The following is a 144,179-nucleotide window of genomic DNA, read 5'->3' as shown; positions in this document are numbered from 1 at the left end:
CACAAGGAGGCATCTGTGGTTGGGACAAAGCAGACATACAGTACCAGTCAAAAGTTTGGACACACCTTCTCATTCAAGGGTTTTTCTTTATTTTTTCTATTTTCTACATTGTAGAATAATAGTGAAGACATCAAACTTATGAAATAACACAAACGGAATCATGTAGTAACCAAAAAAGAGTTATACAAATCTAAATATATATTCTTCAAAGTAGCCACCCTTTGCCTTGATGACAGCTTTGCACACTCTTGACATTCTCTCAACCAGCTTCACCTGGGGTGCTTTTCCAACAGTCTTGAAGGAGTTCCCACATATGCTGAGCACTTGTTGGCTGCGTTTCCTTCACTCTGCAGTCCAACTCATACCAAACCATCTCTATTGGGTTGAGGTCAGGTGATTGTGGCGGCCAGGTCATCAGATGCAGCACTCCATCACTCTCCTTCTTGGTCAAATAGCCCTTACACAGCCTGGAGGTGAGTTTTGGGTCATTGTCCTGTTGAAAAACAAAAATGATAGTCCAACTAAGCACAAACCAGATAGGCATATCGCTGCAGAATGCTGTGGTAGCCATGCTGGTTAAGTGTGCCTTGAATTCTAAATAAATCACATATAGTGTCACCAGCAAAGCACCATCACACCTCCTCCTCCATGCTTCACGGTGGGAACCACACATGCAGAGTTCATCCGTTCATCTTCTCTGCATCTCACAAAGACACGGCGGTTAGAATCCAAAAATCTAACATTTGGACTCATCAGACCTAAGGACAGATTTCCACTGGTCTAATGTCCATTGCTTGTGTTTCTTGGCCAAAGCAAATCTCTTCTTATTATTGGTGTCCTTTAGTAGTGGTTTCTTTGCATTTGACCAGGTAGGCCTGATTCACACAGTCTCCTCTGAACAGTTGATGTTGAGATGTGTCTGTTACTTGAACGCTGCGAGGCATTTATTTGGGCTGCAATCTGAGGTGCAGTTAACTCTAATGAACTTATCCTCTGCAGCAGAGGTAACTCTGGGTCTTCCTGTGTCGGTCCTCATGAGAGTTTCATCATAGCGCTTAATGGTTTTTGCGACTGCACATGAAGCAACTTTCAAAGTTCTTGAAATGGTCCAGATTGACTGAACTTCATGTCTTAAAGTAGTGATGGACTGTCATTTCTCTTTGCTTATTTGAGCTGTTCTTGCCATAATATGGACTTGGTCTTTTACAAAATAGGGCTATCTTCTGTATACCACACCTACCTTGACACAACTTAACTGATTGGCTCAAACGCATTAAGAAGGAAAGAAATTCCACAAATTAACTTTTAACAAGGAACACCTGTTAATTGAAATGCATTCCAGGTGACTACCTCGTGTAGCTGGTTGATAGAATGCCAAAAACGTGCAAAGCTGTCATCAAGGCGCAGGGTGGCTACTTTGAAGAATCTCAAATATATCATATATTTAGATTTGTTAACACTTTTTTGATTAATACATGATTTCATATGTGTTATTTCATAGTTTTGATGTCTTCACTATTATTCTACAATAGTTAAAATAACAAAAAACCTTGAATAAGTAGGTCCAAACCTTTGACCTGTACTCTACGTATCAAAATCAAATCAAATCAAATTGTATTTGTCACATGCGCCGAATATAACAGGTGACAGTGAAATGCTTACTTACAAGCCCTTAATCAACAATGCAGTTTAAAGAAAAATACAGATTTTTTTTTTTTTAAAGGTAGGAGATAAGAATAACAAATAATTAAAGAGCAGCAGTAAATAACAATAGCGGGGCTATATACAGGGGGCACCGGTACAGAGTCCATGTGTGGGGGCACTGGTGTCGAGGTAATAGAGGTCATATGTACATGTAGGTAGAGTTATTAAGTTGTTAAGGAGTCTTATCACTTGGGGGTGGAAGCTGTTTAGAAGCCTCTTGGATCTAGACTTGGCGCTCCAGTACCGCTTGCCGTGCGGTACCAGAGAGAACAGTCTATGACTTGGGTGGCTGGAGTCTTTGACAATTTTTAGGGCCTTCATCTGACACCGCCTGGTACAGAGGTCCTGGATGGCGGGAAGCTTGGCCCCGGTGATGTACTGGGCCATATGCACTACCCTCTGTAGTGCCTTGCGTTCGGAGGCCAAGCAGTTGCCATATCAGGCAGTGATGCAACCTGTCAGGATGCTCTTGATGGTGCAGCTGTAAAACCTTTTGAGGATCTGAGGACCCATGCCAAATCTTTTCATTCTCCTGAGGGGGAATAGGTTTTTTCGTGCCCTCTTCACGACTGTCTTGGTGTGTTTGGACCGTGTTAGTTTATTGGTGATGTGGACGTCAAGGAACTTGAAGCTCTCAACCTGCTCCACTACATCCCTGTCAATGAGAATGGGGGTGAGCTCGGTCCTCCTTTTCCCCAGCCCTGTAGTTAAGGGAGAGGTTGTTGTCCTTGCACCAGACGGTCAGGTTTCTGACCTACTCCCTATAGGCTGTCTCATCGTTGTCAGTGATCAGGCCTACCACTGTTGTGTCATTGGCAAACTTAATGTTGGTGTTGGAGTCGTGCCAGGGCACGCAGTCATGAGTGAACAGGGAGTACAGGAGGGGACTAAGCACGCACCCCTGAGGGGCCGCCATGTTGGGATCAGCGTTGCGCATGTGTTGTCACCTACTCTTACCACCTGGGGGCGGCCCATCAGGAATTCCAGGATCCAGTTGCAGAGGGAGGTGTTTAGTCCCAGGATCCTTAGCTTAGTGATGAGCTTTGAGGGCACTATGGTGTTGAATGCTGAGCTGTAGTCAATGAATAGCATTCTCACATAGGTGTTCCTTTTGTCCAAGTGTGAAAGGGCATTGTGGCGTGCAATAGAGATTGCATCATATGTGGATCTGTTGGTGCGGTAGGAAAATTGGAGTGGGTCTAGGGTTTCTGGGACTATGGTGTTGATGTGAGCCATGATCAGCCTTTCAAAGCATTTCATGGCTACAGATGTGAGTGCCTCGGTAGTCAGTAGTCATTTAGGCAGGTTACCTTACGGTTCTTGGGCACAGGGACTATGGTGGTCTGCTTGAAACATGTTGGTATTACAGACCGGGAGAGGTTGAAAATGTCAGTGAAGACACTTGCCAGTTGGTCAGCGCATGCTCGGAGTACATGTCCTGGTAATCTCCGTCTGGCCCTGCGGTCTTGTGAATGTTGACCTGTTTAAAGCTCTTACTCACATCAGCTGCGGAGATCGTGATCACACAGTCGTCCGGAATAGCTGACGCTCTCATGCATGTTTCAGTGTTACTTGCCTCGAAGCGACCATAGAAGTTATTTAACTTGTCTGGTAGGCTCGTGTCACTGGGCAGCTCTCGGCTGTGCTTCCCTTTGTAGTCTGTAATAGTTTGCAAGCCCTGCCACATCCGACAAGCGTTGGAGCCGGTGTAGTACGATTCGATCTTAGTCCAGTATTGATGCTTTGCCTGTTTGATGGTTCGTCGGAGGGCATAACAAGATTTCTTATAAGCTTCCGGGTTAGAGTCCCGCTCCTTGAAAGCGGCAGCTCTACCCTTTAGCCTAGTGCGAATGTTGCCTGTAATCCATGGCTTCTGGTTGGGGTATGCCCGTACAGTCACTGTGGGGATGACATCATCGATGCACTTATTGATGAAGGCAGTGTCTGATGTGGTGTACTCCTCAATGCCATCAGAAGAATCCCAGAACATATTCCAGTCTGTGCTAGCAAAACAGTCCTGTAGTTTAGCATCTGCTTCATCTGACCACTTTTTTATAGACCGAGTCACTGGGGCTTCCTGCTATCATTTTTGCTTGTAAGCAGGAATGAGGAGGATAGAATTATGGTCAGATTTGCCAAATGGAGGGCGAGGGAGAGCTTTGTACGCGTCTCTGTGTGTGGAGTAAAGGTGGTCTAGAGTTGTTTTCCCTCTGGTTGCACATTTAGCATGCTTATAGAAATTAGGTAAAACTGATTTAAGTTTCCCTGCATTAAAGTCCCCGGCCACTAGGAGCACCGCCTCTGGATGAGCATTTTCCTGTTTGCTTATGGCGGTATACAGCTCATTGAGTGTGGTTTTAGTGCCAGCATTGGTCTGTAGTGGTATGTGGACAGCTACAAAAAATACAGATGAAAACTCTGAAGGTTGATAGTGTGGTCTGCAGCTTATCATGAGAAACCTTGAGACTTTCTTAGATATCGTGCACCAGCTGTTGTTTACATATATGCATAGGCCCCCGCTCCGTGTCTTACCAGAGTCTGCTGTTCTATCCTGCCGATAGAGTGTATAACCCGCCAACTGTATGTTATTAATGTTGTCGTTCAGCCACGACTCGGTGAAACATAAGATATTACAGTATTTATTGTCCCGTTGGTAGGATATACATCCATTTCCATTTATTTTCCAGTGATTGAACGTTAGCTAGCAGGACGGATGGCAAAGGCAGATTAGCCACTCGTCGCCTGATCCTCACAAGGCTCTTTCCGCGAAATCTCTGTTTCATAGTATATCCTTCCCGTCCGACTCATTAAAGAAAAACTCTTCGTACAATTCGAGGTGAGAAATTTCTGTTCTGATGTCCAGAAGCTCTTTTCGGTCACAAGAGAAGGTAGCAGAAACATTATGTACAAAATAAGTTATGAACAACGCGAAAAAACAAACAAAATAGTACGGTTGGTTATTAAGAAATAGTAACGCAGCAGCCCTCCCCTCCGGCGCCATCAGGGTATTAGGGAACATTTGACTGATGGTTGTGATGGATGATCTCTTGGAATAAATTATAAAATGCACCTTTTATGAGGCAAACATCAGATCAAAAATATGTGTGAGGATACAATTTGGCTATAGTGCCATATGTCCTACAATATGCATTTGTGTGCGTCACTAAGAGCATCTCCTATGGTTCACTCCACAGTACAGGCATTTTGTTCCTGCTATTGATTGAATCTTCAGTTGAAAGAGACGGTGGAGGAAGAAAAGGAGAGAAAGATGTCAAACACTTAGTGTCAACATCAGAAGTCAACCTCCTATGAGTCAGCCAGGGTCACTTCCCACCTTCCACCTCACTTAGCAGATTCACGTCGATGCCTGCCTATTAGGACAGACTTATGTGAAACTAGATTGGCAACCTGTTTGGAGACTGACCAATCTGGATGAGATTGGATGTCAGATATAATCAGGCTTCAAGTCCATATCATTTGTCCCCATAAAGGAAATTAAATGACTCAAAAACACGGAGCTGCAAATTGGGGGTGCATTAGTGTTAATGTTAGAATTGTATTAAACTGTAGCAGTAGGCAGTATTTCTGCAAAACGGAGCTATTTAATTCCAGTTCCAAATAGCCCTAACTACCACACACTAAGCGCTGAGACTGAGCTGATGGCTGCGGAGTATGCATATATATATTCCTTTTCTTTTTCCTTGTCATAAGCGAGAGAGTTATTAAACCCCTCCAGATTTCAGTCTTTGAAAAAAAAAAGCCTGGGCAGAATCTAGTCTCTCTTCCTCCGTAAGCTCCTTAAAGCCCCTCTAACAGCTCAGCTTTTCCTTATTAGCATTAGCTGCTCTGTAGATTCAGCAGACCCCCCTCCATCCTCCTCCTCTCCTCCACCATCCTCATCCCTCTCTCTTCTCCTCTGCTATTTCCCTCCGTTGATGTGCAAATGCTGATCTCTTTGCCAACTAGATCCCCACCACCCATACTCTCCCCACTCCTCCCTCGCCTCTATTTCCGCGGGTGGCATGTTAAAACCAGTACACGCTGGTCATGAAACAGTTGATGTTATTGTTTATTTGCCCAGCAGGTGCCCTCTTCATACACAGTTTGCTACACACACCCTTCACATACACTCCCCTCATCGGCTACTGAAGCTGAAAGTGTTTAAAGGCCTGTTAAGTTAAGCACCTAACACACATTAAATGCATTGCCTGTGGGTACAATATATTTTACGGTACCACTCAAGCAGGAATTCCTATCTGCATCTCTCATTGTTAGTGTTTTTACTAGTTTTCCATAGTTTTCTCCATGGGTGCTCTGGCGACGGATGGTGAATGGGCATTACTTAGTCTAGAATCAGTCAAGACTATTTTCTTTGTGGATGAGAGCGGAAACCTTGGTGTCATTCTTGTCCAATGGAGCAATCGCCTCTGAAATCTATATATCTGCTGATTTCTCCACCAGTGGAGAGACAATATGCATAATTTTATTCATGAGACTGCATGTTCTCCCATATTGTAATACACTGCGAGGTGTGCAGCAGGCAGGCAGGCAGGCAGGCACCACTCTCTCTGGGGATGAATGCAAATGTGTTTGATTGATTCCTCTGTCTTTGTTTGCAGTCTGGAGTGTGCTGTCTGCTTTGAGTCTATGTTCTGCATGAACAGTTCTACATTTTACTCTGTCTCTCTGTTACCTCCAACACCAACAACGACAACAACAGCACAAGATGGACAAGTGTCTAGAACCTGCTAGATATAATGAAGGCACTTGTCAGTTTCTGTCTCGTGGCCCGTGGGTAATAGAGTGTCAGGGATTTTAGATAGTGCCTACACAATGTTTGTTGGATTATTTTATGGAAATGCTGTTTTGTTTTGAGACAGCAGCATTGGTTTTATTTATTCATTTATTAGATAGTGTGGACATTGTAATAGTGGTGATCGAAGAGACATACATTATCATAAATGTCATGCAGACCTAACTCATCCATATCCACATTTCCATTGGCCAGCATTACATGGGTTATCACAACAATGTCCTTTTGGAGAGATAAACATTCTCAGTATATGTGCATATGGCATGCTGGATTACTTTCTCCCTGTGGTGTGAGTACCAATGTTAATCTGTAGGGGGCAGCAGTGCAGTACAGTACAATGAAGACAGCAACTGCTGTTGCTGAGGTTCAGTCTGCAGGAAGTTGAGACAAGCAGAGCGGAGAGCTTTAGTTTGTGAGAGAGATATCTTAAACTCCTCCTCAGGATAAACCAACCATCCAAACTGATGACTACAAATTATGATGTCCTTGAGTTGTGATGCCCTTGTACAGTATTACTGCTACCAGGTTCTGGTATTCAAACACCAGGGACATCACCATCACTATCCTCTAAGGCTGGCAATGAATGTCCATTGACCAACGGTGCCAGCACATTCACCAAGTGTTTCAGGACAGGAGCACAATACAGTGGTCTTCAGTTGGATGGTCTTCATTCATGTGATTGCCCTTATAGTGACCTCAAGCAACCTTCTAATAGCTTTTCTGATCCTCTGTAATGAGCATTTGTTTTGCATCCTAGTGAGAAGATCTACTCTGATAAGGTCTAAGGAAGGAAATTGCTATGGGAAAGAGGAGATGAAGACAACATTTATTGAAGCTCTCAAAACATAAAGGGAATAACAGCAATGCATTTAGAAAGTGGCCGGGGGTGATGGTGAAGATAACCCAGAATGCAAATGAGCAGTGAGAGGTGTTTGTTTAGTGTTGGGAGCCAGGGGTAAGCAGAGGGAGGCGGAAGGCTGGAGATCGTTGTCTTTCTGCCCGCCAGCATGAGTCTCTGCAGCCGGTTTGCTGTGTGTGTGTTTGTTATAATTTGCTTCTTCCAGCCGAGACATTGAAACCGGAGCATTGGCACAGTTCTAGAAACGGCTCACAGGATTAAGAGGCAAGTGGCACATCCCTCCCTCACCCCTGACTACCCGCCAGAGACGGGGGAAAGAGGCCATTTCGATGGAAATGCAATGTTTACACGCATGGGAGAAGTCTATTATCTGCCGTTTTGGGCACGTAAAGAGGACAGCAGACTGTGGGTTTTCTCTCATCTGATTCCTCTCAGCCTCTCTCACTTTTTTTTGCTCCCGTCCTTTTTTTCCCTTCCGTGCGCTCATCCACAGGAAAAACAAATTGTGTAAATGTCCTTGCGCTTGATACCCTAGCAACCCCTCCTCTACTCTGCTCCAGCACTCTGTGTATCCTGAGAGTCATATTGCCACTGCTATCTCCCAAAGAAACTCTTTCAGTGGGCGAACAGGGCCCTTTTCACCTTTAATGAATTTAAATGGCTGTGCTGTTGGGATTGAGTTCCTCTCTCTGCACTCCAGTGGTGAACGTAGAGGTCCCTCTCTCTGCACTCCAGTGTTGAACGTAGAGGTCCCTCTCTCTGCACTCCAGTGGTGAACGTAGGGGTCCCTCTCTCTGCACTCCAGTGGTGAACGTAGAGGTCCCTCTCTGCACTCCAGTGGTGAACGTAGAGGTCCCTCTCTCTGCACTCCAGTGGTGAACGTAGAGGTCCCTCTCTCTGCACTCCAGTGGTGAACGTAGAGGTCCCTCTCTCTGCACTCCAGTGGTGAACGTAGAGGTCCCTCTCTCTGCACTCCAGTGGTGAACGTAGAGGTCCCTCTCTGCACTCCAGTGGTGAACGTAGAGGTCCCTCTCTCTGCACTCCAGTGGTGAACGTAGAGGTCCCTCTCTCTGCACTCCAGTGGTGAACGTAGGGGTCCCTCTCTCTGCACTCCAGTGGTGAACGTAGAGGTCCCTCTCTCTGCACTCCAGTGGTGAACGTAGAGGATGGAGCCTCCTCACAGGGGTTGGAGGGGCTGTCTGTGACTGCTGGTACGATGTATAAAATGACTGGGAGTAATAGATGGACCTGACCCAACACTCAGGGAGAAAATGAGCCCTACACTCTAGAGAAGAAGTCTTGAGAGCCCTCAATGTGCTACATAAAATGTGTCCTAAGAGGAATGGTACATTTCGGGTGAAATCTCCTTTCCCAGAGTAAGGATGCATTTATAAAGGGAACATAGTAGTAATAGTTATACTAGTACCATTCACATTGAGATAACATATTACTATAGACCACCAGAAATAACGACCATAAGCATGTAGTCTAGGCTATAGTTTATACCAACATCTGCTGAGAGTCAACCTGTGCTGACGGAGGCTAGGCTCTAATATGTTGTGTGACTGTTGAGAGACGTTGTCAGGCAGACCCTGCAGGGCTGGAGAGTGGCGCTGCACTCCATTTACCCATTGATCTAGAAATTCATGATGCTGTAGTCCAGGGAAATGGATCAATCTGAGACAGCGAGAGAGTCACATGACCTCCCCACAGGCACAGGGAGAGGGTCGAAGGTTATAGCTCATCTCCTTGACAACATAAATTCTGTTTTTCTCTCCAGGCTCAGTCTATTGGACATTTTGCCAGCATCGACCGTTTGCCAGCATCACACCATTTTATGAAACCTCACGTTAATAACCGTAACAGCCAGAGTCATCTGACTAAAGCAAATGTTAGCTCGATGAGGTGTACTGACAGATACGAGTAACAGGGTTAGGTTTATTGGACTGCATGACAGATAATAACGGGAGGATCTCAAATGAAACAAATTGTGGTCCTCATTTAAGGATATTGTAATGATTGTCGTCGGGAGAAGGAGAAGAGGACCAAGGTGCAGCGAGGTAAGTGTCCATAATACTTTTAATAAATACGAACACAAGAACAAAAACAACAAAGCGACAAACGAACAGTTCTGCAAGGTGCAATACACTAAACAGAAAACAATTACCCACAAACACAGGTGGGAACAGGCTACCTAAGTATGGTTCTCAATCACAGACAACGATTGACAGCTGCCTCTGATTGGGAACCATACCAGGCCAAACACATAGAAATACAAAACATAGAACAAAACATAGAATGCCCACCCCAACTCACGCCCTGACCAAACCAAAATAGAGACATAAACAAGGAACTAAGGTCAGGGCGTGACAGATATGACACCCACTGTCTCAAAAACAAGCAAAACCAATAGAGCCATTCCATTGGATCCTACAGTAATTATTATGAAACTAAGGTATGTTTTTCATGTCTAATGCACACAGGTCATGTAGCATTTGTTTTACACTGTGCGGCTTGCAGAAATTAACATCTTGACTTCCGACCTGGTGGCTGTCTGAATGGGACCGATTGTGCTTCATGCAGTGAGTCAGGGACCACAGGCAACTGGAGGCCCATATCGCCCTACTTTTCTAAGAAGATCTGAAAGACATTGTTCATCTACTTGAGTTGCAGCTGAGGTTCCGAGCAAAGATAGGGTGTTTCCACTGTGTGAAAACACCCTATGGTAAAAACAACAGGGAAACTAAAGCAGATAGAACATGATAAAGAAAATGAGATAACTCTACAGACTGAATCTCTACATGAGGTCTGAGTTAGCTCTGGGTCCATGCCCGGTGTTTATAACAGGTTTCTAAACTGTAAGACAGAGGTTTGTCACTGGGCACTGAGACCATTGCTTCTCATCCCCATGGCTGGCATGCATGGTCATGACAGGTGTCCACTCTCACTAGGCTGGCTGTGTGTGTGGACTGTTCCTGGCCCTCACCACTCTGTCACTAACACCATCTGTTCCCCCTGACGCGGCGGGGCTGGACAAACATAGGGACGAGAGGGTAATGGTGCGGACAAAGAGGCCCACGACCTTGACACTGTCCAATGTGTGTGTGTGTGTGTGTGTGTGTGTGTGTGTGTGTGTGTGTGTGTGTGTGTGTGTGTGTGTGTGTGTGTGTGTGTGTGTGTGTGTGTGTGTGTGTGTGTGTGTGTGTGTGTGTGTGTGTGTGACTGAGTTTGGGTTGGGTTGGTGAGGGGGGGCACTCCCACGTTGCCTGGCAACACGTCTGTCTCTGTGATGGAAGCAGGATGAGAGGTGGAGTCTGCTGTGGCTGGAGTAGGAAGATATCTGGGTTTGGAGGAACTTTGACAAAAACAGTTTTGGCCCCTCAAGAGCACATATGTCTCTCTCTCTGTCCTGGCCATGCATCTGCATGGCCATTCTCTCAGCCTCAGTCTGAACATAAAGCATGTGTGGCCCTATCTGCACTGGCCCCACGCAAGGTATCACCAAGTTAATTATGGCCCATAGAGATAGATAGAGGACTCATCTTTGTCATTATAGCGTCTGTGAAAGAATAGGCAGCTCCATTCACACAATCTCCATTTTAAAGTAGTCAATTCTCTTCTTCACAATTGGCTGATCCCTCCTGATGACCCGGTTGGACATGACTCCAACCGGGTCACCAGGAGGGATCAGTCAATGAAGTTGGAAGTACCACCCAGTTGATTACATTAAAATGGTGGAAGCCCTCAATAGCGCTGCCCATGACAATATGGCCTTTTTGCCACTAGAGGCCTCTGTTATGGCCTTATTACCTCAGCTCCACGCTCTGGGGAAGAAATCAAGTAGAATAAATAGGAGGGAATTTCAAAGGCCCATTCAAATTCCCCGCTTTTACTTTGAAGTGTACAAAAGGAGCTGTTCCTTATAGTAATATATGGTCCAGAAAATAATATAGCATCTGTGTCTCTCAATTAGATGTGAAAAGGCTGTTGGTACTAATGACATTTTACAGAGAGATCATGGGTAACCATAGGTCATTGAGTGCCAAATAAAGGCTTCAAAACAAAGCCTGAATCACTTCAAAATGAGGCAGAGCTTGTCTGCAGGGGCAGTGTTCTCATATCGAGTCTATCCAGTCTATGCCATGAGCGCTGCTCTTTTTGTGTAACAGGGTTCTGTAGACTGTGATCCCTGCAGTGTCAGCCTGCAGCCTATTAGTCTATCCATCCATTCACACTGTGAATTCATCTACACATACAGTGCTGCCTTTCATGGTCTAACGTCTGATCTAGAAATAAGTAGACTTATAGACTCAAATAAAATATAGATCGGGCTTGATCTTATTACAAGTACTCGCGATAGCAGTCTGGACCTCTTTTGGAAATGGGCTTGGACCAGGATGATGGTTGATGTTGCTGCTCCTGGATTAGCTGTTTCTGGATTCAAAAGAGAGAAAAATCATAATTTTGTTGCAGATGGGCAAATAAGGGAGTAAAATGCTCTATTGAATGGGTGTGTTGCGCAACGTGCCAATGAATAGCCAGTGGCCTTGTGCTGTAGTGGGAATTCAGATGCCGTTTCCATGGCCACAATATGGAAGGACAGCAATACAACTCAAAACCTCTGTTAATAAACATAACATTTACATCTATAGTGACATTTAATATCGGTTAGCACAGCCTGCTCCATCATCATCTGCAATTTAATGTTGTCATTATCAACAATTCTAATTTGATTTGGCCTGAGTAAAAAGGGATTTAATTTCCCTCTCTGGACCAATAGCTCCTAATGCAGCCTGTCTCACTTTCATCTCATGACAATGAACTGCATTTATAATTGTATTGACCAGTATTGACCAGTATTGACCAGGCTGAGGAGGGTTGGAAGCACATGCGGTGAACTAGAATGGGCCATTTCATTAGAGCTGTTACAGACCTCATGAAAATGGAAGAGGGGATAACCAAAAAGGAGAGGCTTTCTCTTTACCATCTATTGCAATGCATCTTTGCCTCATGTTTGAAATTGACATAGATTTAGTATTTTGCAGAAATTCACATCTTCTTGATCTCTTTAGTAGATCCCAGTATTTGAACAGTCTCTGAGCCCAGATACAGACATTACCACATGACTGTAGCGCAACATTTCCCCTACAAGCAAACTCTCTCATGTTATAAAAACAGTCGGACATAAAATGTGTAGCCTACTTTACAGCCCACACTGAAAAAGTGTTTTGGAGTGTTTTGCTGCCGCTATTGTCTAGTTCTCTAGTTGATTATATTGATTTTGCAAACTGCAATTTGCGAATGCTCCAGGTCTAATTAGGCCGTGATTTGGCAACAAATGACATCTATACATTAACGTTGTTTTTGATACCTGTAGCACTGCCTTGCTCTCCAAGGGGTTTGTGCGCAAATACCCAGGGGAGGGCTGGTAATCTTCTTCTTTTTCTTCTTTGGTATTATGGCAGTCTGCAAACAAATATTATAGGTGTATTCCATCACCTACTGTATTGGCTGTGTATCAGCCTACTATTTTCTGTAGTATGAATTCACTTTGTGAAAAATTGCCCTACCAACTAACCTTGCACCCATTAAAACCTCACCACTACTCCACTACTTTGGCTATCTGATCCTACACCAGGCCAGCAGTCTGGGAGGATTGGACACTATCATTCAAAACATCTTGTTACTCTTCTGCAGTAAAATCTCGTACACCCAAGCACTTCTCTGCAGCTGCCACCACAACATCTATCGTCTGTGATTTACGTTCCATTCCTGCGCTACAATTGACAACCATGACCATGAACGCCTAAAAAACAGCCGTACTGAGGCACTACATGTTATCCCTATCACTCTCTATTGGCCTCGTCCTACTCACAGGGGTCCTCTTAGGATAACCTCACCCTGGACACATCTTCCTCTACTACTCTTTTCACTGCCTCAGCATATGACACCTCTGCACTACTCTGATCGTGGCAACCTCAACCTGCCTTTCTCTCACCAGACACCTCTGATCTTCAGCACCATGGGTACCCCTTCAGTTTACACCCAACTTTTTCCACCGATACAACATGTTCCTTTGCCCCTTTTCCCCCTGCACACCTCTCACATCTAGGAATCTCCATCCTACACACTGCTACCACATGACCATAAGCTTGACATCTAAAACACCGTAATGGATTCGGGACAAAAGCGTTCACGGGATAACTGACACATCCTATCTTGACTTTATCTGGTAAAGACTCATTAGTACAGACAGTTTCTTCTCTGTTTCACCACGCTCTCCCGGGTCTGCTTCGCACCAACCGGCGGGTGTCACGGACACTGGGAATCTTCAACTCCAGTTGATCCTCCTCAACACTTAACGCCCCTCCAGTTATCACTCCTTTCAACGGCGCACTACTCCAGAGTGGAAAACATGTCACAGATCTTGTCCCCAGTCATGTGGTGCGGAGCACACGCTCCCTCTGGGCAACAGAAAAACAAAAAAATTGACACGACTGCACTCCGAGTCAGAAGGCAAGGATCCATTTTCTCCAAAAATCTCACTCCCACTGTGCAGGAATCATCTTTGTCATCATCAGGACATGGCTCAAACTTGGCAGTCTTTACCTCACCTGCCACCACAGATAATTCATCCTCACTCTAGTCAAGTTCAACTTTCTTCTGTAGCTCTTTTCCTTCATCAGATCTTCCAGAATGCTTGTGCATACACAAATTCCATATTTACTTATATGTTCCACTTTTCTCCTTTTTTTCCTGTCCTCTATCGTATCCCCACCTCATGGCCACTCCGGTAGCCATAGTCCTAGTCCGGAAAAACACGATTGTAATCGTTTGGGAACCTATCCATTGTCATTGCAGTGATGGGGAAGTTTCATTTTTAGAACAGTTTATCATTCTTATAATCATGTTTGTCATGTTTTTCTTTCCTGATACTTAGGCTACCTATTGTTATTTGTCACCCACACATGAATGTATTGAGTCGTTTTGTGATAATGTACATGAAAAGTGGGGATAATATGCTTAACTGATGCCACATGTTTATAAATAGGGATACTATTGACATGTTCAAAACAACTGGGAACTGGGATTTTGGAAATCTTCGACTTCCGACTTCAGTGGATTCAAGACAACTGGGAACTCTGGAAAAAAACAATCTCCAACTGTGATTTTTTCCAACTTGGATTTCCAAGTCGGAAACTCTGGCATCTTTCTAGAGGTCCGACTTTCCGACCTGAAGATCACTGACGCCATTATTTGACCTTTTTTTGAGTACTCAGTTGTCTTAAAAACACCATATAAATTGCCATCGGAAACTATTCAGACCCTGTGACTTAATCCACAATTTGTTACGTTACAGCCTTATTCTAAAATGTATGAAATTGTTTCCCCCCTTCATCAATCTACACACAATAACCTAAAATGACAATTATTTGTATTTTAATTTTGCACATTTAAAAAAAAAAATGTAACTGAAATTTACCCTGACCAAGGCCCTTCTCCCCCGATTGCTCAGTTTGGCCTGGCGGCCAGCTCTAGGAAGAGTCTTGGTGGTTCCAAACTTCTTCCATTTAAGAATGATGGAGGCCTCTGTGTTCTTGGGGACCGTCAATGCTGCATAGTTTTTTGGTACCCTTCCCCAGATCTGTGACTCGACACAATCCTGTCTCGGCGCTGTACAGGCAATTCCTTCGACCTCATGGCTTAGTTTTTGCTCTGACATGCACTGTCAACTGTGGGACCTTATATAGACAGGTGTGTGCATTTCCAAATCATGTCCAATCAATTGAATTTACCACAGCTGGACTCCAATCAAGTTGTAAAAACATCTCAAGGATGATCAATGGAAACTGTGTTTGAGAGGATCAAAACCACAATGTATCATGGGTAAATTGTGACTGACTGACTGATCTACAAATAATAATGAGTTGTTTTTTATGATGCAAGGTGAATTGTAGATCAGTCAGTCAGCAGTCACCTGCAGTCGTTTAGATGCTCTCAAACACAGCCATTAAAACCAGTAGATAGTGATAGTGCTGACATCATCCACGTGTACTTATGGAAAATTCCCGATGGCGCATGAAGCCAGAAGTATTTGAATTTGAAGCACACCATATTGGGCACGTTTGAGTGCTAATCCAAAAGTAGCCGACAGTTGAGTAAAGTCAGGGGAGCACTGACAGCAAGTAGGACAACTTCTGCTGTTTCTAGGAAATGCAACGCTAGCTATGTTTCCATTAAGTTGTCCAGTGATTTTTTTTGTCGACATTTACAAATTTGCATCGAAAATAGATGCGACAATTGCCTGCTAGGGTGCGTTGGCATTGAACTATCTGTGTCAATAAAATCGTAATGACGTCACATCAAAAATATTTATAGGAATGTGCAAAATCCTAGAGTGTGAATAAGAATGTAGTGGTTCAAGTGTTTCCATTACCCATTTAGGCAAATTGTGCATTAATAAATTGTTGACAGCCTGTTCCCCCCTCCCCCCCATCTGTTTCATCTCTCAGGTAGCCCGAGAAAGCCAGCATGCATAGAATGCAATAATTGACTAATATTTGCCATATTCTAATAATTCTCATGTGCCAACGTATCGCCATGGTGAGACTTGCACTCCTGTAGATCTTAAATAATTGGATGGTGAAACTTGCCAGCCAACCAGAAAAGCAAGGTGAAGGAATTCAGGCATTCTTAAAAGTCAGGACAATCCTTGTCCTGCAAATACATTTTCATATAGTTTAAATTTGTTATTTTGCAATCATTAGGCATTTACAATTAAATGTGGGGTGGAGTTTATAGTTACGTGATGACATCACGTGCCCCGTGTAGCTTCAAAAGTATTCGTCAATCATCATTTATTCAAAAAACACTGTTTCCATCATCATTTGTCGCAATAAAGTTAGTCCCACAAAAATCCACCCGTAAAATGGATTAAATGTTGGTGATCCTCAGAAAATGTCTCCTATATCTGCCGTTTCTATTACACGTGTCGCAATATTTTTTTGTTGCAACATTGCTATGGTCCAATAAACCTGGGTCAATGGAAACCTGCCTAATGGCAGACATGGCATTCGCCTTTGTTATTGCCAATGAAGTTGGTGCTATCGAAATTCCACTTCTCCTACATGAAGCCGAAGATGATCAACATGGTCCAAGGAATGAATATTGTGAAGATAAGGACATTAGATACCAGCCCTAGCTCTTTCTAACATTGTATTTTTGTGATGGTTTTACCAAAATATAACCAGGTAGTGAGTGCATAGGCTACTAGAATGAAAGCATATGTGTTTTTGCAGCATATGGGATATGCTATGTTGTTGGCCATTACTTCACGCCCTTGTACCTTCCTTATTATTATTTGTGATTGTGCAACATGGAATTGTAACGGATGTGATTAATTGGAGTCCATGTCAGCATCACTACTGCCTAGAGTGTATTTCTTTCATTCTCAACCTTTATGTTGCTTTTGTCAGTAAGCATCTAAAGAATCACATTTGATTCAATCACATGAAGGACAAAACACTCACTTTACAGAAAAGTGTTAGACTATATATGCAGTTCACATAAGTTATTGAGTAAACAATATGCCAAGCAGTATAACGCACATGGTATTGAACCCACAACTGGTGTATGGGGTACTTGCTCATTAAGGGACGGTTTCCCCAACACAGATTAAGCCTCTAAAAAGACAGACAAAGGTTGTCTGGCACAATGCTTTGGTTCCTACTTCAAGTTGCAGTTGGGGAGGAGCAACTGCAGACATTTACAGTCGACTGCAATCGAAAGTTCATGACCTTTGATCATATGGTTGTTGTAAGGGTCATGCAGTCGATATGTAGTTACAAGTGGGAAAATGTTTATAACCATAATGCAACACACTTTGAAAGGCGGTGACCAACGTTCGTCAACGTCTTGACAAAAGTGATCTGCTCGAATTCACCCATTGCTGAATAGGGCTGAACGGCACCAGAAATCGCTAAGGATCATGGTTAAAGTGGCTGTAACTAGCAAAGGATCATGGTCAATGCAGTCTTTTTCATCCTGCCTGTGAGAGTCAACCCGATGCTGCTGGGTGCACGTGCAAAGAGCATGCATGAGGGAGCAAGCCTCCTCCCTGACACAGGGGTTACGTTCCGCTGTTCAGGCAGTGAAATGCATCACCCAATGGGTTAATTCCTACCGGTTTATGTTGGGTTCATAGCCAAAAAAGTTGGTGTGTTGTAGACGAAAGTTGATGAGGAAAGTCAGCGGAGGTGAATCTGCGACAGCTGAAAGTCGGACACTGTAGGCCTAGAGGTTTTATAACAACAAGGCTCACATCAACATGGCAGTGTCAACATTTTTCTTTATAAATGTTGACAAACTTTTCTATATCCCCATATCACACACTCACAAACTGAAAACATAACATGTGTACAGTTAATTGGTTAGAGAGAGGTCTCAAATAGCACTTTATATTCCCTGTAGATTTGACAAATTGTGACAAAGCTGAATCCTGTTTCAGCCACATCTTTAGCCACGTATGCGTGGGTCAACCAAAAACATCCCAATGATTGGTTGAAAAATAGTGCCTCCCACTAGCCAGCCGATGGCTGCATGTTGCAGTTTGTGAGAAGCAACTGCATTGACTTGAAGGCGACTTCATCAAAAACTGTCATTGCCTTTGATCTCATGGTTTTTGTAAAGTTCATGCTGTCTACATGTAAGCGCAAGTCGGACAATTTATCCCCGTAATGCAACACATTTTGAAAGGCAAAATTGATCTACTCGACATGTCAACTGCAGTGTCCCAATTTGCTGCCGATGAAACTGGAGTCACCGCCTGCGTCGGCGAAATAGCCACGAATTGCGCAGCCACAGTTTTCAAACCCAGAGGCCCAACAGTCTAATACTTCCGGGAATGCCTCCTGAAGCAGACTCGACAGAACAGACCCGGGGTTTGGCAAGTCAAAGGGTGAAGTGAAAAAGGTTGTCCTTAGATGTTAATTTTCTCGAAATCTAAAGGTAAAACCTAAATTCGAGCCAATGTCTTAAGTACCTGATACTGTCATTACTACATCCTTGTGAAAGAGAAAAACTTACATGTTGACATTTTCATCAAAAACTACTTTATATCGAAGGAGTGCCTTTGATTTGACGGTCCGCACATGGGCAGTACGGTACAACACAACCATTAGACCTAATGATGTGTTTCTACGCCTGAGCTTAGCTAGCTAACGTCCCCATTAAATCCCCTACAAGCCTGATCCGGGATTTCTATTGGAGAAGCAGTTTCTAGGCCTCCTTATTTAAATTCTCTTTGGCGCAGCACTGTAGTTGCTCTCCACCGCCTAGCTCACGCAGCAACACTGCTCAATGAATAAACTCATTTTGGCGGGAGGAAGGGGCTGAACACCGAGTGTTATGCTAATTATCGCCATAGCCATTGATTTGGCAACAAATCAAAAGAAACAAAATAAAATGAAAATAAAACAATTGAAAGAAAAAAATATATACATACAAAAAAAAATCATGATCATGAGTAGACCAGAGTAGGGGAGTAAATTTGCTGGAAAGATTGCGGTTAACAGATTTGGGCTGATATTCTCCCTTAACTCTAATTGCTCTTGTAGGTCGCTCTGTATAAGAGTGTCTGCTAAATGACTCAAATGTAAATGTAGATTATACGAGAGTCCAACCATAGTGGGTCCTGGCCCCTCTGTGACATATTACAACTTTGTATGGATTCTCGACATGTAGGCTATACAAGCACTGTTGTTTTCATCCACTTACGAGACAAGAAAATATTGGCCAACCTTTCTGTAATGCCATCTATTGAAATCCTCTGTTGGCTTGATTGCACAATTGATAATTCACCACACTGAAGCCATGTGCCAGTACGTGACTTTGAAAGCCTGTCTCTATACAATGCCCTATGATCATTTATAATCAATATGAATAGACATAAAAAATCAGGAGTAGACAAGGCTATTTGATGCAAACATATACTGTAAATATAACTTTTCTATTGTCTGAAATTGCATTATCAGTCCTGCTCAATTACTGGAAGAAGTTTGGCTTACTAGTTTGAGGAAGGCAGCTTGTAAAACAATACAACTGTTATTGGGATCAGGTCGGCTGTATTGTCCAATGAGGTTGCAGGGCGGGCCCAAGTCTGCTCAGTGCACACAACAAAGCATGTGCAACAAAGTGATACACTAATGTGACGTGTACACAATTGTGCCACATTTTCGGGGGACCCTTTTTGGCTCTTGAGTGCTACTTTCAAAACTACTGGCTCAAAAGTATACAAAACGTTGTAGCATCACTTTAAACAATTGCAGTCATGGTTGCCCCGGTTGTCAACAACCTTGTGGTTATTGTAGTCTTTTGACTGTAGAGAAACAGGAATATCTAAGGTTGTCCCAGGTGAGGCAGGCATGCAAGGGAGGGGAAACTGCTCCTGTCCAATCCGTTGACTGAGCAAGGGAACTTGCCCAAGGAGATTCTCAATTGGGGAAAAGCCTGTCCTCTCCTCAACTCCTCCAGGGCCCGGAAATTGATAAGTGGTCAAGTGGTCTAGAAGAGTTTCAATTTGTTAGTAGGCAAACAGACTAGTTTGCTCACTTCCTTGATTACCTACTTCGGCAGAGGATGTGCAAGAGTATCCTCCGGGCAGCTAGAGCAGAAGTGTTTTTGAATTAGCTGTTGTTTTCTCAAGGGGGGGGGTCAAGCACATGTAAAAAAAAAAAAAGAAAAAAAAAAGGAATCCGCTACTTTAAATGTATTGCACAACTAGTTACATTTGTTTTTATCACTTTACACATTTATTTTGGGATTCCACCCCTGTAAACAGTAACGGACTGGGACAAAAAATCGGCCCTGGCATTTCTAACACCATTTTCTCCCTTGTGTTTTAGATTAATGTTGCTTATTATGCTATAAATCGATGTGTGCCCAATGCTGCCACTCATCTCTGATTCTCTGCTGGGAGCACAATATCAAGTGGGCCTATAGGCTATTTAGTGTGGTCTCAGTCAGATGATCCATAGCCTATAGGCTATGGGCTACGATGTGCATGATCGGAGAAGCACAGAGAAAAGTAATATATTTCTAAGATAGCTGCTGGAATGGTGTAAATAAAACCAGGCTGATTACACACTGCAACGGATATTCCAACCCTGAGCCCTGCTCTGCTCTTGCTGATGAAAACTTTTTTTGTGTGCTGCCTAACCAATGCTGTGCTGTGTAGGCCTACAGTGGCAGTTCAGGAGGAGAGTCAAAGGCTTTTTCCGATTTTTATTTGTTTGTTAGGCGTAGTGCAAAAAATTCAATTTCTTGCAGGCGGACAAGCCTATAGCCTATGTTCTGTTAAGTTTAAGAAGGAGAGCGCAAAGATGAGAAGGAGGACGGGGGTCAACTTTGAAACTATATGTTCACAGTATTATGAATGAATTGTGGTTAATTAAAAATATATATATATTTCACCTTTATTTAACCAGGTAGGCTAGTTGAGAACAAGTTCTCATTTACAACTGCGACCTGGCTACGATAAAGCAAAGCAGTGCGACAAAAACAACAACACAGAGTTACATATGGAATAAACAAACGTACAGTCAGTAACACAATATTAAAATCTGTATACAGTGTGTGCAAATGAAGTAAGGAGGTAAGGCAATAAATAGGCCGATAGTGGTGAAGTAATTACAATTTAGCAATTTACACTGGAGTGATATATTTGCAGATGAGGATGTGCAAGTAGAAATACTGGTGTGCAAAAGAGCAGAAAAACAAATATGGGGATGAGGTAGGTAGTTGGTTGGATGGGCTATTTACAGATGGGCTGTGTACAGCTGCAGCGATCGGTAAGCTGCTCTGACAGCTGACGCTTAAAGTTAGTGAGGGAGATATAAGTCTCCAGCTTCAGTGATTTTTGCGATATTTGATAGCATTTGTGATATTTGGTAGCATTTCGTAGTGTGACTGATCTTACTAATTGCATTAGTACTGTACAAAGTTAGAGGTGCGCTATTTGATAGATTTCCCCGCTCCCCTACCTCGAGTCTCCCCTTCCAGTGGGGAGACTTGAGGTCATCCTACCCCCTCCTCCCTCCCCATCTTATACTTTTGAGTGGGAGACCTTCCCAGGCAGTAGCCTTCCTAGCTCACAAACTAGAATCAAGGTGCCCACTCCGACAAGGTTAAGTGACCCACAGTCCCACGCGGTGACATGATATAATTGACGTGACATGCAAATGAGCGATAGAAAATCAATCGTGCAAATGTCACCATTACAATTTTTTTTGTGCCGCGCCCCGTGCCGCCCCTGGCAAAAGGCCGCCCTGGGCGGCTGCCCATGTCGCCTATACCTAAATCCGCCACTGGTGGTGCTAAAACTTGAAGCAGCAGCCGAGGCACAATCAATCGGAAATTGACAGCTCATGGTGTTGAAAGTAAGCAAATTCGGGTAGGCATAATTCATTTTAAACATCCTCATTTTAATTCACCTGTTTGACAGACGAAATTAGGCTATAGGCTTCTATATCCATAGATTTGTCGGCTAATTCCTCCACCCACCATGCACTCTTTAAATAGCCTACCTCCGTGTCAGTAAAGGGCTGTTAAGTTAAAACCAGGACTCGAATTGAGGGGGTATGAGTGGGTATGCCATAGCCCTACCTTTTATTAAAGAAAATGGCAAAAAGCACAGGCCTACCCCTTGTTAGCTTAAGATTTCGAAGAAAATAAAGCAGATCTGATTTATAAAAAGTGATCTATAGCAGCACTTTGTTTCGCAATGCTTTATGCTACAAACAAGCTGTAAAATACCCCGGAAAGACGTGACACCGATGCATATGGGGATGTCATTGTTTTGTTTTTTTTACATTCAGAGGCTGAGCTACAACCTTCTATAGCCAAGGAGACAGAACATTTACCTTGCTTAAGAAGTAATGTCATTCTGTCACTATAAATGTATTAAACTATTCACTTTCTGGACAATAGAAGATGTTTAAACCCAGACAGCTTTTAGGAAAACACTTGGGACCAACTCTCATTGGGTTAAGCCACAGAAGAAGAAGAATAGCCAGCAGATAAAGCTGACATTTTCCAGCGTTTGTAGGCCTACTCTGTCTGGAGTAGGATGGCAGTCCTAACTTTTGAAAGTACCATGCTCAGATTCCTAATGACGTCTCAGATTGAATCATTTGTCCATTCTCTGTCCATTCTTAGCCTGTAATTTCGGTAATTTGTGTGGTATTAAAAAATATTCTGCTAATATGTAAATTGACAGAATTGCATAACATTTTTGTAAAAGGCATTTTTTTCTCAGACCTGCAAATACAATGATAGATTCTGATCTAGATAATAGATATTGATAATTTTGCTCAACAACAAAAAAAATGTGACCAGCTCATCTGATATTTGCCTGAAATACCAGATGGCCAGTCCGCCCTTGCTTGTAAACACCATGTCTAATGGCACATGAGTGGAGAAGGAGAGTCTCATTTGTTTCCATGTTTCTTCTCCACGCCTCCACTCCTCAGTTAACTTTTTCAAAACCAGACGAGGAGAGGACAGAGGAGAGGATGCGAGGATTCAAGCAAAACCATTTGAGATTCTCCCAATAAGGGTATTTAGTTGATTCCAACCTTTCAGTTTTGACAGAGAAGGAGGGGAACAGACATGTGTATGGTATGTCAGGTCAAGTTTGGACTGACTTTTAGACAATTTATCTTGCTACAAGTTAAGTGCAAAGTGACACTGAGCCAAATAGTTTTTTCTCGTAAAAGATGGGCCATTGTTTTCTCCTCACATAAATTAAGTTGTCAATGATCACTCTGCACCTTTATTCACCTGCACCTATAATAAATCATATTTTCCTCCTGGGTCTAGGCTACCTATCACCTCCACTGGCCGTGAGACACGGTAACCTATAGGCTATACCCTTTGACAAAATCATGATCAACACTTTTTTCGTATATGTGAGTGCCTGCGCCCGATTTCATTGAGATGTTCATGAACCATTGTTATGTATTATTGAGTGAGAGAACATTCCATTTCCGAGGGCTGTATGAACTCTTATTTGGCGAACAACAACTATCTTCATTGTTACTCAATGGAACTAGTGTTGTAGCCTTTGTGGGTGTGAGTATGCGCCTCAAAAAATTTCATTTATGAAACTTGTATCATTGTTTTGTTTCTGTCAAAGTGTCTTTCAGATAGAGTGCCAATAATGGCAGTGGAGATGTGGAGGCATCTTCTAAAAGACAAGTCCACAGATGTGCGTGTCAGAGGTAGAGAAAGGGAAGTGTGAGGGGAAGAGGGTCACTCTCTCCCATCAGAAGCAATCACGGTATGGTTTCTTTCCACTTCATGACAGCACTTACCTGTGAGCAGGCTGGTGTCATAGACTGGATGTAACATAGTAAATAAAAATTCTGAACACTAAAATGAGTGTGATATATTACGTTTGGTATGGTTACATAAGACAGAAGGTTACTTAAGGCAAAAACAAAAGGAGGTTGGTTGGTCAGGGTGGATGGCTGGGTGTATAAAATATTTTTTTTGTGAATTAGCAACTTTGCAACTACTTACCATTTGTTAGCTACTTTGTAATTACTGTAGTTAGCATGTTAGCTAACCCCTTTCCTAACCTTAACACATTGACTTAACCCTAACCTTAACCCTAACCCTGCCGCCTAACCCCTAGCCTAGCTAACGTTAGCAACCTGGCTGATATTAGCATTAGCCACCTACCACCTAACTAACGTTATAGCCATACCAAAAAATTGGAATATGTAACACATCATACATATTGCAAATTTGTGACATATTGTACGAATTGAATTCATAACATATCATACAAAACGGATGATGGACATCCACAAACGAATACATACCATACCAAACGAAACATACTGTATCATACTAATCTGAGTGTCCCGGATTTTCGTTTACTATGTTACCTCTACCCCTGAGTCCAGGTTGCTGTGAGTGCTCTGCACTCAGCCATCTACCTGGAACCGCCTCACTTTACCTACAGTACAGTACCATAACAGATTGACCTTATTCTCAATAGCGACAAAGGCACACACATGTATTCACCACCTGGATAACTCCTGACACTAAATGATGACTCCCTTTATACTAAAGGGATTAACCAAAAAGTCACAGGAAATTTCAATTCAGTCCACCGGGCAAACGGAATTATCAGTAGATAAGCATTATTGAATGTGCTTGTTGGGAAGAGTATTTGCTCCAATAACTCATTGAATGCGCAGTTCAATAAAAATAAAGCACAGGATTTGTATTCCAGTTATGCATGTGGCAGGAATCGACCGCTGACAGGAGACAGTATGCGCCATGGGTTATTAGCAGTCAAATTGTCATTGGTATTGACTGAGAGAATTGCCATATACAAAACACTTTGCAGTCCCATTCTGTCTATGCCAGACGAGATCTACGAGATAGTCATGTCGTCGATAGGGGACGCTACTTTATTGTCCATGGATGTTTAGCCTATATAGGCCTACTCCAGATGTTATAACGGGCACAGAGCAGTGCCATTAATTGCCTTAATTAATGTGCCTATCAAACGCATACCAATTGCATAGGTAGCCATTTAATTAAACACCAAACACAAATAACATTCCTGCACTCACATCTTGCAAATAAATATTGTGATAACCTAATGTGTTTATGTAATTTGTATGCGGTTTCCACAGCACTCTGTATGTAGCTGCCCCGTCGGCTGTGTACAGTTCAGATCTAGGATCAGTTTATCGTCTAATTCAGATCCTAATGTAGACCCAAACTGACCTCAGATCATCGCATAGGGGCAACATCTTGCACTGGTTTGATGGAAGTCTGCGCATCTGCGTTCCTATAGCCCACTGCTGTACCAGTGTTTTACAGTTCTACGAGGAGGGAGCTGTAACTGCAGCTATTCATTCACCTCGGGTCTGGAACCACCACCGTTGGCTCACAACAGTGTAAAGATATAACAGCGCGTATTCATTCGAAGTGATATTTAAAATCATGGTCATTCTGACAATTTCTAATCTATATTGAGTGTATGCTTCGCTTTGGACACTTTTAGCTGGACGGAACATTATAGGCTCTGGGAGGTCGGGGCGATGTTATGAGACGAGCACATCGTTGCTCTGCGCGGTTGGTGTCTGCGTGGTGAGACACCCAGCTACAAACATTATGTATGGAGAAGTAGGCTGCCCATCCGGTCTGCTCTTTGAGAGAAAACATGAAGTCGTCTCGTGAATGATTTCGTTGTACACTTCACGATAAACAACTGTATTAAAATTCCACATTTCATGTGCAAAGAACCAAAACTATTGAGAGTCGGACAATCTGCAAGATAAAGAAGTCTATCGGACAAATCTGTGTGCAGATAAACCGCGGACGGTTACTACAGTATGCCAGAATGGGTCTACTACGGTTTTTCTTTTTCTGTGGACTATTGCACACCCAAATCAACGGTAAGTCCTGAAATCTTAAACTTGATTTGGTCTACACAATTAACTTTCTAATACAAATATTGCTTTTTCCTGTTTTCCATCTCCCCGTTTGATTAGACCACCTGCAGTAACAACAGTATTTTGCATCAGTTGTTCCGTTTATTCCTAATTTCAAAACGTTGGAAAAGACAGGTGAACAGGGGTCGCACGTGTGGTCTCCCATTGCGCGCTCGATGAGTCCCAGCATGCCGGGATTGCTCCTTTCAACTTGGCTTTGCAGCACACCTGACTATTTTACGAGCAATATATTGTCATTGTGTTATTTGATCGATTTGTTGAAATTGATGAACAGTCATAATAATTAATCATGTATACATATGCTTGGTTTGGGGGTTCCTGATTAATTCCAAAGTTCATTAATTTAATCTTCCTAATTGATATCATGCACGTATATCATTAGGGAGGACATGAAAGGTTTAACTTTGCCCTTGGCTGATAATTTAATGCAGCAGTTATTCAGATTTAATTTAATGACATTCTGTGCATGGTTATGAATTGCCCATAGGTGACTCACATATTCAATAGGTGTCAGTTTTCGTTTTATTGTCATATTTTTTAAATATATAATAAGTTGTCATCCCAACATTTTCAAATTTCATAGACACCATTGATCTCCTTCTAAAGTTTCAGAGTCTTAAGAGGAAGCTGTTGTGTTGGTGGATCTATACAGGTGGACCCTGAACATCAGAAGGCTTGTGTTATGCCCAGATGATTTGGGTTCTGATATGCAGCTTGTGGAGTTTAGATAATTTGTCTGAAAAGTAGCAAAACTTGTCATGGAGACTATGATGCTGAATGATCTTATGGTCCTTTGATTTGTTTTGGTTTGTAATATGTGGACACTGTGTCCCCTGGTCACAGAACATACTGTAAGCACTGTCTGTCCCTTGAGGACCACTCATAACCGTGTTGTCCCCCACTGGACATGCAGCTGTTGTTGATTATCATGTCCACATTGAGAGCATTGATTTGGTGAAAGAGGAGGTTGGTGCCCCAAGGCGTGGGGGATGTCCCAATGGCTGTTGACTTCTATATACACTGGTGCCCACCCGGTTGCTTATTCTACATGGCTTTTTTAAAACTCCTATACCTTTACAATTGGGAAGAGTGTGTTATACTGTGCATTAAGGGTCTACGGTCCATTAGAAGTATCTCTCTCTCTCTCTCTCTCTCTCTCTCTCTCTCTCTCTCTCTCTCTCTCTCTCTCTCTCTCTCTCTTCATTGATTTGCCACTCTTCTCTTTCTAACTTTGTTAAGTTGGGTTTGAGGTTTTGTACTGCCTATGCATGTGTGTTAGTGTTGTGTGTGAAAGAGGGTGACATGGTGGGGTTAGTAGAGGATTTTAGGCACAAGGCCATGGGCAATTACCATTTGTTCGACTGTCTGTGAGTGCTTAAATGAGCAAGGTCTTGGCAGCGCTGTGTGAATGAAAGTAAGCCTGAGATTAAACAGGAAAATGATGAGACATCGCCAAGTCACAGAGAAAGACACTTTATCATCCTCTGCCTGGATTGGAGAGTTTGGCTTGAATAAACCTTGTAATACTGCAAAATTTTGCCATTGTCCAAGAGGGTCAATATTCATTAGTCTATATGTGACTTAACATCAGGATTCGAAATTGTGTTTTTTACATTGGAAAAAAGTAGAGAATAAAAGTTAGAAAATGGTATATCATACACTGCAGTTGAGGAACAATTGGAAAGTAATTCTGCTTTGAAAGATGATAAACTTGTAACCCCTCTTTTGAGAAAATGGCCCTTGAATGTTTTGGTACACCTAATGGAGAGCTCTTCTTTGTCTACACCCATTCAGAATCATTCACACAATCATTCACATCTTTAGCACCACCCATCTCTTTAAGGATTCACATGTGAGGCCATGTGCTAAACAATGTGAGTAGTGAAGTAAACAACCAAAGATTTCAAGACTAAAAGTGGTAAAAGTAGTAGCCTACAATGAGGAAAAAGTTCATGTAAAAATACACTTTATCTAGTCCTTGACCCTATATCCTAAACTGACTTTGGTGCAGGTCATGTTGTTCATCACATTACCGTCTCTAGTAAACACACACTACATCAAATAAAATCTAAGTTTATTTGTCACATGCACAGGATACAGAAGGTGTAAACAGTACAGTGAAATGCTTACTTGTATACTACTAACGTTACCAATACAAACTGATTGTCATAGCAGTATTATGAATCTGCAGGTAGCTAAAGCTAATCAACTAGGTTCAAGGTTAGCTAGCTAGCTAACGTTAGGCTATAACTAGCAATGCAAATGGATTTTCTAATTAGAATAATACTACTACACAGATCATACTCTTAACATTAGCTAGCGAGCCAGCAAGCTAACGTTCGCTGGCTAGCTAACAGTATTCTTTAACTTGCAATGAAAATGACTTCCTGACAAATTTAGAAACGTATAATGTCTGAAAATGTAGCTAGACTCTTACCCGTATACATGGATGAATGCTTCACGGCAGACTGGAACCATTTAACTCTGTTTTGTTTATAGCTACATCTTGTTTGGCCAGCATTGTGTCAAGTCACTCCGGTTCACACTGACCGTGGCATGTGCATAAAAATAGCCCATCACAACTTTTTCCAACTGATCTGTCAATAGCGCCTGCTAAATTCAGGGCATCAATGTTGTTGAGAAAAGTAACAAAACTTTTGTAGTTCTCGATGACTAACGTTATATCTTCCAAAATCCCGCACTAGAAAGGATTATCAGTACATACTGAGCAGCTCACGTTATTGACAGAGTCGTGCTACATGGCAGAGCAATCTAAACGCAATCTCCCGGCATGTCCAGCCCATACATTATCTCATCCAATCATGGCTAGCGGGAAGGTTCCTGTCTTTTTCCGTGGCTAAACCAACTTGGCTCGTAATTTACAGATGGAATACACGTTTGTTATTAAGGCACATGAAACATATTTCAGAAGGCATTTCTGCCAGAAAACACAAAACCACGTTAAAATGCCTCTTGTGAAGTAGTGAAATGCGACAAACGCCTAGCTTCCTGAAACGGGTCACATATTCAGTCAATTCCTGATAAGTGGACATTGGTAAGGGCAAACTCTGAAAGTGCACAGTGCAGTTCACCAGTCAGCAATTCAAATACATTTATACTTTATAATAGTATAATTGTAATTGCACTGTAGTTACAAAGGACATTGTGATTTGTGAAAATTAGTACAGTGTGTTGATAATATCAGTGGTTGTTGATGGTATTACTATAACCATTCCTGCTGACTGGGTTCTCTCAGTACACTCTGCTGTATGAATATTCCAGCCAGCAGCTATGTACAGTAGGAGAGGGATGTCAGCCCAAATGGATGTGACAGTTGATATGGTCAAAGTTAAAGTGCAGAAGGAGATAGTGCTGTTTTCATATGTTTTTATGTAGCCAGATTTCAGCTAAATCCCAGTCAAGCGTTTCTGTGGCATTACTGCTTTCAGACAGCCACTGTGCTGCTGTCGCCTGGGCGTACAGTTTTACCTCAGAGAGGGAGATAAGGTAACGAGTAATGAGTTTGTCAAGACCATGGCTGCTCTGTTGGGGAAAACGTTATCTCAGAAAGTTCAGGTTGTTGGAAGATCTTTATTCAGGGCTAAATCCACCGGTGGAAGCCATTGTTATAGTGAGCAAACCACTCCTCATACGTACAGTATGCAAGGCTGCAGTAGAGTAAGCCCTTGGTGGTTTTAATCAGCATTAGTCTGTTTCAGTTTCTGTACTGCTCTCAGGACTTGGGTGAAACTGAGTGCATGAATTGCGTAGGCAGTTCCATGAACAAGCTCATTGAACGACTAATGAAACGAGAAGCGTTTTTGAGAGCAGAGATCTTTGGTTATGTGTGATTTTATGATTGTGGTTATAGCTGAATGGATCCAGCCAGCCAGCCCCCATTAGGGCCATTAAACACTAGGTGGAGGTGGGTGTGGGGGAGGAAGGGGGAGCGAGCGGAAGAGAGAGTAAGTTAGACAGGCAGGGAGTCGGCACACTTGAGTAGGCTGGGTATTGGGAATCATCTGAGAGTGGTCTTATGGAGTGTGGTGTCCCAGGGAGAACAGTGGCTGGCAGCTTCACTCAGTTTGCGACGGAGGGAGCCTGCCAGTCACAAGGCTTTAGAAAATCCATCTATTGGAATGGGAAGAGTCAACTGGATTTAGGAAGGTGGAATTGGATTTATTTAGTGAATTTTTACCAGATGCCAATACAAATAGCACTAGCAAAGATGTGTGTGTACTTGAAAGAGTGGCAGATGCAGAAAACTAAACCTATTACTAAAACATATAATTCTGTCATGGCTCAGCTAGTCTCATCATCCAACAAAACGCTATAGCTCGCTCCCAGGTTACCCTCTTAAGTACGTACTCCCATCCTTACACAGAGAGACAGAGTACTGTTTGTAATATCTAATTTATCTCCTTAAGAGTAATGATAGAATCATGTCGTGTGGTGTTGCCTCACTGCGTCGCTGACACAGACAAGGGGATAAGAGGAGGGTTGTGGGTACTGGGTAGGGCTGGAGGCAGTGTGGGAGCAATCATTTTTCCTCCACTTCCAGCCGACACACCACACGAGGAATGCGTTCCTGTTGACTTGTTCACGGTGACATCCAACCCTGGGAGAGGGACAGAGAAACAGACTCTTCATTCACCCAGGAGACAAAGACACACATACACCGTACATTTAGATGTCCATGCTGTTATATATCCTAACAGGCACACATGTGCCTACTTGAAGACTCAATTAGAAATAGAGACCGACGTTCACAATTGTTTCCACAGTTACTCACAATTAGAGGTCGATCGACTATGATTTTTCAACACCAATACCGATACCGATTATTGGAGGACCAAAAATGCCGATACCGCTTAATCGGACGATTTTTATATATATTTGTAATAATGACAATTATAATTATATCCTGAATGAACAAAAAACACTTTATTTTAACTTAATATAATACATCAATAAAATCAATTTAGACTCAAATAAATAATGAAACATGTTCAATTTGGTATAAATAATGCAAAAACAAAGTGTTGGAGAAGAAAGTAAAAGTGCAATATTTGCCATGTAAAAAAGCTAACGTAAAGCTAACATATGAAAGCTGGTGGTTCCTTTTATCATGAGTCTTCAATATTCCCAGGTAAAAAGTTTTAGGTTGAAGTTATTATAGGAATTATAGGACTATTTCTCTCTATACCATTTGTATTTCATATACCTTTGACTATTGGATGTTCTTATAGGCACTATAGTATTACCAGCCTAATCTCGGGAGTTGATAGGCTTGAAGTCATTAACAGCGCAATGGTTGAAGCACAGCGAAGAGCTGCTGGCAAATGTGGGAAAGTGCTGTTTGAAAGAATGCTTAGGAGCCTGCTGCTGGCTACCACTGCTCAGTCAGACTGCTCTATCAAATATCAAATCATAGACTTAATTATAATATAATAACACACAGAAATACGAGCCTTAGGTCATTAATATGGTCAAATCCGGAAACGATCATTTCGAAAACAAAACATTTATTCTTTCAGTGAAATACGGAACCGTTCCGTATTTTATCTAATGGGTGGCATCCCTAAGTCTAAATATTGCTGTTACATTGCATAATCTTCAATGTTATGTCATAATTATGTACAATTCTGGCAAATTAATTACGGTCCTTGTTAGGAAGAAATGGTCTTCATACAGTTTGCAACAAGCCAGGCGGCCCAAACTGCTGCATACACCCTGACTCTGCTTGCACAGAACGCAAGAGAAGTGACACAATTTCCCTAGTTAAAGGAAATTAATGTTAGCAGGCAATATTAACTAAATATGCAGGTTTAAAAATATATACTTGTTTATTGATTTTAAGAAAGGCGTTGATGTTTATGGTTAGGTACACATTGCTTTTTTCACGAATGCGCTTGTTAAATCATCACCCGTTTGGCAAAGTAGGCTGTGATTCGATGATAAATTAACAGCCACCGCATCGATTATATGCAACGCAGGACAAGCTAGATAAACTAGTAATATCATCAACCATGTGTAGTTAACTAGTGATTATGTTAAGATTGATTGTGCTTTATGAGATAAGTTTAATGCTAGCTAGCAACTTACCTTGGCTCCTTGCTGCACTCGCCTAACAGGTAGTCAGTCTGTCACGCAGTCTCCTCGTGGAGTGCAATGTAAATCGGCCATAATCGGTGTCCAAAAATGCAGATTACCGATTGTTATGAAAACTTGAAATCGGCACTAATTAATCGGCCATTCCGATTAATCGGTCGACCTCTACTCACAATCAACACTCTAGAAGCGCTCGCATATTAGTTTCGGTTTGCTCCTAGCAGGACTCGGCTAGGCAAAGTGGACGTATGTGCCTCACATGCTCCCTTAAAAGACCGTCGCTTGAGAAATTATATAAAAGCGACAATATTATTGTTTGTCCCTCTTGAGATGCCGTAGCAACAACATAGCCAGTATGCACTTCCTCAAAATAGTCTGAAGGAATCTAAGATAAAGCAAGAAATCTGGAAGTCATTTTGACATTTTTGCAGAGGTCTTAGTCGTGTAATTTTACATCCTACTAAAATGTTTGGTGCAGTATTTGTCAAGTGAAAAAATGTTAATGAAAACTAGTTGAATAACAACAAAGACTTCATTGAAGTATCCCGTCCATAGATCCCTCTCCTACTAGGAGTAGTACTGTTGACCAATCACCGAACGAAAGGGTGTGGACTTCAGCTACCAATCTTCGACTTGCCTCAAGTAAAATATGTGTGTGCTCGAAATAGCCGAAAAACCCCTACCGAACACCAAAACAAACACAAACGTCGCAAAAAACCTACCCACTCACCACCCAGCAGCATCTAAGAGGAACAGAGCCTTTGACAGAGTGTGTAAATTAAAAAGCTAATTAGCGATAATCACTCCCTGGCTCCTTTCTGTCAGTGTGGATATTCAGGCTTGTGTTTTGTGGTGACATGGCGTGCGTGTTCCCTGTCAGGGCCTGGCTCTCATTTATAGGCTTTTTTCTCAGACAATCATCAATCCAGCCTTATCGATATTGTCAGGTGGTATTACTGAACATATTATCTTATGTGGTCGTATGTGTAGCTAATCATATTTTCTCCTCTACTCTCCTCTCAGGATCTCGTCTTCGTCAGGATGACTCCCCTCCCCGGATAGTGGAGCACCCCTCCGACCTCATTGTGTCCAAGGGGGAGCCGGCCACCCTCAACTGCAAGGCGGAGGGGCGTCCTGCCCCCACGGTGGAGTGGTACAAGGACGGGGAGCGTGTAGAGACAGACCGGGACAACCCCCGTTCCCACCGCATGCTGCTGCCCAGCGGCTCCCTCTTCTTCCTACGTATCGTCCACGGCCGACGCAGCAAGCCAGACGACGGCAGCTATGTGTGTTTGGCCCGTAACTACCTGGGGGAGGCAGTGAGCAGAAACGCATCATTAGAAGTAGCATGTAAGTCCGACCCACAACTATCTATTTTATGGATGAGTGCCATGAAGTTGGAGAGATAGGCCCCATTGGCATAGCTGTGTTGCCTTTGTGTATGTGTTAATGATGCTGTTATTGCAAACTCAAAGATATGACCATAATAATGATATTAGTAACACATTTACATGTTTTATGGGTGGCAATATTACGGTCATAACTTCAAGTTATGTAGAAGCATAATTATAGAGAATAATTGCAGAGAATAATGCTGTGTTGAATAATGAAATGCGTGTGTGGGTTCATACGTGCATGTGTTTCTAGACCTATAGGCTCTTTATATAGTGGTCCCTATAGGTCTTAAGAGTGTGACAGCAGCTTGATTTATTGATGGCCATTACTGGGGTCCTAAGAGACTGAATGAAAAAATCATGATAAATTGTTGAAGTCTCTAGATTGTTATTTTATTTGCATTTGACGTTGTGTACTTCCTCTGCCCCTCGCTGGGAAGTTAATGTGGTCTCTGAGGTGGGAGGGGTTGATGTTAAATGAGGTGTTGAATTTTTCAGTGCTTTGGAGGTGACTGTATGTATGTAGGGGATAGAGGTTAGGGTGTTATACGGAAAGAGCATACATCTCTGTTGAGGGATGGGGACTGAGCCCATATGTAAAATGTGTGGCTGTCATCATCTGTGTAACTTGACCTGACCTATTTGACTGATCCTTGTGAGCGCATGTTTGTGTGCCTTCCATCTTCTCTATTCCTCTTTGCGTGTGTTCTTTTGTGCACCGTGCATGTGTGTGCAATCCTCCATTCGTGTGTGTGTGTGTGTTTGTGTGTGTACATTGTTAAAAAGACCTGTTTGAGTGACCTTTGTGAGCGATGCGTGGGTAGAGCTGAACATCGCTCCAGGCAGTGAGAGCAGGATTTCACCCAAGTTATTCTCTCCTTCCTCCGTTCTTCATGCGCCCAGCCAACACTTTCCCTGTGTAGGAAACAAGAGCTCTGGGCTATTCACATCGCCATTATGTGTTAAACTGAACTGATTCCTCGACATTAACATACCACACAGCGCACACATTCTGATCACTCACAGCAAACACCTGAGAAACAATGGAAATATAGGAAAATATGAATGGTATGTAATTGTAGATTTGTGCTACACGCATATCTACATACATATTTACATTCACATACATTATAGACTGGGGGTTTGCAGTGTGTTTTTAAGTGGGGGTCTTAAGGGAAAGTATGACCCGGTGACTTCAGTGTGGTGTACACTTTCCTCCCTGGGGTGAGAGGAGAGGTGAGGAGAGGGGGGGTTTCCTCCATTTTGTCCTCCCTTAAATCTGTCATCAGGCATCGGTCTTACTGTCTGTGCCCTGGGCAGGGCCGTTTCTAGCTTTTTTGGGGCCCTAAGAGAGATTTGCCAAGGGATGGAGAAAACATTTAGCAGTTTTAAAACAAATTTCCTGCAATTCTACACATTTTGCCATGACTTATGCCATGTTCATATGATATCTGAGTGAGTGACGAACAAATACAATGGGGGCCCCCTGGAGGTCAGGGCCTCTAGGCCTTGGGTGCTCGGTCAGTAATTCAGCAATGATTACAACTACAAGGTTTAGATAGCTGGCTAGACTAACTTACCTAGTCATCTATAAAATGTTAGCTGATATGGGATAACTGAGTGACTGTCAGTGACTGACATAACAAAAGGAAAACTGCTGATGCACAACCAAATATCGAAATGATACATTGTGTATTCTACTATTCTAACTAACAGCAAGTTGAGACCCCGACTGACCCCCTAAAAAATATATGGGAGGTTGGGGGCCCCCTAGTGGCCGCGGGGCCCTAAGCAGCCACTTATGTTGCTTATGCCTAGAAACGGCACTGGCCCTGGGGTCAGTGGTGGAGCAGAGTTATAGTGGTATGGTCCAGTTTTGACGCTGGTGGATTTGTGTTTGGCATGAGCCCGGGAGACAACCCTCTCACTCAAACCCAACAGCTGCTGGATGAAGACGAAACCTGAGAACTATGTGTCTCCTTATGCACCTCATCTCCTCTCTCCCCCACCCTCTCCTCCTTCCCACCCTCTCCTTCCTAACTCCCTTCCCATATCACTCACTTTCCTCCTTCTATCCTTTATTCCCCTGTACTCTTCTCCTCCTCCTCCTGCTGTTTCCTCTGCCTGGTTTGTAATCAATACTGCCCTGCTGTCCTGGGAAAGGATTATGGGTGAAGAGCCGCAGGATATCTGAGACACACACATCAGTTCTCCAACTAGACAGCTGTGTGTGAGAGTGTGAAGTGTGTGGTGGGAGGGAAGAGTGTGTGGTGGAAGGGAAGTGTGTGTGAGTAGGAGGGGGATGTGCTGGCTTGGCATTTTTATTGTCGTTTAAAAAAAATAGATGATATATTGTGGATTAATTCATATATAGAACATATTTTAAATCATTTTGGATTAGAGTGCTGTAGGTGAATAGGATCCCCTGGAGTTCAGGACCTTCGGTTAGTTGAGGGGTTCTTGGAAGAACCTTTAATGGTTCAATGTAGCAATGGGTTCCTGGAGGAACACTGAAGTGGAGGCATGGCTTAGGAGGGGCGTGGCTTTAAGATATACATTTTTTGGCCACCCGTTAGAGTAAATGCCATTCCTGTTAATAGGTTCTGTTGTATTGTCGTCACATATAAGGTTGAACACTGACAGTTTCGTAGTTTCAGTGAGGCTAACAGAGGTGTATGAGTTCCTCAGAAGCCAATGCAAATCCCAAAGTTAGAATAGTTACCACTTTATTACTGTACGTAATCAGCAATGTTATTCATATTATATTAGAATATGTAATATGCATAGATATTCAAGGAACAAACTTAACATGAACAGAAATGACATTTATGCTAACAGGTGACGTGACTAAAAATAACTACAGTATCTGAAAGCCACACCTCTAATCTGTTAGGGCGCACCTCCAATTTGAACTATGCCCATCACAAAAAGGTTCCAATTTGAACCTTTACATAGGGGTTCCTCGAAGACCCTTTTCAGAGGGGTTACTCGAGGAACCTTTTTCAACTGGAAAGGTTCCGCCGGTGTGGCAGCACTAAAGGTTCTTCCAGGCACCTTTACTTCTAAGAGTGTATGGGATTTCATGCAATTGTGTTAGAGACAGCAAAAACGTAAGACTTTACCTTGGCCCGGCCTTTTTCCATGTCTGATATTGTTTTTGACACCCTTTTTCAAGTCCCTGAATCATAGCCCTGGCCTTAACTCTAAATTCCATTACATGAGTCCCATTAGACATCAATTGTACTTAAGTTAAATACACACTCTCACTTCTCTGAGTTGCACATAGTGAGGAAGCTCTAATTGAGATGCTAATCAGATAGTTATGTCTCTGGGTGTGAAACTGCTCTAAGCAATCCCTCCTGGGGCTCTCATGCATTATTGTTGGTTAATGGGAACATAGATGAAATAGTACTATTTAATTGAGACTTTTTGAGTTGTTGACTAAAGAGCAGTATTACCATGAGGTGTTAGTTCCTGTGCCACCTGAGACACAGCTTTAGTCTTGTTGTGCCTCGAGGACAGGTGGATCAGGTCTGAAGAGGACATAGTGTGTTTCTGTCACTGTTACACAGTGTCGGTACGGTGTCGGCAAGCTCCTGCTGTTTTGTCAGAACAGCCAGAGATTATTTGAATAACAATCATCACCTGCTTTCGATGTCAGCAACACCCAGACATGCAACCTCCCAGCCACCACACCGCCCGCTCCAACACTTCAGCTGAACTCTATTTCAGTTATAGCGTTATAACACCCACAAACACCCCTCTGACCCCCAACCCCCTGCAGACAGCTCTAATGGGAGTGACTGGCTGCTGATGGGATTAGGAGTAGCTATAATAAGTGACTGAATCACATTAATGATGATGTGTTGAGAGAGGAAGGGGGGGGTGTTGATTGGTATAAATAATTCACAAACAGACCCCCCCACCCACTCACCCCCTCCCCTCTGCCTGTCTGTACGCTCCTCTGGCTATTAGAAGAGTAGCCAGCCAGACAGACAAACATCAATCAATAAATCCTCATCGTCCCAGACAGATAGCCAGACAGACAGACGGTTAGGATAAACGCCTGGAGTGGTCAGATGTTTTGGCTTGCACACAATGTACAATATTGCATAGTGTGATGGTGTGTATGGATAGAGTGGACTAACATGCTGAACACACCGCTCGCGTCGCGTGCGCTCGCGTTGCAAAATACATTTAAACATACATGTTATTCAATTATTGCACCCACACTGCTCGTGCGCGCCAACGAGCATCTGTGTTGCCAAGCACTAAAATAGAAGTCAATTCTATTTGTGACGCTGATCGCGGCGCTGCTGCTTCTCTCTGTTTATTATCTATGCATAGTCACTTTACCTACATGTATATACTACCTTAATTACCTCGGTGAACCGGTGCCCCTGCTCATTGATTCTGTACCGGTACCCCCTGTATATAGCCTCCACATTGACTCTGTACCAGTACCCCCTGTATATAGCCTCCACATTGACTCTGTACCGGTACCCCCTGTATATAGCCTCCACATTGACTCTGTACCAGTACCCCCTGTATATAGCCTCCACATTGACTCTGTACCAGTACCCCCTGTATATAGCCTCCACATTGACTCTGTACCGGTACCCCCTGTATATAGCCTCCACATTGACTCTGTACCAGTACCCCCTGTATATAGCCTCCACATTGACTCTGTACCGGTACCCCCTGTATATAGCCTCCACATTGACTCTGTACCAGTACCCCCTGTATATAGCCTCCACATTGACTCTGTACCGGTACCCCCTGTATATAGCCTCCACATTGACTCTGTACCAGTACCCCCTGTATATAGCCTCCACATTGATTCTGTACCGGTACCCCCTGTATATAGCCTCCACATTGACTCTGTACCAGTACCCCCTGTATATAGCCTCCACATTGACTCTGTACCGGTACCCCCTGTATATAGCCTCCACATTGACTCTGTACCAGTACCCCCTGTATATAGCCTCCACATTGACTCTGTACCGGTACCCCCTGTATATAGCCTCCACATTGACTCTGTACCTGTACCCCCTGTATATAGCCTCCACATTGACTCTGTACCAGTACCCCCTGTATATAGCCTCCACATTGACTCTGTACCGGTACCCCCTGTATATAGCCTTCACATTGACTCTGTATGCCTCATTACTCTCTAATATTTGTTATTTTTCTATTTTCATCTTTATTTTTTGTTATTTATTTTTTGACTTCAGTTTATTTTAGTAAATACTTTCTTAACACTTATTTTTCTTAAAACTGCATTGTTGGTTAAGGGCTTGTAAGTAACATGTGACAAATAACATTTGATTTGATTTGATTGCGTTGGTAGATCATGCAGTACTATATGCTGAGTTAGTGGTTTGATCAATAATCATTCAGCACACTTGTGATAAGTGGCATGGTGAGATTATGGTTGTGGTTGGACCGTAGCAGTGCCGCTAGGAAGAATGTATGTATGGGTATTTGGCACCTAGCCAGCTCTCATTAATCTTAGGTCCCACTCTCTCACACTGACCTGCTGGCCGCCAGCCCCAGCACTAGCCCCAGCCCCATGCCATGCCTCCCTGTGTGTCCTGGGAAGGTGTGGGGACATGTCCTGTGAGAGGACAGGGTGGCCTGAGCGTGGAGAAAGGCCACAGCCAGTCAACAGACACCCCTCTCATATACTAGTCCCCTTCCGCCTCCCAACTGTCAAGCCTGTGTCAAGCTTGTGTTGAGAATCGAGGTCAAAGTTGAGAGTGAACTCGGCTTGGCCACCGTGCACTTCCTGACAGTTTCAAATGTCAGAGGACCTGGTCGTCCATAGCAATGCTGTCACTGTGTGGGCTTGCCACCCGCTTAAGAGCTGGGGTACAAAACCAGTGATAGAGGGGTCTTTGCACAGTATACCACACTAGGAAGAAGTGAGTTTAGGTAGTTTAACATTGGGGGTGTGTAGTGTACCTTATTTTCATCCATATGTACTGTACCTTTGATAAGAGAAGCAACCTCTCCAGTACAAGCACAGTGCAGAAGAAAATATAGTGATGCATAAGAATACATTTGCTTAAAATAAAGTTCCTGAGAGACTAAGAGGTGTGTGGGTAAGAAATGATGGAACGCTCCATCTCAACTCATCTTTTTATGATGATTAAGTGACAATGGGATTGAAGGGACTCACCTGTACAGTCAGCACTTTGGGTTTACAATAGCTATAAAGCAACAATCAGACTGTAACAATCTGGGAGTGATTGTAAGAGTGTGTGTGTGTGTGTGTGTGTGTGTGTGTGTGTGTGTGTGTGTGTGTGTGTGTGTGTGTGTGTGTGTGTGTGTGTGTGTGTGTGTGTGTGTGTGTGTGTGTGTGTGTGTGTGTGTGTGTGATTTGTTGTGCGTATGTACGTGAGTATGTGTGTGTACTTGAAATGTTAGGTGAAACGGAGGCAGAGGTGGTTTGGGCACAGGGCCGTGCACAGACCTTTTAGGGGGAAGGTGCTGAAACTGAGAAAATGGGGAAAAGACAAAGACTTTCATAATTCTCATCTCAAAATCCATATCATACCAACTGCCTCTGTAGTGAATATTTTAACATTGTTCAGCATTGGACTATTTATTTCTGCAGCAACACACTCACTCATCACAAACATGATTGACTTTAGGAAAAGAAGGTGGGCTATCAGCTGATCATTGATGTTGATGATTGATGTAAATCTGCTAGTTAGCTAGCGTGTGATTTATTGTCAATGCCCTTAAATAATAACTTCATAATATTCTAACTCATGATGTATGGCTGGCTGGCTAGTGGCTTGTGTGGATATTTTAGTATATGGTGGTTAGCTGGTCTAGACTGCCTGTGTTGCTGCTGCCGATCTCTCACTCAACGTCAACAAAACAAAGGAGATGATCGTGGACATCAGGAAACAGCAAAGGGTGCACCCCCCTATCTACATCGACTTAACCTCAGTTGAGAAGGTGGAAAGCTTCAAGTTCCTCGGTGTACACATCACTGACAATCTGAAATGGTCCACCCACACAGACAGTGTGGTGAAGAAGGCGCAACAGCGCCTCTTCAACCTCAGGAGGCTGAAGAAATTTGTCTTGTCACCCAAAACCCTGACAAACTTTTACAGATGCACAATCGAGAGCATCCTGTCGGGCTGTATCACCGCCTGGTATGGCAGCTGCACCGCACTCAACCGCAAGGCTCTCCAGAGGGTAGTGAGGTCTGCACAACACATCACCGGGGGCAAACTACCTGCCCTCCATGACACCTACAGCACCCGATGTCACAGGAAGGCCAAAAAGATCATAGAGGACATCAACCACCGAGCCACTGGCTGTTCACACCACTATCATCCAGAAGGTGAGGTCAGTACAGGTGCATCAAAGCTGGGACCGAGAGATTGAAAAACAGCTTCAATCTCAGGCCATCAGACCGTTAAACAGCAATCACTAACACAGAGAGGCTGCTGCCTACATTGAGACCCAATCACTGGACACTTTAATAAATGGATCACTAGTCACTTTAAACAATGCCACTTTAATAATGTTTACATATCTTACATTACTCATCTCACATGTATATACTGTATGTTATACCATTTACTGCACCTTGCCTATGACGCTCAGCCATCGCTCATCCATGTACTTATATGTACATATTCTCATTCACCCCTTTAGATTTGTGTGTATTAGGTAGTTGTTGGGGAATTGTTAGATTACCTGTTAGATATTACTGCACTGTCGGAACGAGAAGCACAAGCATTTCGCTACACTCGCATTCACATCTGCTAACCACGTTGTATGTGCCCAATACCATTTGATTAGATTGGATTTGCGGAAGGGATGGAGTTAGGATGGTCATTGATGCTGCCGCTCCTCTCTGTCTTTCTGCCTCTCTCTGCTGCACATATCAGCCAGACTGAATATTGATGAGAATGTAAACCAAGTGTTATCAAGTGTTAATGTTTTGCTGCTGTGGCAGTACTATTGATATTTAAACTACGTAGCTAGCTACACACACTCGAGTGCTAATCGCATCTCAAGCCATGCATGTTTTGATACCGGGCGTGTGCAATCTCAAAAAGGCGCAACCTGGCACCCGCAAGCTCTGTTCAGGGCAGACCAACAGGCGCAGCCAACCAACGAATGGGCTGGAGGGTGCCGAACTTGACGATGTCACGACGACTTGCAGGCAATGGGTTCAGAACAACAACGACAAAACTTAATAAAGCAAGAATAATTATAACACCACCCAAAAGGGCACTTGGAGAGTGGGAGGCACAGGTTGACTCATATCTGTGCACATGCCTGATTGGGCATGTCCCTGGAACACATTTGCAGCATGTTGATGAAGTATGTTTTATGCGACATCTTTTTGAGTGTGGACCATCACACTTTTTTTTTGCATATTTTCTTGGCCAGAGAGAATGAGCTAAGGGGCTAGCATCTGGTGCTAACTGGACCATGCTAACTCCTTGGAGAGATGTGCATGACTTTGTTCAAGTAAGTTGGCTAAAGGCTAGCATCTGGTGTTAATTGGACCATGCAAAACCCTTTATGAGCTCTGCTGCACCTTCTTACAGTTGGTTAGCATAGGCCTGGCTGCGTATGGTGTGAACTAGCATGCTAACTTGTCGTGTTGTGTATTGTGTTGGTCCACTCCTTTAACATCACTAGCTGGGATGAAACCTACACTAGAAATGACCGTAAGGTCATTGATAGTTTTTGATCTACGTAAAAAGGAAAACATGTTTTCCAAGATGATATTATTTCATTTTCTTAGTCCCTGTTTCCCTATCCTCTTCTGTCTTAAAGCATCTCTTCCCCGTGAGACTGAACCTCTCCCCGCCGCCCCACCCTCTCACTTCACATAAAGTGTTAGGTTATATCCGTGAGTGATATTAGCATGGCTGTAGCTAGCTGCAGCTGGGAGTTCATTGCGGCTGTGTTCTCTGAGAAGGCTTGTTTAACGACGCAGGGCTGACCGCACCACTGCCCCAGTGCCTCAGCCATCTATCAGTGGGCTAAAGTGTGTTTAGAGGAGCCTCCCTTCTCTCTCTCCCTCTCTCTTAGTCCTGCAGCAGTGCAGTACCTCAGTCATGTCAATCAGACGGCTAACCCAGGGCAGACGATGACTTTATCCCTTCTTCTATCTCTATTGGTTAATCTCATATGGTATTATTCAGTTATCTAGTAACATTCAATTTATCTTGGTGAAAACAGAATCATATTATAGAGGGAAGAGGATATCCTTAATTAATGAAGTAGCTATTGGTATCCGGAGGACAAAGGTACAGTTATACAGACCAGAATACTTTTGGTCTTGTGATTCTTTTTCCAGACTTGCTGACTTGCTGTGTTTGTAGAGGCAGGGAGTCAGACATGTGTTAGCCTGAAAAGTCAATCAGAGCTTCATTAAAGAGCTAAATTAGTTTGTATGGATTTAATAGGTGACCTGCCCACCTGGGCTGTATTGAGCCGATTCAACAGGGCCCTTGGCCCCCAACTCTGGTCCACAGGGAAATTAAATTCTTTGCAAAGAGGCCAAGGTAATAGCTGGGGTTAATAGTTTCTATTTGGTCTTAGTACGACGGCTAATTAGTTAATCAAAGGCATGGTCCTCTATTGTGGCACCATGCACAACAAGCATAAACACAAAGAAATACACGTAGAACCGTTTATGTACTCCTTTATGTACCGTCCAGCTGTTTTGTCCATGTGTGTATTAGTGTCTACATATGAATATGTTTGTCCCTGTGATTGTATATATGTGTACTTTTACATTTGCATCCGTGTGTGTGCTCGCGCGTATGCATTTGTGCTTGTCTATATGTGGGTTTGCGTTAATGCATGTTTACTGTATGTGGCCCCTGAGAGCAGTGTGTGAGTGGGCTGTGGTCTGTAGTGGTTGCTGCATTACAGTTGTGATTGAGGTGCAGACTAAAGGGCCCAGCAGGAGACGGCGTGATGTACTGAATGGCTTTATGATGGATGAGAGACTTTGGAGGTTCAGTTAAACAATAAGACGTCCATTCAGGAGGAGACAGGCTCATTAGAGACTTGGTATGCGGGAGGGAGTGGGCATGTACAGGCAATTTACTTCCCAAGAAGTGATAATGAAGGGCGAAAAAAGTAACCAGCAGGACTAGATTAAAGCTTTGTCTTGTATAATAAGAGTAGAACTCGTGGGCACTACCATAGTGGGGAATTTTTTATTTTTTATAAATTAAAGACATTGTTATTACAGCTTTTTTTCACTATACCATGAAAACACATGTGGAACTGGACAGAGCCTTTCATGCTACATGTAAGACATTCACAAATGAACATGTCCTTTCATGACATAATGCCCCTAACTTTGTTCCCCTATCTCCCTTCCTCCTCTCAACTCCACCCCCCTGTACCCTTCCTCCTGGCTCGCTGGGGGTAAGACAGGAGAGAGGAGAGAGAGAGAGAGAGAGAGAGAGGAGCATCTGCACTCTCAGCCAGAGGAGCTCCATAGTGACTGCATTATTCATGTGCCCTACCCTACAAACCTCTGTTATCTAGGGCAACCTCCCGTTCCACTCTGACTGCTCAGTGTCACACCCGGTACTGCACTGCACAGGGCTTCTTGTGGTCTAGCTTAGTCATTCAGCTCCATCACAGCAGACCATTTGGCATCAGACACGCTCAACCTCCCATTCACAGAGAGGAGAGAGACCCAGGGAAAGGACAGCATTAGGGTGACATCAGACTTCTACAGTGCATCCCCTTCACTGAGTAAAAAGGAGGAACATCAGCGGGTTTGATTAATTAATGACATCCACTGCACAAACAGCACAGTAGTAGTACTGTAGTTTTCTATGTCTTATATATCCTCTGCACTTTCACTCTTCTCCATCTATCTGTTTTCACTCTCTCTTTGCCAGGTTATTTTATGACGCATGCCCGTGTGTAAGAGCAGAGGGAACAGCTTGATGTGGGCTGACAGCCTCTTGTTCCTGTCAGTCTCTAGCCCTCTGTGCTGCTCCCAAATGTGTGTCAATTCAATCTCCACCGCAATACAGGAGGTAATTGGGACTGTGACAGCAAACAAGATTCTATCCACATCTCTCAATTAGCATGTTATCATCCCTTCATCACAGCATACAGTACACGCTGCTCTCCCTTGGGGCTAGTGGGGGCTAGCCATGGCGGCACGCTGCAGATGGGTGGAGCGGGTGGCGGGATTAGAGCCACTTGGGCATGTGTTAGCCCGGGGGGTATGCTGGCACCCAGACAGATCCCGCATACTCCAACCAATCCTTCTTCACTCAACCCACTGGGCGCAGTTCAACGTCTAGTTTTGATTTACATTTGGTACAGTTGTCAACTAACGTGAATTCAACGTCTAATCAACAAGAAATATCACCATGTCGTTGGATTTAGGTTTTAAGTTTTGTAAAAAATGGACGAAATTCCCTTACGTTGATTACTTTTTTCAAATCCAATCAGTTTTCCACATTGATACTACATCGGCACCAGTGGTTTTTATGAGCATGGTCTATTACTTATTACAGCATATTGGATGACTGTCATTCATATTCCATTCACCCAGCTCAATGTAACTGCGATAGGTTTAGGCTATTACATGATGCTCACATTTTCCCTATACCCATCATGTTGCTGCTAAAACCTAGCCTACGAATGAAAGTTGATGTGGGCCCACATCAAGCTCATCATTAAGCTCGAGGCCCTGGGTCTGAACCCCGCCCTGTGCAACTGGGTCCTGGACTGACTGACGGGCCGCCCCCAGGTGGTGAAGGTAGGAAACAACATCTCCACTTCGCTGACCCTCAACACTGGGGCACCATAAGAGTGCGTGCTCAGCCCCTTCCTGTACTCCCTGTTCACCCACGACTGCGTGGCCATACACGCCTCCAACTCAATCATCAAGTTTGCAGAAGACACAACAGTAGTGGGCTTGATTACCAACGATGAGACGGCCTACAGGGAGGAGGTGAGGGCTCTGGGAGTGTGGTGCCTGGAAAACAACCTCTCACTCAACGTCAACAAAACAAAGGAGATGATCTTGGACTTCAGGAAACAGCAGAGGGTGCACCCCCCTATCTACATCGACGGGACCGCAGTGGAGAAGGTGGAAAACTTCAAGTTCCTTTTCGTACACATCATTGACGAACTGAAATGGACCACCCACATAGGCAGTGTGGTGAAGATGGCGCAACAGAGCCTCTTCAACCTCAGGAGGCTAAAGAAATTTGGCTTGTCACCTAAAACCCTTACAAACTTTTACAGATACACAATTGAAAGCATCCTGTCGGGCTGTATCACCACCTGGTACGGCAACTGCACTGCCCACAACCGCAAGGCTCTCCAGAGGGTGGTGCGGTCCGCCCAATGCATAACCGGGGACAAACTACCTGCCCTCCAGGACACCTACAGTACCCGATGTCACAGGATGGCCAAAAAGATCCTCAAGGACATCAACCACCTGAGCCACTGGCTGTTCACCCCGCGTGGTCTGCCGCTGCGAGGACAATCAGCTGTCCGTCTCCCTATAGCGCTGTCTTATGCGTCTGACAGTACGGACATTGCAATTTATTGCCCTGGCCACATCTGCAGTCCTCATGCCTCCTTGCAGCATGCCTAAGGCACGTTCACGCAGATGAGCAGGGACCCTGGGCATCTTTCTTTTGGTGTTTTTCAGAGTCAGTAGAAAGGCCTCTTTAGTGTCCTAAGTTTTCATAACTGTGACCTTAATTGCCTACCGTCTGTAAGCTGTTAGTGTCTTAATGACCGTTCCACAGGTGCATGTTCATTAATTGTTTATGGTTCATTGAACAAGCATGGAAAACAGTGTTTAAACCCTTTACAATAAAGGGTTTATTTTTATTTTACAAATTATTTTTGAAGACAGGGTCCTGAAAAAGGGACATTTCTTTTTTTGCTGAGTTTATATAGTCTTCATTTATCCCTACTTGGATTTGTGTGTTCTGGGTATATGTTGTGTAATTTGTTAGATATTACTTGTTAGATATTACTGCACAGTCAGAGCTAGAAGCACAAGCATTTTGCTACACCCGCAATAACATCTGCTAATCATGTGTATGTGACCAATACAATTTGATTTGATTTGAACGTTTACAACGTAGGTACACAGGTTGAGAGGAATTTTGAGTAATCAAGGTGACAGATAGTGACACATTTTAATACCGCATTGCACACTCTTGCCTGCATCTAGCTGATCTGGGTTGTAACTTAGTCCAACAGTTACAAACGAGAGTTTCTATGCGACAAATTCAGGTAGGTTTATCCCCGTTTCGTTCCGTTTGCTTCCGTTTAAGAAACGTTTTTCAACAGGATCACACGCAAACACAGAACTAGCAGCCACATATAAATCACTTCTTCTCGTTGTCTATATACGTTTTTCTCGCATCTACACTCTCTCCTCCTCTCACCTTTTCCCGCTTGTGGACTTCAGCTGTCTGTGACCAGGCGAAGAAACCTTTCCAAGCCAAAACTTCATGCCATAACCGATAAACGCTACACACAGCCTATATCATTGTCACCATATTAACGTCATAGTCAACATAGCTACTAGAACTAATGTGTTAGTGAACCCTCTACAATCATGCAGTACTGTGTACAGCATGCAGTTTAGCAGTTATACCGGTGGGCCCTGGTGGCAATAAATGAATAAAACCAAAAGCTGTACCTTGACTTGGAAGAGTTCCAGTGTTGGATAGCCATAGCCAGCTAGCAAACATAGCATCCCTCTGTTTGAGCCGGGTGTTTGAGTAGGCTAAACTAGCTAGCTGCATTTGCTAGCTAAGTAAGTGAAAGTGAAAGTAATAATAACAACTGTATAGCTCTCTCTCTCTCTCTCTCTCTCTGTCTCTCTCTCTCTCTCTCTCTCTCTCTCTCTCGCTCTCTCTCTCTCTCTCTCTCTCTCTCTCTCTCTCTCTCTCTCTCTCTCTCTCTCTCTCTCTCTCTCTCTGTCTCTCTCTCTCTCTCTCTCTCTCTCTCTCTCTGTCTCTGTCTCTCTCTCTCTCTCTCTCTCTCTCTCTCTCTCTCTCTCTCTCTCTCTCTCTCTCTCTCTGTGTCTCTCTCTCTCTCTCTCTCTCTCTGTCTCTGTCTCTGTCTCTGTCTCTGTCTCTGTCTCTCTGTCTCTGTCTCTGTCTCTCTCTCTGTCTCTCTCTCTGTCTCTGTCTCTGTCTCTGGCTCTGGCTCTCTCTCTCTCTCTCTCTCTCTCTCTCTCTCTCTCTCTCTTTTGCTCCTCCTTAATTAGTTATTTCTCTCTCTTTGTATCAACTACACACCACATTTTATGCACTGCAGTGCTAGCTAGCTGTAGCTTATTCTCTGATCCTTTGATTAGGTGGACAACATGTCAGTTCATGCTGCAAGAGCTCTGATAGGCTGGAGGACATCGTCTGGAATTGTCATATTTACTGTTTAAGTCTATGGAAGGGGGTTTATTGAAGTCAATATACCCAGAGGAGGACAGAAACTAGCTGTTGAAATGATGTGGAAATAATGTTGATTCAACCAGTTTTTGCCCAGTGGGAAGGCCCTCACCTATTCGTCTCTTTCCTTCATATACTCTTAGCATCCCGGTCGATCCCATCCCCCACTAACACGTACAACCTCACCTCCTCGTTTCAGAGCTATCTCTGCATGTAGTCTCCCCTCACCATCCGCAACCCTGCATTAATGCAGTACCCTCATGCTTACACACATCTCTGCCGTGCTCTATCAACCCTCCCCGCTCCTGCATACCCTAACATAACCCCCCCACCCCACCATCATATCCTCTCTCATCACTCCCCACCACTATAAAACCTTCATGGACCCCATGACCTCCCCCTTTCCGCCCCCTCCCGGCACCCTAATTCCCGCCTTAGTACCGTGCCCGTGTCCTACCCAGAGAGAGAGGGCACAGGGGACAAACACGCTAAGAGCCAGTCTGCAACCCGGGGCCTACAGCCTCGCAGTCCCCTGTCCTGCTCTGCCCAGCCACAGGAGAAGCACAGCCTGCAGTGAGCCTATTAGAGACAGGGGAACCCAGATCTAAACAGCACAGTGAGGGCCAATGAGTCACTAGGCTACACCCCATGGTTGGCCAACATCATACTAAGCCCTTTGTGTCGTCTCTACCGGCCTTGACTAGAGACCATGGGATTAACTCATAAGCCAAAATAAGGTCAAATGGCTTTGATTTCATGGCAGGCCAGGAGTTGTCCATTTTGTTAGTTAAGGTACAGCTCAAACCAGAAGGGGACAAGATTAGTGTATGATAATGCTCTGATGGTTAGTGGGTTAGCTGTTAGCTGGGGCTCATGCTTCGCTGGGTAATGTGAACTTGGTCTTCTCTGCAGATGTATGCGTGGGGACTAGGACAGGGGACTGGGGCTGCAGAGTGACCGATGGAAGGGGCCTGAACGTGGGGAATAATGGACAGTGAGTTCCTGAGCAGATATTTCCACACATTGCAGTGGTCCCTGTGTTTGGCATCTGGGCTTTAATCTGGTCAATCAAGGGCATTGAGATTACTGAGGAGGGGCGGGGGGTGGGGGGTATGGACCCTAGCTGTGTATGGAACCCCCCCTCCTTCCCCGGAACTCACATGCACACCTTCAACCCCAGTACCACCTCAAACACACAGTCTCACAGCCCTACACACACAACATAGTTGGCAGATATCTGGCCTTCTCTATTCTGTTGCTTCAACCAGTAGAGATATATGAGGACGTTATTTTCCCTTTCAATTATTGACTTTCTACATTGTATCCCTCCTCCTCCTCTTCCTCCTCCTCCTCCTCCTCCTCCTCCTCCTCCTCCTCCTCCTCTCTCTCTCTCTCTCTCTCTCTCTCTGCCTCTATCTCTCTTTATTCCTCCTCCACTCCTCAGGGCCCCTGGCTGTCTTCCCACAAGTCATGTTCTCCTGGCTAGATGATGCGTGCATGTCTCTTGTGTCTTCTTGATGCTAACTCACACCGACGTTCGCACAGCATTGTGGGATGCCGCTCTCGGTCATATTTCACCACGGGATGTAATAATAATAATGATGATGAGGATGATGGTGATGAGGAACCTGAGGGGAATGCTTCTATTTTCTCCTCTTGTCAGTTTTATATCCATGTATTAATCAGTACATGGAGATAGGTTGGAGGATGAGCGGTGTGACAGAACCCGAATGATGCAGAGCTGCATGAATAACAGGGCTTCATATTTTATAACTTTATACTTTTGTACCGCTTATCATCATCACCATTTCTCTCCTTAGCTCTCACCCGTTTCTCTCTTTACTGAGCACAGACAGTGTTTGGTTCATCTATGATATGCTGTTGATGGAGTCTCTCCATCTCCACTGGTATTGATGTCTGATATGTGATTTCCAAAACGGCACCCATTTGGCAGGAAACAGCTCTGCAGTGATTCAAGCCTCTCCTCTGTAACTCTTTCATGTTTGTTGATGTGCATCTCTCTTCCAATATTGCTCTTCTCTGGGCCCTTATATAGGCACAAACTGGACTCTGATGAAAAATAGAAAGTAATACTGTTGTGCCGAGATAGAGATGGAGTCTTGTATAGTGGACTGCTTGCAATTGCATCGACCAGGGAATATGAGTGTGTTTATTATATAGAGAGAGCGCGAGTGAGTGTGTGTACATCGGTGCATGTCTGTGTGTGTGTGTGTGTGTGTGTGTGTGTGTGTGTGTGTGTGTGTGTGTGTGTGTGTGTGTGTGTGTGTGTGTGTGTGTGTGTGTGTGTGTGTGTGTGTGTGTGTGTGTGTGTGTGTGTGTGTGAGAACGGAAATGGGGGAAGCAATGCAGACAGACTCAGAGAGGGAGGGAGTTAGGGCATGGTCAGTGGGCTATCCCCCGGAGAGAGGGAGGAGGGGTATAGAGGTCACAGCAGCATTTTGGCCCCGCAGCGGTGCTTCTTCGTGGTGGAGACTGTGTGTCTGAGGGGTCTGTCTGTCTGTGTGTGGGGCTGTGGAGCTGTGGGGCTGTGGGCCGGCGGACACACTGAGTCTGTTAAGAAAGATTTCCCTATGGCCTTGGATACAGTATAATTACACTCCCAAAGCCTACATGGTCTGTCTCCTACAATCTCACACATTAGACAAGCGTAGAGGCTCAGAGCCTCACCCCTTCTCCCCAGATCTCTGTGAAAAACCTCTCCAGCCCTCCGCCATGTTCCTCAGCTCTTTGTGTCAAAGCCTGGTGGTGTAGTGCAGATAATGTACAGTAGGGCTCAAAGTCTCCTAGTCACAGCGCGATAGTGTAGAGAAGTCACCGTCATGGAGGTTATGAGCCCTTTTAAATAATCAGGTAACTAGTGGTAGGCTATGTATGGCCCGTCTGTATCCTCACCAGTTGGATCATTCACATTTTCCACATCCATCTGGTCATTCACTGACTCGTCTATAGCAGTGCACTCCTAGCCTTGCCCTCAGCTACTGCTGGGAACATGTTTTCATGGAGATACAAAATACAAATGTGTATATCTACTGCGCTGTGGTATTATAGGTTATTTCTATTCAATGAACAATGTACTCTCTTGCTCTGAAATGTTTCTTGTCAAATTTGCTTAAAGGTTTTCTGCTCTTCTTTTCATGATTCATTTAAAATGACCCTCATTTTGTAATTTCACTGTTGCTTAGTAAAGGCAGAGAAACAAATGAGTGTGGTTGGGTTTTAACAGTTGGTGTTGTATGGTATGCGAGTAGGAAGCCACTTAATGAATGGTTGGTCCCTCTAAGAAGTTGAGGAGGAGAGAGAAGTGTAAGAAGGCATTAGGGAGAATCTCTGTCTGACTGGAAACGAGGCACATTCACTAGGGACCAATTAGGCCCAGGCAAGCTGTTACAACCCACAGTGTCAGTGTTTCTCCTCTCCTCCGTCTGAGGGAAGAGCGTGACATAAATGACTGTGGAGAATAGAAGGAAGAGGGAAAAGATGGCTGGAAGAAATATGAAAAGGTTGAGGTATGAGGGGAGACAAGGGATGGAGGAGGACGGAATGAATGTAGTGCTAACCTTTGCTCTCTGACTGCACGCACACACACACAGTCCATAGTCAGGCACGTCTGAATATTTTAATTAGACTGAGGTAAAAGAAAGCGCTAAGGCAGAACGGTTTAGCGAAAATCCTTCGGTGTTTGCTCAATTAAACGCTGATTGCAGCTAATTGCTTACAGAGAGAGTGTAAAATGAGAGTGTATATGAGGTGGACCTGCCTGCCTGCCTGCATGTCCGTCTCCGTTTCACGTGTTCCGCATGCAAAAGAAACCAAACATTTAATGACGGTGGTTGTAATTGCTTACTCTCTGTCTCTCATCACTGTCTCTCGTCATCTTCCTTTGTCTGCCGTTCATAAGCATAGGCAGGTGCACACTTATACACATAGCGTATGCCACTAATACACACACACACACACACACACACACACACACACACACACACACACACACACACACACACACACACACACACACACACACACACACACACACACACACACACACACACACACACACACACACACACTCATGTGAGATATGTTTTATATTTCCATGTCGCAGTGTGTAAATGTGCTCAATCTTTGTCATTTATATCTACCCGTAAATTCTGTCGACTGACCGCTGTAGAGCTAATAATGGTAATGTATCTGTGAAATGCTAACTCTCAAGCACCACTTAATTAATGTTAATGGCTTTTGGAATAAGCCAGCCAAACAAATGGTATCTTTTCAGATATTACTTTTTCTCTGCTCCATAGCACACACAGGTTTTAACGTTTTGAGAGGGAGAGAGACGTTCCCCCTTCCTACCCTGCAATAAAGAAATGCATTTCCTCTGACTCCTCAGAGCCCCCTCTCACTCTCTTCCTTTCCCCCTCATCCATTCTCTTTCATTCCCTTTCTCTCTTCCTCTATCTCCTTCTCTTTTTACTGCACAAGGAGAAGGGAGTGTTACGGATCGTGCCAAAGGAAGCTCAGTCATTTGATGCGAGGCCATTTGAATTTTGCATCTGGAAATTATTGGAGTTGCTGCGATTTGTGTGTTTGTGTGTGTGTGTGTAATGGCTGCCACAGCATCCTTATCACTTCTCCACACACCTGCTTCCCTCTGAGAGAGCGGCTCCCCTCTCGTCATGCCTCCCCATCAAAGGCTGATCCAGTCTGGGCTGGAGCTCCACAACATCCCTGGATGAGCTCCCTGGTCCCTGCCGAACAGTTTTCCTGCCTGGCTCTCCCTTACTGGTCCCTGGGTGTGTGTGTGTTCTCCAGGCATCTGCCTGTACCTTTGAGGCAGCGCCCGCTCTGAACTGGTGTTTCTGGGAAACAGACTGGCAGGCAAGGGTGGCTGGCTCGGCTGCCATATGCTGTGTGATTCTGGGAAGCAGTATTATGGCTTAGGGAATACGACTGTAGAGCCTCTGAAAGCATACAGCCTGAGGCCAGTGGTTCTGGGAGGAGCTAAAGCCTGTAGGATAAGGAAGCACTTTGTGTGTGTCTTTGTGTGGTGGTGTGTGGTGGGGAGGAAGGCTAGCTCAGTCATACTGTACATCATCAAATGGGGGGCAATCTCAAACTATGAGTACAGAGGAAAGCACTTTGTGCTCAAAGGTCAATTGGAGGTAGTGAGAGGGAGGGGAGAAAGAGGGAGGGAGGGGGATAGATGGAAAGAGAGAGGGAGGGTACAAGCGAAGTAGAGGAGGGATTGAATGTGGACATGCGTATTCAAATACACAGGCGGATGCTGGCACCCTAGCCAGTGCTCTGAGTGTGATTGAACAACACACACACATGCGCTGTACATATAAACATGCATATATGCTCTCTTTGTTTCTCTCTATCCCTCACTCCCTATCCCTTGCTCTCCCTATCCCTTGCTCTCCCTATCCCTTGCTCTCCCTATCCCTTGCTCTCCCTATCCCTTGCTCTCCCTATCCCTTGCTTTCCCTATCCCTTGCTTTCCCTATCCCTTGCTCTCCCTATCCCTTGCTCTCCCTATCCCTTGCTTTCCCTATCCCTTGCTTTCCCTATCCCTTGCTCTCCCTATCCCTTGCTCTCCCTATCCCTTGCTTTCCCTATCCCTTGCTCTCCCTATCCCTTGCTTTCCCTATCCCTTGCTTTCCCTATCCCTTGCTTTCCCTATCCCTTGCTCTCCCTATCCCTTGCTCTCCCTATCCCTTGCTCTCCCTATCCCTTGCTTTCTCTATCCCTTGCTCTCCCTATCCCTTGCTCTCCCTATCCCTTGCTCTCCCTATCCCTTGCTCTCCCTATCCCTTGCTCTCCCTATCCCTTGCTTTCCCTATCCCTTGCTTTCCCTATCCCTTGCTCTCCCTATCCCTTGCTCTCCCTATCCCTTGCTTTCCCTATCCCTTGCTCTCCCTATCCCTTGCTTTCCCTATCCCTTGCTTTCCCTATCCCTTGCTTTCCCTATCCCTTGCTCTCCCTATCCCTTGCTCTCCCTATCCCTTGCTCTCCCTATCCCTTGCTTTCTCTATCCCTTGCTCTCCCTATCCCTTGCTCTCCCTATCCCTTGCTCTCCCTATCCCTTGCTCTCCCTATCCCTTGCTTTCCCTATCCCTTGCTTTCTCTATCCCTTGCTCTCCCTATCCCTTGCTCTCCCTATCCCTTGCTTTCTCTATCCCTTGCTCTCCCTATCCCTTGCTCTCCCTATCCCTTGCTTTCTCTATCCCTTGCTCTCCCTATCCCTTGCTCTCCCTATCCCTTGCTCTCCCTATCCCTTGCTTTCTCTATCCCTTGCTCTCCCTATCCCTTGCTCTCCCTATCCCTTGCTCTCCCTATCCCTTGCTCTCCCTATCCCTTGCTTTCTCTATCCCTTGCTCTCTCTATCCCTTGCTCTCCCTATCCCTTGCTCTCCCTATCCCTTGCTCTCCCTATCCCTTGCTTTCTCTATCCCTTGCTCTCCCTATCCCTTGCTCTCCCTATCCCTTGCTCTCCCTATCCCTTGCTCTCCCTATCCCTTGCTTTCCCTATCCCTTGCTTTCTCTATCCCTTGCTCTCCCTATCCCTTGCTCTCCCTATCCCTTGCTCTCCCTATCCCTTGCTTTCTCTATCCCTTGCTCTCCCTATCCCTTGCTCTCCCTATCCCTTGCTTTCTCTATCCCTTGCTCTCCCTATCCCTTGCTCTCCCTATCCCTTGCTCTCCCTATCCCTTGCTTTCTCTATCCCTTGCTCTCCCTATCCCTTGCTCTCCCTATCCCTTGCTTTCTCTATCCCTTGCTCTCCCTATCCCTTGCTCTCCCTATCCCTTGCTCTCCCTATCCCTTGCTCTCCCTATCCCTTGCTTTCCCTATCCCTTGCTTTCTCTATCCCTTGCTCTCCCTATCCCTTGCTCTCCCTATCCCTTGCTCTCCCTATCCCTTGCTTTCTCTATCCCTTGCTCTCCCTATCCCTTGCTCTCCCTATCCCTTGCTCTCCCTATCCCTTGCTCTCCCTATCCCTTGCTTTCCCTATCCCTTGCTTTCTCTATCCCTTGCTCTCCCTATCCCTTGCTCTCCCTATCCCTTGCTCTCCCTATCCCTTGCTTTCTCTATCCCTTGCTCTCCCTATCCCTTGCTCTCCCTATCCCTTGCTCTCCCTATCCCTTGCTCTCCCTATCCCTTGCTTTCCCTATCCCTTGCTTTCTCTATCCCTTGCTCTCCCTATCCCTTGCTCTCCCTATCCCTTGCTCTCCCTATCCCTTGCTTTCTCTATCCCTTGCTCTCCCTATCCCTTGCTCTCCCTATCCCTTGCTTTCTCTATCCCTTGCTCTCCCTATCCCTTGCTCTCCCTATCCCTTGCTCTCCCTATCCCTTGCTCTCAAATAAAAAGATGGAATAATTGGTTGTGTGCATATGTTTAGCAGATGTTATCGCAGTTGCAGAGAAATGCTTGTGTTCCTAGCTCCAACAGTGTAGTAATACCTAGCTAAATGATTGTGTTCCTAGCTCCAACAGTGTAGTAATACCTAGCTAAATGCTTGTGTTCCTAGCTCCAACAGTGTAGTAATACCTAGCTAAATGCTTGTGCTCCTAGCTCCAACAGTGTAGTAATACCTAGCTAAATGATTGTGTTCCTAGCTCCAACAGTGTAGTAATACCTAGCTAAATGCTTGTGTTCCTAGCTCCAACAGTGTAGTAATACCTAGCTAAATGCTTGTGTTCCTAGCTCCAACAGTGTAGTAATACCTAGCTAAATGCCTGTGTTCCTAGCTCCAACAGTGTAGTAATACCTAGCTAAATGCTTGTGTTCCTAGCTCCAACAGTGTAGTAATACCTAGCTAAATGCTTGTGCTCCTAGCTCCAACAGTGTAGTAATACCTAGCTAAATGCTTGTGTTCCTAGCTCCAACAGTGTAGTAATACCTAGCTAAATGCTTGTGTTCCTAGCTCCAACAGTGTAGTAATACCTAGCTAAATGCTTGTGTTCCTAGCTCCAACAGTGTAGTAATACCTAGCTAAATGCTTGTGCTCCTAGCTCCAACAGTGTAGTAATACCTAGCTAAATGCTTGTGTTCCTAGCTCCAACAGTGTAGTAATACCTAGCTAAATGCTTGTGTTCCTAGCTCCAACAGTGTAGTAATACCTAGCTAAATGCTTGTGCTCCTAGCTCCAACAGTGTAGTAATACCTAGCTAAATGCTTGTGTTCCTAGCTCCAACAGTGTAGTAATACCTAGCTAAATGCTTGTGTTCCTAGCTCCAACAGTGTAGTAATACCTAACAATACACAACAATACACACCAATACAATAAATAAAATGAACGAATTAAGAAATATCAGGATGAGCAATGTCAGAGTCCGGAATATAAATATATATCTACAGTATATGATGGTGTGTGGTTATGGACAGTATATGGATAGAAAATGTGTGTACAGCAGTAGTTATATAGGATGAGCCTTGACTAGAATACAGTATATAAATATAAAGTGGGTAAAACACTATGTAAACGTTATTAAAGTTTTCCATGTCTATGTTCATAGGGCAGCAGTCTCTAAGGTGCATGGTTGAGGTGCATGGTTGAGTACCGGGTTGCGCCGGCTAGTGACAGTGACTAAAGTTCAGGTCGGGGCACTGGGCAGGGGCCGGCTAGTGGTGACTATTTAACTGTCTGATGGCCTGAAGATGGAAGCTGTTGTTTCAGTCTCTCGGTCCCGTCATTGATGCACCTGTATTGTCTCCGCCTTCTAGATGGTAGCGGGGTGAACAGGCCGTGGCTCGGGTGGCTGAAGTCCTTGATTATCTTTTTGGCCTTCCAGGTGCTGTAGATTAACCAATCAATTACATTTATTCATAAAGCCCTTTTTACATCAGTAGATGTCACAAAGTGCTTATACAGAAACCCGGCCTAAAAACTCAAAGAGCAAGCAATGCCGATGTAGAAGCACAGTGGCTAGGAAAAACTCCCTAGAAAGGCAGGAACCTAGGAAGAAACCTAGAGAGGAAACAGGATCTGAGGGATGGCTAGTCCTCTTCTGACTGTGCCGGGTGGAGATTATAAGAGTACATGGCCATTAAGGCCAGATCGTTCTTCAAGATGTTCAAACGTTCATAGATGACCAGCAGGGTCAAATAATAATCACAGTGGTTATAGAGGGTGCAACTGGTCTGCACCTCAGGAGTAAATGTCAGATGGCTTTTCATAGCTGAGCATTCAGAGGTCGAGACAGCAGGTGCTGTAGAGAGAGAGAGAGTGAGGGAGAGAGTTGGGCTGACCTCACCACCCTCTGGAGAGCCCTTCGGTTGAGGACGCTGCAATTGGCGTACCAAGAGATGATACAGCCCGACAGGATGTTCTCAATGGTGCATCTGTAGAAATGCGTCAGGGTCTTAGGGGCCAAGCCAAATTTCTTCAGCCTTCTGAGGTTGAAGAGGCACTTTTTGCGCCTTCTTCACCACACTGTCTGAGTGGATAGGCCATTTCAGGTTGTCAGTGATGTGCACGCCGGCCCTCCACTGCGACCCTGCTGATGTGGATGGAGGCGTGCCCTTCTGTAGTCCACGATCAGGATGTTATTTTCCTGGCACCGCTCTGCCAGGGCCCTCACCCCACTCCCTGTAGGCTGTCTCGTCATTGTTGGTAATCAGGCCTACCACTGTTGTCGTCTGCAAACATGATGATTGAGTTGCGTGGCCACACAGTCTCTCTCTCTCTCTCAAACACACACCCTCATGGACAGCATAAATATATGAGTTATTCAGTAGATACCTCTTCATCAAATAAAATCACATTGTATTGGTCATATACACATGGTTAGCAGATGTTATTGCGAGTGTAGCGAAATGCTTGTGCTTCTAGTTCCCGACAGTGCAGTAATATCTAACAAGTAATCTAACAATTCCCCAACAACTACATAATACACACAAATCTAAGTAAAGGAATGGAATAAGAATATATACATATAAATATATGGATGAGCAATATTAAAGTGGCATTATTAAAGTGACTAGTGATCCATTTATTAAAGTGGCCATTGATTTCAAGTCTGTATGTAGGCAGCAGCCTCTCTGTGTTAGTGATTGCTATTTAACAGTCTGATAACCTGAGATTGAAGCTGTTTTTCAGTCTCTCGGTCCCAGATTTGATGCACCTGTACTGACCTCGCCTTCTGGATGATAGAGGTGGGGGGGAACAGGCAGTGGCTCGGGTGGTTGTTGTCCTTGATGATCTTTTTGGCTTTCCTGTGACATCGGGTGGTGTAGGTGTCCTGGAGGACAGGTAGTTTGCCCCCGGTGATGCGTTGTGCAGACCGCACCACCCTCTGGAGAACCTTGCGGTTGTGGGCGGTGCAGTTGCCGTACCAGGCGGTGATGCAGCTCGACAGGATGCTCTCGATCGTGCTTCATTTGTGCGCTTACACAGTGATTACAGGTTACATACCTCTCTCAATTCAATTCAAAGAGCTTCATTGGCATGGGAAACATATGTTTACATTGTCATAGCAAGTGAAATGATTAATAAACAAAAGTGAAATAAAAAATACAAAATGAACCGTAAACATTACACTCATAAATGTTACAAAGGAATAGAGACATTTCAAATGTCATATTATGGCTATATACAGTGTTGTAACGATGTGCAAATAGTTAAAGTACAAAAGGGAAAATAAATAAACATACTGTAAATATGGGGTGTATTTACAATGGTGTTTGTTCTTCACTGGTTACCCTTTTCTTGCCGCAACAGGTCACAAATCTTGCTGCTTTGAGGTGGTGTTTCACCCAAAAGATGTGGGAGTTTATCAAAATTGTATTTGTTTTCAAATTCTTTGTGGGTCTGTGTAATGTGAGGGAAATATGTGTCTCTCATATGGCCATACATTTGGCAGGAGGTTAGGAAGTGCAGCTCATAATTCCACTTTTCTGTATTTTGATAATTAGCGGGTATTGGCCTAATTCTGCTCTCTCTCTCTCTCTCTCTCTCTCTCTCTCTCTCTCTCTCTCTCTCTCTTCCTCTCTCTCTCTCTCTCTCTCTCTCTCTCTCTCTCTCTCTCTCTCTCTCTCTTTCTCTCTCTCTCTCTCTCTCGTACAGCCACCCCAACCCATCGTTTTTACTGTCTCTTTCAGTGAATCCTTCAAACAGCCAACCAATTAACACCATCATCCATCTACCTGTGCCTCTGCCATCTGATAAAGAAGCTCAACCCCTCGTCCTACTTCTCTTCCTCCTCCTCATCTCCCTCTCTCTCCCTCTCTTCACATGGACGTACAGACAGCTGTGCACAGTTTTAATTGACAGGGTCACTCGTGCTCTACGAACTGAACATCTTTGAATTTCTAATTAAGCAAGGCTGGGGTTGAAGTGCAGGAGAGGAGCAGGCTGGATGAATCCATCCCCCTCTTCTTTCCCTCTTCTATCTCTCTCTCCCTCATTAGTGTTGGGGTCAGGTGGGGTGTTTCTGTTTGCTACAAAGGTAAGGAGACAGCATGAGGGGGAGGTGAGCTTTTACTGTTTCTGTTTATATTGTAGGAAGGTCAACTCAGTAAGGTCATCCAGATGCATTGTGGGCTCTTGTGTTGTTTACAACAACATTCAGTCAGGAGTCCTGGGCAGAAGGCCAATCTTTTCAGTATCTCTTGTTTGTCTCTCGAGTTGGGCTCATATTTGTGTTATATATTTGGAGATGGTATATAGCCTACCTCTTTCTTATGTGCCTGGTTGGTTTACTTTGGTTGGTTTTGTCTGCTGGTTTTGTCAGCTTACACAGCAATGGACAACTTCCCCAATGCCTGTACTGACAGTCCCACCCGGAGCCATAGAGCTCCATGCAGCCTGTGTGATTTAGCGGGGGTGGATTATGAGTGCACGCCCCCTTCTTCCCTTCTTCCCTCCCTAAAACCCTCCCTCCCTACCTCTCCATGGTCTCTCCAGAGAGCTGCAGCATTAATAACAGTAAGTGGATAATGTCCTAGCTCATATGAACATTCGGATGGAAGCTTAACCATGGCTTAGCTCCAGCCATCCAGTCACAGTGGAGGCAGGGGAGCTGGGGAATACCACTGTGTGTGTGTGTGAATGTAAGTGTGTGTGTGCAGTCCTGCGTTACTTCTTCTTCTACCATGCCTTTCCACTTATAACTAACCGTGTCCTAGAGCTGCCATTAAGAGCAGCACCTCACCCACCTCCTACTGCCTCTGTGGGGTCAATCTGTGGCCAGGCCAGGTGAGGCAGAGAACAGAGCCGTCAGCACCGACATCAACAGGGCAGTAACTGTGATGATAATTATCATAATGACGCCTGGTCCCTTTGCAGGCATTACATGTCCCACCATTGTCTTCCAAAGTCACTGTCATGGTAACTCAGTCTGTACTTTACACAGTGCTATTTTGAAGCACCTTTGGATGAATCAGAAATATAGTGTGTGTAATATTAATTGTTAAGTACTTCCTTTGGAGAGTGTGCTAAAGAAGAGCCATGCAAAACATTATTCATGTCATCCTCAGACATGTTTTTACTGGGACTGGAAACATTAAACATCTGTTTCTCTCCATCAGTTCAGTTCCATACCCATGCCTGACTACAACCTCTAATCTTCTCATCCATGTGTGGCGAGACAGTACTCTGTACACACATGCCGTACTAGTGCATGCATGCATAATTACACGTGTGTACACTCAGGTGTATGACAGGGGTGGGTCTGGTCCATTTCCCCCTCACTCTCTCCCTTTCCATGTTACACCGTCTACTTTCCACCTCTTCCCCTCCATCTTTGTCTCTCTTCCTTTCCCTCTCTCTCTCCCCCATTCTCTCATTATCTCATTCTCTCTCTCTCTCTCTCTCTCTCTCTCTCTCTCTCTCTCTCTCTCTCTCTCTCTCTCTCTCTCTCTCTCTCTCTCTCTCTCTCTCTCTCTCTCTCTCTCTCTCTCTCTCTCTCTCTCTCTCTCTCTCTCTCTCTCTCTCTCTCTCTCTCTCTCTCTCTCCCTCCATCTCTCCAGATGGCCCCTCTCTCAGGGAACGTTGACACCAGATGTGCAGTTCCAGTGTCGGATCAGGGACCAGCTGGGCTGAGAGTGCCAGTGGTTCCGTTAATGAAAATGGCTCTACTGTGTGTACCGTGTGTGTGTGTGTGTGTGTGTGTGTTGTTTTCTCTGGGGCAGTAGCATGTGACGGTAGTGTTGGTCTCGGTGGGTGAGGGCTTAGAGGGTGGGCCACAGTGAGTCGCATCGCTGCCCGCACCAAACCCAACCAGCAGCGCTCAACTGCACAACCACCGAGCCCTAACGACACAGCAGCCAGACTGAACAGCCTGAATGCTCTTCTGTCTGCGTCACCCCCCCCCCCCACACCACCCTGTCTCTCATGCTATCTCTCTTTCCCTCTCTGTCATAGTCAGACATAATTATTATTTCCTTCACTTATGGAGATTGGCAAACATGGCTAATCACTAATTCATTCTACCTCTCTTGAAACAAACACATGATGTTACATATACTCTAGGGTGGAATATGTTGCGTTCTATCCGCTGGAGGAGGAATGTGTTGTTGCAAAATAATTACTGATTATTGGTGTAAATGAGGAAGAGTCCAAGCTAATGTAGTAATGATTGTTCCAGTCTGATAAAAGCTGGAAAACACAGTTGTTCACTGAAGGAGCTGTGGCCACATGCTGAGCTCTGTAATTTATACATTTGTTCTGAAACAATTTATTACTACAGCTCTTTCTCCTGATCAATTAAATGATAGACGAACAATAGGAGGAAAACTTCCATAGGGCTGGCGTTAATTGTAGCTACAACAAAGGGAAATGAACTAAGAGAAAACATGTTGTTCTGGAAATTAAGTGTCCAGTGGCCGATGGAGATAGACGAAGATGAGAGATGTTTGAGTAGCCTTGAAGAAGTGTGTCCGACTGGAGTCAGTCGTTCCTCATTTTCCCTCTACAAACTGATAGAGGGAACAAAATGGCTGCCCTTCATAAGCTGGGTGGTATAGAGCTCTTAGGGATGCTCAGATAGAGGGCTTCTTCCTCTTTAAATTCTACCCTATCCTCATGAATCCACCTCTCCCAGGGCCGTTACATCCTCTCTCCCTCCCAGCCGCTCCGTTCACTAAGTGAGCAGACACAGAATGGATGGATGGCCTAGAGGAGCAGAGGCCAGTGTCTCTCCTCCGGCCCAGGATGGGGTGAAAGAGAGGACATCCTCTGCCCTCTTCCTCCTTTCTCCTCTTCCTCTTTTGATCTCAGGCAGATCAATGAATTTCCCCTGTCTGTTACACTCTCATGTAGAGAAGAGCCTGGTGAAGGGTTGAACTGAGGTCAGGGAGAGGAGGAGAGAGAACAGGAGAGAGACTGAGAAAGGGAAATGTTGGTGTGTAGGTCGGTACATTGGGACTAATGCGATGAAGCAGAATAGATGAACGCTCTTTCTAGGGGCTCCAGTTAAATTAAATTACAACTGCATTGAGCTTTAAACTGTAAACGAGTAAAAGTCCATTGGATAGAGTACGTCTGACATGTTGCTCCTATGATCTTTCCTGCTGCTAATTTCATTCCTCTGAGCCAAACACCATTCACCTATACAGGGACATACCTTGAAACGGTGTATTATTGTGTGTGTAGTTATACAAGGGACAAGAGAAATCCCTTTTCAAACAAGGGCTTTGTGTGGATTGCATTTTACGTTTAGATATGATATCAAAGCTTCATCTAGATTATTGGATACATGATGTACAAGTATATTTAGGAAGGATGATATTTGCAGGGGAAACCATGTTATGTCCTTTATTGCTGTGTATGTTGTTGTGTTGGCACACGGTAAGCCACTGTATATGGCCAGAGAAAGAGAGGGATGAGGACAAAAAAGAACGAGGTCTTTTGTAACACATCTGTTTTGTGTGGGATGTCCTTATGATAAATCCATCGTCCAATTGTCCTATCTTTAAATGAATAGAGTCCAGCAACCAATAAACCCACATACACCTGTCATAACTCGTCTTACGGTCGGCCATGACCTTGCCATGGAACACATGATATATACTGTATACTGTAAATATACTTTTTCAATGGAATTTATGTCCTCAAGGCACCCCTACAAATGAGACACTGGTATCAATTGGGTTCCCCTGAATAAATACAAGTCAATACAAAATATACAAACCCACCAAAATGGTTGGAATGATCTCAGCAAATGGCTTAGCCCAGCAAAGCATTGGAAATAACCCTGGTGTCTGATGAGTTTTGCTGCCTTGGAGCTGGGAGCTGAGGCTTGCAGTGCTATTCTAGTGAAGTTTGTGTGAGGTTTATAATTCCCCTGCTGCTGCTGCGGTGGATTAGGTTGTCTGCTGAGCACATCCAGAATGCAGCTGCCTCACTCCCGCAGCACTACACATCTCTAAATGTGTTTACTGAGAGACCCAGTCAGTGGAAATGTGTTTATATGACATACTATTCTCAATCATGTGTTTATCTACACTAACAGCATGACTATGTATATATCCTGACTGGCTGAAACTAAGTTGGTGGTGTTGGTTCTAACTTGTTTACCTAGACCTATGGTCATGTTTACCTAGACCTATGGTCATGTTTACCTAGACCTATGGTCATGTTTACCTAGACCTATGGTCATGTTTACCTAGACCTATGGTCATGTTTACCTAGACCTATGGTCATGTTTACCTAGACCTATGGTCATGTTTACCTAGACCTATGGTCATGTTTACCAAGACCTATGGTCATGTTTACCAAGACCTATGGTCATGTTTACCTAGACCTATGGTCATGTTTACCTAGACCTATGGTCATGTTTACCTAGACCTATGGTCATGTTTACCTAGACCTATGGTCATGTTTACCTAGACCTATGGTCATGTTTACCTAGACCTATGGTCATGTTTACCAAGACCTATGGTCATGTTTACCTAGACCTATGGTCATGTTTATCTAGACCTATGGTCATGTTTACCTAGACCTATGGTCATGTTTACCTAGACCTATGGTCATGTTTACCAAGACCTATGGTCATGTTTACCTAGACCTATGGTCATGTTTACCTAGACCTATGGTCATGTTTACCTAGACCTATGGTCATGTTTACCTAGACCTATGGTCATGTTTATCTAGACCTATGGTCATGTTTACCTAGACCTATGGTCATGTTTACCTAGACCTATGGTCATGTTTATCTAGACCTATGGTCATGTTTACCTAGACCTATGGTCATGTTTACCTAGACCTATGGTCATGTTTACCTAGACCTATGGTCATGTTTACCTAGACCTATGGTCATGTTTACCTAGACCTATGGTCATGTTTACCTAGACCTATGGTCATGTTTACCTAGACCTATGGTCATGTTTATCTAGACCTATGGTCATGTTTACCTAGACCTATGGTCATGTTTACAAAGACCCATGGTCATGTTTACCTAGACCTATGGTCATGTTTACCTAGACCTATGGTCATGTTTACCTAGACCTATGGTCATGTTTATCTAGACCTATGGTCATGTTTACCGAGACCTATGGTCATGTTTATCTAGACCTATGGTCATGTTTACCTAGACCTATGGTCATGTTTACCTAGACCTATGGTCATGTTTACCGAGACCTATGGTCATGTTTACCTAGACCTATGGTCATGTTTACCTAGACCTATGGTCATGTTTACCTAGACCTATGGTCATGTTTATCTAGACCTATGGTCATGTTTACCTAGACCTATGGTCATGTTTACCTAGACCTATGGTCATGTTTATCTAGACCTATGGTCATGTTATCTAGACCCATGGTCATGTTTACCTAGACCTATGGTCATGTTTACCTAGACCTATGGTCATGTTTACCTAGACCTATGGTCATGTTTACCTAGACCTATGGTCATGTTTATCTAGACCTATGGTCATGTTTATATAGACCCATGGTCATGTTACCTAGACCTATGGTCATGTTTACCTAGACCTATGGTCATGTTTACCTAGACCTATGGTCATGTTTACCTAGACCTATGGTCATGTTTATCTAGACCTATGGTCATGTTTACCAAGACCTATGGTCATGTTTACCTAGACCTATGGTCATGTTTACCGAGACCTATGGTCATGTTTATATAGACCCATGGTCATGTTTACCTATGGTCATGTTTACCTAGACCTATGGTCATGTTTATCTAGACCTATGGTCATGTTTATCTAGACCTATGGTCATGTTTACCTAGACCTATGGTCATGTTTACCGAGACCTATGGTCATGTTTACCGAGACCTATGGTCATGTTTATCTAGACCTATGGTCATGTTTACCGAGACCTATGGTCATGTTTACCTAGACCTATGGTCATGTTTATCTAGACCTATGGTCATGTTTACCGAGACCTATGGTCATGTTTATCTAGACCTATGGTCATGTTTACCTAGACCTATGGTCATGTTTACCTAGACCTATGGTCATGTTTACCGAGACCTATGGTCATGTTTACCTAGACCTATGGTCATGTTTACCTAGACCTATGGTCATGTTTACCTAGACCTATGGTCATGTTTATCTAGACCTATGGTCATGTTTACCTAGACCTATGGTCATGTTTACCTAGACCTATGGTCATGTTTATCTAGACCTATGGTCATGTTTATCTAGACCCATGGTCATGTTTACCTAGACCTATGGTCATGTTTACCTAGACCTATGGTCATGTTTACCTAGACCTATGGTCATGTTTACCTAGACCTATGGTCATGTTTATCTAGACCTATGGTCATGTTTATATAGACCCATGGTCATGTTTACCTAGACCTATGGTCATGTTTACCTAGACCTATGGTCATGTTTACCTAGACCTATGGTCATGTTTACCTAGACCTATGGTCATGTTTATCTAGACCTATGGTCATGTTTACCAAGACCTATGGTCATGTTTACCTAGACCTATGGTCATGTTTACCGAGACCTATGGTCATGTTTATATAGACCCATGGTCATGTTTACCTATGGTCATGTTTACCTAGACCTATGGTCATGTTTATCTAGACCTATGGTCATGTTTATCTAGACCTATGGTCATGTTTACCTAGACCTATGGTCATGTTTACCGAGACCTATGGTCATGTTTACCGAGACCTATGGTCATGTTTATCTAGACCTATGGTCATGTTTACCGAGACCTATGGTCATGTTTACCGAGACCTATGGTCATGTTTACCTAGACCTATGGTCATGTTTACCGAGACCTATGGTCATGTTTACCGAGACCTATGGTCATGTTTACCTAGACCTATGGTCATGTTTACCGAGACCTATGGTCATGTTTACCTAGACCTATGGTCATGTTTACCTAGACCTATGGTCATGTTTACCAAGACCTATGGTCATGTTTACCTAGACCTATGGTCATGTTTACCTAGACCTATGGTCATGTTTACCTAGACCTATGGTCATGTTTACCTAGACCTATGGTCATGTTTATCTAGACCTATGGTCATGTTTACCTAGACCTATGGTCATGTTTACCTAGACCTATGGTCATGTTTATCTAGACCTATGGTCATGTTTACCTAGAACTATGGTCATGTTTACCTAGACCTATGGTCATGTTTACCTAGACCTATGGTCATGTTTACCTAGACCTATGGTCATGTTTACCTAGACCTATGGTCATGTTTACCTAGACCTATGGTCATGTTTATCTAGACCTATGGTCATGTTTACCTAGACCTATGGTCATGTTTACAAAGACCTATGGTCATGTTTATCTAGACCTATGGTCATGTTTACCTAGACCTATGGTCATGTTTACCTAGACCTATGGTCATGTTTACCGAGACCTATGGTCATGTTTACCGAGACCTATGGTCATGTTTACCTAGACCTATGGTCATGTTTACCTAGACCTATGGTCATGTTTACCTAGACCTATGGTCATGTTTACCTAGACCTATGGTCATGTTTATCTAGACCTATGGTCATGTTTATCTAGACCCATGGTCATGTTTACCTAGACCTATGGTCATGTTTATCTAGACCTATGGTCATGTTTATATAGACCCATGGTCATGTTTACCTAGACCTATGGTCATGTTTACCTAGACCTATGGTCATGTTTACCTAGACCTATGGTCATGTTTACCTAGACCTATGGTCATGTTTATCTAGACCTATGGTCATGTTTACCAAGACCTATGGTCATGTTTACCTAGACCTATGGTCATGTTTACCGAGACCTATGGTCATGTTTATATAGACCCATGGTCATGTTTACCTATGGTCATGTTTACCTAGACCTATGGTCATGTTTATCTAGACCTATGGTCATGTTTACCTAGACCTATGGTCATGTTTACCTAGACCTATGGTCATGTTTACCGAGACCTATGGTCATGTTTACCGAGACCTATGGTCATGTTTATCTAGACCTATGGTCATGTTTACCGAGACCTATGGTCATGTTTACCTAGACCTATGGTCATGTTTACCGAGACCTATGGTCATGTTTACCGAGACCTATGGTCATGTTTACCTAGACCTATGGTCATGTTTACCGAGACCTATGGTCATGTTTACCTAGACCTATGGTCATGTTTACCGAGACCTATGGTCATGTTTACCTAGACCTATGTTCATGTTTACCGAGACCTATGGTCATGTTTACCTAGACCTATGGTCATGTTTACCTGGACCTATGGTCATGTTTACCTAGACCTATGGTCATGTTTACCGAGACCTATGGTCATGTTTACCTAGACCTATGGTCATGTTTACCTAGACCTATGGTCATGTTTACCTAGACCTATGGTCATGTTTACCTAGACCTATGGTCATGTTTACCTAGACCTATGGTCATGTTTATCTAGACCTATGGTCATGTTTATCTAGACCTATGGTCATGTTTATCTAGACCTATGGTCATGTTTACCTAGACCTATGGTCATGTTTACCTAGACCTATGGTCATGTTTATCTAGACCTATGGTCATGTTTACCGAGACCTATGGTCATGTTTACCTAGACCTATGGTCATGTTTACCTAGACCTATGGTCATGTTTATCTAGACCTATGGTCATGTTTACCTAGACCTATGGTCATGTTTACCTAGACCTATGGTCATGTTTACCTAGACCTATGGTCATGTTTACCTAGACCTATGGTCATGTTTACCTAGACCTATGGTCATGTTTACCTAGACCTATGGTCATGTTTATCTAGACCTATGGTCATGTTTACCTAGACCTATGGTCATGTTTACAAAGACCCATGGTCATGTTTACCTAGACCTATGGTCATGTTTACCTAGACCTATGGTCATGTTTACCTAGACCTATGGTGATGTTTATCTAGACCTATGGTCATGTTTACCGAGACCTATGGTCATGTTTACCTAGACCTATGGTCATGTTTACCTAGACCTATGGTCATGTTTACCAAGACCTATGGTCATGTTTACCTAGACCTATGGTCATGTTTACCTAGACCTATGGTCATGTTTACCTAGACCTATGGTCATGTTTACCTAGACCTATGGTCATGTTTATCTAGACCTATGGTCATGACCTAGACCTATGGTCATGTTTACCTAGACCTATGGTCATGTTTATCTAGACCTATGGTCATGTTTACCTAGACCTATGGTCATGTTTACCTAGACCTATGGTCATGTTTACCTAGACCTATGGTCATGTTTACCTAGACCTATGGTCATGTTTATCTAGACCTATGGTCATGTTTATCTAGACCTATGGTCATGTTTATATAGACCCATGGTCATGTTTACCTAGACCTATGGTCATGTTTACCTAGACCTATGGTCATGTTTACCTAGACCTATGGTCATGTTTACCTAGACCTATGGTCATGTTTATCTAGACCTATGGTCATGTTTACCAAGACCTATGGTCATGTTTACCTAGACCTATGGTCATGTTTACCGAGACCTATGGTCATGTTTATATAGACCCATGGTCATGTTTACCTATGGTCATGTTTACCTAGACCTATGGTCATGTTTATCTAGACCTATGGTCATGTTTACCTAGACCTATGGTCATGTTTACCTAGACCTATGGTCATGTTTACCGAGACCTATGGTCATGTTTACCGAGACCTATGGTCATGTTTATCTAGACCTATGGTCATGTTTACCGAGACCTATGGTCATGTTTACCTAGACCTATGGTCATGTTTATCTAGACCTATGGTCATGTTTACCTAGACCTATGGTCATGTTTACCTAGACCTATGGTCATGTTTATCTAGACCTATGGTCATGTTTATCTAGACCCATGGTCATGTTTACCTAGACCTATGGTCATGTTTATCTAGACCTATGGTCATGTTTATATAGACCCATGGTCATGTTTACCTAGACCTATGGTCATGTTTACCTAGACCTATGGTCATGTTTACCTAGACCTATGGTCATGTTATCTAGACCTATGGTCATGTTTACCAAGACCTATGGTCATGTTTACCTAGACCTATGGTCATGTTTACCGAGACCTATGGTCATGTTTATATAGACCCATGGTCATGTTTACCTATGGTCATGTTTACCTAGACCTATGGTCATGTTTATCTAGAACTATGGTCATGTTTACCTAGACCTATGGTCATGTTTACCGAGACCTATGGTCATGTTTACCGAGACCTATGGTCATGTTTATCTAGACCTATGGTCATGTTTACCGAGACCTATGGTCATGTTTACCGAGACCTATGGTCATGTTTACCTAGACCTATGGTCATGTTTACCGAGACCTATGGTCATGTTTACCGAGACCTATGGTCATGTTTACCTAGACCTATGGTCATGTTTACCGAGACCTATTGGTCATGTTTACCTAGACCTATGGTCATGTTTACCTAGACCTATGGTCATGTTTACCAAGACCTATGGTCATGTTTACCTAGACCTATGGTCATGTTTACCTAGACCTATGGTCATGTTTACCTAGACCTATGGTCATGTTTACCTAGACCTATGGTCATGTTTATCTAGACCTATGGTCATGTTTACCTAGACCTATGGTCATGTTTACCTAGACCTATGGTCATGTTTATCTAGACCTATGGTCATGTTTACCTAGACCTATGGTCATGTTTACCAAGACCTATGGTCATGTTTACCTAGACCTATGGTCATGTTTACCTAGACCTATGGTCATGTTTACCTAGACCTATGGTCATGTTTATCTAGACCTATGGTCATGTTTACCTAGACCTATGGTCATGTTTACAAAGACCCATGGTCATGTTTACCTAGACCTATGGTCATGTTTACCTAGACCTATGGTCATGTTTACCTAGACCTATGGTCATGTTTATCTAGACCTATGGTCATGTTTACCTAGACCTATGGTCATGTTTACCTAGACCTATGGTCATGTTTACCGAGACCTATGGTCATGTTTACCTAGACCTATGGTCATGTTTACCTAGACCTATGGTCATGTTTACCTAGACCTATGGTCATGTTTACCTAGACCTATGGTCATGTTTACCTAGACCTATGGTCATGTTTATCTAGACCTATGGTCATGTTTACCTAGACCTATGGTCATGTTTACCTAGACCTATGGTCATGTTTATCTAGACCTATGGTCATGTTTATCTAGACCCATGGTCATGTTCTACCTAGACCTATGGTCATGTTTATCTAGACCTATGGTCATGTTTATATAGACCCATGGTCATGTTTACCTAGACCTATGGTCATGTTTACCTAGACCTATGGTCATGTTTACCTAGACCTATGGTCATGTTTACCTAGACCTATGGTCATGTTTATCTAGACCTATGGTCATGTTTACCAAGACCTATGGTCATGTTACCTAGACCTATGGTCATGTTTACCGAGACCTATGGTCATGTTTATATAGACCCATGGTCATGTTTACCTATGGTCATGTTTACCTAGACCTATGGTCATGTTTATCTAGACCTATGGTCATGTTTACCTAGACCTATGGTCATGTTTACCTAGACCTATGGTCATGTTTACCGAGACCTATGGTCATGTTTACCGAGACCTATGGTCATGTTTATCTAGACCTATGGTCATGTTTACCGAGACTTGTTACCGAGACCTATGGTCATGTTTACCTAGACCTATGGTCATGTTTACCGAGACCTATGGTCATGTTTACCGAGACCTATGGTCATGTTTACCTAGACCTATGGTCCATGTTTACCGAGACCTATGGTCATGTTTACCTAGACCTATGGTCATGTTTACCGAGACCTATGGTCATGTTTACCTAGACCTATGTTCATGTTTTACCGAGACCTATGGTCATGTTTACCTAGACCTATGGTCATGTTTACCTGGACCTATGGTCATGTTTACCTAGACCTATGGTCATGTTTACCGAGACCTATGGTCATGTTTACCTAGACCTATGGTCATGTTTACCTAGACCTATGGTCATGTTTACCTAGACCTATGGTCATGTTTACCTAGACCTATGGTCATGTTTATCTAGACCTATGGTCATGTTTACCTAGACCTATGGTCATGTTTACCTAGACTATGGTCATGTTTATCTAGACCTATGGTCATGTTTACCTAGACCTATGGTCATGTTTACCTAGACCTATGGTCATGTTTACCTAGACCTATGGTCATGTTTACCTAGACCTATGGTCATGTTTACCTAGACCTATGGTCATGTTTATCTAGACCTATGGTCATGTTTACCTAGACCTATGGTCATGTTTACAAAGACCCATGGTCATGTTTACCTAGACCTATGGTCATGTTTACCTAGACCTATGGTCATGTTTACCGAGACCTATGGTCATGTTTACCTAGACCTATGGTCATGTTTACCGAGACCTATGGTCATGTTTACCTAGACCTATGGTCATGTTTACCGAGACCTATGGTCCATGTTTACCTAGACCTATGGTCATGTTTACCTGGACCTATGGTCATGTTTACCTAGACCTATGGTCATGTTACCGAGACCTATGGTCATGTTTACCTAGACCTATGGTCATGTTTACCTTAGACCTATGGTCATGTTTACCGAGACCTATGGTCATGTTTACCTAGACCTATGGTCATGTTACCTAGACTATGGTCCTGTTACCTAGGTCATGTTTACCTAGACCTATGGTCATGTTTATCTAGACCTATGGTCATGTTTACCTAGACCTATGGTCATGTTTACCTAGACCTATGGTCATGTTTATCTAGACCTATGGTCATGTTTATCTAGACCCATGGTCATGTTTACCTAGACCTATGGTCATGTTTATCTAGACTTATGGTCATGTTTATATAGACCCATGGTCATGTTTACCTAGACCTATGGTCATGTTTACCTAGACCTATGGTCATGTTTACCTAGACCTATGGTCATGTTTACCTAGACCTATGGTCATGTTTATCTAGACCTATGGTCATGTTTACCAAGGACCTATGGTCATGTTTACCTAGACCTATGGTCATGTTTACCGAGACCTATGGTCATGTTTATATAGACCCATGGTCATGTTTACCTATGGTCATGTTTACCTAGACCTATGGTCATGTTTATCTAGACCTATGGTCATGTTTACCTAGACCTATGGTCATGTTTACCGAGACCTATGGTCATGTTTACCGAGACCTATGGTCATGTTTATCTAGACCTATGGTCATGTTTACCTAGACCTATGGTCATGTTTATCTAGACCTATGGTCATGTTTACCTAGACCTATGGTCATGTTTACCTAGACCTATGGTCATGTTTACCTAGACCTATGGTCATGTTTACCGAGACCTATGGTCATGTTTACCGAGACCTATGGTCATGTTTACCTAGACCTATGGTCATGTTTACCAAGACCTATGGTCATGTTTACCTAGACCTATGGTCATGTTTATCTAGACCTATTGTCATGTTTACCTAGACCTATGGTCATGTTTATCTAGACCTATGGTCATGTTTACCTAGACCTATGGTCATGTTTACCTAGACCTATGGTCATGTTTATCTAGACCTATGGTCATGTTTATCTAGACCCATGGTCATGTTTACCTAGACCTATGGTCATGTTTATCTAGACTTATGGTCATGTTTATATAGACCCATGGTCATGTTTACCTAGACCTATGGTCATGTTTACCTAGACCTATGGTCATGTTTACCTAGACCTATGGTCATGTTTACCTAGACTATGGTCATGTTTACCTAGACCTATGGTCATGTTTATCTAGACCTATGGTCATGTTTACCAAGACCTATGGTCATGTTTACCTAGACCTATGGTCATGTTTACCGAGACCTATGGTCATGTTTATATAGACCCATGGTCATGTTTACCTATGGTCATGTTTACCTAGACCTATGGTCATGTTTATCTAGACCTATGGTCATGTTTACCTAGACCTATGGTCATGTTTACCGAGACCTATGGTCATGTTTACCGAGACCTATGGTCATGTTTATCTAGACCTATGGTCATGTTTACCGAGACCTATGGTCATGTTTACCGAGACCTATGGTCATGTTTACCTAGACCTATGGTCATGTTTACCGAGACCTATGGTCATGTTTACCGAGACCTATGGTCATGTTTACCTAGACCTATGGTCATGTTTACCGAGACCTATGGTCATGTTTACCTAGACCTATGGTCATGTTTACCTAGACCTATGGTCATGTTTACCTAGACCTATGGTCATGTTTACCTAGACCTATGGTCATGTTTACCTAGACCTATGGTCATGTTTACCTAGACCTATGGTCATGTTTACCTAGACCTATGTCATGTTTATCTAGACCTATGGTCATGTTTATCTAGACCTATGGTCATGTTTACCTAGACCTATGGTCATGTTATCCTAGACCTATGGTCATGTTTATCTAGACCTATGGTCATGTTTACCTAGACCTATGGTCATGTTTACCAAGACCTATGGTCATGTTTACCTAGACCTATGGTCATGTTTACCTAGACCTATGGTCATGTTTACCTAGACCTATGGTCATGTTTATCTAGACCTATGGTCATGTTTACCTAGACCTATGGTCATGTTTACAAAGACCCATGGTCATGTTTACCTAGACCTATGGTCATGTTTACCTAGACCTATGGTCATGTTTACCTAGACCTATGGTCATGTTTATCTAGACCTATGGTCATGTTTACCTAGACCTATGGTCATGTTTACCTAGACCTATGGTCATGTTTACCGAGACCTATGGTCATGTTTACCTAGACCTATGGTCATGTTTACTAGACCTATGGTCATGTTTACCTAGACCTATGGTCATGTTTACCTAGACCTATGGTCATGTTTACCTAGACCTATGGTCATGTTTATCTAGACCTATGGTCATGTTTACCTAGACCTATGGTCATGTTTACCTAGACCTATGGTCATGTTTATCTAGACCTATGGTCATGTTTATCTAGACCCATGGTCATGTTTACCTAGACCTATGGTCATGTTATCTAGACCTATGGTCATGTTTATATAGACCCATGGTCATGTTTACCTAGACCTATGGTCATGTTTACCTAGACCTATGGTCATGTTTACCTAGACCTATGGTCATGTTTACCTAGACCTATGGTCATGTTTATCTAGACCTATGGTCATGTTTACCAAGACCTATGGTCATGTTTACCTAGACCTATGGTCATGTTTACCGAGACCTATGGTCATGTTTATATAGACCCATGGTCATGTTTACCTATGGTCATGTTTACCTAGACCTATGGTCATGTTTATCTAGACCTATGGTCATGTTTACCTAGACCTATGGTCATGTTTACCTAGACCTATGGTCATGTTTACCGAGACCTATGGTCATGTTTACCGAGACCTATGGTCATGTTTATCTAGACCTATGGTCATGTTTACCGAGACCTATGGTCATGTTTACCGAGACCTATGGTCATGTTTACCTAGACCTATGGTCATGTTTACCGAGACCTATGGTCATGTTTACCGAGACCTATGGTCATGTTTACCTAGACCTATGGTCATGTTTACCGAGACCTATGGTCATGTTTACCTAGACCTATGGTCATGTTTACCGAGACCTATGGTCATGTTTACCTAGACCTATGTTCATGTTTACCGAGACCTATGGTCATGTTTACCTAGACCTATGGTCATGTTTACCTGGACCTATGGTCATGTTTACCTAGACCTATGGTCATGTTTACCGAGACCTATGGTCATGTTTACCTAGACCTATGGTCATGTTTACCTAGACCTATGGTCATGTTTACCTAGACCTATGGTCATGTTTACCTAGACCTATGGTCATGTTTATCTAGACCTATGGTCATGTTTATCTAGACCTATGGTCATGTTTATCTAGACCTATGGTCATGTTTACCTAGACCTATGGTCATGTTTACCTAGACCTATGGTCATGTTTATCTAGACCTATGGTCATGTTTACCGAGACCTATGGTCATGTTTACCTAGACCTATGGTCATGTTTACCTAGACCTATGGTCATGTTTATCTAGACCTATGGTCATGTTTACCTAGACCTATGGTCATGTTTACCTAGACCTATGGTCATGTTTACCTAGACCAATGGTCATGTTTACCTAGACCTATGGTCATGTTTACCGAGACCTATGGTCATGTTTACCGAGACCTATGGTCATGTTTACCTAGACCTATGGTCATGTTTACCTAGACCTAGAAGAAATTGTGCTACTAATGTACAAACACGTCTCATAAAAGTATTGATGTTTTTGTTTGGTTAGCTTTTGGAAATTGTAGAAATAAAACACTTTTCCTCTTCAGAAGTAGCTAGGCAGGCTGACGTTAGTTAGCAAATTAATTTGCTAGCTATCATGCAGTAGGCGTATATTAATATATATTCTGGGCAAGGAAGGTCCATTTAAGAATCATTCCTTACCTCCCTTGTCCTTTGCCCTGCAAGTGTATACTCGTCAGACGTCATGATACGTCATCAGAAGTGTCCACTTAATTTGAGGGCTGAGAGTTTGAAACGCAGCCTGGGTTTGTTTCTTCACTGTGTATCATCAATAGTAGTCCCAGGGAGAGTTAGTGCTGGGGCATTTTGTGTTCCTGTCCATGACATGATGTTTTCCCTTGTGGTCTGTCGGTGTGGGAGGCTGTGTATCCCAATGGGGAGCTGAAGGTCAGAAGAGAGACTCTACAATGCTGAACCATATTCCTCAACCTTCTCTTTCCTCTCTTCTTCATTCCTATCTTTCTAGCTGTGTCTGTTTCTCCTTCTCTTCCTCCTCTTTTCAGCTTTCCATTGTCAACTCCAGGTCATCTACAAGACCCTGCTAGGTAAAGTCCCCCCTTATCTCAGCTCGCTGGTCACCATAGCAGCACCCACCTGTAGCACGCGCTCCAGCAGGTATATCTCTCTGGTCACCACCAAAACCAATTCTTCCTTTGGCCGCCTCTCCTTCCAGTTCTCTGCTGCCAATGACTGGAACGAACTACAAAAATCTCTGAAACTGGAAACACATCTCCCTCAGTAGCTTTAAGCACCAGCTGTCAGAGCAGCTCACAGATTACTGCATCTGTACATAGCCCATCTATAATTTAGCCCAAACAACTACCTCTCCCCCTACTGTATTTATTTATTTATTTATTTTGCTCCTTTGCACCCCATTATTTCAAATTTTATTTTGCACATTCTTCCACTGCAAATCTACCATTCCAGTGTTTTACTTGCTATATTGTATTTACTTCGCCACCATGGCCTTTTTTTTTGCCTTTACCTCCCTTATCTCACCTCATTTGCTCACATTGTATATACTTATTTTTTCTACTGTATTATTGACTGTATGTTTGTTTTACTCCATGTGTAACTCTGTGTTGTTGTATGTGTCGAACTGCTTTGCTTTATCTTGGCCAGGTCGCAATTGTAAATGAGAACTTGTTCTCAACTTGCCTACCTGGTTAAATAAAGGTGAAATAAAAAATTTAAAAAATAAACTCCTAACTCACTTTTTTAATGGTTGTGTTATTTTTCTTTCACAATAGAACGTTGATTTCCATTAGGGTGCTTGTTGTTTTAATGTGTTATTTCATCACTCAAGAGACATTATTGATAATGATAATGGCAATCAACTAGCTGCACAGCTGGGGTTTGTGGCATCTGCTGATTTTAAAAAGCTGTTGTGAGAGAGAAACAAAATGTGTGTATGCACTGTGCATGTGTGTATGTTTAATTTAGCTTTCAATGCTTCCAAAATAAGTGAACCATTTTTCTCTCCACTGGTTTGTGTGTCTAGTTAACAAGCTGTCTCTGCGTTCGTGTGTCCACATGTTGCATCTTCAGAAAAGGGAACGTGGCATTCAGCGTAATAGTGCCCTTGGGAAGTAAATTGAAGTTGCCAGTCTTGAGGGTCAACAGTGGGAATCATGGTGGCGGTGTGGGCTTTGCCCCCCTGGAGAGTGGAATGGGAAGGGGATTTAGAATCCAGGGGATTTAGCTGACTGCTACATTTGAGAAGAGTGACCTAGTGCTCTTTAAATCCTCTGGGTACTTTTCAGGGAGCTTGGGGAAGGTAGGCATCCTGGAAATGCAGCATCAAGCGCTCCATAATGGCTGGGGATATACTGTGATATGCTTAAATTTTTGCTGCAATAGCCTTTGACAATGGTGAGCTGCTTAGTAGAGCAGGCAGTGGGGCAGGGGCATGGGATTTTAAAATGTGCAGGTCTTTATATGACCAGGATAGGCTGTTAGGAGCTTACCCTAAAGTTGAAACCATTGAGATATTGACTACAGTGCAGTATACGCTGCACTTCAAAGTTCACTGTGTCCTCTCTCACCTGCCAGACAACATCCCTCCCTCTCTCCCTGTCTGTCTGTCCCCTATGGCAGAAGCCATGTTCAGGCAATTAGGTCCTCGTTAACCACGAGTGGTTGTTGTTGTAATTAGCAGAACCACTGGGCTGCTTCTCTCACCTCTGATGACATCATGGTCACTGGAGGTGCAGGGGTTGCCACGGTGTTGCCACGGTGATAACTACCTCAGCCGCGATGAGGTATCAAGGCCAGAACACATGCTCATCCACCGGAGGATATGGTGTGTTGTTGTGTTCTCCCTCCTTACACCAGGACAAGGACTAGATATCACAAGTCTGTCATATTGTGTGTGTTTATGTGTACTAGCATCCATGTCCTTGTACTGTATGTGCCAGTCATTCATTCATTCATTACATGCATCGCTATATATGACCTCTTCCTCCACGGATATGTCAGTGTTGTCTTGATCCTCCTTCTTGTTCATCTCTCCATAGACGATTGGGTTTGGCATATGGAGACGTATGTGAAATGTGAGGACGGAGCCCCAGACTGGCTCCAGTGTCAGCAGGCAGAGATAGTGGCTGGCGAGGCAGAGGCAGGCAGAGGCAGCTTGGCTGTCACAGCAGTCATCTTCAGATGATTTAAAGGGTTATTACACTGCCCACAGGGGAAGAGCCATCCTTTCCTTATTTATTTCTCCTCTCTTTCTCGCTCTCTCTCTCTTTCTCTCTCTTTCTCTCTCTCTGCTGATGGTGAGATTTCTGTGATCAATCACTGCGTGTCAGTTATAGCAGTGCCATGACCAAAGCCTGGCCGCGGGCGATGGTGAAGGCAATAAAAGATTTGGAAGGGTTTCACCTTGATGAAATAATAAGATAAAACAGCAGACAATAGAATCAACTGTGTCTGATTTCTTAGGGTGGAGAGCCTACAAATGAGCTATATTGATAAAGAATGTGTGTCCATGCTGATCTCTGGATGTGGCTGTGTGGTCAGGTACATTGTTAAGGCACCAATGTTTAGTCTCTACTACTAGCTGGATGTATCATCTACAGTGTATAGAATAGCATTGGCATTAACCCTTTCCTCTCCACCTCGGGTCCCTAGCCCTGGTCAGTCAGATGACCCCGGAAATCGAATAAGTGAATGAAGAGCAGAAGCTAATCCTCGGATCTGTCCCCAGTTAGTCTGCTTATAGACCAGCGGTCAGGCGGCCGGGCAGTGGGGGCGCTCAGGCAGTCGGTCGTCCTGCTGTTGGGCTCGCTGTCAGCCATATGCTAGAGCTCTGACCAGCCATTGATGTGCTGTCTGTCTCTGGGATGGCCAGATTGCTAGACGATTGTATCAGAGCACTGTGGTTTGATGTGACAGCCGGTCCTTTGACTGCCACCACCAGTACAGTGTTCAGTCTGTGGCCACATCAACATGATACGGACTTCACAGGACATGACATTACAACTGTCAACAGAATGATGGTATTAGCTGCAGTAGTGCAACAAGGCAGGACTGTGTCAACTGAAAGATCTGCTGACTAACCACATCATTGTTTAATAATAGGACTGGAATTACTGAGTTTGTTAGTTCAAGTTGAACTTGAACTTGTTTGTTTCCAACTGTCAGTCCAAAGTGATTGACACCCTACAGTTAATGGAAAGTCTGTTAGTGGAAAGTCTAGTCCCTGTTTGACCCAATACTACACAGAGCCCTACAGACACACAGCTTAACACGTCTCTAAAAGGGAGTGTGAGGCCAGTCTGCTGTCTTTTGCCCAGTTGGCAGTGAGGTGTGGTCCCTGTCCTGTCACTCAGCTGTCCCTGGGCCAGTGGGCTGTGGGCTGAGTCAGAGCCAGGATTAGAGGTGCTGAGACCTGCAGCTGTGCTGGGATCAGCCAGCCTGGTATTTACTGTTATTTTGCTCAGCATCACGTCACGTATACACTGTCCTCTGTCCTCTGAGGTTCATTTCACACAGCTCTGGTAATGACCTGCTATATCTGAATTTACTTTAACGGTTTTCTATTACGATTGCAGGCTTAGGATAAACCCCCCAAAATAAAACATTAACAGGCTTCTTTTACAGAGTATTTTCTTTTCTACCCTTCAGGGGGAGATGGATAAAGAGATGGGGAGTGAGGGATTTAGAGAGATAGTGTGGAAGAGATGGAAGGATAGATTGTGAAAGCGGTGGCAGAAAGATTGTGGAGGAGGAGAGAGTGATGGTTGGGGTGAGAGATTAATGCTGAGGTTTGTGAATAAATAAACAAGATGGTTTGTCAGAAGAGTTAGAGAGAGTCATGGAGGACGAGAGACTGCAGGCACAATTACTGCTGCTGTCGGGAGAGACAGGAATTTGTGTGTGTGTGTGTGTGTGTGTGTGTGTGTGTGTGTGTGTGTGTGTGTGTGTGTGTGTGTGTGTGTGTGTGTGTGTGTGTGTGTGTGTGTGTGTGTGTGTGTGTGTGTGTGTGTGTGTGTGTGTGTGTGTGTGTAAGAGAAGGCAGAAGACTGACAGAAGAAGAAGGGAAAACTGATTAAACCTAATTCCTGGAAGTCTGCCACACAAAGGCCTCTTGTGGGATGAGCGCTTATGTTTTCCTCTTTTTCTGCTCTCCTTCCTCTCTCTTTCACTCCCGCTCCCCTCTCAGATCCCTCTCAGTGCCAGCACACACAGCTGAATGGGAAGTAATGTTTGACACAGAGGCCCTTTGGAACATGTTACAGTGGAGCTCCCTGAGAGGAGTGTGGTGCGTATGTGGTGTGCTTGACGTGCTTATGTCGTGTGTATGTGTATGAGGTCTGTGTATGCAGTGTGTAGGGGCGACCGAATGTCCTCCGTCAGAGGAGACTCGTTGTGATCCCCCTCTGATGAGCTATCATCGGAAAGCTTTGACTGATTCCCCATGCCTATCTGTCTGTAGAACTGTCATCCGTAAAGAATTGATGCCATTTGCTGAGGTGGCACTGCAGTCAGGCCTCTGATTGATAGTCCATCTTTATCTGCCCAGGTGCTCTGTGCAGGGAGCTGTGCAGGGATGGTTTCATGTGTCTATACTCTCTGGGTGTTGGACTGTGTTTTTATGTGGGAGACTAGTGATGCTGTCCCCCACTGCTACTTTTGACCCCAAACCGTCCCCCAGACTACGTCTCCGTCTACAGTCCTGATGAATATGGTGGGTGGCAGTGGCAGCAGTGGGTTACCGTGTGCCCAAATGTGATTAACATGGATTTGGGGTGAATAATCCTAATGGGTACTGTAAGCTGCTTCCAGGGGCTCAGTAGTGCCTGTGGAGGGGAGGGGGGGGGGGGGGGGCAGAACACACCTGTTTCAACCCCCTAGCCGCCACGCCTTCCCCCTCCTCACTCGCATGGCGCTGGACTTGTTTTGATGCCACGCTTTCCCTTGGCACAGAAGGTTGGTGGTGGTGGCCTTATTAGCAGCTGGTATTCTACCAACACTGGCACATTATACATTACCCACCATCGTTCTTCAATGTGTAGTGGAGGGGTTTGTAGATTGTGTCTACCAGTATGTCTAAAGGCACCCCGTGCTGTAGAGCATGTGCTATTCTCCCGCAGACCCAAGCCCTGAGATTGTTTCCCCTGCTTACCTTTCTGCTGATTCCCCAGTCAAAGGTCACGTTATCACGCTCTTCAGTGAAACAACCAAAAGGACGTGTGTGTATGCAGAAGTGTGATTATGGATTGGTGTGATAGCATGGCATTACCATATTAATGAGCTTTCTCTTTGTCCTGAATGGCAGCTGTTGCAAATGGGAACATGTTTACTGTAGCCACGTCCTCCACCTGTTTACATTCTATAGCTCTAAACATATACATGCTGTGTGCCATCTGCATGTGTCCAGCAGAAAGAATGTAATCGTAGCCTGGCAGTAAACAAAGCTCCGAATATTCCTCCCCACTCCGCTCTCTCAGTTAGCTAGGCAGCTCTGCTCGCCACTGTTTGAACACGCTGGATGGTTTCGAGGCACAGATGGTCCCAGGCATTTTGTTGCTTCTCTCTGACACCACTTTTTTAAATTACCTCCCAGCAGAATTGGACCGATGGAGAGAAATGCTGAATTTCATGCAGTTTCATCTGCCTGTTTGCTGTTTTATCATTTGTCAGTGAGAAGAGAGGAGAGAGCAGCAGGCGTATTTGAGAAGATGAGTGGCAGCCATATTTTTCTCTGGGATTTACACGCGCGCTCCCTCTGCTTCTCTCTGTCTCTCATTGTTTCTCTTACACACCTACTCTGATAAGCTGAACAGTTTAGTTGGTATTTAAACCTGAGCTTAGTGAGAACACAAGCACGTTTAGGGACATTATTTTGCATTATCAAGTTCTCTCCATTATGGTTGAGCAACCTTTTGCAACACCGCGCTGTGTGATCTCAGCGAAGGAAGACAAGTGCATATAATAAAGCCATGCTCCCCAGGCTATAGCTGCTTTAGTGAAACAAGGCGGATAAAAGGGAAGATTCAGATCCCTGACTCACACTCCCGCTGATGCATAACATTTTCACAATATTGCTAGAAGGTTTTATGATGCTAGCGACCACTCTGCGAAATAAAATACAACTTCAGACTCTCTCTCTGCTATTTCACTCTCTCTATCTTCCTTTCTCTCTGTCTCCATCTCTCTCTGTGTTTCTGTCTACCTCTGCTATTTCACTCTCTCACTCTCTCCCTATCTACAGTTGAAGTTGGAAGTTTACATACACTTAGGTTGGAGTCATTAAAACTAGTTTTTCAACCACTCCTTCAAATTTCTTCAAAACTATAGTTTTGGCAAGTCAGTTAGGACATCTACTTTGTGCATGACACAGGTAATTTTTCCAACAATTGTTGACAGACAGATTATTTCACTTATAATCACTGTATCACAATTCCAGTGGGTCAGAAGTTTACATACACTAAGTTGACTGTGCCTTTAAACAGCTTGGAACATTCCAGAAAATGATGTCATGGCTTTAGAAGCTTCTGATAGGCTAATTGACATAATTTGAGTCAATTGGAGGTGTACCTGTGGGTGTATTTCAAGGTCTACCTTCAAACTCAGTGTCTTTTTGCTTGACATCATGGGAAAATCAAAAGAAATCAGCCAAGACCTCGTAAAAAAATGGTAGACCTCCACAAGTCTGGTTCATCCTTGGGAGCAATTTCCAAATGCCTGAAGGTACCACGTTCATCTGTACAAACAATAGTATGCAAGTATAAACACCATGGGACCACGCATCCATCATACCACTCAGGAAGGAGATGCGTTCTGTCTCCTAGAGATGAACGTACTTCGGTCCGAAAAGTGCAAATCAATCCCAGAACAACAGCAAAGGACCTTGTGAAGATGCTGGAGGAAACAGGTACGAAAGTATCTATATCCACAGTAAAACGAGTCCTATATCGACATAACCTGAAAGGCCGCTCAGCAAGGAAGAAGCCACTGCTCCAAAAACGCCACAAAAAAGGCAGACTACGGTTTGCAACTGCACATGGGGACAAAGATCGTACTTTTTGGAGAAATGTCCTCTGGTCTGATGAAACAAAGATAGAACTGTTTGGTCATAATGACCATTGCTATGTTTAGAGGAAAAATGGGGAGGCTTGCAAGCCGAAGAACACCATCCCAACCGTGAAGCATAGGGGTGGCAGCATCATGTTGTGGGGGTGCTTTGCTGCAGGAGGGACTGATGCACTTCACAAAATAGATGGCATCACGAGGAAGGAAAATTATGTGGATATATTGAAACAACATCTCAAGACATCTCAAGACATCAGTCAGGAAGTTAAAGCTTTGTCGCAAATGGGTCTTCTAAATGAACAATGACCCGAAGAATACTTCCAAAGTTTTGGCAAAATGGCTTAAAGTCAAGGTATTGGAGTGGCCATCACAAAGCCCTGACCTCAATCCTATAGAAAATTTGTGGGCAGAACTGAAAAAGCATGTGCGATCAAGGAGGCCTACAAACCTGACTCAGTTACACCAGCTCTGTGGAAGGCTACCCGAAACGTTTGACCCAAGTTAAGCAATTAAAAGGAAATGCTACCAAATACTAATTGAGTGTAAACTTTTGACCCACTGGGAATGTGATGAAAGAATTAAAAGCTGAAATAAATAATTCTCTCTACTATTATTCTGACATTTCACATTCTTAAAATAAAGTGGTGATCCTAACTGACCTAGTGGCCTGTGGGCCACTTAGCCATTTCCAGTATGACTGGGCAAGAGATGGGCAACATCAGAACCCAGCGATTGACTTATTGTCAAACACAGGACTATTATCTAATTGTACTAAATCAGGCCTTTTAAATGCCCCCCCCCCCCCCCAGATTGTGTTAAGTCCTTCAGTTTGTTATAAACATTTATTAAAAGCCATTTACCATGCCATCAATCCATATATTTCTATGTTACAGCATTTTCAGACACAGAAGGCTACAAACCAAAAATTCCCAGCTCCAGCATTAGCTGCTGTTGTACAGTAGAAGGCAAGTTTCAGTGGGTAAGGGAGAGAAGTAGGTTAGGTAAGGTTGGGAGCAGGAGAAGCGTGAGAGTCAGTGAATGCGTAAAGAGACAGACGAGTAGACGATAATCAATTATAGATGTTGAAGTGTGGTCTGCGGGAGCTCTGTTACTGTAATTGGGAGAATGTAGAGAGAGAGAGAGGGATGGGGGAGGGGAGGAGAGCGTCCGCTGCCACCTACATCTTCAATTTACATTACATGACAAGAGGACGGGATGCTAATGCAACATGATTGTGGTTACTGCTTAACTGTTAACCATTCATGGTGACTGGCTGGCTGTCTGGCTGACCCGCAGGCGAATTAGAAGACAGAGACATTGGTACATCTCTGTGAGAGGAGTATGTCATGTACTGTTGCAATGTTAAAAGTTATGAAGGGAGAGGCACTCACTGTTATAGTTGAGACATGTCACCAGTCACATAGACAGACACCTAAGGAGTAGGATACAAGTTGGGGCATCAGTGGTTTAAATATCAGTAATTGGATGTGACCTGCTGATTGATGTTACGTATCATGTCGTGACCATTAGTAATCAGTAGCTTCCTTACCGCTCTCTGCTCCTCGAGCTTCAGTTGCTTATACGTGATATGTGTGTCTATTGTATAAACAATTGAAATGACTGTATATACTTTGTTTGCCGCCAGCCACGTCCTCTCTGTGAGTGGCTTTTGGTCTGTTGTCTGTGCTTGCCTGCCGTCGCTGCCTGGCTGCTGAAATGAGAGCTTTCTAATAGGTAATGTTCTGGGCTCATGGCCCTCGGGAACGCTGGGTAAACGCTTGCCGTCTCGACTCTGAAGTTTCTCCTGACTGATTGCTGATGACTTTTTTAGGGCACAGACATGCTAAGTTGTTTATTTATTCAAAAATCCCCCAATGCAAATAACCCCCTCCCTGTTCCAGACCCCATTGGGTGTGTGTTGTCGCTCTCGCTCTCCATCTCTGGCTCTTTTTGATAAAGCATCATCAGCAACTGTTGGTAGTACGTGACCCGGGCAACTGTGTTAGTGTATGAGCACGTGTGTAGGCTGTGTCATAAGTGTGACAGAAATGGGACAGGCCTCTGACTGCTGTTGAGAAAGTGACACGCCCCTGCAGGCTGTTCTCATCACATAGACTATTCAACAAACTCCAAGCTACTGTTCTGCAGACCTGTGTCAAGAGAGATCATATTATAAAACACCCCGTTCTACAGCCAGCAATGCCAGTAGTAGTCCTAGTTGTTGGACTCTGTTACAGCATTGGCCTACATGCAGTATAGACGGGTTGGTTGTTTAGCAGCAAAACCGACGCGTGCACAACTATGGGGCAAAACCCACTGGGCTTGCTTAGATTGGTGACAACTATATTTAGTGTCCAATGTTTATTGGAAACCTAAATACATTTGCACAATGAGCACTTGTTTCTCAAATACATTGTTACAGATGTTGGTTAGCTAGCTAGCGAATTTGAGCCTTATTAGCCAGGAATTTATTTGCCATTGTAATCCTTGGGCAAGCCGTGTTTTTTAAAATGTATTTATTTAATACATTTTTGGGATGGAAAACCGATTTAAGCGTGAACTCAAACGACTAAAACACGATATAAAGTATGTAGAAAAGATAATAGAGTGGATCTATATATTTAAATAATCTTTAAGAACTAACAATCACCAAAATAGAAGCTAGACAGTCAGGAAGAATTAAAAATTCAAACAATGTTTTGTTGTTATGTTTGAACAAAAGAACACAGTATTATCCATGGCAAAACGCATAGAATTACAGAAAACTAGCTTTAAAACTGCAACATTTTGATGGCAAAATGTGTAGAATTGCAAGCAATTGGCTTAAAAATGTCTCTACGACACCAAGATGGGGGCCTCTGAAATGTTCTCTAAAATGTAGCTGTGCTGGTGGCCAGACCACATTCATTGCCACGCCCCCTACCACGATCCCTGCCATGCACACCACCTAAGCCCCTTTTTGATCCAGAACAAAACCTGTTAGCATAACATGGCATCAGTCAAAACACCTCAAATCAGGACTTGGTATCAATAATAAGATACAATTACCTGAAACGATTCTCTTCTTGTCATTGTTTCTAGTTATCTGGCCATCCAGAATCACAACAACACATGACCTTCTGCCCCATTGAAGCGTGCGCATCGTTATTGTAACATCGTTAGATGTTATCATGCAAGATTTGCATACCTCTTTTATGATAGAGTACGTTGCGAGACCAAAGCCAGAACAAACAACCACTTGCTAAACACCTACTCTCTTTTTAAATCATTATCACTCATTTTATTGCTCACATGCAGTTTCACGCCCTTTTCATCTCTGCTTTCTGTGTCTACGGTGTTTAGCCAAGTCGTATTTCTCAAATACTGTAGATAGATTTCTGTCTCATTTCGGGAGGCTTGAATCATGGCAAGGTTTAAATGATGGCCTTCAGCTACATGTACGGGACCCGTTTGTAATATTAGGATGCAGTAACCAGATGCACCACCACCTCTAGCTCCCCTCTCACCTCACATAATGAGCACTTCATGTAATGAGGCCCCTATGGTCATTTATATCCAAATATCTTCACATTGCACCATATTTTTACCACCCGTCATGCCAGAGAATTGAAGCCCATTTCAGAATCATTCTATTGGGTTGGGTTTCTACCTTCTCAGAGGTGTGCAGGGTTGCATCTAAATTCACTTCTTGCTGACCGAAATGGGTTCTCTCCCACAGTTGTGTTTTTTCCTTTTGTCCTCACTGTGGTGGAACAAATACAGCGGGAATATGTGGCTCTTACATTGTCACATTTACATCTGAGTCATTTAGCAGATGCTCTTATCCAGAGCGACAGTTAGTGCATTCAATCTTAAGCTAGCTAGGTGAGACAACCACATATCACATATCACATATCACATATCACATATCACAGTCATATAAAGAACACTTTTCCTCAATAAAGTAGCTACCAGCAGAGTCAGTGCTATTAAGACAAGTTAAGTGCGAGTGTTCGGGCGAGAATTGTATTCTTTTTCTTCCTGAAGGCTTGTAAATTGTATTGCATCCGTATGGAATATGACGCTCAGCGTTTTCTAAAGGTGCAATGTTTTAAGTGGGGGTGTTACTATGGGGTGGAAGAAAGGCTTGTCTGAGTGAGTAGAGGAGTGACGTGTGACAGTGACAGAACCCACCCAGCCATATGGCTCTGTAGACCTGGCCAGGCCTCTGTGACTGAGACACCCCAGATCTCGTCTGCCACAGCTTCCTGTGATTGACAGCAGGACCTCGGGACTCTGGCTCCATCCCACACGATTCCTGTTTGACTAGAATTCTGCTCTAGGCTCTGGCTCTCCTCCAGTTATTTTCTTCACTCTGCTACTAACTGACAGAGTGCAACGTTATTTCTACACTGTATATTATTGTCCGTGAACTCTTTGTTTTTTTGTTTGTTGATCATCCAGCTTGGATTATCTACCCACACAGTGGATGAAACACTACATCCACTATATCCACAATGAACCTAGTAAAAAAATAAATGTTTAGAAAGAGTCTAACCCCCCTCTCTCTGTTTGTCCCAGTGTTGCGTGATGACTTCAGACAGAACCCCCAGGACATGGTGGTGGCGGTGGGGGAGCCTGCCACCCTAGAGTGCCAGCCTCCTCGTGGGCACCCTGAGCCCACCACCTTCTGGAGAAAAGACAAGGCCCGTCTGGACCTCAAAGGTGACAGGGTCACTGTGAGTACAGCACTTCTTTCGGGACACGCTCCTCTACGCCGACTCTCATTAGGGATGGCTGAGATATGCAAAATCCCTTAACCACCGCCTCCGTCTGGGGTAGCGTGACGTGGGTATAACCCCGTTTCAGTCAGTGGCTAGTAGTCACAATGTTTCTCATCACTGAAAGCAATGTACAGAGTGTCTGATTTAGACGTTGTTGCGCTGTCTCTGTCTATCTGTCAGGTACGTGGAGGGAAGTTGACCATCTCCAACACCAGGAAGAGTGACGCAGGGATGTATGTGTGTGTGGCCACCAACATGGTGGGGGAGAGAGACAGTGAGACGGCTCAGCTCTCTGTGTTCGGTAAGGACAGACTCACCCCCTGGTCCTTCCTGTAATAGCTGCACTTGTCAACATGCTACCTGTTTTACGAGTGCTTGTAGACTCATGTCCTGTGTGTGTGTGTGTGTGTGTGTGTGTGTGTGTGTGTGTGTGTGTGTGTGTGTGTGTGTGTGTGTGTGTGTGTGTGTGTGTGTGTGTGTGTGTGTGTGTGTGTGTGTGTGTGTGTGTGTGTGTGTGTGTGTGGTGGTTGTCCAGAGAGACCCACGTTTGTCCGTCGGCCGGTGAACCAGGTGGTCTTGGTGGAGGAGAGTGTGGAGCTCAGGTGTCAGGTACAGGGAGACCCACCTCCCTCATTACGCTGGAGGAAGGACGACGTGGATATACCCCGTGGCAGGTGAGGAGAGAGGGAGTGTCTGTGTGACTGTGTTTTCTATGAGTTCCTGCTGTGGTGGTTGAAACAGGTGTTTATATGGATTGTGAGACAGGACTAATGAGTCCCAGTCTACAGCAGGTAAACTCCTGACATGTTACTACAGCTTGGATCACAGTACCTAATATTATTTATCAAAGCCCACTGTCCTGTTCTTAAACCCAGATGAAATGTCATCTATTGCACTTACTATGCACATGCTAGTGTGTTTTCAGGCTGACGTGTATGCTGTCCGTGTGTGTGAGGAATCCACAAATGTAATTTCTTTACTCTCCTTCATCCTTTCTATCTCTATTTCTGGATGTATAATTTAGTATTTGAGCTCTCGATTTTCTATGCTATAGCAGTCCTAGCTAGACTCAGAAATAATAATTATGTGTATATAGCTACACTACACATGGCCCCAGGTCTAACAATGTCCTCTATTTAGGCCATTACTTTGTATCATATCAGGACCATGCTGCCAATGGAGTCAATGTGTGTTTAAGTCCACAGCATAAAACTACATTTACCATGACTCTCTGCTCTCTTCGTCACTGTAACGGAAAACGCTCTCTCACAGTTTGTCAATATTTAATCCCATATGACGTCTTTGACCATATTGGGATCTGCATAGGAGGAAATGTGTTTTCCCTCCATGGCATAAGTGTGTATTTCTAAAGGAAGTAGCTACCCTAAAGTAGTGGTGTGAGAGTGTTGGTGGTGGTACAGCAGCAGCAGCATGTGTCTGAGACAGGATGTGGCTGTGGGGAGTGCTCTCTCAGACAGGGATAGAGTAGAGTCTGTCTGTCAGTCTGCTCACTCCTTACTCCCTTCTTCCCCATGTCTCCAGAAACATGCCCTACATCCAGACCAGCCTTCCTCCCTTCTCTCTTTCTTTCTCTCAGTCTCTCTCTTACTCTCCCTCCCTCCCTCTCTTTCCCCATCCCTCCATCCCTCCCAGATCGGCCCTCCAAGGAGGTGTGTATGTGGGTCAGAGACGTGACGTGACTGGAGTCTTCACAAGGTTCAGTCAGACAGACCAACTGTCCGAACCGACAGAAAAGCTTGAGCGATATTTTCCCCCTCACTTTTCTCACCTTCTCTTGGATCCGTGACCCCTCCCGCCATGTCCCCCGTCATTGTGTTTCACTGCTCTGCTCGTCTCACATGTCCAGATGGTATGGAAGACTAGACAGGTTTACAGGCTGCTGGTCTGTCTACTTCAGAGACCAGAGGAGGCCCCTTATAGAGTCCAGCTCCATAATGCTCCATGCTCTGTAGCCATGTCAAACCCTCTGCCCCTGAGTGATGGACTGTTAACCCTGCTCTGTTAGGACTGCTGTTTCTCTCACTGCTGAGACTAGCTGGCTGCTGTGATGCGTAGTGTATCTTTATGAATTAGTCATTACTGCCGAGTCTTTCTCATCCGTAGCAGTCTGTCTGTCTGTCTGTCTGTCTGTCTGTCTGTCTGTCTGTCTGTCTGTCTGTCTGTCTGTCTGTCTGTCTGTCTGTCTGTCTGTCTGTCTGTCTGTCTGTCTGTCTGTCTGTCTGTCTGTCTGTCTGTCTGTCTGTGTGGCTGCATCTGGGTGTGGATTTATGCGAGTGCACCAGATACAGTATGTCAGATACAGTATAGTCTCTCTCTCTCGCTCTCTCTTTCTTTCGGCTTTCTCTCACTCGCACACACTCACGCACGCACCCCACAGTGGGTGCCCTTCTTCATAAATATTGAAATAGAGGAACAGTCAAGGTTCCAGCTGAAAGCACCTTTCATTTTGCCATGCCTTTCATCCCTGAATAATTGCCCCCCCTTCTCCTCCTCCTATGTAGCAGAACAGTCTCTCTGCTGCAGGGAGTCTTAAGTACCTCAGGAAGCCTCGCTTTATTCTTCAAACAGCCTATGTCCACAACCTATTATTTTATGTAAGCTTTACTCTGAAATGTCCCAGAATGGGTTACTTACTGTAGTAAGCATACAGTAAATTGTTTTGTGTAATTGTTATTTATACAGAACTTTGCCCCTTTTTCCAATCGTTTCAAAGCAGCCGTTTATCAAAACAGTCGTGGCATGCAAGCCATCAGAGGTGTGAGACTGATTACTGCAAGCTAGACTTCACTCTAATGTAAACTGCTCCTCTCCCCCTCTCCTTCCCCAGGTATGACATCCGATATGAGAAGGAGGATTTCCTCCTGAGAATCAAGAAGGCGTCGGCTGGGGACCAGGGGACCTTCACCTGCGTGGCCGAGAACCGTGTGGGCAAAGTGGAGGCCTCGGCTACCCTCACCGTCAGGGGTGAGTACAGGCTACTGTAGCAGACAGCCAGACACCTGTCACTAATCCTGTTCCTGGAGCTGTGGTAATAGTCTCAGCAGGGTGGGCCCAGGCCATTCCTCTCCCACACCCCACCATGTGAGTGTTATTGCCTGCTGTGAGCCCAGAGCTGGGCTCAGTCCTACTCTCTCCCCAACAAGAACAGTCTCTCTTCACGATTCAACATTTTTCCTAAAACAGAAAAAACTTGATGGTAAGTTTAGGCATTAATTCCGACTGGTTAAGGTAAGGGTACATGTAAGGGATAAGGTTTGGGATAAGGTAAGGGTCAAGGTTTGGCATTAGATTGAACCCGCGATCCTCGGAGCCGAAACATGCAGTTTAAGCCCTTCGTTTATCCCCATCCACAACGTCATAGCAAGCCCCAAGCCTACGACAATAACACATGCTCACGTTGCCCCTAGTGGACAGTACTGAAGGCATCTCCCGACGTCCTGGGGACCTGGACAAACGTTGAATACTAAAGTCTATCTGGTGTGATCTCGCTGCTCTCCCAGGGCCCAGGCTGGATGAATGCACCAGGACTTCCAGCCTCCACTCAGATATGAGCAACTTAACCATAACCAATTGTGTTACCCACCCTGTATCTCACTATCCATTCCACCTCGCCTGCACATCACCACGCCTCACTGTGTCCTCTGTCAACCGGGATGTTAATAGGAGAATTGGTGACGTGAGAAAGTGTTTTCAGGGTATTTGAGGTGAAGAGGGTGAGGGATCCAGCTTTCTGTCTTTTGCTTTCACATCAGCACATTGTTAAGTGACAAGTCTGTGGTGTTCCCACATCTGTGAATACGCCTAAGTGTACAAGGCTATCGTGTTAAACTATACACCCCTCCATGATGATACCCAGGTTTTATTTCCTTTACCTGAGCCCCATTCTCCTGCTCCTTACCTGCTGGAGTTTTGAACCCAACACCACGTCATTCATTTCTGATTTCCATGTTTTTTCTTTCCCTCTCCTCTCCTCTCCTCCTCTCCTCTCCTCCTCTCCTCTTCTCCGTCTTGTGTTTTGTCCTCACCCAACCATACCATTGTTCTGTCACCAGCTCGTCCTGTTGGTAAGTATGAGCTGATCCCATTGTGCATGCATTGCTTTCTTTTTCTCTGTCACACACAACATACACACATGCACACACACATATACACATATGCTAAAGCTCAATAAATATTCCTATACTTACAGTACCAGTCAAAAGTTTGGACACACCTACTCACCCAAGGGTTTTTCTTTATTTTGACTATTTTCTACATTGTAGAATAATAGTGTATCAGGAATCAAGGTAAGACCCAAGTGCAGACTGTGTGAAGTAACAATGTTTTTTTGTAACCACAGTGGCAGGCAAACGACAGGTCAAGGCAGGCAGGGGTTGATAATCCAGAGGTGGATCAAAGGTATAGGACGACAGGCAGGCTGAGGGACAGGCAGAGTGGTCAGGCGGGTGGGTACAGGGTCATGGACAGGTAGAGTGTTCAGGCGGGCGGGTACAGGGTCATGGACAGGTAGAGTGGTCAGGTGGGTGGGTACAGGGTCATGGACAGGCAGAGTGGTCAGGCGGGCGGGTACAGGGTCATGGACAGGTAGAGTGTTCAGGCGGGCGGGTACAGGGTCATGGACAGGCAGAGTGTTCAGGCGGGCGGGTACAGGGTAATGGACAGGCAGAGTGTTCAGGCGGGCGGGTACAGGGTCATGGACAGGTAGAGTGTTCAGGCAGGCGGGTACAGGGTCAGGGACAGGTAGAGTGGTCAGGCGGGCGGGTACAGGGTCATGGACAGATAGAGTGTTCAGGCGGGCGGGTACAGGGTCATGGACAGGTAGAGTGGTCAGGCGGGCGGGTACAGGGTCATGGACAGATAGAGTGTTCAGGCGGGTGGGTACAGGGTCAGGGACAGGTAGAGTGGTCAGGCGGGCGGGTACAGGGTCATGGACAGGTAGAGTGTTAAGGCGGGCGGGTACAGGGTCATGGACAGGTAGAGTGGTCAGGCGGGCGGGTACAGGGTCATGGACAGATAGAGTGTTCAGGCGGGCGAGTACAGGGTCATGGACAGGTAGAGTGGTCAGGCGGGCGGGTACAGGGTCAGGACAGGCAAGGGTCAAAAACCAGGAGGATGAGAAAAAGAGAGGCAGGGAAAAGACAGGCGCTGACAGGATGACCGCTGGTAAGCTTGACAAACAAGACCAACTGGCACAGGCAGACAGAGAACACAGGTATAAATACCCAGAGGATAAGTGGGGAAGATGTGCGACACCTGGAGGGGGTGGAGACAAGCACAACGACAGGTGAAACGGATCAGGCCGGGACATAGTGAAGACATCAAAACTATGAAATAACACATATGAAATCATGTAATATCCAAATAACTGTTAAACAAATCAAAATATAATTAAGGAATAAGGCCCGAGGGGGTGTAGTATATGGCCAATATATCACGACGCAAAGCGGAGTGCCTGGATACAGCCGTGATATAAGCTCAGCAAAAAAATAAATGTCCCTTTTTCAGAACCCTGTCTTTCAAAGATGATTTGTAAAAATCCAAATAAGGTCACAGATCTTCATTGTAAAGGGTTTAAACACTGTTTTCTATGCTTTTTCAATGAACCATAAACAATGAATGAACATGCACCTGTGGAATGGTCGTTAAGACACTAACAGCTTACAGACGGTAGGCAATTAAGGTCACAGTTATGAAAACTTAGGACACTTTCTACTGACTCTGAAAAACACCAAAAGAAAGATGCCCAGAGTCCCTGCTCACCTGCGTGAATGTGCCTGAGGCATGCTGCAAAGAGGCATGAGGACTGCAGATGTGGCCAGGGCATTAAATTGCAATGTCCGTACTGTGAGACACCTAAGACAGTGCTACAGGGAGACAAGACGGACAGCTGATCGTCCTCGCAGTGGCAGACCACATGTAACAACACCTGCACAGGATTGGTACATCCGAACATCACACCTGCGGGACAGGTACAGGATGGCAACAACAACTGCCCGAGTTACACCAAGAACGCACAATCCCTCCATCATTGCTCAGACTGTCCACAATAGACTGAGAAAGGCTAGACTGAGGGCTTGTAGGCCTGTTGTAAGGCAGGTCCTCACCAGACATCACCGGCAACAATGTCGCATATTGGCACAAACCCACCATCGCTGGACCAGACAGGACTGGCAAAAAGTGCTCTTCACTGACGAGTCGCGGTTTTGTCTCACCAGGGGTGATGGTCGGATTTACATTTATCGTCAAAGGAATGAGTGTTACACCAAGGCCTGTACTCTGGAGCGGGATTGATTTGGAGGTGGAGGGTCCGTCATGGTCTGGAGCGGTGTGTCACAGCATCATCGGACTGAGCTTGTTATCATTGCAGGCAATCTCAATGCTGTGCGTTACAGGGAAGACATCCTCCTCCCACATGTGGTACCCTTCCTGCAGGCTCATCCTGACATGACCCTCCAGCATGACAATGCCACCAGCCATACTGCTTCTTCTGTGCATGATTTCCCGCAAGACAGGAATGTCAGTGTTCTGCCATGGCCAGCGAAGAGCCCGGATCTCAATCCCATTGAGCACGTTTGAGCACATCTGGGACCTGTTAGATCGGAGGGTGAGGGCTAGGGCCATTCTCCCCAGAAATGTCCGGGAACTTGCAGGTGCCTTGGGGTAACATCTCACAGCAAGAACTGGCAAATCTGGTGCAGTCCATGAGGAGGAGATGTAATGCAGTACTTAATTCAGCTGGTGGCCACACCAGATACTGACTGTTACTTTAGATTTTAAACCCCCCTTTGTTCAGGGACACATTATTCAATTTCTGTTAGTCACATGTCTGTGGAACTTGTTCAGTTTATGTCTCAGTTGTTGAATCTTGTTATGTTCATTTTTTGCAGAATTATTTTTGGGCTGAGTTTATTGGCCATAAACCACAAACCCCCGAGGTGCCTTATTGCTATTATAAACTGTATTACCAACGTAATTAGAGCAGTAAAAATACTTTTTTTGTCATTCCCGTGGTATACGGTCTGATATAGCACGAGTGTCAGCCAATCAGCATTCAGGGTTCAAACCACCCAATTTATAATTTTGATTTTAGATTCTTCAAAGTAACCACCCTTTGCCTTGTTGACAGCTTTGCACACTCTTGGAATTCTCTCAACCAGATTCATGAGGAATGCTTTTCCAACAGTCTTGAAGGAGTTCCCACATATGCTGAGCACTTGTTGGCTGCTTTTCCTTCACTCTGCGGTCCAATTCATCCCAAACCATCTCAATTGGGGTGATGTCGGGTGATTGTGGAGGCCAGGTCATCTGATGCAGCACTCCATCACTCTCCTTCTTGGTCAAATAGCCCTTACACAGCCTGGAGGTGTGTTTTGGGTCATTGTCCTGTTGAAAAACAAATGATAGTCCCACTAAGCGCAAACCAGATGGGATGGTGTATCACTGCAGAATTCTGTGGTCACCATGCTGGTTAAGTGTGCCTTGAATTCTAAATAAATCACTGACAGTATCACCAGCAAAGCACCCCCACACCATCACACCTCCTCCTCCATGCTTCACAGTGGAAACCACGCATGCAGCGATCATCCGTTCACCTACTCTGCGTCTCACAAAGACATGGCAGTTGGAACCAAAAATCTCAAATTTGGACCACTGGTCTAATGTCCATTCCACTCGTGTGTCTTGGCCCAAGCAAGTCTCTTCTGCTTTTTGGTGTCCTTTTAGTAGTGGTTTCTTGGCAGCAATTCAACCATGAAGGCCTGATTCACGCAGTCTCCTCTGAAAAGTTGATGTTGAGATGTGTCTGTTGCTTGAACTCTGTGAAGCATTTATTTGGACTGCAATCTGAGGTGCAGTTAACTCTAATGAACTTATCCTCTGCAGCAGAGGTAACTCTGGGTCTTCCTGTGTTGGTCTTCATGAGAGCCAGTTTCATCATAGCGCTTGATGGTTTTTGCGACTGCACTTGAAGCAACTTTCAAAGTTCTTGAAATGTTCCAGATTGACTGACCTTCATGTCTTAAAGTAGTGATGGACTCTCGTTTCTCTTTGCTTATTTGTACTGTCCTTGACATAATATGGACTTTGTCTTTTACCAAATAGGGCTATCTTCTGTATACCACCCCTACCTTGTCACAACACAACTGATTGGCTCAAACTCATTAAGAAGGAAATAAATAATATAGAAATTCCACAAATTATCTTTTAACAAGGCACACCTGTTAATTGAAATGCATTCCAGGTGAATACCTCATGAAGCTGGTTGAGAGAATGCCAAGAGTGTGCAAAGCTGTCATCAAGGCAAAGGGTGGCTCCTTTGAAGAATCTCAAATATATAATATATTGTGGTGTGTCCAAACTTTTGACTGGTACTGTACATACACACCCATTAAAAACCAGCACACATTCACACCTGATTATTCAACATACTAGTACATGCACATGCTCCTCCTTAATTTGAACCACCCAACCCAGCCCTCCACCCCTCTGTTTCTCCAACTTGCTGGTCAAGATATAGTAGTTGATATGCAGTAGTTCTGATGTAGAGACTACAAGGGGAGAATGTATATGTAAAAGCACACGTGCCCATGGGTTGGTCTCATTCATTCAGGTTTGTGGCCAGCAGGATGAATGGTCTGTATGGTCTGGTACCTGTAGTAATGTTTCTTCAGAGAGACTACTAGACAGTCACCTGTTGCATGTTCCCTGTAGCCTGTAGCCTGTAGCTTGTAGCTTGTAGCCTGGAGCCTGTAGCTGTAACCTGTCGCTTCCCTTGATTAGTTTGTGCACATAATCAGAACTGTCTCTAAATGTCTTCCTGCTGTGTTGTGGTGACAGTGGTTTCACTTCTCTGACCTTTGGTCTTCAGAGGCTCCCCAGTTTGTGGTGCGACCCCGGGACCAGATCGTGGCTCAGGGGCGCACAGCCACCTTCCCCTGTGAGACCAAGGGCAACCCCCAACCCACTGTGTTCTGGCAACGAGAGGGCAGCCAGGTAAGAAACACCTGTTTGAATAACGTGTGTTGAATGTCTGCATACTTAACTGTGTCTGCGTGTGTTAGCTCTTGCCTATGTGTATTGGCCTCTTCTTACGCACATGAACAAAAACAACCTTCTCCTAATTGTCTTAATTGAGACATGAAGGTTTGGTCCTGATTGGACTGTGGCTAGAGCCGTGGGACCAGAGGTGGCGGTCAGGACTCCCGTCCCCGTGACAGTCACATAATGAAGTGGCCATCATTCATCAGTCCACTCCACATGCTCTGACCAGCCATTTCTTTCACAAGAAACAGCATTAATTTGCTACATTAGCGTCATTAGGCATAATGGGATTAGGCTAATGTCCTTGCCTTTGCCTCCGTTTGTCTGCTCTCAGGACACGGAATGGGGAAAAATCTCATTTAAGCGATAGAGAGATCGAGATCTCAAGGCTATGAGTGGGCGGCAGTGAAGACTCACTCAATGTCAAGACCCCTACTGCAGGGCTTCATCACGGGCAGGGCTGACCGCCTCTCACCCACAGTGTAAATGACTAACCACCTTGAGCAGATAGAGGACCCTGACGCCTCGGCCCCCGCACTTACTACTGAATTACACACACATTTCTAGTATAAGTGAGTGAATAGGAGCGCTAGTCAGTAATGAACACTGAGAATGGACATGGAGGAAAACAGAACAAGGCTCCAGATGATTGGTTTGACTTGTTGGTGCTTTTTAGTCAATGCAGTGTGCTCTCGCATTGTACATGTGTGGCGTGTAGGACTATACTGTTATATAGCATTGTATTGCCAAGGATGACACTCACTGCAATTAAAACTCCCTCTGTTTAATTCCTGTCACTCTACATTTCTCTCCTCTTCCTTCACATCTCTTATATAACTAACTGAATGTATTAACCATTTAGCACAGTACAGTTAACATGTACTATTCACTCTCGCTATTAACTGCAACATGTCAATTGTATCTCGCCATGTTTCCTGCTGGTTTTCTATTGGGCACAGGACAAAACACCATGCTAATGAGTCTCTCCTATCTTTCCAGGATCTGCTGTTCCCCAGCCAGCCAGCCCAGGGAGACAGCCGTGTGTCAGTGTCAGTGAGTGGAGAGCTGACCATCTCCTCTGTACAGCGCTCTGATGCAGGCTACTACACCTGCCAGGCCCTCACTGTGGCCGGGAGCATCCTGGCCAAGGCTCAGCTGGAGGTGGCAGACGGTGAGAGCATACAGCACGTATACACCATGGACACACACACACACACACACACACACACACACACACAGACACTGTACACCTGCATATCCTAACCAACAGACACCTGCAGAACCTTTGCCAACACAATTGTGCGTCTTGCCTGAGAACAATGCACAGCTAAATACAAGCATACAAACACTGTAACGAACACGATGGGAGACAGAGAGCTGGTTTCAAGCGCAGGGCGCAGCAGGTGTTTATTGGTAAAGGACCACAGGAGGAGGCAGGTAGCTGGGTCCAGGGGCAGGCAGAAGGTCATACACAGTCCAAAAAGGCAACAGTACAGGCAGGGAAAAGGCTAGTAACGTTGTCTGGGAGATCAATAGGTTGAAACAGGAAATCCGAAAGGCTAAAGTACAGGCAGGGAATAGGCAAAAGGCGTCATTAGTGAGGCAGGCCAATACTATCATACATGGGAGGATTACATTTCGGGAAACACAGCACTCCGAATAAAAGTGTCACAAAACAAACAATACCTCAGTGATGGGGTGCAAAGAACTGAACTAAATAGTGTGTGATGATGACATACAGGTGTGTGAACAGGTGATCAGAATTCAGGTGATTGGGATCTGGAGAGTGAGCTGCGTTCAGGGGATCTATGTGTTTGAGAGTGTGAGTTGGAAGCAGACGTTACACACACACACACACTTGCTTCAAAACATTGACTGAAGGGCCGGCCATAAAATGCGTCAGAGGCTGTCTGTTTAATGCTTGGCACTTATCTTGGCTGAGATGTGATGTGCCGAACGCTGCAGGAGCTAATCGGTCAAATGCCTTCATCCATTTCATTAGCGCCTCACTGTGGGAAGTTGAACCATAGAGAGGCCATGAACATCCTGAAAAGAGTGAAACTGTTCAGATGAGAACTCTCTCCCTGATGGAGAGTTACATTTACACTTCTCTCCTCCTCTCGAGGAGCATCATTATCTTAAGTGCTGAGGTATTGCCAGTTGGTAGCTGTTTGCCCTCCTCTCTCTCTGTCTCTCACTCTCTCTGTTTCTCTCTCTCTCTCTCTCTGTCTCTTTTCTCTCTCTTCTCTCTTTTCTCTCTCTTTCAATTAAGATTGTCCCATTGGGTTGCAAAATCCGGCTTTGAAAAAGGTTATGTCGTTTCGTCGACAGCTGTTTATGTTTTTGGACTCAACGGAGCAAACTTTGGAGTTATCGTTTAAAGTCAAGTATGACAACAGACTATGGCTTATGCTAGTACGGGTAGTCAACAGTGTTTTGAGTGTGGGGATGTTGGCCCTAAGCGACATGCTTGCCCGAAAAGGGAGAAGGTGGAGGGAGGGACGCAGGCGGTCCTCGTAACGTCTGAGCCCACTGATGTAGGGAAAGGTGGGCTGAGAATGGTAGAGCAGTCACAAGCGCCTGTTGCTGAGGAACAAGTTGTCCGTGTTGAGGGTACTGAGTTGCAGCTTGTGCCAGAGGGGAACATAGTGTCTGATGTGCAGCAGAAAAATATTGTTGGAGTAGGTAAGGATGGATCTGGGGGGCCATTTCCCCAGACTGGTGAAGAGATGCCCAGTATGAGTGATGGGGTACAGGAGGGGGTTCAGGTGGACAGGTAGTGGAGGAGATGTCCACTACAAGTAATGGGGTACAGGAGGGGGTTCAGGTGGGGCTAGTCTCCGAGGTAGTGGAGGAGATGCCTGATACAAGTGGGGAGAGGGATGTGAGGGGTCTGTGGCCTCAGTTTAACATTATTATTTTTTACCTTTGTTTAACTAGGCAAGTCAGTTAAGAACAAATTCTTATTTACAATGACAGTCTAGGAATAGTGGGTTAACTTACTTGTTCAGGGTCAGAATAACAGATACCATGTCAGCTCAGGGATTCGATCTAGCAACCTTTCGGTTACTAGTCCAACGCTCTAACCACTAGGCTACCTGCCGCTGCAGTTGAGGAGGATCAGGAGATGGACATCTCTCCTGATATGATAGCAGCTGGCAACGACTCAATTTACAATCTAGAGGAGGTAAATGGGTTCCTGGATCAGACTTTTGGGAAATATGTCGAATTGGCAGATTTTTTTGATGTTGATAAGTTTGTGAGGTTAGCTGTGGTGTTACAGAAGACGGTGGGGTTAGATCAGTTGAGTGTGAAGAAGCATTTCCGCTTGAGGAATGTTGTTACTGCTGTCACGGCAGCAAAAGGTATTGGGAAAAGGTTAAGAGAAAATTAAAACAATGATGACGATCATGCCTCATATGGTGTTTTTTTCTCTTTGTCTGGTTTCTCTGTGGTTTCTTCTGCTTTTCCTTTCTCTTTGTTATATGGAGGTAAACTCAGCAAAAAAAGAAACGTCCCTTTTTCAGGACACTGTCTGTCAAAGATAATTCGTAAAAATCCAAATAACTTTGCAGATCTTCACTGTAAAGGGTTTAAACACTGTTTCCCATGCTTGTTCAATGAACCATAAACAATTAATGAACATGCACCTGTGGAACGGTTGTTGAAATTAAGGTCACAGTTATGAAAACTTAGAACACTGAAGAGGCCTTTCTCCTGACTCTGAAAAACACCAAAAGAAAGATGCCCAGGGTCCCTGCTCATCTGCGTGAATGTGCCTGAGGCATGCTGCAAGGAGGCATGAGGACTGCCGATGTGGCCTCGGCAATAAATTGCAATGTCCGTACTGTGAGACGCCTAAAACAGCGCTACAGGGAGAAAGGACGGACAGCTGATCGTCCTCGCAGTGGCAGACCGCGTGTAACAACACCTGCACAGGATCGGTACATCCAAACATCACACCTGCAGGACAGGTACAGAATGGCAACAGCAACTGCCCGAGTTACACCAGGAGCACACAATCCCTCCATCAGTGCTCAGACTGTCCACAATAGACTGAGAAATGCTGGACTGAGGGCTTGTAGGCCTGTTGTAAAGGCAGGTCCTCACCAGACATCACCGGCAACAATGTCACCTATGGGCACAAACCCACCGTCGATGGACCAGACAGGACTGGCAAAGAGTGCTCTTTACTGACGAGTGGCGGTTTTGTCTCACCAGGGGTGATGGTCGAATTCGCATTTATCGTCGAAGGAATGAGCGTTACACCGAGGCCTGTACTGTGGAGCGAGGTCGATTTGGAGGTGGAGGGTCCGTAATGGTCTGGGGCGGTGTGTCACAGCATCATCGGACTGAGCTTGTTTTCATTGCAGGCAGTCTCAACGCTGTGCGTTACAGGGAATACATCCTCCTCCCTCATGTGGTACCCTTCCTGCAGGCTCATCCTGACATGACCCTCCAGCATGACAATGCCACCAGGCCATACTGCTCGTTCTGTGCGTGATTTCCTGAATGACAGGAATGTCAGTGTTTTGCCATGGACAGCGAAGAGCCCGGATCTCAATCCCATTGAGCACGTCTGGGACCTGTTAGATCAGAGGATGAGGGCTAGGGCCATTCCCCTCCAGAAATGTCTGGGAACTTGCAGGTGCCTTGGTGGAAGAGTGGGGTAACATCTCACAGCAAGAACTGGCAAATCTGGTGCAGTCCATGAGGAGGAGATGCACTGCAGTACTTAATGCAGCTGGTGGCCACACCAGATACTGACTGTTACTTTTGATTTTGACCCCCCCTTTGTTCAGGGACACATTATTCCATTTATGTTAGTCACATGTCTGTGGAACTTGTTCAGTTTATGTCTCAGTTGTTGAATCTTGTTATGTACATACAAATATATACACATGTTAAGTTTGCTGAAAATAAATGCAGTTGACAGTGAGAAGACGTTTTATTTTACCAAGGGTAGGTTCTCTCAATATTTATGGGGAAATGGCCAGGAATAAGAGGGCTTGGGTATTAGAAGTAATAAAACAGAAAAGACTTCATGTAGTTTTTCTACAGGAGACATAGTGATGAGGCTAACGAGGTTGACTGGGATATGTGGTGGGAGGGGCAGCATATACTAATTTCAGTGTTGGGGTGGCAATTTTGTGTTCTTCAGGCTTAGGGGTGACTGTGGTATCTACAACAGAGATTGTCAATGGTTGGGTTTTATTGGTCAAGGCAGATGTTATCTTTTTTAACGTTTGTTATGTTTATGCTCCTAATGAGGGTACAGGATGTATTGCTGTATTTGATCAAATGAAGGAAACCTTAAGACAGTGTGACCAAGAGGGGTGTATGTTTTAGGGGGGGACTGGAACTGTACAGTGGATTTTACTGTTGATCGCACTGCTGAAGAACCTCAGCTGCGGTCAGCTATTTGCCTGTCTGGTTTATTAACTGAGTTGGAGCGTTCTGACGTGTGGAGAGTAAGGAATGCAAAAGGTCGTGTCAGTGCAGCAAGGTTAGACAGATTGTATGTATCCGAGCACTACTGTAGTAGGGTTGGAAGGTGTGACATTACTCCTGTGGGGTTTTCTGATCACCATATTGTGACTTTTCCTGTTCACGAAGGTCATCACCTTATTGGTATTTTAATGTTAAGATGTCATGTTTTGTGAAAAGTTTTTGTTGTTTTGGGGAAAATGGAAGGTTATTCAAATTTAATTTCGAGTCCTTGAGACAATGGTGGAAGGTTGGGAAGGCCCAAATACATGTGTTTTGTCAACAGTGTCTCGTATTGAAGTTAAAGCGACTGAACAGGACATCAAATCTATTGAATTGAAGTTGCTCACTCAGAATGACCCCGGACTAGTCATGAACTTACAGGACAAGAGACATGAACTGAGGTCGTTTTTACATGAAAGAGTGAGTGAAAGGTGCCTTGATTAGGTCTTGCTTTGCTACCCTCAAGGATATGGAGTTTTTTTTCCCCTCGTGTTTTTTTTCCCGACATTGCAACGCAGATGGTCTGCCTTCGTCTCCCCGATGGGAAGGTGACCACAGATGACGGTGAGATGCGCTGAACATGCCGTGGATTTTTACTCTGCCCTCTATAAGGCGGAGGATTGTGATTCTCTGTGTGCTGAACAGTTGTTACATGGACTTCCTCATTTGGGCCCTGAGCAGCAGCTACTTTGGACTTTGACATTACTCTGCAGGAGCTGTCCAATGCAGTTATGCAGCGCTCATCAGGCCGAGCCCTTGGCATCGATGGTTTACCATCTGAGTTCTATAATCACTTTTGGGGGTCTATTGGGCGGGACTTTTATGAAGTGGTGTGTGAATCTTTTCGTGAGGGTTCTCTTCCTGTATCCTGTCAACGTGCTGCGCTTTCATTGTTGCCAAAAAAGGGGGATTTGGCTCTTTTTTTAAAACTGGCGACCTGTTGTATTGCTGTGTGTAGAATTTTAAATTATATCTAAGTGTCTCTCAAACAAGTTGAAAGAATATCTGGGGCTGTTGGTCCACAAGGACCAGTCTTACAGTGTACCTGACCTCTCTATTGATGATAACTTGTTTCTAATAAGATATGTTTTAGACATTTGTAAACTGTCTGATGTGAATGTGGGTTTACTTTCTTTGGATCAGGAGAAGGCCTTTGACCGTGTGGACCACTAGTACTTGTTCAAAACAATGAAAGGCTTTGGGTTTGGGGATGTTTTTTTTGTCTTGGATGAATTTACTGTATGTTGGGGCCTCATGTATGGTGAAGGTGGGGATGGTTTGAGCTGCCCCATCCCTGTCCAAAGGGGTATCAGGCAGGGATGCCCAATTTCAGGACAGTTATTTTGTCTGGCAATTGAACCAATGCTTTGTTTTTTAAGAGCGAGGCTTACTGGTTTCTCTGTGCCAGGAGTAATGAAGGGTCCCATGATAGCACTGTCTGCGTATGCAGATGAAGTGACAGTTTTTATTACAGGGGGTGAGGATGTTAAGGTTCTCTCAAACGCTTTAAAGGTGTATGAGGGGGCCTCCTCAGCTAGAGTTAATTGGGAAAAGAGTGAATCGCTGTGGGCAGGTCAGCTTCATATAGGGTCCGCTCCACAGTTACCAGGGGGGATTCAGTGGGGCAGAGATGGGATGAAAACTTTGGGGGGTTTTCTAGGCTCCCATGTCTTTCAAAAAAATAACTGGGAGGGTGTAGTGGAGAAAGTGTGTGCCAGATTGTCAAGGTGGAAATGGGTGCTACCCCAGCTGTCTTATAGGGGGAAGGTTGCTGGTAGCCAATAATCTAGCCGCCTCTACTCTGTGGCACAGACTAATGATGTTACAGCCACCTGATACCGTCTGATACAAGAGCTTCAGAGGACCCTTGTCAATTTCTTCTGGTCTGGACAACATTGGATTGAAGCTGTAGCCCTGTACCTGCCACTGCACGAGGGTGGGCAAGGCCTGGTGAACATTTCTTCCAGGATCATGTCTGGCCTGACTCCTGTAAGGCCGGCACGCCACCAGGGATGTGGCTTTTTGAAGAGCCCCTTTTTTATAACACTGTCATCCAGTCCCGTGCTATGGGTTCAGCCAGCCTACGTTCATGCCTGTTAGGTGTGGGGTGTATCAAGCTGGGTCATCTGATGCGGAGCAGGAGCATATCGTTGGAGGAGCTGGGAGAAAGAGCGGGGTTCCGATCATCTCGCCTACTTAGGAAGCGATTCCTTGCCAGTACTTCATTGGCAGTATGTGACTGACACTTCCAATTTTGATTGGTGGACGGGGGGGCGGGATTATGTGTTCCCTACACTGAATGTTAGTGCTGCGGCGGGGGCATTCGAGGAGGATGTAGAGATGCTGCTTTTCTTCAATACCCTCTCTGTCTCTTTGTCTCTCTCTGTCTCTCTCTCTCTGTTTCTCTGTCTCTCTCTGTCTCTTTCTCTCTATCTCTTTGTTTCTGTCTCTCTCTCTCGCTCTCCATTCATTTATTGGCTCCCTCTCACACACATTATTGAATTAGCATCTGCTCAAGGATTTTTTGGGAAAGAAAACGAGCCTTGCTCTGCGAGTCAGAAAAGATAGATCAGCATGCAAATAGTGTCGCTGTATACTGTACGGGGGAGTGAAGGAATGATCAAGTGGTTGAGTGTGAAAAATGATGCAAGAAAGGAGTAATCTTTTGTTATTGCGTCTGATCACAGTCAATTAATAGAGTCTATATCCGTTGTACAATTAATCATACAATGAGGTGCTGACAATGATAACATATACAATGTATAATAATATCATATATATATATATATATTGTATATATGCCATTTAGCAGATGCATATAGAGTGGGGAGAGGAAAAGGCTGGTGTCTACTTGGTTGAGTTACTGTGTTCCTCTGAGTCTGAAGGAGCTGTGATAGGAAATAGGAGCTCTAGAACCTGCTGCAAATACTCTGTCTGAGTTGAGACTAACAGCACTGATAAGGAGGGTAAGGAGAACAGAGGATATTACAAAACGTGAAAAGATTGAACACCCCAGAAATGCGGAGGCTGCCCAATGAATGACAGCATGCATATAAGAGCATTAAGGAGATGCATTTCTCTTGTGGTTGGCGTGTTCATTCTAAGCAGTGTTTTGTAAAGGGGTGCAGTGGTGCAGTGGTGAGTCATAGGAGAGGAGGGGCGATTGGGAGGGAGGGAGGGTGTGAATGTGTTCAAATCTGTGGTGAAAGAAGGCAGGGTAATTAGCCCCGTAGGCGAGCCATCGTTAATCCACACCTTGTAATTAGAGTGCTAAGGTGTGATGTGGTGCCATGAGCACGCACTATCAGAAACCTGCATACGACCCCCAAAAACAGGTACCCCCTATCACAACAAATACATCAAGAAGACCTTGGGTCTCCAGTGGTAAATTCACTAATGGGGTCAAAAATCAAATACATATATAGCACCAAACTACAATTCATTGTTTGTGTTTCATTGTAAATTCCTGATCATGATTTCTGATTCCTTATTTTTCTCCAGCCTCAAAAGACCGACCCCCGCCTATCATCCGACAGGGCCCATCCAACCAGACGCAGGCTGTGGGGGGTGTGGCCCTGCTGAGGTGCCAGGCGTCAGGGGACCCGGAGCCCACCGTCACCTGGCTGAAGGACGGCCTCAGTCTGCTGGGGAAGGATCCTCGCATGGCCCTGCTGGAGCCTGGCAGCCTGCAGATCCAGAGCACCAGGGTGGGTTTATAGGACTGATGGTGTACAAACACAATACACCTAGTCACAGCAGCAAGCCTCTCCTCCACACTCCACACTGTGTTCACGCATGATTGATTTGGCCTTGAGCCTGCCTGCCACGGTGGCTTCATCTCTTTTCCCTTTCTGCTTCTCTACTTTCCTTGCCCTCTTTTCAATACACTGCCTGTTCTTCAGGGTTTCTCTCTATTCTCAAAGGCAGGCTGTTAAGGTTTGTGTGATTGTCGCTCCGCGTGTGTATGTGTGTGTGTCCCTCTGTGTGTGTGTGTGTGTGTGTGTGTGTGTGTGTGTGTGTGTGTGTGTGTGTGTGTGTGTGTGTGTGTGTGTGTGTGTGTGTCATATTGTTTTTTGAGAGAGAAGATAGAACACTTCCCATCTGATGTCAGTTGGATGTAATTCAAATGGACAAGTGCAGTCATGTTGCTTTTAAAGATGAATAGAGGGTATTGATTTGTATGTCATTTAAAGCTGTCGTTTAGAGCCAGTCTCCTGGGCAACGGTTAGAGATGCTCTAACTCATGGACAGTGATGTGGGGAGTGGGAGTGTAACCATGTACAGCAGCATATCACCACCATCAAAGTGTGTGTAAGATGTCTACACACACACACATACACACACTCCCCTTTATCTCCCAAATCTCATTGGAATATCCATTAGACTGGCCAAAGCTGCAGTCCTCTGGGTTGATTTAATAAACCTTAGGGAGACGTGGTTATGAAAATGGAGGAAGTGAAATAAGGAGACCGAGAGAAGGGGAGGGGAGGGAGTGAGGGGAAATAAATAAAAAATAGAGCGAGAAAGGGAAGAGGGTTCAAGAAAGCGAGGGAGGGAGAGAGAGAGAGAGAGAGAGACGGAGAGAGAGAGAGGGAGAGAGAGAGAGAAGGGAGAGAGAGAGAGCAAGGGGGAGGCCAGCTGTCATTGTTCCCCAGTGTTAAAGCGGCCAGCGTTAAATAGATTATCATGTCTCTGTTTCACTGTGTCTGTATTGATGATGATGGGGCTGAGGATGTGGGGGGCTGACTAGTACTAAATTAAATGTATTAAGAAAATTAACGTCAGCACTTCCAGGGCTCTTTTTTTCATCTTCCCCCACTCCGTCTTCTCATTCACACCCACTCCCTCTCTCCCTGGGAGTGAGTCAGGCCAATGGAGGTTAATGCATTTTTTGTGTACTGCTGGCTGCCGAGCTCTTTCCATAGCGGAGATTCACTACCAAACAATATCACTACTATCAAGAAGGCACACATATTTCAATGAACATACAAAAACCTTTGTTTGTGAGGTGTTGATTGATCTGTTCCTCAGCATAATATTTGGTTTCGTCAGTTGTATGACCATTTTAATGGATGGATGTTATTTAAAAAAAAAAAAATGAAATGTGAAATAATTGAATTGTTTAACTGGCTGGTCAGTGTGGGTTGTGATTGTCTTTGTTCCCCTCTGTCCTCCTCAGCTGTCTGACTCTGGGCTGTACACCTGTGTTGCCACCAGCTCAAGTGGGGAGACCTCATGGAGTGCCTTCCTGGATGTTAGAGGTACAGTAACATCTTGATTTACTGTCCCTTCTACCCACCATTGATTGAAGCCAAACGCACCAAAGAGTTCCACCATTTCTAATGCACCTTTCTCCTTCAATGCCTCTTTCGTTTTGATTCCTTTTGAGAGAGCTTTTTCTCCTTTCCTCCCTCTCAGAGTCCAGTGACCTCACAGACTCCATGGCCCACAATGCCAGTGCCCTCCCAGGGCCTCCGTCTAAGCCAGAGGTCACTGATGTCACCAAGAGCAGTGTCTCGTTGTCATGGGAACCTGAGCCTGAGGAGGGCTCCCCGGTCACTTCCTACGTCATCGAGGCCTTTGGGTACGTCTGGGAACAGTATCCCCTAGCGAAGCCTCAATAAATGACCCCAAACTTTAAGAGCAATGACAGATGTATTCGTTTATGTGGGCATATGGGTCACTGCCACATCCAGGGCAAGCACAACAATCCCAGGGATTTTGCAGAATAGTCTGCATACGAGAATCATGTGCAGTCCAAGAAGGTTGATCAGGGCCTATTTGACTCAGTGTTTAGGTTTGGTTTCAGACCAGCTGTGCAGTGTCTTGATGGTGCTAGGTAAATTAGCCAAGAGAAAACAATAGGACTGTAGCTATGGAGAGCTATTACTGTAAAAGCTTTCCTTGGCTGGGCTCACTAACGCTCTTCCTCTCCGCGGTTCTCTGTGAGCAGTCAGCTGGTCAGCAACAGCTGGCAGACTGTGGCTGACCACGTGAAGACCACACAGTTCACGGTCAAAGACCTGCGACCGAACACGGTCTACCTGTTCCTCATCAGAGCGGTCAACGCCCAGGGTCTCGGAGACCCCAGCCCCATGTCTGAGCCTGTCCGCACCCAAGGTACCAACTAGAATGTGCTCCATGCCAACATAACATTTCAAACGGGTTCGATGGCAATATTTAATAGCACCTCTCTCTCTCTCTCTCTCTGTCAGACATCAGTCCTCCAGTGCAGGGTGTTGACCATCGTCGTGTCCAGAAGGAGCTGGGTGATGTAGTGGCCAGCATGCATAACCCTGTGGTCATCAGCTCTACCTCTGTCCAGGTCACATGGACCGTGAGTACAACTGTTTGGATTACTTACAATTGTATTTTGTTGTTCCATGTCAATAGAGATGCAGTTGTTAGTTTGTTGATAGTTCGGAGCACCTGTTGACCACGTGTAAGACGGCTCACTGCATAAAGCGTAGCTAAACATTTTGACTTGCAGAACCCAATGATTCATTTATTTACCATGTATGACGCAATGAGGAACTTGTATGAGGGGGTTTGGTATGAAACAGTGTGCTTTGTCTTTGTGGTGAGTTGTTATTCTCACTGAATCAGGAAGTGCAGAATCTCAAGAGCTGAGTAGCGAGAGAGATTAACCTTTTTTTCCAGGCTTGCTGGAGGACAGCATTAGGATCGTTCAGGAACAGAGACAGCTTAGCTAGTCTTTCCAGGCTTCATACACACAGTTTGAGTTTTGTTTTCACACACAATGCTGTGTGTCATCCACTGTCTGCGCCCACACACACACACACACACACACACACACACACACACACACACACACACACACACACACACACACACACACACACACACACACACACACACACACACACACACACACACACAGACAGCTTCTGTGACGGGTGGACGTGGAGTCCAGGGACAGCTGGTGTTGCATCAATCTGTGATAATTTGGGGTGACGCAGGAATTAAGACAAATGTTTCTCACCGAGACAAATAGATCACCGTTAGCAGCAACATGTTGTGTTCTCTCTTTTGGAAGCTGTTTGCAGCCAGCTCTTTATCTGGTGGTTATTAATCGTTCCCCTTGGCAAGGTGTCCCATCTTCCTTCTGGAGAGCCCTGCTTAATGACAGCGGCTTTTCTATTTCACACATACATACTCTTGCACACACACATGCTCACATGCACACTCTCCGTATGCTTCGGCTCTGTATGCACCGGTGCCTTGATGATGTTTGAACATTATTAGGTATCTGGGCTCTTCGAGATGGGGATTTTTATAGTGCATAGCACCATTGCTTCGACCATATTATCCAATGCTATACGAGTTCAAACATTAAAGTGAACCATCAAAAATGCCACTCTTGTGAAATTACACAAAGATACTTCTACCATCTTCAATTAGCCACATGATAATATTACTAGTATCAAATAACATTGTAACACAGGTTAGATTAAATCCCAGAATTAGCGTGGTGTTTTCTTCTTCACATACTTTTGTTGTCAAGCAAACCCCTTCTCCTACCATACCCTAGCATACCTGTCCTACAAAACAAGGGAAAAGTCAACAGAATTCGCTTGTTTATGGTATTTACTCCCACTATGGCTGCATCTAGCTAGCTGGATCAGTCAGTTCTAACAGGTAAGGGAGGGAGGGAAAGAGAGCGCGAGGGGGGGGGGGGGGGGGGGGGGGGGGGGGGTTATCTCCCTAAGGTTTCTTCATAAAGCTTTTGGATTCACGAATCATTTCGTTAATGAAATGCAAACAGGCACCCGTAGAGGCTGAGCGTTGGCAGCGCGTCGGCATGATTTATTTGGACTGGGCTAAGGGTAAACAGCTGCTTTATTTGGCCTGTAAAAGCTTTTCGCTTGCTTCTGCCCCTGTTAACAAGCCATTACTGTGAGTTATGTTGCACACTCCCTCCCCAGACCCCACCACTGCAACTTTCCCCCGCCATAGTAACGGGATTTGTTTACCGGAAAGGATACTGCATGGTTTTAATCCACTCTGTCGGGGTCAAGTGTAAGAGCTTTGTAGCTCTCTCTTTTGATGGTTTGGTCGGCATGTGCTGTATTTAAATGGGCAGTAAGTAGTTACTATGACTCAAAGTCGATAGGATTCAGCAAATGTTGAAGAAGAAAATGTACTTGTAACATTACTCTAGTTATTGAAAAATCCCTTTCAAAATCCACAATATAAATAATAAATTCCTCTTCCTACCCTCTTTCTCTCTCTCGCTCTCTTTCTCTCCCTCAGGTGGAGAACCCTTCCCAGTTTATCCAGGGCTATCGTGTTCTGTACAGGCAGACGTCAGGTCTGCCCTCCCCTGGGGCCTGGCAGGTGCAGGACCTCAAGGTTCCATCTGAGAGAGACGTGGCGCTGTCTGCCCTGAAGAAGGGCGTTGTCTATGAGATAAAAGTCCGTCCGTACTTCAACGAGTTCCAGGGAGCAGACAGTGAATCAATGACAGCACGCACTTTGGAGGAAGGTAAAGGACCATTACCAACTCAATATGTGTAGTGATGCAACAAAAAGACATTGCCAACTCTGTAGGAGGTATTATTTTCACTTTGTCAAAAACGTTTGAAATTATTTTACATCAATGCTACTTGTGTGCTACATCTGGTAATGGCCACATACTGTACCTTGAAGCTGATACATAATATAATTGTACACACCCACAAACACACTCTCTGCAAACAAACATAAGAAAACTAAAGAGAAGACACACAAACCCTGAGTATTAGGGTGACATCTTCCCTGTGGCAGATCTCCCAGACATCTCAGCTCTGTAGGGGGGTATGACAGGCCTGTGAGTCTGTGGGGGGGCCTGTCTCCTGTGACACCAGCTCAAACATCTTTCTGTGCCTCTCCCTGTTCCTGTCTCTGCTCTCTCTGGACCCCTGCTGTCACATCGCCTGCCATGCCCCTGTCGCATACAACATTTATATTGTGACTTTAAGATGTTACCTCCCTTTCTTTCTTTCTTTCTTTCTTTCTTTCTTTCTTTCTTTCTTTCTTTCTTTCTTTCTTTCTTTCTCTCTCTCTCTCTCTCTCTCACTTGCCCCCTCTCCACCTCTACTTCATACACATGCATAAATCAAATGTTCACTTACAGTAAATCAAACATCGATGTCAGTCAGAGATTTGAACAGAAGCTCAACTTACATTGGCGTCTCAAGTTAAGATTCAGCCCTCTGTGAGTGGTTGATTAATTGGGGCCAGCAGCGTTCAAGCTGCATTTTATTCCTTGTGTCCATTAACCCAATTAGGCCCACACAGGAGTTGTTATCCAAGTGTAACGCTCTGGGCATGTTCAGTCCGTGTAGACAGTTCTCTCCAGACCTAGGGTCCTTCTGGAGAAATCTACTGTATCCACGGTAGCCAGGTGGCTCAGAGGCCAGCTGGTAAATGAGACTGTTGTGCAACGTCCCACCTGGCTAGCCACATTTCACTGAGACACAATCCAATAGCTGATTCACATGAATCTTCCACTGACTGTATAATGCCATTTCAAAATGTATGGCTTCTCAATTGAGTTTAGTTCTGAGTTAACCCAACCAATCAATCAGATTTAAATGAGTTGTGCATTGGGAATACAGAGATGGTAGTTCAGAGTATTAAGCTGCTGTAGTGTTCTGAATGAATGAATACTAAACATCCAGCACTATAGAAACAATAGGTCTATGTGTTAAGCTGTCCTATAGCCATGCTGTTAGCCTGCAGGTGTCTCCAAGCTGTTTGAATCCCTATACAGCCTTTGAAGGTGACTGGTATGAGCGGTCTGTCAGCCCACACTGGGGATCAGCAGTGTTTTGTCGATCTAAAACGATTGGACATGGGGTTACCAAAGTGTCACTTGGCACGCCACGTGGCATGCAGCAGGTCACATTTCTGCCAGCGATACATCACACAACTAATGGGCTTATTAGCATCTCATTCGTTACTGTACACCACGATGGAGGGCTTTCATTTAGCTCAGATATGCATAATGTGGTGCTTTAGCATCCCGAGCGCTAACGTGTGACTGCGTGTGATGGGGGTGATCCATTAATACAGAGGCGGTATCAGTCGCTTGGCTCGGGGCCTTCATCACAGGCCCATACTTTACTCTGGGGTACATGTGCCAGTCTGCTCTGCTCTTTTTTGGAAGGGCACAGTTATTCGGTTATTGGTATGTTTAGTAAAGACTGCATGGAATTTCACCAGGCAATGAAGAGTGATTGGGCCTTGGAAGTTCAACAGACAATAATATTGTTCGGCATTAGATATTGTAACTTCCTGTTCAACTAGATGGATTGTTATAGTAGATTCCCATAAACCTTTTGGGGAGGCAGGTAACCTAGTGGTTAGAGCGTTGGGCCAGTAACCGAAAGGTTGCTAGATCGAATCCCCGAGCTGACAAGGTCGTCCTGCCCCTGAACAAGGCAGTTAGCCCACTGTTCCTAGGCCGTCATTGTAAACAATATTTTTTTCTTAACTGACTTGCCTAGTTAAATAAAGGTAAAAAAACGACCTACGAAGAAGGCACCAGGAGACGTCTGGTACTGCTACTCAGCAAGGAAAAGGAATGATTCAAAGAAAGACTTAAGTAAGGGATGAAGGTCGGAGAGAGAAAGATAAAAAGAGGTAGTGTGGAGAGTGCAGTCATTATTTCTATATGTTGTGGTGGCTCTCCCAAGCGCATTTTTTTAACACAGTGGCATTGTGCCTTGCTTCTGCTACAGAGAAAGCCTTCCACATTGAACTACTGTTTAAATATAAATCAAGGCAGTGCTCTGGGTTATGCTCTGGCGGACAGCAGGCAGCAGCAGTTCCCTATTGGAATGTGAAGATGTGGTGATGCTGATGTGTTTTGTTGTGCCTCCCCATGCAGCGCCCAGCGCTCCTCCTCAGCAGGTGACAGTGCTGACAGTGGGGAACCATAACAGCACCTCCATCAGCGTGTCCTGGGACCCCCCTCCCGCAGAGCACCAGAACGGCATCATCCAGGAGTACAAGGTAGGCAGCGGCAATCTGTATTCTAAATGTTGAGAAAATAAAGCTTCACTGTGTGTGTATTGTATACACACATTGATATTACAAGACATTTGGTATCAACTGCCACTCCCCACAAATGCCTGTCCCCGTGTGTGTGTGTGTTAGATCTGGTGCCTGGCGAACGAGACACGTTTCCATGTGAATAAGACGGTGGATGCGGCCATCCGTTCCGTGGTGGTGGCGGGTCTGCAGGCGGGGGTGCAGTACCGTGTTGAGGTGGCGGCAGGCACCAGCACCGGAGTGGGGGTGAAGAGCGAGCCCCAGCCCATCGTCATAGGTAACACACACAGGGTCTGAGGCAACACACATAATAACAGGGAACCCTAATCTGACTCACAGACAGGGGGTCTGGAAAAATGATTGATCAATTTATCACGCTTGGGAAAAAAGAAAATTGTGCCTTGTCGGAGATCACGTGTACTGCTGGAAGCTGAAGGTTCACTGAGTTCTGTAAGGCAGGCTCCATTCATAGTGATCTATCAGGAAATCAATAGCATTTCATTTAGTGTAGTGTCCAGTAACAGTGTGGCGAGTGCTGTTAGCCATATCAATAATCCTCCTCGATATCTGTGCGGCCAGCGCTAACAAAGTAGACAGTGTTATTGGGGTGGGCTTATCAGCCTATCACATCTTATCAAACAGCTGAAGGATAGGCCTAAAATCAATAGCAGAGCCAGGCCAAACGCTCTTCATCCGTGACTTTTGACTGATGTGTGGGGAAAATATCCTTAACGGCCACAGAAAGGCAAACAGAGGCCTGTGGACTGAGGCTTAATGACTGGGGCTGGGGCTCCTGCTCCCGCTGGAGACTGTGAATCTAATTTCACAGCACAGTAGCTGCAGCAGAAAATCAAACTCTGTCTGAGCTGCTCTGTCAATCTCCCGTCTCGGAGTTCAAATTGATGAGAGCACTGCTGAATTGATTAACTCTCTGCCGACATATTGCAGTTTTATGCTTTCAATGGTGTGGGTTTTTAATTTGATATTGTTTATCTATAGTGTTGTTTTTACCCTAGAAAATAGCTGTAACGTGATTGTACCTTCCTTACCTTTCTTACAGAATTTCCTGTTTTCAGATCATATAGTAGATTTTGATATTAACTATCAATAAACATAGATTTGTACTCGTTTTTGAGATATGTTAGCCGTTGACTGGTTTGGGTCTACTGGACAGCCAAACGCTATCCCATCCACCAGATGCCATGGTGTCCATCTGATTGGTGTCTCCTGTCCCCTGCTGTCTGTCCCCAGGTGCAGAGCTGCGTGATGTGATGACGGGGGCGGAGGGCAACAACAGCATCTCAGACGTGGTGAAGCAGCCGGCCTTCATCGCTGGGCTGGGAGGGGCCTGCTGGATCGTCCTCATGGGCTTCAGCGCCTGGCTGTACTGGAGGAGGAAGAAGAGGAAGGGCCTCAGCAACTACGCAGGTCAGAACCACTATACTATTATGGATACGGGCCTGAGTAATATCAACACCGATCAAAACCACTATACAGAAACATTACAGTGTAGGCTAGCTTTCCCAAATGCCTTAGACGATGTCTCTAGGGTGAGTTAGTGGAATCCCAGGTGAGAGACAGAGCTGTTTTGACTAGATGGTGTATCATTTAATGCAGAATAAAGGAGATATTCAGCTCAGACGGAAATAATTCTTCTTTGCTTTAATCCATTGTGCACCTATGTGCATCAGCTGTGAACACAATCCCATCAACCCTGCACCATAAAACTCAAATACACTCAGTTGAAATAAGTAATTCACATTTCCTTACATTATGGGACCGTGACCCATGTCATTCGCACATTAGCCATAAATGCATTCTCCAGATTTAGGTATGCAATTTTTAGTTTGGCCTTCCGGGGGTGATTTTAGCATGTAGCTGTGGACTATTGGCATTATTTGGTTTGCTATCACCATGCTTCAGTGGCTGGGGTGGAAACCATGGTGATTACCGCGTTCAATAGTGATTTGCTTTATTCACCAGCGCTCCTACTCAGAGCAAATTCATCTTCAATATGCAGTTCAATGTTTGTCTTCTTTTTGCCGCCGGCTTTGTATCTCTCACCCAGCCAATCTCCATAGTCTCTGTCACATCTTTCCTGATACAGATGTATCTAACATTGTCAAACAGATGGTGTTGCATCTTTTTTTGTATGTCTGTGGTTGTGTTCATGTTTGTTTCTGCTGATGTTGCATCGACTTTGTCTACAGTGTCGACAGGCTTTTAACACACACTATCTCTGTCTTGTTTTGTTGCAGTTCAGTCCTTCACCTTTACCCGTGCAGGTATTGGCCATTTGTCCTGTCTTCTCACCTTAATTTGGATGTTGGACTGTAGCATTTAATGTTTTTCAGAGCACTCTTCTGATTAAAATTCTTCCTCCTCTCTCACTCTGCTCCCTGCCATCTCTCTCTGGTTGGACCACAGTGACGTTTCAACGAGACAGAGGACTGATTGAAAATGGAAGGTGAGGACAAACAAAGTCCTTATTAAGTCACTCAACACATCGTAATGGCATGGTCTTTGAATACAGTGACAAAAAAAAAACGTTAGAAGTGATGATCCATCCCTTGTGGAACAACATGGATGCTGGTGTGATGATAGAACATATCAGTGTGGAATGATCAACCTTCACGGAGGGTACAGACTCATCGGAAGAAGAATAGATCCGTTCTGATGAATGAATATGTTCCAAAACTCCCCCGCTTATTCATCCTGGCGCAACATGTGCGTTGATGTATCGATTGATTGAGTCATCAATCACTCCCGTGGAATTATCAGAAACAATTAATGCGGGCAGAGCAGGTTTTTTTATTGGCTCGTTCATCTGTGCAGCGGGGCTGGTGGCGCCGTTGCCAGGGGGGGTGATGAATTTGCCTGTCGACACGCGGGGAGAGGCGCTGCTAACGGCACACCTCCAGAATGCAAGCATATGTAACGATGTAAAGAGATAATGACCCAAGGGAGTGGGGCTGGAGAGGATACTCCCCAGTTCCACTCAACCCCAGGCAGGCAGACAGACACTGCAGTATAGGAATGTAGAGTACCCCTGTCGTCTACTGCAACTCTAGTGATCTGCCTGACGGAGCACAGAGGTGCGTAGCCTAGCTCTGAATATCACTGGGTGAAAATCACTGGGCACGGACTCTGTGAGAATATGAAGAGAGCTCCCCCAGGGGCTAGGGGATCAGGCTCTTCCTCTCCCTCTCTCTTTCCTTCTCTCTGCTTTCTTGTCCTTTTTTTTCTCTCCTCTCTTCCTCTCCTTTGTCACACCTGAGCAGGCAGATCCAGCCCAGAGCTGATACAAATGCAGCCAAAAAATAAGCTAAAAATAAACTGTGTGTTGTTGCCTGAGCCCACGTGTGGTGTGTGTGTGTGTGTGTGTGTGCATGCGTGTGTGTGTGTGTGTGCATGCACACGTGTGTCTGTGTGTGCATGCACACGTGTGTGTGTGTGTGTCTGTAAATTTGTGGGAACATGCCTGTGTGATTGTATATGGAAATTGCTCTTATAATGGTTTAAACACATTTTAAGCCATCACAAGTCAGATGTATACAATTCCCTGGGTGCTTGGCAGACCTGGCTTAAAGGGAAATGCATTTGTGGACTTCTGCATTAATTAACCAAATGCAAACAAAGGCATGTGAGCCATGTGACTGAAGCCTCTGTACATACCAACAGCTATGTAAGGTAATAGTTAATAGCCCAGATATACCGTTTAGAAAAATAATTGTTTTCTCCTAGTAACAAAATTAAAAAACGATTCTGTATTTATTTTAGGAATTGGAGTGAAATTGCCAATTTCCTGTGCAATGTGAGAGGGGTGGTTTCACCAAAACAGCGTATGAGCTTTGCCGTGTGTGTTGCTATGGAGACGCTACCCCACCACCCCGTGCTGGCAGGCTAACCGCCAGAAGGCCCTCTATGATTCTAAATTTAAAATGTAAATGTCTGTAGTGCTGGGCTCTAAAAGGGATTTAATGTCTGTGCGTTTAGTCCTGGTCCGTTTCTCTAGGGGGTGTTAGGGGCGCTAAAGCCCAGCACTGATTTATAGACTTGTCAGTTTTTTATGTCTCTCTGTTTGTTCATTGTTGCCTCTGCTCCAGGCTGCTCCAGAGGAGCAGATATGCTGAGTGAGGTTTCACAGCAATTTGTTGTTGAATCAGTCGGTATAACATCATGTGAGAAAATTAATAGTATTGCTGGGATTCAGACGGGACCAGATGTTTTCTAAATAACAATCTCTCTCTCCCTCACCTCTCTCTCATTCTTCTCCGTCCCTCTTCTGTCTCTTTATCTAAAAAAAATAGCCGTCCTGGTCTACTGAAAGCCGGTGACCCAGGATTCCCCTGGTTGGCTGACTCCTGGCCCTCCACCAGCCTGCCGGCCAACGGGGGCCTGGGAGGTCCCAAGGACCGGGGTAACTTTGGTCGTGGAGGTAAGAAAACATAGGTATCACCCCTGGTCAAACAGAACCAGACCATGGGAATTAGAGAATGGAGGTTGATAGAGGGCTGACCCAGACCGTCCCAGCTGACCATGGTGTCACGCTATGCCACGGCAACACCACAGCCCCACAGTGAGACCAGAGGTCAGAGGTCATGTGCCCAGAGTGAGAGGCAGTGAATACATGTATGAGCTGCATGCATTATTCAGTGTGGAGGGTATCCCTCAGCAGGCACACTGACAGGCCGTCACACACACTCCGGACTCTCAGTCTCTCTGGATCACGCTACCTATCTCATCACTATTGGCTTCAAAAAACTGACACAAACTTTAATGAGAGCGTGTGTGTGTGTGTTTCTTCTGCCTATGCATGATTGGTTAAACACGCTTGTAAACTAGATTATCTGCTTGTGGCAGTGTGTGTTTCTGTGTGTGTGGGCGTTTGAGATGGAGAGATAGTATGTGTGTAGTGGTGCCATTTTCCTGTAGCTCATTTAGCTCCCACCAGGCTGATGAGCGGCCCCGAGCCCCTGTGGGTAGAGCTGAAGGTCAGCCCTGTGTGATGGGCCCTTTCCCTCGGACACAGTGCCGGGCCCCTACAGGGCATTGCATGGCGACGTGATAATTATCCTGCTAGCTAATCACTTTGATTCATCTCAGCTCGATTGTGGTCAGTTGAACTAACACAGGGAGCCTACCGCTGGAGCAGGGAGTGCTAATGTGTTACACGCTGACCTTAAAGATGGCCACTTTATCTCTTCATGCATCTGTCTGTTTCCTAATCTCTCATCTCAGATGTGCTACCCTCCGGAGTGGGTGAGAAGACGGGCACCATGCTGTCTGACGGCGCCATCTACAGCAGTATAGACTTCACAGGCAAAGCTGGTTACAGCAGCCCAGCACGGGGCATACAGGCCACGCCCTACGCCACCACCCAGATCCTGCAGTCCAACAGTTTCCATGAGCTGGCTGTGGACAGACCAGACCCCCGCTGGAAGGCTTCCCTTCGAGCCCAGCAGGAGATGGCCAACCTGGGCTACTCACTGACCGACGGTCGCCCCTGTAACGGTACGCCACTGCAACACTGAGGAAGCACAGGGAGGGGACGGGCGGGGTAAGGCTGTGTGATTTTGAATGTGTGCATGTGTCCTTGGATTTGTGTATGCTCCAAAGGAAGCCCTAAAGCATAGCATCAGATCTCCCTAGATTGTATAACATTGTCTGGATGGTCAGTCACGGAGTGAAGCGTAGCATTCGTTAGATGGCTTTTTGGAATAACAATAGGCTTCAAGACTAGTAGAGGAGGAGAGAAAGAGAGAGAAAGATAGAGAGAAAGTTGAAGTCTGAAAACCACTGGCGTACCGGACAACCTCGCAAGGCGGGGGGGGGGGGCAGGAGCTCTGGGGGCCCATGCACCCGTCATCGACAAATAGTTTTTTACATTTAATCAATCCTTTTGACAGTAACCCTCCAAAAAGTTATTCATAACCCTTTTCCATATACACTGGGAAGCTACATTTTTGTTTCTTGGGCTTCAAGAATGTGCCTCAGGCCTTGAACAATGTACTATTGAACTAATTGAAAGTAAGGGCATATCGGTGAACAATGCTGTGGTCAAGGCTAAGACGGTGCCAGGGCAATGAATGGAGCTTACTCAGGTGTCCAAAGTGCTTCTTAGGTAGTTCTTTATTCGTTTTAGTTTAAAAAACAATCTCTCCGCAATAGCAATAACTACCGGAATGGTTGAAAACAGCTTGATTGCCGTAGCAACATCAGAGAAACTGGGCAGAAGGGAGTGGTGCTTCAAATACAGCAGTTCTGCAAAATATTTAATTGAGCCTCTCATTCTCTTTAATTGCCGGCCTCAACACTTTACGGAAAGAGATGAACTGTAGGCTATCGGAAGCTCTGGTTGCAATATCAACAGTCCCTTATCTCTGGTATATCTTGGCATTCATCATTCAAGACTAAGTTTAAATGGTATATTTTTAATATATAATAATATATACAGTTGAAGTCGGAAGTTTACATACACTTAGTCATTCAATCTCGTTTTTCAACCACTCCACACATTTCTTGTCAACAAACTATAGTTTTGGCAAGTCGTTTAGGACATCTACTTTGTGCATGACACAAGTAATTTTTCCAACAATTGTTGACAGACAGAATATTTCACTTATAATTCACTGTATCACAATTCCAGTGGGTCAGAAGTATATTTACACTAAGTTGACTGTGCCTTTAAACAGCTTGGACAATTCCAGAAAATTATGTCATGGCTTTATAAGCTTCTGATAGGCTAATTGACATAATTTGAGTCAATTGGAGGTGTACCTGTGGATGTATTTCAAGGCCTACCTTCAAACTCAGTGCCTCTTTGCTTGACATCATGAGAAAATCAAAAGAAATCAGCCAAGACCTCAGAAAAAACATTGTAGACCTCCACAAGTCTGGTTCATCCTTGGGAGCAATTTCCAAACGCCTGAAGGTACCACGTTCATCTGTACAAACAATAGTATGCAAGTTTAAACACCATGGGACCACGCAGCTGTCATACCGCTCAGGAAGGAGACGCGTTCTGTCTCCTAGAGATGAACGTACTTTGGTGCGAAAAGTGCAAGTCATAGAAAATTTGCAGGCAGAACTGAAAAAGTGTGTGTGAGCAAGGAGGCCTACAAACCTGACTCAGTTACACCAGCTCTGTCACGTTCCTGACCTGTTTTCTGTTAGTTTTGTATGTGTTAGTTTGGTCAGGACGTGAGTTTGGGTGGGCAGTCTATGTTTTCTGTTTCTATGTTGGTTTAAAGGGTGACCTGATATGGCTCTCAATTAGAGGCAGGTGGTTTTCATTTCCTCTGATTGAGAGTCATATTAAGGTAGGTGTTTTCACACTGTTTGTTGTGGGTGGTTGTTTCCTGTGTCAGTGTTTGTTGCACCATACGGGACTGTTTCGTTCGTTCATCGTTTTATGTAGTCATTTTTCCTGTTGTGCGTTCTTCGTGTTTTATGTAAGTTCGTATGTTCAGGTTTGTCTACATTCGTTTTGTTATTTTGTTTATTATCAAGTATAGTTCGTTTTTTCGTCTTGTTTGAATAAATATCATGTCATTTCACAACGCTGCAGTTTGGTTCAATCCCTGCTCCTCCTCTTCGGATGAAGAGGAGGAGGAACGCCGTTACAAGCTCTGTCAGGAGGAATGGGACAAAATTCACCCAACTTATTGTGGGAAGCTTGTGGAAGGCTACCCAAAACATTTGACCCAAGTTAAACAATTTAAAGGCAATGCTACCAAATACTAATTGAGTGTATGTGTACTTCTGACCCACTGGGAATGTGATGAAAGAATTAAAAGCTGAAATAAATCATTCTCTCTACTGTTATTCTGACATTTCACATTCTTAAAATAAAGTGGTGATCCTAACTGGCCTAAGACAGGGAAATTTTACTAGGATTAAATGTCAGACATTGTGAAAAACTGAGTTTAAATGTATTTGGCTAAGGTGTATGTAAAGTTCCGACTTCAACTGTATATAATATATAAGGTTAAATGTAATATATAATGCACAATGTCTCAGGAAAGAATGTCTGGGTTGGCAATACTTAGTAGGCCTATAGAAAGCAGTCGGGCCCACAACCTAGACCTACAGGCCGTGGTCAGTCTCTCAAGTTGGGGTTCATTTAATTTCTTTACGTTTAATTTACCTTGATTGCACCCCATTTGTGTAAGCTATTAGCCAGACAAAACCTGCTGAGTGTAACAATAAATATTGGCTGAATTCATCCTCTAGCCAACTACTTTTTTCCTCATTGTTAGGCTTTTTTATGTGTTATTTTTATAAAGGGTTTATAATAGCAGCTAAATAGCAGTTAAATACTATATATAGCGATTATCACGTAGACTCAGATGCAGACAACGTCGAAGTAACAACAGTCTATTAATCCAACAGGGGCAGGCAAAAGACAGGTCAAGGGCAGGCAGAGGTCGGTAATCCAGAAAGGTGGGGCAAAGGTACAGGACGGCAGGCAGGCTCAGGGTCAGGGCAGGCAGAGGTCAGTAATCCAGAGGTGGATCAAAGGTACAGGACGGCAGGCAGGCTCAGGGTCAGGGCAGGCAGAAATGGTCAAAATCGGGAAAACTAGAACAGGAACAATCGAGAGACAGGAACAGAGGGGAAAAACACTGGTAGGCTTGACGAAACAAAACGAACTGGCAACAGACAAATACAGAACACAGGTATAAATACACTGGGGATAATAGGGAAGATGGGCGACACCTGGAGGGGGGTGGAGACAATCACAAAGACAGGTGAAACAGATCAGGGTGTGACAGCTATATATAGTAGGCTACACTGCATAATGAAGCAATCCCTAGTAAGCTAGTGTTTTGAGGTTGGACTGACTGTATTATTTGGCATTATTAGACTGGTTTTACTCACAACAACTTTTTATCCAAGCTGGGACAGAGTGCTAGGAAGGCTCATGTCATGCAGGTTCAGGTTGGCTATACAGGACAGTTGTACTGTATATAAAAAATCCAACAACAACAAAAAATCCAATGGTTTCTGATTAGTACATTTTACAATCTGCAATAATTGAATTTCCAACCTTAATTACTGAACAAGTAATTACATTATTGCCACCAGCCTAAATGGCAGCCTAATGACACTTAGACTGTGTATACTGTAGGTTTGTGAAATGTTAGGTTTAGCATGAGAAAATTACATCCAAATTGTTCTACCAATAAACATTTATCCATTAGCTAAAGCAAAGCTATAGGCTACATGCCCTGCCACCACAGAAAGCCTATCATCGATTCGATAGGCAGCCGCATAGACGTATCACAATTTCAGCACCATGGACAGCGATCGGTAGTCTATACTTTGTGAGTAGCTGTCTGGCTGATGCATGCAATTTTTTATTTGGGGTGGGGCAACTCCTACCTTGCGGTGGTGGTCCAGAGAAACTGTGTTACGCCAGTCCTGGAAACAATAGAGGAAGAGATGTATTTTCAGAGGATTGATTAGAAAAGAGAGCAGAGAGTTGAATGTTGACTTGAGTAGAGAGAGCAGACAGGGAGAGCACAAAAAACAAGTTAGAGAGGGAGAGAGAAAGGGGGCAGCAGAGAGAGGGGGATGTTATATTTACATTTTCATTGTAAATGGACCCTGAGGATATAGTGGTTAATCGCTCCTCTCTTCATGTCGATTTTTACTCCTCAGCCTCAGGAGTTTTTCTACCCCAGAAATGTCAGAAAATGAAGGCACATTTCTTTGGATTAATTTGATTAGCAGAGGCAGGGATTCCTTTGTGTTTTGACCCGTGGATATTCAATTAGCTTGGCTTTACCGAGCAGAGCCGTATTGTAGGGAGAGTCTCAGTCAGTCTGTCTGTTGGTCAGGTGGCCGGCCATTCTCCTGCATGCTTTGGGCTGTATGCTCACCTGAGGGCTGGTTAACTGAGAGAGATAAGGAACAGAGAGGAAGAGGAAGAGAGGGAATGGACAGAGGGAGGGAGCCAGCCTGCAGCTCGTGGCCCCAGGTCTCAGTGCTTCTTTAAGAAATCGAGACCTTGGGACTGTGAAGTTAGAACCTTATAATGCCAAGTTCAAATGAATTTTTTTCTATCTCACTCTAAATATGGTTTTGGCTAGTCTAGCCATCAATAATGGCACTCAAGCAAAAAAACTGTAAATTATGTTTAAGTAAATTATGTTTTTACATCATTGCATTTGTCTGATGATCATAATGCATTTCTTAATATAGTAGAAGATGTGTTCTGACTATCTTGATAAAATAGTTTCAGTCTATCATTGATGCATTCAAATAGCTACATTTTTCTTAACTGAACATGTCTAGTTCAGAAGTGTCAGACAGAACCTTATGGTTGAACCCAGATTGACATTTCAGAGCCATAAGGTTCTATCTGTGATTGCACGCCCCTAAAAAAGGGATTTACAAATGTCTCAGCATTTTGATACTCTGCACTTCAGGTATCTTTGAGGTGAGGACCTTAATGGGTTATGAAAGAACAATTCACTACAAAACAGTTCTGAGATCTGCGATGTGAAAAGTCTTATGCTCAATATCTCAGAACTATGCTTTGTGCAAATACAACCGTATAGTCCCAAGGTCACAATATGTCAACATAGAGGAAAAGTCTTACTGCTCTGTCAGCACACTAAGAGAGAAATAATGAGAGCCAGGTGGGGGAGAGAAAGAGGGAGAAAGCCCAGGTGATGTTAAAATAGCTTTCCAAGCAGCAGTGTTTGTGTGTGTGTGTGTGTGTGTTTGTGTGTGTGTGTGTGTTTGAACCCCATGGGGTGGGAAATAGTATCAGCTCATTAAAACCCACAGCTTGGGGGCTGTAGGGATATCTCTACATTGTGAGGCAAAGACCGGGCTGATAAGATCAACTCTCTATCTCTGACTTCCCTTCCCTCTCTCAATTTAGTTCAATTCAAGGGCTTTTTTGGCATAGGTAACATATGTTAACATTGCCAAAGCAAGTGAAGTAGATAATAAACTAAATTGAAATAAACAATAAAAATGAACAGTCACATTACACTCACAGAAGTTCCAAAAGAATAAAGACATTTCAAATTATGTATATTATATACAGTGTTGTAAAGATGTGCAAATAGTGAAAGTACAAAAGGGAAAATAAATAAACATAAATATGGGTTGTATTTACAATGGTGTTTGCTCTTCACTGGTTGTCCTTTTCTTGTGGTACCAGGTGACAAATCTTGCTGCTGTGAAGACACACTGTGGTGTTTCACCCAATAGATATGGGAGTTTATCAAAATTGGGTTTGTTTTCGAATTCTTTGTGGATCTGTGTAATCTGAGGGAAATATGTGTCTCTAATATGGTCATACATTTGGCAGGATGTTAGGAAGTGCAGCTCAGTTTCCACCTCTTTTTGTGGGCAGGGTGCACATAGCCTGTCTTCTCTTGAGAGCCAGGTCTACTTACGGTACCCTTCCTCAATAGCGAGGCCATGCTCACTGAGTCTGTACATAGTCAAAGCTTTCCTTAAGTTTGGGTCAGTCACAGTGGTCAGGTGTTCTGCCACTGTGTACTCTCTGTTTAGGGCCAAGTCTCTTTCTCTCTCTCCACTCAGGTGGAAAGGGCGGCAAGAAAAAGAAGTCGAAGGGTGGGTCGAAAACCTCCAAATCCAATGGGTCCTGTTGGGTCAACATGCCCCTGCCTCCCCCACCCATGCACCCACTGCCAGGCACCGAGGTGGACCACTACCCCTTAGAGAACCATGGAGGAGGGTAAGAAAATATTTTTTCTCTCTCCACACACATGTAGACATACCAGACCTGTGTACAAATACATGTTTTGATTCTTTTTTATTGAAATACTTGTTTTCTGTGTATTTTGGTATGTTCAAATAATGTGGCCCAAATCATCTACTTCTATTTCAAATAATTTCCGATAAAATGCTTACTATTTGAAAATACTTACAGTATTTCTAAATACGTTATTTCAAATACCAAACAGGCATGGGTTCAAATGCATGGGAGTATATATTTTTGTATTTGAAATACACTGTGTAATACTACATGCCAATACATTCCAAGTGTATTTCCAAATCCATTCCAATATTACTACTGTATATTTATATTACTATATATAACTTTTTTTATTTTTTTTAATAATCTAAATACTTACTTTCAAATGTCTTTGAAAGTCATTAAAATTCCCTAAATAGTATTCTTATACATGTACCTATAAACATTCTATCATGATGGAAGTGAAATAATAGCAAGGAGCACATGCAGCCTTTCTTGTCTTTTGGGGATCTAAGGTCTGTCAGTGAGCCACTGAGAGGAAAGAAAACCCTCTCCTAATTGGCTGTAACCAGCGTGGCTCTCTGTCTCTCCTGGAGCTCTCCTCTATCTCTAGGTGTGTTTGTGTGTTTGGTGTGTGTGTGTGTGTGTGTGTGTGTGTGTGTGTGTACTAAACGAGAGGGCTAAGCACAAACGAGCAGCAGGCTGTTACAGGGAGTAGTACCCCAGTGCTGATTGAGCTCCTGGTGCCTGCACTTGTCATACTGAGGAAACAGCCATCTTCATTACTCGGCTTGTTATTGTAAGAAAAAGACACTGTTTTTGTCACAGGCATTTTTTGGAAAGAGGGCAGTGGAAAAACCTTGCCCTAGATATTGGGGGTAATATAATGCAGTTACTGTAGGACTGTTGCTGTGCAAGGACAAATGTAAGATTTCAAAATTATTATATTATAATACTTTCCTTGGGAATCTGAGGACGTTTATACCGTCTCCTCCCCTTCATCTACACTGACTAATGTGGATTCAACAGGTGACATCAATAAGGGATCATAGCTTTCACCTGAATTCATCAGGTCAGTCTATGTCATGTTCCTAATGTTTTGTACACTCAGTGTATTTCTGCCTAAAACCTTGGGGTGTGCACATTTGCATAGATATCTTGCAGCCAGTTTCAAGAAGCTTTGGCTGGTTCACCACCACTTATAACAAAACAGCATGTGGTTAGATCTTTTCATTTGATCTCAGCACCCCATTCCTGCCAGTCACTTTGTAATTACAAACCGCAGCCAATCTGTGTAATTCTCTCTCTCCCTCTGCTGATTGATAGAACATCAGATAACAGGGTGTTTAATGGTCTGGCAAAATACAAACCAGTAGAAAAAGAATAGTATTTGTCTGTTGGCTAGGCTTTGTCTCGTCACCAGTGTATAACACTGAGAGCAAGTCACTGTGCACTAGCAGTAACACACTTACATAGATTTCTAAGCACCATAGGCTGTGTGGCTCTGTGTAAACAGGCAGCCCAATGTCCACTAATTGGTCTTTTAACAAATCACATCAGATCTTTTTCAGAGCTGCTGATTGGTCCAAAGACCAATTAGTGGTAAAAAAAGATCAACTCTGGGCTGCCTGTGTAAACATATCCATAGACACACACATCCACAGTATAAGGTTTTAGATTTTAGCCTGAATTACTCACATTCTCGTTCCCTACATATTGCAGGTATGACAGTGACAGCTGGGCCCCGCCCCTTCCTGTCCAGACTTACCTTCACCAGGGATTGGACGACGATCTAGAGGAGGAGCGAGTGCCCACCCCGCCACTCAGGGGAGTGGCCTCTTCCCCGGCAGCAGCTCCCTACAGCCAACCGTCATCCTCCTCCCTAAGTTCCACCCACCACGAGGAGATGCAGTCCATGCTGCAGGCTCACCTGGATGAGCTGACCAGAGCCTACCAGTATGAAGTGGCCAAACAGACATGGTGAGGAGGAGAGAAATTACTGTGGATCTGTCAATGGATTTCTTCCTTCCTTTTGGGCTATAACTCTTTACTCTCTATGTAGTCTCTTCTCAAAGCCTCTGTGGAGTGTGCTGAGCGCCCTGAGTCTGGTACATGATATGATTCAACAATTGCCCTTGTTGCATGTTTTGGATGCATTATGTATCCACTTTCCACTGTGAAATGAACAGATAAGTACTGTACTTTGTGTTCTTTTGAATTGCCACCGGTACTTGTTAAATTTGTCTAAATTGCCTATGATATTTCAATCATGAGACTTTCACCTGGCAATTTCTGCTTTGCACTGTGAATGAATGAGCTGTCGTTCTCTAGAACTGAGCTAGATATTTTGCATATCAATAGCCAATAGTCTTGTTGAGTGTTTCATATCGGTGTGGTATTTAGGCATGTCATCCTAACCCCTGGTTTCATGTTTCATGTGAGCGATAAAAACATCCCTTCATTGATTACACCTCTAACGTGCAACAGGCATTGGGAAACGGGTCATGTCGGTAGGAACGCGTGTTGAAGAGTAATGATGGGTTTTGGCCTAGCGTGCTGCTCTGACAACAGGAAGAAGAGCTGCTAATTACATATGCGTCTCCTCCGTAGTGGGACGAGGCGTGGGGCGAGGCATCGGAGGGGACAACGGTGGGGGGAGAAAACAGACACGTTACTGACAGCCCTGCCCAACTCTGCCATTCTTCTCCCTTCACCCAGACAATTACCAGTCCATTGTGTTAGTGCTAGCACGAATGCCGTGGAAGGGATGTGCACATAGATGTGAAGGGAAAATAATGAATTCAATCTCCCACACAAACACTCACCCATGCTGAACGAGGCCCTAGTACTGCACTCTGGCATTTGGTTGTTCAGGGACTTGTGTTTTAGCCTTTACGTCCTGTCTGTTAGTGTCTTTATCTACTGCTCAGTTTCCTGTCTCAGTGACGTAACATGTTCCATCATGTTCTATACAGGCATATGAAGGGCAGCCCACACCCGCCCAAGGCCCCTGTCCCTCCGATGGGCTATGTGTCTAGCACGCTGGGGTCTGACCTGGGCACCAACCTCCAGTGTGAGGAAGAAGAGGAGGATGAAGGCTACGGAGTGTCACGTCAGCTCTGTGGCTTTGACTACACTGCTGGACTAAGCATGGACAACCTGGAGGGCTCAGGTGAGACACACATGCACGCACACACACACACACACACACACACACACACACACACACACACACACACACACACACACACACACACACACACACACACACACACACACACACAGATCATGCCCTTCTTGCCATCTCGTCACAGTGCACCCTTACAAAAAAAACATCTGTTAAATTTGCAGTTTCACATGTGAAATAGCTCTTTTCACATGTTGAGCTTAAATTTCACACGTGAAACCATATTAACACCACCTTTTCACATGTGACAAGAATACTTCACATATTGAATTTCAAGTTCATATAGGAAAATCAATCACATGTGAAATCTAATTTGCAGGTTAATATGTGAAAAACTTCCACATTTTATTGTTTTTCACATGTGAATTTGCAATTTCACATGTGAAAGTGAGATTTTCCCATCTGAAATTTTTCAAATATGAAACTGCAAATTAGATTTTTACATGTAATTGTTTTTCACACTTTTTTTTCAACTTGCAATTCCACATTTGAAAGTGAAAACCAAATTTATAAGAAAACTCCACATGAAAATCTCAATTTCACATGTGGAATTGCAGATTCACATGTGCGGTTGAAATAATGTTATCCTCCTCATGTGAAAAGACGTTGCTAAATGTTGCAGTAGCAATGTTTACACCCGTGGAATTAGGGTGACCACATCTAAAAAGCACAAATGTGGGACTAGTGAACGATTTTGCGGGACATTCGCAGAACAATCGCATTAGCCTACGTTAGCTCAACCGTCCCGCAGGGGACCCACCGATCCTGAAGAAGTTTACAAACAGAGTAAATCAAGCTTATATTTTGGGTTCTGATGGGGTATGACAGATGAACTAAGCTCATGAGGCATTTATACATTATATTCTTCAAGAATCAATTGGTACATATCATACATTTTTAAGTAAATGGATGTAGCAACTAAGAATTGCTATGTCACTATTTGAACTTGATCAATTAACCTGCCCCCTCAATTAACCTGCCCCCTCCTCCCCAAAAAATATATATATATATATTCTGTTCACTGTTCTGCGCTAGTCCCGCATTTGTAAGTAACAAGAACATTTCCCAGGACATAGACGTATCTGATATTGGCAGAAAGCTTAAATTCTTGTTCATCTAACTGCACTGTCCAATTTACAGTAGCTATTACAGTGAAGGAATACCATGCTATTGTTTGAGGAGAGTGTACAGTTTTGAACATGAAAGTTATTGATAAACAAATTAGGCACATTTGGGCAGTCTTGATACAACATTTTAAACAGAAATGCAATGGTTCATTGGATCAGTCTAAAACGGTGCACTTCCACTGCTGCCATCTAGTGGCCAACATCTAAATTGCACCTGGGCTGGAATAATACATTATGGCGTTTCTCTTGCATTTCAAAGATGATGGTACAAAATAAATTCTAAAACACTGTTGGTTTTTTCTTTGTATTATCTTTTACCAGATCTATTGTGTTATATTCTCCTACATTCCTTTCACATTTCCACCAACCTCAAAGTGTTTCCTTTCAAATGGTATCAAGAATATGCATATCCTTGCTTCAGAGCCTGAACTACAGGCAGTTAGATTTGGGTATGTCATTTTAGGCGGAAATTTGAATAAAAGGGTCCGATCCTTAAACACCTTAGAGTAATGGTGTTATTATATGGTGCAATCCTCTAGGGAGTGAAATGCTTTTGTGGCATTAATATCAAGCAAAACTTCTGAAGTCGAGAACAAAATTGCAAACAAAAATAATGATATTTAAATCAAAACATGAACCACAAATTAATAATAGCAAAACAAAATATTGCAAGCAAATACATTTTAAATGCAAAATCAAATTAATTGTAACTGGATGCAAAAAAACAAAAAAATGATGAAACATTTTTTATGATAACGCAATTAAATAACACGCTTCCTTCCCTCTTTTGTGCAATTTTCCCTATCTTTGGTTATGTTACCCTGGCCTTTGCTTTCTCTACCTTTTTTTCAGTTGAAAGTTTTGGTAAATTCTTTCCAGCAGCATAGCACTCTGCATCCCACTGCTGGTTTGCTTCTGAAGCTAAGCAGCGTTGGTATTGGTCAGTCCCTAGATGGGAGACCAGATGTGGCTGGAAGTGGTTAAAAATAAACGTGTGGAAAAAACTTGTAACATGTCGGGAATGTATTTTCTTCATGAGGGAAAAACCTGTGAAAAATGTATATGTGAAACTTAACATGGGTCCAAAAATTTCAACAACAAAAATATATACATGTGATTTGTTCATGTGTTTTTTTTTGTAATGGCAGTCAGGTGCACACATCTTTACATCGAGCAGGATGTCAAAGATTTGGGAGCAGTGAATAAATTGGCAATAGCAACGGTTTTATTCAGTAACCACTTATGGAGAGTAAATGCTTTGCCGTTTTGACTGCACATTATGCAGTTTTGACTGACAGCTTTTTGATTTCCAATTTTCTCAACCATACCGTGTCATACTCACGACCGATGGTTTCATAATGTGATATTCAGACTCATTAATTTAAAAAAAATAACATTCTATGAAAGGGAAAGAAAGGAACGATTTTGTGCAATCTGGTGCACACACATTAGTGAAATCTATCTCCACGAAAGAACAGAAACATTGAACTAGTTAGTTATTTTATTTCAGATGGAAGCTATCTTTTCTCTGTGACATCTCATTTGGGCTTTTTGTTTCAAACTCTCACTGCCATTTCAAGGGTATGACCATATTGTCTAAACACTTCTTCTTTCAGTGTCTCTTATGTTATAAAACAAAGTGACACACAAGAGCGTCTGACATCTAAAACTATTGGGAGAGTGAGAGAATGAGTTGGGGAGAAGGTACAAGGTGAGGCGATTTCAGATCCAGAGGGCAAGATTGATGTTATTTTGTCGACCCCTAGTCTGTGTTGTGAAGGAGAGTGAGACCACGATTCAGTCCTAGTCCGTTTTCTGGGAGATGATGGAACATTAGGCATGCTAGCTGAGACACAGGGGACTCTCTGCTGATATATGTGCTGTGTCTGTGATAAAGTTGGTGGTGTGCAGTAATCTGCTGTGTTACCTCTGTGGGAAGAAGGCTATGCTAGATCAGCTTATCTCTACAAAGGTCTCTCCTCTGTCTCCTCTCCCCCAGAGACCAAGCCAACACACACAGATTGAAAAGGCCAATGCATTTAGGATGGGAGCCAGTAATTACAGCCACATCTTATCCTTTACCTTGAATTGTCAAGATGTGAGAGTAGTTTATCCATACTGCCCACACCAACAGTCTTATCTAGGAAAGTTTCTTGCAGTGATTCCCCCCCCCCCCCCCCCAATCAATCAATCAAATGTATTTATATAGCCCGTCGTACATCAGCTAATGTCACAAATTGCTGTACAGAAACCCAGCCTAAAACCCCAAACAGCAAGCAATACAGGTGTAGAGGCATCTCCTCTCTTCCTGTCCTCAGTTAATTTGATTTACAAAATAGTATTTTTTCATACTTGTGTTCATTTTAGTACTTTCACTGCATAATTTCTAATATAGAGCTTATCAGTGCAAAAACTGTGATAAGTCATTGATTGCAAATCTAAACTGATTAGCTATGTTGTGCATCTCTCTAATTCTCTGTACCCGTGTCCCTGTGCTCTCTCCTTCACCCCCTGTAGGTAAAGGCTACTCCCAGCGGGGTCGGCCAGGTAGCTCAGGTTCCACAGAGGGCAGTGCTCTGGGCACACAGAGCCTCGGTCACCAGAGGGCCACGCACACTGGACGCAAACCCCGGGCAGAAACTGTTGGGACACTGCCCAGACGGAGAGATACCCCCACAGATGGTAAGACATGGGGTGAGGGGGGGAGAGGACAGGTAGAGAGATGAGGAGGGTGGATGGGAGCTTCTTTGTTGACTGTGGTTGTTAACGAGCTTTATAGCCATACTGATCCCTATGATATGACCCACTGGTCCATCCTTGATTACAAAGTCTGTGTATTACCCCGAAGGTTAATGGCAGTGTTAATCTGAGCCTCTTGTCATCCTCTCTCCTCAGCGGCCTCTCCTGCCCCAGAGCAGGTCAACAGTGTGGGGGCCAGGCTGCATGGTTCATGGGCAGCCGGAGGCTCGGACCCCCCTGAGGAGTGTATGGTCTCCACGCTGGAGCGGCAGCACATGGCCTCCTGGAGCGGCACACCCGCCAACATGGGCACCCTGGGCAGGGCATGCCACAGGGCTGGGGCTGGCATTGACCACCCACACAACAGCCACAATGGCCACCCGCCTCCCAACAGCACCGAGCAGAACTATGGAGAACGATGTACGTATCTAGCTTCTCCTGACTAATATGTCCACAGCGGCAATTTGTTTAAGAGAGCGAGTGCGAGGGAAACGCAGAGCTGTAAATGTGATGTACAGACACGTCTCACAGTGTTCTTTTTACAGTGTTACTTTCATCCTTCCTTCCAACATAATATTATGCATGTCACTTGCCCCTCCTGTTTCATGTCACAAGATGTACAGTAAGTCACTCTACATTAATGAAGAAAAATCACTACAGTTAAGCTGTTGACTCATGAAGGTGAAAGGACTTGCATTTCTTGTAAATAGGTTTTTGTATTTTCAGTTTTTCTCTTGTTTTGCTTCGCTATGCAAGCCAAAATCTGTCATTGAAGTTGTCTCTTTTGCTTGTAATTTTACATTGTGAGTTGATGGACTTGTGGTGCCACATTAAGTGAGGAATTTGTGATAAATGATCACCTGAGATTGACACTTTGGTTTGGGATCTCTGTGTCTTCCTCTTGCAGAGTCTTTGTGATGAGTCGGACCCTCCAGTGCTGCCTGTCTATAAGTGCAATGAGATTTCCTCTCTCCAAATGCTACAGGACGGAGGATGGAGAAATGTCAGGAAGTGGGAAGAGAGCGAGTGCGAGGGAAACGCAGAGCTGTAAATGTGATGTACAGACACACAGACACATCTCACAGTGTTCTTTTTACAGTGTTACTTTCATCCTTCCTTCCAACATAATATTCTGTATGTCACTTGCCCCTCCTGTTTCATGTCACAAGATGTACAGTAAGTCACTCTACATTAATGAAGAAAAATCACTACAGTTAAGCTGTTGACTCATGAAGGTGAAAGGACTTGCATTTCTTGTAAATAGGTTTTGTATTATCAGTTTTTCTCTTGTTTTGCTTCGCTATGCAAGCCAAAATCTGCCATTGAAGTTGTCTCTTTTACTTGTAATTTTACATTGTGAGTTGATGGACTTGTGGTGCCACATTCGTTTTTCATAAATGCTTGAAATAATGATTTTATTTTGATGAAACTACTGTATTGTTTACTTTGCACAGAGCGTTGGGTGATAATAAGCACAAAGTCATCAGCTGAGCTGAAAGAAGAAGGAAGCAGAGGAGAGTCTATAATAGAACCTAATAGATAATATATGACAGAACGTGCTTTTCAGAGACACACATGTATTGAGAGATATAATGTACAAAAAAAACGGCCACAGAGAAAACGTTATGTTTTTTTGTGTTCTTGTTCAATCTGCGGTGGTTTGTGAGGATGATCTGGCCAATGTGCGTTGTGCTGCTTGGCAGTCTGTTTCCCATACAATATATTCCCATGACAGTGAGGCAGCAGTACTTGGATTCCAAAAAATGATGACTGTTCAGAATAATCGATAAAGGGTGAAACCATCTATGTGTAACATTTAAAATGGTAGCGTAGATGCAAAGGGCAGAGGCAAAGGGTGGCAGCTAGTTGTTGATAGGGAGGTTTTGGGCCCATAGAGCACCACTCAGATGTGGTCAGGTGGGGACAGCTGTGTGCACAGATGGACTCTGTCAGTGTTGCCCATGGGAACAAAGTGAGATAAAGAGATGTTGGCCTTGAGACGACTAGCTAATCCCAGACTGGGTTTTCATAGCTGTCAGTGACTGGTAAACATGATTAACAACAATATGCAATTAGATTAGAATAATACACCCATCATAGATATGATGGCCGTCTGTTTTAATCCTACTGGTGCAGTATAATGTGTCCCCTATCTACCACCCTGGCAACACACTGGTGACACTCGTCAGGGTTAGTGAGGAATAGTGAGCCCCTCGCTTAATCAGCATATCCTCAACGCTGTAACCAGTCACTGAGGGCAGCTGGTTGCTAGCTTCACAATGCAGTGTTTTGATTCACTTCTTTGTTCTTTTCTGGTTGTTCTTTGTATTGGCTCCACCTGTAAAGACTCTGTACCTGCCAGATCCGGTCTGCCCTCAGAAATACTCAGGCACGTACAGTGTGGCCGTTCATTTTTCAACCCTACGATGCAAATAAAACGTGTATGTGGAATCAACCATGAGTCTCTGTGCTGTGCATGTGAGTTGATGGTGCAAAGCATTTTCCTCGTGTGAGAAATGTTAACTGATTTCCCCATTAGGGCATTATGTGCATACACTCATAAGTTGCACGTTAGCAGAATACACCCTCTTAACAGAATCAGAGACTAGGTGCACATTAAGAACAATACTCGGTCTCCCTCTCTCAAGCGTCTCCATGTTTAATCAGTCTTAGTCAGAGCTAATGGGAAAATAAAAGAATGATTACTACATTTTGATGCATCTATCCCTTCAGTATCCTCTCCCTGTTCCTACACCAGAAGACATTTAGTTACTGGAGGAAATGTCAGTCATCCATTTACCAAGACAATACAGGTTGAACACTCAGAGGCTGATCAGCCATAACACAGCTCTAGCATTGGCGATTTGGGGATATCAGGATACAACGACAGATGGTGAGGATGATGATGATGATTCTCTCCTTTATTCCAGTTATTTTCCGTCGTCTTTATGGACTTTTGTAAATGCATGTAAATTCAGTGATGATTACATTTCAGACATGTTCGTCCTTAGCAGTCTAGATACTGTAGCTCTTTTACTACATTCAGACCATACAGAAATGCAATTGTATTGATTTAAAGAGTTATGGTGGCTTTTCCTGGGGAATCCATGCCTTTCATCTCCATTCTTCATATACTGTAGTCACTACACCTAATGAAACAACTGCTGTATGAGATCACATTAGTACTGCAAATGTTCAAATCACTGTTGGCTCCAGCGTCTGTCACATACATCTCCCTGGGCTAAGCGTGGCTGTTCTTACTGGCCAATCAGAGAGCAACACAACTCTGATGACAGATATGGAAGGAATAATGTATCACTTATAAAAGAAAACATGAAAAAAACACGTTCAAAACATGGTTTTCAGATTGGTTTTGCTGTTGCAATTTTCACGAGTCAGACGGGGTTTTAGATATGTGTGAAGTTTAACATGTACATTTTTCAAGTGTTTTTCCTTATTGAAAAAAATCCACATGTGACATTTCTTGCCCACACGTTTATTTTTCACATGCTTATTTTCACTACTTCCAGCTACATCTGGTCTCACATCCAGGGACCGACCATTACCAACCATGCTTAGCTTCAGAGGTAAACCAGCACTGGGATGCAGAGTGCTATGTTGCTGGAATGAACGTACCAAAACTTTCAACTGGAAAAAAGGCAGAGAAAGCAAAGGCCAGGGTAACATAACCAAAGACAGGGAAAATTGCAGGAAAGAGGGAGGAGTTTTATTTAATCGTGTTATACACTGGTAAGTCAAAGGTTTTAGAACACCTACTCAGGGTTTTTCTTTATTTTCTTTGTCGATCGGGCAGAAAAAGTTAACGTCGATCCACGGAGTCAAAAAAGACAATGTTGGAGTTTAATTCAATTAGAGAAAAAGCTGTGAATTGGAGAGTTGGAAATGCAGAGTAGGGAGGGACAGAAAAGTCATGTTTGGGAAAGATTTGGTGAAGTGGTAAAAGAGGATGTCAGTGCCGGCTTTGTTATGTGTGATGATTGTGAGGTGCTATACAAATTCAACAGTCACAAGACCGGGACTTCAAATAGGCCTATAGTCAATGGAACTGCAGCCTACTGTTCAGATGGGTTAAAAGAAAACAGACATCTGGACACTCACTGTAGGTCTATAACTTCTCACAGACCGTTAATATTAACTACTGCAGAATTAAGCATTTCTTGCAGTAAAATGATACACCAAATGATATGCTACATTTTTACTCGGGTACAGGAGTGGAGAAATAGAAATAGGACAGCATCTTGAGAGAATGCGAATGTGCAGTTAGATACCATCTGTTGAGGTGCTATCTTTATTAGCATCATGAAAGCTGATAATATTTCAACCACATAAGCCAAACTGAAATCATATCAGAAACATGTTGGGTCATTTTCACAGATTTTATTTATTTGCATTCGGTCAAACTGATGTAATTTGGAAATTTGGCAAAGAAAATCTTTGTCACTTTATCACATACAATGAGTGTACAAAACATGACGAACACCTTCTTTTTCCATGACATAGAATGACCAGGTGAATCCAGGTGAAAGCTATGATCCCTTTTTGATGTCACTTGTTAAATCCACTAAAATCAGTTTAGATGAAGGGGAGGAGACAGGTTAAAGAATTATTTTTAAGCCTTGAGACAATTGAGACATGGATTGTGCACGTGTGCCATTCAGAGGGTGAATGGGCAAGACAAAAGGTTTAAGTGCCTTTGAACGGGGTATGGTAGTAGGTGCCAGGCGCACCGGTTTGTGTCAAGAACTGCAACACTGCTGGGTTTTTCACGCTCAACAGTTTCCCATGTATATCAAGAATGGTCCACCACCCAAAGGACATTCAGCCAACTTGACACAACTGTGGGAAGCATTGGAGTCCACATGGGCCAGCATCCCTGTGGAATGCTTTCAACACCTAGTAGAGTCCATGCCCCGACCAATTGAGGCTTTTCTGAGATCGGGGGTGCAACTCAATATTAGGACGGTGTTCTTAATGTTTTGTACAGTCAGCGTATAGTCGGGCAGTTGCGGATGGGTTATTAGCAATTGTGGGCGGGTGCTGGTGAACAAACAGCTAACCAGCGCACCACTAACGTGTGGACTAAACCTTTGAAATATGATTCCATGGAGCCATAGCCTTGGAGCTAGAACAGCTCATTCATGACTCATGACATTTGGCTAATTGGAAAGTTTGAACAGTATGCTTGTGTGATGTAATTACATGGGAGACACAGGAGACCACGGATGGAGAGCATGGAGGTCCCAGTCTACAACACTACTACCCCCAGGCGGAGGGGCTGAGTAAAGACTTGGGGTCCTCTGACCTTCAGCTCCCTCAGTGGCCAATTTGTTTCTGTCGCCGTCTCCCATCCTCATTATTCATCTCCCCCCTGTACTGGAGTAGGCACTTTCCTTGGTGTCTCTGACATGTACCAACAAGACCTTTTCTATGTCTCTGTGACACAGGGCATTTCAGTTTATGGAATATAGGCAATATATTAGCATGTCAATGTTGTGTTGTGTGACCCAAAGACTCATTACCTGTGCACTGTCACCATCATTGTGTGCCATTATACAATACAGATGTCCTTGTATAATGGCCCATACAAATCCCCTGAGTACACAAAACATTAAGAACACCTGCTCTTTCCATGGCATACAGTAGACTGACCAGGTGAATCCAGGTGAAAGCTATGATCCCTTATTAATGTCACTTGTTAAATCCATTTCAATCAGTGTAGATGAGACAATTGAGACGTGTGCCATTCAGAGGGTGAATGGACAAGACAAAAGATTTAAGTGCCTTTGAACAGGGTATGGTAGTAGGTGCCAGGCGCACCGGTTTGTGTCAAGAACTGCAACTCTGCTGGGTTTTTCACTCTCAACATTTTCCAGTGTTAAATCACGAATGGTCCACCACCCAAAGGGCATCCAGCCATCTTGACACAACTGTGGGAAGCATTGGAGTCAACATGAGCCAGCATCCCTGTGGAACGCTTTCGAAGACCTTGTAGTGTCCATGCCCTGATGAATTGAGGCTGTTCTGAGGGCAAAGGAAGGGGCGGGTCTACAATGTTTTGTACACTCAGTGTATGGTCAGGCAGTTGCGGATGGGTTATTAGCAATTGTGGGCGGGTGCGAGTGAACAAACAGCTGGCCCGTACACCACTAACGTGTGGAGTCGTGGCCTTGGAGCTAGAACGGGGGGGTGCAACTCAATATTAGGAAGGTGTGCCTAATGTTTGGTATACTCAGTGTACGTTGTAGTTGAAGTACTGTACTATGAAAACATACGGTATCAGACAGAGGCTTCTCCACAGTATTTCTGCGTGTAGGAAACATACTGCAGATGTGTGCGATGATAAAGTGTTGTTGCCCTACTGGGGTGACAGCCTTCAATTTCACTCTTTCAGCCACACTGCCATTCTCCAACGTTTAAATAGCCTTGGTTGTCAAGGACTGCCCTTTGTTAACAGAGGGGGCGAGAGAGCTAGGGAAACATTCTGAAATTGGAAATGAAAACAAGGAAACATACACACACACACAACACATCTGCAGTATCTAAGAAACCACAGTGAATAGACATAAGGAAGGCAGTTGTCCTTGAATAGAAACCACAGTGGGATCAAGACAAAGCCTTCATTGCAGCTGGATCTCAGAGTATCCAATGGCCTGTTATCTCTAAATGAAAGAATAACATGGAGCAGAAAGACATCACAGACCGATATACAGTATCACTTAAACCTCTCTCACATTTTTGCTGAATTTTTTCCCATGGCATTTCAGCTCATGAATAAACTAATTTCTGAGACATCTCATGTAATGTAGAGTTAACTGTCACTACTCCAGCCAAACTCTCGGACTTCTGCTTAATTAGGCAATAAGGCATAAGAACCCAGGAATTATTGTGTGAATAACTCCCGAGGCGAAGCCAAGGGCCAGGGAAACGACCCTTAGGAGGGTGTTATTCTCAATAATTCCTGGGTTCGAGTACCTTATTGCTTTTAATAAAACAGTTGCCAACATATACAAAAAAAAAATTACAACATGTTTTCATTAAAAACGTATTGAGTAAATTTGTTTTATTTCACCCCTCCACTACACAAAATAGTCCAGGCAAAAGCCTGCCATTAGTTCTGAGATTCTGAAGTTGTTAGCCAAAATGTGTAGGGTCTATCTGCGGACCGCGGCTACTACATGCCGCGCCGACTAAGCGCCACTTCCAGAACTGGTGCCAAAACGAATCAGTTGGACGGGCATTTGATTGTGTTTTTATTTCATGGGTTTTATTGTAAAGATATACAATTTAACTGTAAACATGTATTGCCTTTTAACCTTTACTTCAGTGGGCTAAATCAGGGTCACACAGTGTTTCTTGGTAGTCTTAAACAAATCTACTTTGAAACAAAAGTATACACCTCACACACATGGTTATGCGCTTAAAAAAAAAAGATGACACCTGTACCATGTCAGATATAGAGTTGAAATGTATTGCATTTGGAGTTTGCATCCCAATATTACACTTCATAAACATCACAGAAGACTGAAATATAACAAAACTATTGGAAATAGAAACATTGGATTTTCGACGTAAAAAAAAGAAAAGTTTATTAATTATGAAAAATAAGAATGAATATTAATTAATATTAACATCCCACCCATTAGCTTCCCACCCATCCCACCCACTAGTTAATTTGATTGCAGTAAAGGGCTACTGAGGCATGAATACAACCAGTGAAGATGTTTTCAAACATATCACTTCAAAAGAAGGTTACCTTCACACTTTCATCCAAAATAATTCCAGCATCCTAACATCCTAACAGTGCATTGTGCACCCGCCAACTTTCCTTCAATTCGCAAGTGACTGAAACTATATCACCGGAGAAAAGTCCTGTTCCTGTGTCAACCTCTAGCCCGCCCTACCATACCTCTTTGCCCGTCTGAATAAAATATTTAAATATTACAGACAGAAAGACACATCAATGTCAGAAGACTGGTTGCATCACCGCCTGGTATGGCAACTGCTCGGCATCTCTCTCAACATCTCTCTCTCTCGGTAAGGCGCTACAGAGGGTAGTGCGCACCGCCCAGTACATCACTGGGGCCAAGCTTCCTGACATCCAGGAACTATATACTAGGCGATGTCAGAGGAAGGCCCAAAAAATTGTCAAAGACTCCAGTCACCCAAGTCATAGATTGTTCTTTCTGCTACCGCATGGAAAGCAGTACCAGAGCGACAGGTCTAGGACCAAAAGGCTCCTTAACAGCTTCTACCCCCAAGTCATAAGACTGCTGAACAACTAATCAAATGGCCACCCGGACTATTTACATTGACACGCCCCCCCCCCCACCACTTTATTTTTACACTGCTGCTACTCGCTGTTTATTATCTATGCACAGTCACTTTACTCCTACCTACATGTATAAAATAACTCGACTAACCTGTACCCCCGTACATTGACTCGGTACCGGTACCCCCTGTATATATATGTTATTTTTATTGTGTTACTTTACATTTTTATTTTACTATTTTTACTTTAGTTTATTTAGTAAATATTTTCTTGAATTGCATTGTTGGTTAAGGGCATGTAAGTAAGCATGTCACGGTAAGGTCTACACCTGTTGTATTCGGAGCACGTGACAAATCAAATTTGATTTGATAAAGCATCCAAGCTAGCAAAACAGTGCCTCTCTGTCTTACTTTATGTAACCAATGTATCTGATGCTGTCTGGTCAGAATTACTATGACATGCCCTACTCTTTTTGTCCAGACAGCATCAGATACATGGGCTACACATACTGAGACAGAGGGGCGCTGTTTCGCTCGCTCAGATGCTTTATCTGAGATTGATGCATCTTTCTGTCAGTGTGTGACTTGGTCAAAGAAATAATCAATATTTAAATATGTTATTCGGATGAGCAAAGAGGTATGGTAGGGTGGGCTAGAGGTTGACACGGGAACAGGATTCCCATGGTTCTTGCGGGTCCTACGGGATTCCGGTAGGAATGGGAGTCAAGTTCTAGAGCAGGTCTGGGCAACTCCAGTCCTCGGGGGCCTGATTGGTGTCACACTTTTGCCCCAGCCCCAGCGAACTCACCAATAATCAACTAATCATGATCTTCAGTTAAAAATGGTAATTAGTTTAAATCAGGAGTGTTTGCATGGGACGGGGGAAAACTGTGACACCAATCAGGCCCCCGAGGACTGGAGTCAACAGTCCACAGGAATGGTAGTAAAGGAATAGTTATAAACTTAGTTTTTTTGGGTGGGGGGTAGAAATATGTCATGTGAGGAGCATTTCAGAAAAAAGAAAACTGTGTGAAGGCCTAATATAGTTTACTTAATAAAAAAATATTAAAAAAATGAAATCACTCTTCTGTTGGCTCGCGCCTCACTCCAGTTGTAGCCATGACCACTACTTTACCTCAGATGCCAACATATGTCACTAAATGATGAAGCCTTCAAGAGAGGAATAGAGTTCATCTGACTCTGGGTATTTAGAAGGGCTGCCTTCATTGCCAAAATATCATAATGTGGTTGTTATCAGCTGTGTGTACAGGGCAGGCAACTGTATCGTGAACGTATGGCAACTCACATTATAGAGCGGTGGACAGACAGACGAGCAGCTAACAGAGGAAGTTATTTCTGATTTCTGCGTGTAAAAATGAGCATGAGACGGGAGTGATTTTTATCAGGACGGAACATGAAAGTTCCGGGGTTAAAGAACTGTTGCGGATCAGGACAGTATGGGAAAACATTTGACAGGACAATAGGGGACAAAAATCTATTTTCACTCCCATGTCAAGCTCTAGGGCCATGTCCCCTAAGGTCGGCCCGTAACACCGGCCCTGGTCACTACATGTCGCACCCACTGCCATTGAGGCTGCTAGCTAGCTAGGAAAGCGGTACACTGTGTCACTGCTTTCCCGCAGTTATCAAATCCAATTTTATTTGTCACATGCCCAGAATACAACAGGTGTAGACCTAACTGTGAAATGCTTACTTACAAGCCCTTTCTCAACAATGCAGAGTAAAAAAAATAGTAACACAATAAAATAGCAATAACGAGGCTATATACAAGGAGTACCGGTACTGAGTCAATGTGTAGGGGTACAAGGTTATTTTTACGTTACGGTGAGGGTAGTACCACGCGAGTTGGGTTGGCTACACTAGCGACCTAGCTACTTCCCTCGCCGTAATGTTAACAGAACTGCGGGAAAGCAGTGCTCACCAGGTGGAGGGCGAAAGACACTGTGTACCGTGTCCTACCTAGTTAGCAAGCTAGCCACTTCCCTCGCCATAACCTGTGGTGTAAAGTACTTAAGTAAAAATACTTTAAAGTACTACTTAAGTAATATTTTATATCTGTACTTTACTTTATTATTTATATTTTTTACAACTTTGACTTTTACTCCACTGCATTCCTAAAACATATGTAATTTTTACTCCCATACATTTTCCCTGACACCCAAAAGTACTCGTTGCATTTCAAATGCTCAGGCAGGGAAGAATTATGGTCCAATTAAATATCAATGTAACGCATTGTCATCCCTACTATTTCTGATCTGGCAGACTTACTAAACACAAATAGTGCATTTGTAAATGATGTCTGAGTGTTGGAATGTGCCCGTCTGAATAAATAAAAAATAAAAAAGATAATCGTGTCTGGTTTGCTTAATATAAGGAATGTGATGTATAGCATTTACTTTTACGTTGTACTTTTACTCAAGTATGAAAATTTAGTACTTTTTCCACCACTGTACTTAAGTACATTGAAAACCAGATACTTTTAGACTTTTACTCAAATTGTATTTTACTGGGAGACTTTTAATTTTACTTAAGTCATTTTCTATTAAAGGTATCTTTACTTTTACTCAGGTATGAATATGAATGAACTGAATACTTTTTCCACCACTAGCCTTAACGTTAACAGAACTGTGGGAAAGCAGTGGGCAAAGGACAGACGGGGGCGAAGGACAGTATGTACCGGTGTCCTAGCTAGCTACTTCTCTAGCCATAACATTGTGGGAAAGCTTACCTTATCAGACGGACCACCCTGCACTGTGAATGTTTACATGGTGTGTTCAATAAAGACGTATAATTGTTTGTGTGTTATTAGTTTAAGCAGACAGTGTTTGTCTATTGTTGTGACTTAAATTAAGATCAGATCAAATTTTATGACCAATTTATGCAGAAATCCAGGTAATTCCAAAGGGTTCACATACTTTTTCTTGCCACTGTATATCCCAACACCCCATTCTTTTCCCCATTTGTTTCTTACATAGGAATAGAGCTTGCCAGTTTGTTGTCCTAAAAAACGGAAATGAAACATCTGGTGTTCAACCTTCCCAAGTTGTCCCATGCCACACCGCTCCTCCGCACACTCCACTGGCTTCCAGTCGAAGCTCTCATCCACTACAAGACCATGGTCCTTGCCTACGGAGCAGCAAGAGGAACTGCCCCTCCCTACCTTCAGGCTCAAACCCTATTCCCCAACCCGAGTACTGGTCTCTGGTCTTTTGGCCCTCCCACCACAACGGAAGGGCAGCTCCTGCTCAGCCCAGTCCAAGCTCTTCTCTGTCCTGGCACCCCAATGGTGGAACGAGCTTCCCCCTGAAGTTAGGACAGTGGAGTCCCTGCCCATCTTCCGAAAACATCTGAAACCCTACCTCTTCAAAGAGTATCTTAAATAATCCCACAGCATGGGGAAATTCATGGGAAAATAATGGGGTTTTAGGATAAACGCTGAAAATAAGGTCTGAGGTTAACACAGGCTTAGAATATATTATACATTTTGTTCTGTAAGATAATATCAGTCAGTTATCATGATCTTTATGAATTATCAATCCTTTGTGTGCTTTATGTGTTTACATAAATGGTTAAAATTTCACAAAAAGTAACG

General features: G+C 44.1%; 1 protein-coding gene across 1 annotated transcript; it reads left to right on the top strand.

The window, feature by feature from the left end:
- The first annotated feature begins 25,797 nt into the window (after positions 1-25,797).
- On the top strand, positions 25,798-132,723 carry LOC120057524 (roundabout homolog 2-like). The gene is made up of 26 exons (XM_039006119.1): positions 25,798-25,852; positions 33,044-33,370; positions 87,668-87,825; positions 88,051-88,171; positions 88,406-88,544; positions 90,719-90,855; positions 91,944-91,955; positions 96,758-96,882; positions 97,930-98,101; positions 105,922-106,127; positions 107,600-107,681; positions 107,839-108,004; positions 108,374-108,540; positions 108,636-108,757; positions 110,695-110,926; positions 113,315-113,439; positions 113,584-113,755; positions 114,730-114,906; positions 115,906-115,945; positions 117,789-117,916; positions 118,720-118,992; positions 125,047-125,203; positions 126,947-127,204; positions 128,200-128,396; positions 132,056-132,220; positions 132,434-132,723. The coding sequence occupies exons 1-26, from the start codon at positions 25,798-25,800 to the stop codon at positions 132,721-132,723; spliced, it is 4,203 nt and encodes a 1,400-aa protein (XP_038862047.1).
- The last annotated feature ends 11,456 nt before the right edge of the window (positions 132,724-144,179 follow it).

The sequence above is a fragment of the Salvelinus namaycush genome, chromosome 12, assembly GCF_016432855.1.
Source record: "Salvelinus namaycush isolate Seneca chromosome 12, SaNama_1.0, whole genome shotgun sequence".
NCBI lineage: Eukaryota > Metazoa > Chordata > Actinopteri > Salmoniformes > Salmonidae > Salvelinus > Salvelinus namaycush.
The sequence above is the reverse complement of the archived record's forward strand: the minus strand, read 5'-3'. Positions and strand labels throughout refer to the sequence as shown.

Coding starts and splice junctions, on each gene's coding strand:
- LOC120057524 (XM_039006119.1), top strand. CDS start 25,798: ATGGGTCTACTACGGTTTTTCTTTTTCTGTGGACTATTGCACACCCAA. Junction 106,128..107,599: donor TGCAGATCCAGAGCACCAGG/GTGGGTTTATAG, acceptor TGTCCTCCTCAG/CTGTCTGACTCTGGGCTGTA. Junction 110,927..113,314: donor AGCACGCACTTTGGAGGAAG/GTAAAGGACCAT, acceptor CTCCCCATGCAG/CGCCCAGCGCTCCTCCTCAG.